Source organism: Myripristis murdjan, chromosome 6, assembly GCF_902150065.1.
Source record: "Myripristis murdjan chromosome 6, fMyrMur1.1, whole genome shotgun sequence".
Classification (NCBI taxonomy): Eukaryota; Metazoa; Chordata; class Actinopteri; order Holocentriformes; family Holocentridae; genus Myripristis; species Myripristis murdjan.
Window position 1 is genome coordinate 12,825,238 of NC_043985.1, and position 144,179 is coordinate 12,969,416.

Genomic DNA, 144,179 nt, shown 5'->3' on the forward strand with positions numbered 1-144,179 from the left:
ACATTATTGTTATCCTGATACATACTTTATTTGAAAACAAGGACACACAGTGTCATTGCTATGAAACACCACTCTTTATTTGCACTCATGTTCTGAAAAGTGAAATGAGCATCTGCATCTTGCATCTGTGGAGATGCAGCTGGAATTTCCAATGTGATGCAATTCACAATTAAAATATTCTCAGCAAAATGACCAGAGGCTTAAAAAACTGATTAGATAGCTGATAACTGAAGTGGTCAACTTGATGCTGCAATGTTATCTGTATTTTAGATGCATGTTGGATTAAGCTTGCCTCCCAAATCCTTGGATGCACTTCAAAATCTGATTGGCACATGGCAGCTTTGTTGACCAGACCCAACAGCACATATTAGCCTGTAGCTAAATTATGGTAAAATTATCATCGGATTACCATCAAACTGGTAATCCACTCCGGCTGCTACGTAAGTGGCAAGCTCGCATGTCCAAATGGAACACAGCTATAGCTAACAGTGAACTCGTGACTGAGGTTCACCAACAGCTCATAGTGGTGGTTCACATAAATTCATAAAGACAGAAAAATAGTCTCATGGTCACCATCCCAAATGAATTGTCTCCATAAGACAACTGAAGTGATCAAATGTTTTTGAATGTCCTGAAAAAATGCACCCACAGTCATAAGCCTAAAGTGGGTGCTAATGTTGCGGGGGCAGTAATTTTTTAATCTCCTTGTTGCAATCCACTTATGTAATTTCCTATACAAGATAAACACTAAGCAAACACAAAATGACACAAATCCAATAAATGTGAAAAAGAAGGTGTGGGGAGCAAGAAAATGTGGATTTAGAGAATATGTTCACAGGTTTGAGCCCTGAAATGTCAGTGTTTCCAACATCACCAACAGGCTATGGCTTTTGCAGTCTCCTTCAGCTAAGTATTAAACTCTTAACTGGTTACTATTTGTTGCTCAGGAAAAGAACGTCAGCTTAGGATCTGAAATGTAAATGCAAATAATCAGGCGAAAGAAAAATAAGCTGCTCTCAGGGAAGGAACAGATCAGAGACAGTCATGTGCACTGTGGGCTGGAATAAATCAGCTGACTTCAAACAGCTGTCAAATGTGGTGAGACTCTTCACACCGACATCTTCTCATGTTCCTGGTCTGTCAAATACAGCCTTTTCTCATGACTGACCTGAGACCGTGCCCAAGGAGGAGGTTAATTATCACATAATGATGGTTAGATAGCACTTCAATGAAACGGAAACCTTTTTAATCCTAATCTTATACAGTGCGGTATAATCCTGTGAACTCAGCCTTGTGAAGCAGCAATACACTAAAAGGGGAATAACATACAGATTCAGCTTTGACTTGTGTTATACATACAGTACAAAAATAACATGCATGTATCGGTGAATTTTCACTTCTGTTTCACATACTTTACACAGAGTCAAGAACAGGAATAGTGGTCCTTAAAGAGAAGTACTGATGAGTTTAGTACCTGAAAATATGTTTTTACCAGTGAAATTTCACTTCTTTCTCCCATCTGGAAATGAGGCGTCACACACAAACAAAACCATGGAAAATGAAGTGCAAATAATGGAGAAGGGGAAGTGACAGTGCCCAGGAAAGGTTTTCCATCAGATGTGGCCAAGTTTTCTGTTTTGAAACTGCTCACAAGAATTCATAGCTCATTTTGATGTTTAAGTTCAGATAACTATTTATATGTTGCTAAAGTTAATTTACTGTGAAACCATTCCGAGCTCACACCATTGATGTAATGGTCTGGTTTCTAAATTTGGCAGAATTATGCATGTTCATAAAAACTTAGTGGACTGGATGCCATAAGATCAACAAGATTTTTTGTGTGTACATTTGTTAAAGGAGTGGCATTTCTTTCTTTAAAAAAAATACATTATTAACTTACATTGTTATTATTGTTATTGTTATTTGAATTTATTGTTTAGTTATTTGTGTGCAATCAACTATATTGTTGTCACACCTTACTGATTAGTCCTTGGATTGTAAAAAAAAAAAAGCATGTAAAATATCAAACTTTTAAATCAGTTCAGTGAAAACACTGTATATTATGTCAGGGAAAGAACAATAGCTATCGTATAATCACTTTTTGACAGATATTGTATTCATATCACATAAACTATAAGTCACTGTGGCAATTTCCATAAGTTCTTTAGTAATACAATATAAACAAAGACCATCATATATAACAAGATAGCTACAAATTGATATGTAAAATTACCACCTATACCATAAATTCTTACAAGACAATTATAGGACTATTATAAGATATAGCATTAATTACCAGAGTACCACAGGCACCCTGTAGGAAATATTGTTGATTGGATGGCGCCCCCAAGTGGTTAATATAGCCTTGCTGCTCGTTTGCAAATACCTGAGTTGATTTAACTGCATCATTTAACCATGTCCACTTCATAATATGCACCTGCATTGTGAACTAGCCCAACCAGACCAGGTCAAGCCAATCAGCCGTCTCTCCACAGTATGCCCATTCAGTCAGTGGGGTAGCTGCTCAGGCGCTGTGGTGTGTTCTGCTCCAGTTGAGGTAAATGGCAATAAGGCCTTGATCTGTTCCACTGGTGGGTGGGGGCAGGGCCACAGGAGGGCAACCCAGCCAAAGTAAACACAGGGCGGGAATCCAGAGGAGGCTCTCACATAAAAAAAAAAAAAAATGCATGTGCAGCAGGCATACATTATTCAGTTACATTAATTATATACAGTATATGCACACACACACACACACACACACACACACACACACACATACACTCTCTCTCTCTCTCTCTCTCTCTCTCACACACACACACACACACACACACACACACACAGATTCAGATTGGAGTTAATCATCATTATCTTGAACTATACAGTCCCCGGATTCTAAAAAGAAAATAGGCTATTAACTTGTAAGTTATACTACATTAAGAATGTGGAATGAACCCACATTCTTAACCCTCCTGTTATGTTCAAATTTACTAACATCTTTTATGTTTGGGGTCAATTTGACCCCAGCAGTTTAAACCTCCACAAAATTATTATAATTAAAATTGTTACCAAAGTTTATGTGCCAGGTACTTTATGTTTCTTTGTTGATTACCGAAATAGCCCTTTAAATAAACCTGCTGCTTGACTGCTAAGATGCAATGTTTGGAAAATCCTATTTTCCTCTCTTTCTCAGTAAAACCTTTGAAGTACAGGTCTGGTAACTGATCATTGGTTGGTGTCATAGTAAACTTTTTCATTTCCACTCAACAACTGTGGGAGTGCAACCGGTGATAAAGGATTAAAAGCATTAATTGTACCATCACTGAGTCTATATTGACAGGCAGGTACAGGTAGCTCTGTTGTGTATCTGCACTGTACATTTTAGTGTCTTACTCTACATGGTGCCTAGACTAAACATGAATTTAATAAATGATCAAATAATTGAGAACAGGAAAAATACAGTGCCAATATGACGTATGGCATTAATGTCCGCTTGTAGATCTGGTGCTAAGACTTGATCGGACTTCTCAGAGTGATGCATTTAAACAGAACATGCCCACACAGCAACATGATCACTCAGATTCCCTACTAGTTATAATCATATGCCCTAAAATCAGGTCAAACACCTTGTGTGATAAATTTCAGATTATCATCAGGGAATGATACCAAGTTATAAAGAGAAACCCCTACTCGACTGGCACCTATACCTCTCTAAATCCAATCCAGCAAAAGGCAGAAAATATTCAGGTCTAATAATCAATAAATCACAAAACACAAGCACAAAACAAATGAGCAGTTCAGCACACTCGCTTCATCTGCTTTGTGCTTTCATGTGTTAGCCACAGTTTTAACAAGCTTCCCAGGGTACAGTACTGATTGATGCTGAAAATAAAACTTCAAAAGGTTACCTTGGCTTTGACATCTGAGCACCTTAACCAATACCTGTCCCTCCGAGCTGAGGACAGTGTCAAAGTATCCGTGAAACCTTTCTCCAGAGGTGAGCTTTAAACGTACCATTGATGCTCCAAAGCTCCCAGTGCCAGTCACTCCAACCTGCGAGCCAAATCGCTCTGTCTGGGCTCTGACCCAGGGCCTCTTGCTTATGCGTGTAGGGGAGAGGGAGAGGGAAAGAGAGGAGGGTGGGGGGGTCACACAAACTGTCTCAGGGATTTGACCATCAAAGTGGTTGCAACAAATCAAACAAAACCCAAAGCAGTTGAAGAAAAGATGCCATAGGTGTGGGGGCAGAAATGTGAAATTCTCCAAGTGTTTCTGAACTTAAATGAAAGACTGATGCTCCACAAGTCAGGATAAACAAATGGCTTATAAAAAGCAGCATCTAGTTTTAGATATAAAATGTGTGGCAACTTTTTGAAAAAGCAATGAAAATTTCACCACCTGGCTTGGCATTAGTAGAACCATTAAAAACTTGTGGTTTAGTATCATAAAATGATCTACTGTTTTCCAAAATATGAGCTTTTAGTGTACATAGCTATGCTAACATCTTAATGTACAGCAGGCTTAAGGCAACCAAAAGTCTCTCTCTCTCTCTGTCTCTCTCTGTCTCTCTCTGTCTCTCTCTCTCTCTCACACACACACACACACACACACACACACACACACACACATGCACACACACATCATGTGCCTTTGCTCTGACCCACTAACAGTCATACAAGCTGCAGCTGCTAGGACTCTACTGTGTATCTACTGTTCAACTGTACCTTGGCTTGTTTGGCTCCCAAGACCGGCTCTGCCTTGCGCCACTGATCCAACGATGGCCTTGTGCTTCAGTCAAGTTTCAGTTTGTTGGACTGCCTCAGCTGCCCTCCACTTCCTCCCTGTCCTCACAACAATCCCTGCCCCGGACATTGCATCTCTGGATCCAGAGTACTGCAGGTGTTCCCATGCCCGTGCCACGATGAACTCCTCTCTGACCGAGCTGAAGGGGAGCCTGAGCTTGTTGGTGTTCCCATACAGGCCAATGTTACTTAGGCTGCGTGGCAGTCCCAGCCATATGCGTAGATAGCTGCTCACCTTTTGCTCAAAACCTTCCACCACAGTCATAGGGACCTCATAGTTGAGCAGAGGCCAGAGGAGTCTTGGGAGGATTCCATGCTGGTAGACCCAAACCTTGAATCAACCAGGGAGCCCAGACTTGTCCACTGTTCTCAACCAGCCTTCCAGGTCAGCATTGGTTGCCTTGATGTTGTTGTTGTTGTCTCTGTCGTTGAGGCTGCAGTTGAAGACCTTCCCAAGGCTCTTCACTGGTTTCTCAGGGACTGACGGGATTTGATGTTCTCCCAGGCTGAAGCGGAATTTGTCTATGACCTTCCCCTTCTTTAGATCTTTAGAACCAAGGACCTGGATTTTGCAGGTTTGAAGCTCATGCGTGCCCATGCCATGAGCCTCTCCAACCCCTGGAGGATCCACCTTGCTCCTGGTACAGCTGTTGTTGTCACTGTGAGGTCATCCATGAAGGCTCTGATGGGAGGTTGACTTACTCCAGACTTGCTGAGGGGGCCTCGGCATTCTGTTTCAGCTGCCTTGACCAGCATGTTCATTGCCAGTGCAAAGAGGGTCACTGAGATGGTACTGAGATGGCACTGAGATGGTACAATTATCCCCACTTCCAGCTGGTGCCAGTCAGATGTTAACTTGCCAGAGGAGACTCTCAAGCTGAACTTGCTGTAATAGTCCAGGATGAGGTCTTTCACCCTCTGGGGCACGTGATGTTTCTCCAATACAACCTCCACCAGCTTGTGGGCTATTGAGCCATTGGTGAGATCTAGCCACAGTACTGCCAGGTCTCCTCTGTCTTCTTTTGCCTTGCTGATGAGCTGGGTCACCACACCTGTGTGTTCCAGGCAACCTGGGACTCCTGGTATGTCTCCCTTCTGCACAGATGTGTCGATGTACTTGTTTTTCAACAGGAAGTTGGAGAGTCTCTTGGACACAATGCTAGAGATGATGAAGAACACTGTATACTACATTCCAACGACTATTTACATTGTAGATTCTAACTGAAGGAATCAAAACTATGAATGAACACATGTGGAGTTATGTACTTAACAAAAAAAAGGTGAAATAACTGAAAACATGTTTTATATTCTAGTTTCTTCAAAATAGCCACCCTTTGCTCTGATTACTGCTTTGCACACTCTTGGCATTCTCTCCATGAGCTTCAAGAGGTAGTCACCTGAAATGGTTTTCACTTCACAGGTGTGCCTTATCAGGGTTAATTAGTGGAATTTCTTGCTTTATCAATGGAGTTGGGACCATCAGTTGTGTTGTGCAGAAGTCAGGTTACTACACAGCTGACAGCCCTATTGGACAACTGTTAAAATTCATATTATGGCAAGAACCAATCAGCTAACTAAAGAAGTGGCCAACTAAACGAGTGGCCATCATTACTTTAAGAAATGAAGGTCAGTCAGTCCGGAAAATTGCAAAAACTTTAAATGTGTCCCCAAGTGGAGTCGCAAAAACCATCAAGCGCTACAACGAAACTGGCACACAAGAGGACCGACCCAGGAAAGGAAGACCAAGAGTCACCTCTGCTTCTGAGGACAAGTTCATCCGAGTCACCAGCCTCAGAAATCGCAAGTTAACAGCAGCTCAGATCAGAGACCAGATAAATGCCACACAGAGTTCTAGCAGCAGACCCATCTCTAGAACAACTGTTAAGAGGAGACTGCGCCAATCAGGCCTTCATGGTCAAATAGCTGCTAGGAAACCACTGCTAAGGAGAGGCAACAAGCAGAAGAGATTTGTTTGGGCCAAGAAACACAAGGAATGGACATTAGACCAGTGGAAATCTGTGCTTTGGTCTGATGAGTCCAAATTTGAGATCTTTGGTTCCAACCGCCGTGTCTCTGTGAGACACAGAAAAGGTGAACGGATGGATTCCACATGCCTGGTTCCCACTGTGAAGCATGGAGGAGGAGGTGTGATGGTGTGGGGGTGTTTTGCTGGTGACACTGTTGGGGATTTATTCAAAATTGAAGGCACACTGAACCAGCATGGCTACCACAGCATCCTGCAGCGACATGCCATCCCATCCGGTTTGCGTTTAGTTGGACCATCATTTATTTTTCAACAGGACAATGACCCCAAACACACCTCCAGGCTGTGTAAGGGCTATTTGACCAAGAAGGAGAGTGATGGAGTGCTGCGGCAGATGACCTGGCCTCCGCAGTCACCGGACCTGAACCCAATCCAGATGGTTTGGGGTGAGCTGGACCGCAGAGTGAAGTCAAAGGGGCCAACAAGTGCTAAACACCTCTGGGAACTCCTTCAAGACTGTTGGAAAACCATTTCAGGTGACTACCTCTTGAAGCTCACCGAGAGAATGCCAAGAGTGTGCAAAGCAGTAATCAGAGCAAAGGGTGGCTATTTTGAAGAAACTAGAATATAAAACATGTTTTCAGTTATTTCACCTTTTTTTGTTAAGTACATAACTCCACATGTGTTCATTCATACTTTTGATTCCTTCAGTTAGAATCTACAATGTAAATAGTCATGAAAATAAAGAAAACGCATTGAATGAGAAGGTGTGTCCAAACTTTTGGCCTGTACTGTACTTAAAATATCATTGTATAGTCCACTGTCTACTGCATGTGTTACACTGTCTTAGTTCAGTGTGTGTGAGGTCCTTTTGTTCTGCAAGATCCTGTTGCACTGCTGTGTGACTGCTGTGAAGTTTTTTTTAACTTGGTAAGTAAAGGGATTCTGGCAGAACTGTTGTAATACCTGATAAACACAAACAGCCTGTAACTACATAACCATTTATTTCAATGTTACTGGTTAAATTCTTTTTTTTTTTCCAAAGGAATTTACACACCGACAATCACTCCCTCTGTCTACCTGTGTGTACAGTACACCAAAAATGTAAACAACGACACTTTACCACAAACTAACTTCTGCAGTGCACTGAGCGTCACAATTTGTTATATAACAGTGTAAGAATATCCAAAGCTGGAATTTCCCTTCAACTGCTCAGTCAACTAATCCTGGAAAAATGAGTGAAATTTCTTTGTCTTGCTCGTTGTTTACAACACTTACAGTGTTATTAAAGTTCATAGTGAGACTGCAACCTCATTTATCCAAAGCTCTGCTGAATACAGATGATTCAGGGAATCTCACTTTGTCTCACTTTTTATCACTTTGTATTTTGGAAAATAAATCTCTGAGTCTGTCAGTTTATCTTCCCACTCTCATAATAGGAAAACATTTGCATAAAGTGCAATGTCCATGCAGAAAAGCCCAGAACCTTCTGCTAAAACAATCTAAAGTTAATTCACATGTTCATAAAACCTGTGATGTCTGTTTTCCAGATACACTGTGATAGAGCTTGCAGTAAAATATGCATTGACCGAAAAGCTGTCAGGTGCTTTGCAGGTGCTGCTGCAAGCAAAGGCATTCACATAGAACTGGGCTTTGCTGTATGAGCTGTTGAACAAAACCTCTGTGGAGTATTATCATAATCTGGCCATGTAGATTTCAAAGTGGCCTTTATTTATATAAATAATATGCCTGTAAACACCTTCATATAATAACAGACTGTGTGCAAATGAACCACACTGTCATTATGACATTTTTTTTCAGTAGCTTTGCTGGTTGTCAAATTATACGCCAAGACAATCTTTGGTACCAAAGAGGCATCAAGGTTCATCTGGTTTGTTGTGTTTCTGGTTGCAGTGTGTCATTAAAATGTTCTCTGCACATTCTGCAGATAAATGTACAAGTGCCTCTGACACTCCAATTAGCACTGCAGCAACAGAAAAAGTTCATTCAAAGCAGCTTATCTTGTAGCTGAAAGTCTGCAGCTTCATCACATTTTCAAATGTGGGGCCAGAGACAAAATACTCCAAGTAATCCAACAAGACTCTTGTGAGAGTTGTTAAGTTGAATAGTCAATCTTGAACCCAAGTGCAGACTCAACACACACAGGCAGGATTAACACAAAAACAGAAGTTTAATTACCAGCCAGGCAAAAAACAGAAAGGCAAAAACTATTAACTAAGAAACAGGCCAAAACTGGGGGCCATGGATTATGCTGGCTGGGCTGGCAAGGCTAGGCAAGGTCCAGGCATGGAGAACTGCGAACAAAGAGCACACAGGTTATGGCAAGGATCTGACAAGAATGAGGAGCAGAGCTGAGCTTATATAGAGAGTTGAGTAACGACTAAACAGTTCCAGCTGGTGTGGCTCTAGACAAACTGGTCCTCACACACCAGTTCCTAGTGAGCCAATTAGGGAGACGTGGAGGACATGGGGGCAGATGTAACAAGAGTGAAATGCATCCCTTATTTCCTTCTCCAAAAACACCGTTTTTTCACATTAAGTCAGGTATGAGCATATATGCACTAAGGAGGGCCAAGGAGCAGGTTTTCATTCCAACCAAAACTGACAGCAGGTGATTTCATTGACTTGCTTGCCTTCAACCACAGGAGCCACTGAGCTTGAATGACTGAGCTAGAACAGCCAGTGTCCTGTTTGCCATGGTTACTTGGCTGATACAAATCAAAATGGCAGGTAGAGTTCTTTGCTTTGCCAAGTGATGACAAGTCAGTGGATCTATAAAGCGTGTCAGGTTTGAATATATTTGACAGGCTATGTTCAATTATTCAAGCAGAAATTGCTTGAATAATTGAACCTATGTGTCCTGATGTTACACAAGCAATTAGACTCAGTACTAAAAACTTATCTGATATCTGATGTTTGCCATGAGGCTGGAGTAACATTTTCAAAAACTGTGCTCCTATTAGCTCCTCCACTCAACAACTGCAAACAAGCAAATCATACTGGTAAGCAGCATCAAACATACATTTTACTTAAGTTTTGGATTCATACTTAAATTGTCATATTTACTGCTCCATTCAAGTGTAGTACATCCTCCAAGTTTGGTACATTAACTCCCTCACTGATGCGAGAATGAGAGCTTCATTGGGAGCCTCCTGCTTCAAAATGAATGAAACAGATAAAGACAAGAAACAACATGATTTTTCACCGTCACACCACTGGCTTCCAAAAATGGTGCAGGCTAAGTCCTTCCTGTGCCTTTTATCACCCCACAGGCTGAAAATGCGAGCAGAGTGCTCCAAGATATTAAGTTTAATGTTACTTCTTAAATGTTTGGCCAAACTTTAGTGGAGAAGAAAAGTGGTCATTAACTTTAAACCGATATCGGACACCAGCTGAAATGTAAGATGCCTTTCCACTTCTTTGGCCTTTGCTGCAATAGCTCTGTGTTCAGACAGTGAATGACTTGGCTTAAGTTAGTTCACACGGAAGCTGTCCCATAGCCGATCATCCTGGTGTGTGGATTTGAATAGGAAAGACCACTGAACTCCATCCGAGCTCTATGGAAGAAATGAATCAGTGAAACCACCTGGTATAGGTCTTGGTTGGAATTAAAACCTGCAGATGTCTGGCCCTCAGTGGCATATGGCATACACATCCCTGAAGTAAGTCTATACAGGAGCTGTGTGGTGTGTTTTCTTCAGTGAGTATTACCTGAAATGGTGTTAATTGACACCTAAAGTCCTTAATAAGATATACTCTCTTATTCAAAAAACATATTAATGTTACAGAATATAATGTGTGTTGTGTTATTGATTATGTACAGATATAGTATATGGCTCATGTTCTTGCCAGTACTAATGCCAGCACTCATCCATATTGAAAATATGTCTTAAGAGATATGAGTTGAATGTAAAAAACTAATTTAAAACTTTCCTATCATCGCTTAAATTTTTATTGCTATTCACTGTAATGATACAACCCAAGTGTGTTGGGAGCATTGGTTCAGTTTGGTGGGGGGTGGGGGGGTTAAGGAAAAGAGGACTTGGGGAACATAAAACACCAACTTAAACAGTGCAATGCTAGTATGGACACAATGAGCATTAACACTTTTACTGTCAAAGAAAATTGATTTATTGCAAAATGAAGATCTACTTGAACAATTCTCCAGCTTGCTATTATAATCAAAGATAGCATTTTTATCACTGAAAAGTTGGCTGACATTTACTCCCTGACCCTGCAAATACACTCTTAGGACTTGGAATGAAATATCTACAGTATCTCCATTAATTTTATGGTTATGGCTGGAAAATAGACAGACAGAGGAGACAACAATAACCTGCTTGGTATATTCCTGCCTGCAGATGTAGCTTTAATACCTGAGGGTGTGTTTTAACTGTGATTATGGTTATGACAGTGTTGCATCTTGGCTCCAGGTCACTGGTATCTGCAGAAATTTACAGAGCAAAATTATTTTTTAGCATTTTTTTTTTTTTTTTTTAAGCAGGTGAATCTCACAGTCTCAGATTGTTTGACTGATGCTCTGCATTTGTTTTGTGGTGCGTCCTGCAGCTTCTATCCCTGACCAGCAGAGGGCACTGTCTTTGTCCTGTGACTTGATCAATATTATGCTGTAATAGGCCAAGAAAGTAGACAAAGGAATAACATTAAGTAGACAATAAAGTGTTGAAAATAACATAGTTGTATTGTTGAATTTCATAAAAAGTGTTAAAAAAAAAAATAGCTTCCACCAACTGAGCTATTTTACCTAGACACAGATTATTTAAAGGTCAATTTCAAAGTTCCTGATTTATTTATCAGTTACTTTGAGTTTCGCTTAGTGTGTGTGTGTGTGGAAGGGATTAACAACCATTGGCAACGTAGTTTTTCCTGCTCCAAACTGTTGTTATTACATCGGCCTTTAAAAAAAAATCCACTATTGATTGACCTCTAGTTTAAATTAAAAGAAATTAAATTTGAGTTGAGTAAATGAATAAATAAAACAGCTCTGGGCCAGCTGATAGTGAAATTCAACAAAAGCCTTCAAAACACTGCAGTGGGGTCTATTTTACTACTTTTTTTTGCATAGCAACGCTGGAATGCGCAACAAGTTGTTTTTACTCATCCGGGGTTCAGATGTGCAAGTTTAGGAGTGGCACTTGAAGGCAGCACGAGCCTTTCTGCTGGTCTGTCGCTCCCTCACGTAAACAGACGGTGCGCGAGGACAGCGGGTCAGGAAGTTCGGATGGAGCCGAGTTCGGACAGGCTGGACGCAGCGACTGTCGACTTTAGGGGGAGAAGAATGGTAGGCAGCTTTGTGTTTGGTATTGGAAAAAAAACCTTCGGCTTCTCTTTCCTGTGAAAACAGTTTCACCTGAGCCTGAGATCAGACGGAGAGCAGTTTCAGTCCCGCGGAGAATTCATCTCTGCCTCGAGCTCCATTTAGTGGCTCTTCTCTCTATTCAAACATCATCGCATACAGTGTAGCACAGAGTTCTCGTCCTGTATCTGTACCTGTATAAGAAGTAGTTCTGCATCATAAACGCACATGTAAGAGTGACATGAGTTTCAGTGACAGCTAACCCTGTAAAAACCTCAAACCACTGTTGCGGACGTGTCACGCTTCCTGTCTTTTTTTGTCAAGGGAATAGAAATACTCTCATATTAAGCATTCATTAGGGTTGACCGTCTTTGACGGTCAAAATAGTGTAATATTTTTGGACTGAAGCGGCTGATAGCCAGCATTTCCCCCCCAATATTCAATACTTGACTGTTTGGTAGCAGTTTATTTTATAGCCCACAATATGGTCCAACTAGTTTTTACTTAAGGAGTAATTACAGGTTAACACTTATGTCCCTCGTTATTACAAAATTGTTACACCTTAATTCCACAAATTCTGAGAAAAAAACTTCCTTTTCTGAACTGTAGTCTTTGCAGGATGAAGTGAAACATACACATGTGAATGAAACATGGGATACCAAAGTTCTCTGTTGAACTTTATCCTTATATGAAATTCCAGGATAGCAGCTCTTTGTGATGCCCTATACCATATTAAAAGGTATATAAGGGAAAGTCTGAGATTAATTACTGCCTCGAGCTAATGATCAATAACAAATAAAATTATTATTATTATTATTATTTTTTTTGTAGATTTTCTGTAGCTGTGGTCAGGAAGGAACCTCCATATACGCTGTGGACAACATGACCGGCCAATATCTGATATTTTAAAAAAGCTAAATCCTAGCTACTAATATATCAATCTCACTTTGGTACTGTATATTCATTTTTACATTTCTGCCAGCTGGATAATTTCAGCACTCATTTTATGCTTTAAATAATGCTCCACTTCTCTCAGTCCCTCTCAGTTGCGTCACTGTAAACCTCAGTATGGTTAATGCTTCCCAACATACTGCGTGCAGGTCCTATCCCACAATGAGCACTGTCAGGGATGGTGATATTGGCACCTTTGGCCCAGAGCTGCCAGCCATGTTTGATGGCATGAAGCTGGCTGCAGTGGCCACTGTCCTCTACATCATCGTCCGCTGTCTCAACCTGAGGAGTCCCACTGCACCACCAGAGGTCACCTACCAGGACACACCGCTGAGCCGCTTCCTGCTCAAGTCCTGCCCCACGCTAACCAAAGAGTGAGTGTGCTACAGTGATTAGAGTCCCAATTTTGAAATTATTACAACTTTTGACTTGACTGGGACTTTAAAGGGACGGTGAACTTCAATGTGTAATTTTTCATTAAGCTGTTTTTATTGCCATCATGAACTGTGAGAATCTGAAGTCTGTTCTATGCAAGAGAGGCCTGTTGGTTGATTGTTCTTCAGTCAAACAGTTGTTTTTGCCAGGGAGGGATTAGAGGGTACTTTCACACGTAAGAATGGGGGTAATCAAAAACAAAGACTTGGTTTTAACCAGCTATTTGTCACCTCAGTTATACCTCTTCTTACCCCCTGAAACTTCTTTGCTTTAGGTTCAGTCACCAGTGATAACTGTGTCACACTGTGCCATTACTTCAGCACATAAGTGCACACTTCAGATAGAGTGGTCAAAAAAAATCTACTGATAAGCTGTTGTTCTTTAGAACAGCAAAAACAACTTCCTGGCTTTAGCAATAAACTAAGCTAGTTTACTGTGTAGTTGGTGACCACATAGCTACCCTGGCAAGAATGCAGTGGGTAGCCAAATACATAAACTTAAAATGTGATGCTATTTCTCTGGTTTCTTGAGATCCATTAATTTCTTATAAGCTGATGTATTCATGGGAATGAGGTCTCTTGTGTTGCATCATTGAGTATTGAAAACTTAAAAACTCAATGATAAGTAGTGAATCACTTTAAGCCTACTGTCCATCCACTCATCTCTGCTGGCAGAGCATCAGCAAATGATGCAAGGCAGCCTGTGGACACTACCATGTGCTGTTGGAGTTTCTGTGATGTGATTATATCCTGCCGAAATAGTGATGAAACTCCAGGGGAGAGAAGTTAAAGCTGTGCTATGTAAGGTGGAGAGGAGATTGTGTGTGTTTGTGTCCATGCTAAGCATGTCTTTGTCCTTCTCTTTAGATACATTCCACCCTTGCTCTGGGGGAAGAGTGGTCACCTCCAAACTGCCCTGTATGGCAAGATGGGGCGTGTTAACACTCCAACGCCCCGTGGGGTCCGCAAGTTTCTACCTATGCAAGATGGGGCCACGGCAACCTTTGACCTCTTTGAAGTGCTTGGGGACCACAGCACAGGGGGTGAGGACTGAATGCTGGTCCTGACACAGATGAACCACAAAAGCAGCCATGGGACCAGATTTCATCCAAACAGTGTTGTTGTCTGTCTTTGCTCAATTGTACAGTACAACCAACCACATTCATCCAAGCTAGAGCAAGAGCAACAATAGGAAGCTGCCACTAAACACGTTATCTGTTGCCGGTCTATACTAATATTCTGTCAGACTTTTAAAATGTGTTTATCCGTGAAGAAAGTACTAAGTACTGTGAACAACCTAATAGCCCTCCTCTCTCCTCTCCTCTCCTCTCTTTCATGTGTTGATTTATATGATGAGTCCATCAACCTCTAGTAACAAGTACCATGCGCAGACAGGAAGTCCACTAATCAACTTCCCAGAGGGCAAATGCAGTGCATTGCAGCAACCAATTACCTAGACACACATACACCTACACACACACTGAAGATTGCATGACATCCACTTTTCCCCACAGTGACTCTATTATGTGTGTGTTTATGTGTGTATGTGTGCATATGCGTTACCATGCAGGCGACATCACCATGGTAATCTGCCCTGGGATTGGTAGCCATAGTGAGAAGAACTACGTCCGGACCTTTGTGGATCACTCCCAGAGGCAGGGCTACCGCTGTGCCGTCCTCAACCACCTGGGAGCGCTGCCCAACATAGAGCTCACCTCACCACGCATGTTCACCTACGGTAAGCAGGGATTCCTGCATGGGGTTTAGCAGTTTATAATTAAAGGTGTGGTCATACTTGCAGTTTGATTTCTTTTGATCCAAGCCATAGTGGAAATTTTCACTTCACTACATATTTGTTTACAGTCAAGGAAGTTAAATAAATGCATGATGTTGCCAAAATCAGTGAGTAATTATATTAAATAATTGTGATCATAGTATTGACCAAAATAATTGTGACTATGATTTTTGCCAATATTGAGCAGCGCTAGATCACACAACCCAGTCACATAGACTCAGAAGTAGCATGTCATGCACTGTGTTTTGATAACACATGCTCCTGCCAGGTTAGAGGTTTTGGTAGTGTGGGGGAGTCAAAATAAATTTGATTCCAGTGCCTGTAACTCTATCAAAGCACAATGGACTTGTCTGTTTGCAATAACCTAATATATTGAGAGGCTATTTCACCTCATCTTGACTCCAGCTTTGCCTGTGGTGGCTTTTCAAGCATGAGTAAGTGCCTGGCTATCAGATTTCAGTATCCATCTCCTTAAACCTTGTGTTTTGAGGTCACTGCCTGCAGTTGTTTCAGATGACATTCTCACTCCTAACTAACCACGCCACAATTTGCATGTTAGAGAACCTTAGTGCAATTGTTTGGTGCTGCCAGGGTTCGATTTCGTTCTCACAACAAATCAAACTAAAGGAGTGAATGCTTCAGAGTTTAACGTAATGGTTCCAGACATTTTAAATTGATGACTAGTTTTGTTTTTAGTGTTATTTTAATCTTGTTTTATAAGTTTTCTTTAGCTTACACTTTCACATTGTTTTCATTTTTTCATATTTTTTATTATTAGGTTTTTGTTCCCTGCCTGGATTGGTCAGTGTGTGTTTGTTGTGATTTCACTTCATTCTAGACTTTTCAAAATTAAAGTGAATGAGAGAGTATGTTTGCATTTTTTCGTGATTGGCCCAAGGGGAACGACGGCATGTTTTGAATCACACTGGAGTTCTGGGCTTGATACACCCACAAACAGTGATTGGTCAAAAAAAAAAAAAAACTGTTGGCCTGTTCAAATGTAACTTTATTTAGAGCCCCAAATAACTGTTTCACCAAATTTCACACAGACACACTGTACCTTTATTTACTTATACACATTCTATGACCAAAAAGGAGCAGTAAGATGAAAAAAAAGCACATATTACCTGCGTCTTATCATATCACTTCTGTGTCTTATTACTGTGACACCAAACTAAATTTAAATAAAAAGGCGAAATACTAGATCTACTAGAGCCAGCACAGGAGACATTTTCTCTGTGGGTTCATTTCAGTAATGTGTTGAACGAAGACAATGAAAGGTAAATTAAAATTGGGTAAAGTAGTGATTAGGAGGCCAGAGAAACCTTATTTTATCAAATAATTTGGCACGTGCTTATTTCAGCTGCATAACCTTTAGTAGAGTATGTATTCAGTCAAAGCTGCATATTTAACATTAAGTGCTGCAGAAGCTGTTAAAGTGTCTCTGCCATCCAGGTTGTACGTGGGAGTTTGCAAACATGGTGGGCTACATCAAGCGGGCTTTTCCCCAGACACTTCTGGTGGTGGTGGGCTTCAGTCTGGGGGGAAACATCGTGTGTAAGTTCCTGGGTGAGAATCAGTCGAACCAGGACCGTGTGCTCTGCTGTGTCAGTGTCTGCCAAGGCTACAGCGCACTCAGGTTGGTACTTTGAGAAACTGATAAGGCTGGGCACATTTTCTAATACTTATACCAAATCTGGTACATCACTTTCAATGAGGGTTCTTAAACAATACTTTTGGGGGCACTCTTTTTTTTTTTTTTTTTTTTTTTAAATCAAAGTGCATTATATAAATACACTACACCGTTGTTGTCAGCCTCCCTCCCCTCTGTCAGAGTCAAAGCTGAGCTGTTACTTTGGTCTGCATTGCACAACAGTACACAACAGTTTACACAGAAATTAGTTCACCTGGTATGTTTGTGGAAGGGTGTGTTGCTGTGTGTTTATCTCTTGTACACATGGTGACAGAGTGAAAATACACTGACGTGAACACAAGCGAGGGCATGTACAAGCTATCAGCACATATGCTCACTGGCTGTTCACACAAAGGTCTATTCATGTTTAATTTAAATCAGATGAACCTTACAATGGATTAGAACAAAAGACACATTAATGTGTGTGTGTGTGTGTGTGTGTGTGTGTGTGTGTGTGTGTGTGTGTGTGTGTGTGTGTGTGTGTGTGTGTGCGAGTGTGTGCGTGTGTGTGCGCGTGCCTGTGCCTGTGTGCGTGTACCTGTTTATAGGGCCCAGGAAACTTTCCTTCAGTGGGACCAGTGCCGGAGGCTCTACAACTTCCTGTTGGCATACAACATGAAGAAGATCATCTTGTCACACAGGTGTCAAAAGTTACTAATGTTTGCTGTCCGCTCAAAGTTATTGAGGTATAGTTCAATCCAAGTAAACAAACACAAGTTCAGACTACAGAAACTTTTTGTTCTTTGTTCAAGCGAATTAAACTTAATGAGCCCTGTTTTCGAGGATACAAATGACCATCACAAGCAGCACTATGACCAGTTTGTATTTTAGTGGCCTGGAAACACACTTTGCCCATTCATTGGTATTTTCATGCTTGGTGCAAAGGTAGGAGGGGTGGCACACCGAAATAAGAGGCTTCTTTAGGAAGAGCAACATAAGCTCTGCTGTTTTGGCAAAAAAAAAAAGTAATGGCAATAAGATCCCTAATGGCCAGATGAAATCTTAGTGCAATGTCAGTTCTACGATATCTGCAGCTCTGGATGTATGTGTGGCTGTTGGGAGACCTATAATGCACATGGCAGCAACTTGACAACAACTCAGAAGCAGTGTAGGACTGTTTGGATGAGTCAGGTGGCACATTACAATACAGAGTTAGAAAGTCAGTGTGTTCTTGGTGGCATGCTGTGTTTTGCACTATATATATATTGTGCAGTCAGGATGCCAACTTAACTTTAAAGAGGGAACATTACAAACAGTAGGCAAACAGATGCTGAACTGAATGTGGTGATGGTAGAGCAGGTCAACTTGATGCCAACACACACCAGAGGAGAGGTCAGCTGGCAGAGAAGTTGTAGCCAATGGATAGAATTTTATTGAATACATTAGTTACATTCATTACTTTTTAATTAAGATAAAAAAAAAAAACAATAATGAATTGCATGTTTACTATATTTATTCATTTTTACAGCTGACATAATGAATTCAGTGAAGAAAACAGTTAATCTCCAAACCCCTCTAATATATTCGACTCTATCGTGCCCCTTTAGGCTTAGTGCACAGCTGTGCTTTGATTAACAAAAACAGTGAGTGAGTTTGGATATGCTCTCATTGACTGTGTGGAGTTAAAATAGGGCCCAGTGTTTTTAGAGATTTTAAAAATTGCATATGGGTCATTTCATGTCATTTCACCAAATTTTCAGGACATCCAACGCACTTGGGTCTCAAAAAATTCACCAGTTGTTCCTTATTTATCCAATAGGCACACTGTAAAATGTTAGTTTGCTCAGATGGATACTTTTTGAGATATGGCGAATTTAGTGAGGGGGTTATGTGTCGATTTTGGTGCGATTTTCGCGCATCCTTATTTTTCCTCCATTTTCAGGTGTCAATATCTCAGGAACTACACCTCATAGGAAACTGAAATTTGGTACGATAATACACCTCCACCTACTCTCTCAGAATATGCAAAAATATCTGTCATACATCATAACTGGTAGGCATGCCAGCCCCTCAAAAATGGAAAAAAAAATTACACGGGTTTTGTGGTCGACCATGTTTGGGCCTTCAGAAAACAACTTTGTATTTGCCCCAACTTCTTGATTTTTTCTGAGCTTTGAGATACATACATGGACTGTTCAAAGCATTAATGATTAGTCAGATATATGCATCAGTTTCTGGATGGCAGCTTCTCCAAATCCAAAAAAAAGTTTTCGTGTCAGATTTTCATTGGCCCATAACTACATGTGGGAATGTTAAAAAAATCTGATCTCTGTTTTAATTTAAAGTTCAAAGCTTACTCTTTCATGGGATATAAAAAAATTGTTTATGCAAGTTCTTCATTTTTATTTTTGATCCCAACTATGGGGCTATTTCACCACTCGCAAATATAGAAATTCCTCAATATTAAACCATTGTAGCTTGCGTTTGTGTCTTATATTCATTTATTGTTTGTTATTTGGTCATTATTAATCTAGAATACAATGACCATTGCATCAGAAATGCATTTATTTGTCAAAACATCAACATTTTCATGAACTGTTTACCAAATCTCTTAAGCTGCACATTCGTACAGTTTGGGTTTTTGCTTCCAAATTTCAGCATACATAAAATATGCATAAAATTGCCTGCTTTACAAGTTGAAACCATTTTGGTGTGATTATCTTCAAAATTGAAAAATTGTAAAATGTCACACAGAATGGGCACTTTACTGTCAATCAATCAATCAATCTTTATTTCTGTAGCATAGAGGAAAAATAAGGACGCGCGAAAATCGCACCAAAATCGACACATACCGCCCTCACTAAATTGGCCATATCTCAAAAAGTATCCATCCAAGCAAACTAAAATTTTACAGTGTGTCTGTTGGATAAATAAGGAACAACTGGTGAATTTTTCAGAATTTTTTGAGACCCAAGTGTGTGGGCCATTTGTTGAAATGACATGGAATGACCCATATCTTAAAAATATTTCAAATCAAGGTTGGTTACTATGGCAAGAGTGTAACATGCCAAGATAAACATCCACACATTCTCTTTATTGTACAGTTCTCCTAGAGATGATTCAGCAGTCAAAAGCTGGTGAATTCTGGCTGTGTCTCTTCCATCACTGGAGGTTGAACTCAATTCTAAAAATTCATTTAGCTGGTAAAATAGTAAACGTAGTGGGGGAGCTATAACAGTCACTGTTGCCCTGATATGTGTCATTTAATGCCTGTGCCATAGGAGCAGTTTGTTTGGTGCAAGGTCAAGCAAAATAGAAGATGCAGACCTGAGCAGACTGTACGCCGCTACTTCTCTAATGCAGATTGATGACAGTATCATGAGGTAAACATTTCTTCTACTTTAATGAGAACTACTAATGGTTATTTCAAGTTCATCAGTGATTATCTCAGTTTCATTTGACATTGTAGGCATTTAACTGAGACTTACCCAGAGTGACTAAACAAGCATGCAGGTTTTCAGTGTCATGTCCAAATGATTTCCATCAAGAAAAGCTTTTGCAATTCTGCAACCTTTTGGATATAGGATTATTAATCTAGCCACCCGGAATCCTGCCACCGACACCTTATGTTATACACTAATATTATAACATGATTTATTTTGCAGAAAATTCCATGGCTACAACTCCTTAAAAGAGTACTATGAGAGGGAAAGCTGTGTACATTACATCCACAATGTGAGTGACAAATGTCCACAAAAAGACCTGATTGATTCAAGATTCTTTTTTTTTTTTTTTTTTTGCCATAGTCTTGGCATTCAGACTGGTTCAGTTCGTACAGCTTGATTTTTTTCTTAAGAAACCCAAAATGCATAGGAAGGTGTCACTGAATACAAATATTAGCACTGCAACTGTTGAAGCTGCTGTTACTAATACTACTACTATATTAATATTAGTATTAATATGAACTAATGTAAACATCACTATAACGGAGTTTGACTAGGCCTTCCTAAACTGTTTCAAAAACGCAATTCAGTGTTGTTTCTTTCCCAGGTCACTGTGCCCCTCCTCTTGGTAAACTCCTCAGATGACCCACTGGTGCACCAGTCGCTACTCACTATCCCACGCACACTTTCAGGTTTGCCTCCATAGCTTCATTTTATTTACCAGTTCTAGTCATTGATAAGTATTTTGAGTGTTACTGATGGTGTTATTAGCTGTGATATATTGATTATCACTTTAACTGATGCAGAGGTTCTGATGACTTAGATTTTGTGTGTAGGTGCTATCCATTTACTAGCAGAGGCTGAGTACAGTAATACAACATCATTAACACACAGTTATACTGTAGCTATAGCTAACACGAGTTTAGAGCATATGAACTGGTTGTCCTTCCCGTTGTGTTTTGAACACAAACTTTTCTAAGTGTTGGCGCTGTTTGCTTGACGATGACCTGGCCAGACAGTCTTGTTGAATTTTTCAGGACCATGTGATCCTCCTGTGCTGTGGGATTATTTATAGGTGTGTGTGTGTGTGTGTGTGCATGTGTGTGTGTGTGTGTGTGTGTGTGTATGGTGTACACAAAACACTGCCTCCCCTGTCCTCCTGCCTCAGTGGCCTTCCTGTATGTCATTAGCACTGCCCCCTGTGTGTGTAAATCAGCATTACAATGCCTTGCCTACATTCTTTGAAATCCTAAACTTGTCCTTTAATGGAAGAAAATGTGAAAACACAAGTCTACATTCTTTTTTACTTTCACTTTTTTCTTTAATTTCTCAGTGTAAGCCAAACATTCCCAGCGCTGACTGTTTGATCTTTTCAAAAGATCAGTCACAGACATTGTGTCAAAACATCATAATTCCAACTTTGGTGTTTTTATTTTTTAACTTGATATGAACAATTGCATGGCCTTTTATGAGTTGAAAAAATTGCTCAACCCCTCAGCCTTATCAAACCTTCTCATAACTCATTGCGTAATGTTAAAACTGCCTGTCATCAAGCTCAAAACAGACTGTTTGCTCTGAAAGCTCAAAGGCACTTTTTCTTAGGTCCTGAAAGCAGATATTTTGGAGAAATGAGGTTTTCATGGGACTTTGACACCAGCAGCTCAGTACCACACAGAATTAAAGATGCATATGTACCTCTTTGAAAAGTAAAATGTATCAAAAGAAGCGCTGTATTCAGTGAGATCAACTTGAACCTGTGTGGTGATCTCTGCTTAATTGCTTTGCAGCCACAGTGAGTAGATCCCTCCTGGTCTGCATCAGGGCTCCAGGACCTCAAAAACACATTTTACTGCATGTCAGGGAAGTTGTAGATAAATGGGTGTCTTAATGGATGCAGCAAAACTGGCTCCTATTTCAACTGAGAATGTAAAACAGGTTCAAGAAAAAGTATGACCCAGATTGTTCTTATATGTTACAGTGGTCCATGGAATTAACAACCACATCGTTATGTGGATTACAAAACATGTTGAGGCTGTATGCCTTTGAGTGGTTTCAATCTGCATATTAGCTGACTTCAGCATCTGATAAAATAGCATCAACTTTCATGACACTTTTCATATTTGTGTGACAAACCTGTTTTTTGATGCTGTGGGATTACTGTCCTCCATGTTAGTCATATTATAATCTTGAGCACTCAAAGCAAAACAGCTCCCGCACTTTGCACTTGCTTACAGTGTTACACAACAGAAATGCTTAGGATTATGTTAGATCCTGAGCAGGCTAGCAACAGGACATTTTAAAAGCTAATAACAACCCATATAGATGTGTGTGTGCCATTCTTCTGGCACGGATGCACCAAAACTCCCATTGTTTGAGAATTTCCCAACTAGATCATAGCTGCTTTTATTGTAGCTTTTTTAAGAGCAAGACTTCCTCAATTTTTTTCTGATCTTGCAGGTGGGGCCTAAGGATGGCCAAGTCTGTTCAGCGCTTTACTTCAAGGGAGCATATCTCAAAATGTATTGGGCAGACAGCCATGAAATTCCCTGAGCACATCATGTTACCATGACCTTTCATCTAGCAGCACCATTAAGCCACAATTCATGCATGAGGACATCGCTGTCCCAAAATGCCATTTATGGGTTTCTGCTTCTTACTTACTCATAGTTCAAATTTATAAGCAGTGGTTGTTATATGTCAAAATACCTTAGATATTTATGGGATTTTACATTTAGCATTACATTGTCAAATATATATGAATTTGACTTGCTTTTTAGTTGCCGACATATAAAAAAAGTGCACCAAAAGACCCAAAATCATATTTGACTGTGTGTCTCATAACCAGAAAAATAATTGTCTTAATGCTGACATTTAACACAAAAAATATTTAAGATTTATTTGGATTAAGGTCGAGGAATCTGATGTAACTACACCTTGCACCAGGCAGTAAAACATGTGAGTTTAGATTACAAAATTACGTGAGGTTAAACAGGACAAATTAGGTCAGATTTTAGTGTGTGAGCTCCTGATGAAGGTCATGAGACCAAAACATCTGTGATGTGAATAAATGATCTTCAGCAAGAGACCAGTGTGCAGCAGTGATCTATATAGATATGCATTTCTTGCAGTGTATGAGCTCCAAATAGGTGCAATTCATCCACAAGTTTGATCCAGATATTGAGGCACTTAACAGTTGTTTTTATTTTCCCTCATCATAAACTGAGCAAAGTGTGTGTGCATGGTTGTGTATATGTGTCTGTGAGGAGTGAGAAGCTGTGCATATGTGTGTAGGGTGTATTAAAGTAATGTTTCTGTGTGTGTGTGTCTAAAAAAAGTACTAAGAATGCGTGGTCGGTGTAGAATGACAGAAAGGGAAAGGAGGAGTTGTGTTTCTGTGCAGACACCCAGCTGCTTGACCTCTGACCTCAGAGCCATTTTAACGATCCGTTGACTTTCAGAGCACAGGAATGTAATTAATTATCTCTGCACCGACAACATCAGGGTGTACTTAATTACTAACAGCCGCCAGACTTACTCAACCGAAAAGCCAGAGTGACACAGGGAGGAGCAAAAGGCTTGAAAACGTGCAGAGGGAAGGATGGACAGAACTTGGGGAAAAAATAAATGAACTGTTATTCAGGCTCAACAAATATGTTTCAGCTATTTAGATTTTACCAGCATCTGTTTAGTAAAACATCTTCATTATCACTGCTCATTCGTCTTTCAAGAATGACAGATAGATCTGATCCTTGAAAACGTCATAAAATGAGGTACATGTATAATTTGAAAACTGGAATCAGTTACAGATATTACAGAGCTATTTTTTTTTTTTTTTTTTTTTTACAAATAAACCTGAGTAAATGACTAGAATTTATAACTTACTGACTTATTTATTGTCTGCCTGATCATAATCTGACCCTGAAACATCTATAGAGTTATCTATTGACCGAGTTTGCTATCGACCAAACCTCCGTGGGAGCCAAAGGAACAAAATCCCTCAGTTTGAGAATGAACTATGTAATATAAATTTGGGAACAGTTCTACTAACACATGATTTGGATAAATGTTGTGAGATTCTGATGGATTCACTTGTAAATACAATTCAGAAGTTCACAAAGCCATTAAAATGTGGTAAGAAGAACAGATCATCTCAGCCTTCGGTTAAAAATTATATCCATCAGTTCATGAAATAATATTAAATAACCTGAAACATGTTGCCCCTTCCTGTTGTTTTTAATTGAATGTTTGTCTGTATGCTTGTGTTATTATGCCTTTAAAAGCCTAACTGAAAATTAACTTCAGCCAGAAGTCCTACATAGACTACATATGTTACATTATTTAATGTAACAATGTTTATCTGCATTGTCCCTGTCAAATAAATTAATGTAAACAAAATTAAATAAAATTTTAAAAATAACCATTTACCAACTTCAAAAACATGCACGGAAATGGCTGTGACACTGACATGGAATCACCAAGAATCACAAATTGCATATATTCACCATTTAACAACTTTAAAACACTGTTTAACAGCTATCTTGCATTTCTGGGCCCATTTCTTTGTTTGGTGGTGTTTTTTTCTTACTCCAGTGGATAACCGGCCAAACACAGATGATGTGGTATCACATCAAGACTTTTCCTGCACAGCTACTCTGGACTTTGATAATATAAGTTTTCAGTTATCTTAAAAATCAGTGGTAAACATCAGGTTTTGTTGTGAATCCCTCAGAATCAAAGAGCAAGAGAGAATCAACAAAAAAGAAAAACCCAAATCGTACAGGGAGAACGGTGTTGTACAACAGGCATAGATACCACTTTCTCCAACAACCTTAAAAGGCCAGAATGCTTTGTTGCCACAAGAGATCTTGGAGTTTGTGTCCGGGATGCAGCTTACATTTTCTCAGCAGTGAAACTCTGCTTTTGCTCACACCCATTGTCCAAGGGCTGTGGAAACTGGTTCTGGGAAATGTTGTCACTAACAAGTACAAATAGATGAGGCAGGTTGAGGAGAAGCGGGCTTAGCAAAAAGTAAATATCACCTAAATCATAAATCTGTGATTCTTAGGATGCTCTGAACATACTAAACTAATGTTATCTAACAGTATTCTTTTAATTCAGGCAAAAATAATAGAGAGACAACATGACCTCACATTTAGTATAAATGGCGGGATGGGATTGAAGGGCTGGAATTTAATTCAGCATGGCCCATGCTTGTATTTGTAATATTGAGTCTCATCTCAGAAACAATTCACCTGGCTTTCCCACTCTATTTCTGTCCTCTCCAGAGAAAAAGCCTAATGTGATGTTCGCTGTGACCCAACATGGAGGGCACCTGGGCTTCTTCGAGGGTGCTGTGCTCTTTCCTCAGCCACTCACCTGGATGGACAAGGTCATAGTCGACTATGCCGATGCCATCTGCCACTGGGAGAAGAACCGGCCACCCTGCTAGAGGACCACAAGCACAACACAGACTCATGGCTGCAGAGCACAGCTGTGACACCTAGCATGTAAGACACATGTGGCACAAACATGTATACTGGAGGAGGCACCTGGAAAGAAAACTGTAAAGCAACAAACATGCGCCTACACTCTTGCCTTCTACATCTTAACTGTCACATGCAGTCTATTTAGAAAAGAGGAAATTATGCAGAAGTTGTGTAGGTAAAAAAAAAAAGCTAAACAAGGTCCAGCACAGGTCAAAGAAAGGTAGGAAAGACTTTAGATTACTTTATACAACCGAGGATTAACTCTACACTCCCAACAATCTAGGTCAGCTTGTCCCATTCCATGAATTGCTCCCTTAGTTACAGAGCAGCAGGTAACAGGTGCTGTCGTGCCTCCTGCCATAGGATGAGACTGATCAGGTAGTTTAATTTCCTAAATGCTGCCATTATAACAATGATTAATACCATAGAAATGTCCCATAGTGTGGAAAAATAATTTACACAGCCTGAGGCAGTAATTCAGGGCAGGAGATAACAGGAAAAGCGGATTGGATTCAGTCTCTTTCTTGGTAATAGGGGTGAAAGCTTGAGACCTCTGGCAGTGGGAGATTGTGATCAAAAAACATTAAAAAAAAATGTTGATTAAGGACTTAGAGAGATTGCTCTATTTCATCCATGTGACTCCCTGACAAAGGCATGTGATTTACATCTGACAGGGTTTACTAAAATAAATGAACAAATCTTTGAATAAAAAAATGCCTTATTAAATGTTGTCAGATTTTGACACTTACGACAATCCAATGAAGTGCTGCACAGCTCTGATAATCACAGAAAAGTTTCCTAAATAGACTTTAATGTACTCTTTCAAGGGTGCTTTCCTATGATTAAGAAATTATCAGAAGCTGTTGGTGCAGTGCACTCCTCGCGGCTTGTACACTAAGATTATTTCTTAACCTGTTTGACTCCACTGGGGTTCAGGATGTTCACATGATGGCCTGCTGATTGATCACTAACCTAGCGTGGTTTTTTATTGGTGTAGAGCTGCATTGTTCATCATTTTCTGACATTTTATTAACCAGACAACTAATTGATTAATCGAGACAATAATCGACAGATTACTCAACAATGAAAATTATCATTAGTTGCAGCTATATACTAGTGTTTTGTTTGTTGTTTATTTGTTTTAGTCAGCAGGGCATATGTAAGTTAATGAAAAAAAATGTTTGGGGCTACTTGCATATTAATTTGAGCGAAATAGTTTTCCTCTCAGTCAATTGCACTTGCATTACTAAGAAATGCCAACTGGGGACTTTTGTCAATTTTTCATTTTTTTCATTATTAGAATGTTTTGGGCATTTCTTCTTTATTAGACCGGCACAGTAGAGGGGTAATATGCCGTGAATTTCTAACAACCCTCAGCCTGCCGTTTAAAAGGTTAGCACAACTTCCACCAGCACTACTACTGCCTTTCCTTCTACAGTGAATGTTATATACATCTCCATTTTGCCTTTACTCTTTTGTACTGGATGAATTATTTCATGGCAATGTAATATCAGCATATTGATGTGCTGTTAATAGTCTTAAGCATACAGTGCTTTGTTTTGATATGTTACATGTTACATCACAAACAAATTCTGTTTTACCTTATCCATTAATAAATCATTTTCATATACATCTGTCTGTTTATTGTAACCTGATGCCATATTTCTAGATAATTTTGCATGATACAGAGATTCCACCCCATATTTTAAAAGAAATGTGGGTTTGCATACAAAGGGCAATGGCTTTGTCTTACATTTATATACAGTTTATTGTACATTGACATTCTTATTGGTCCATGGCAGCACACTGGGTAAAATGTCATAATATTAATATGGAAGTGCAGTCTAAAAAACACATGAGAGAGAGGCACTTGTTGGAATATCCACATTGTAACAACTTGAAGAGGGCGGTCAGAGGGTGGAAGCTGAGGAGGCTGGGGTCTCACAGTTTTAGCAAGCTGTGGGTGAACTTCGGTCCAAACAAAGCACAATTTAACACAACAGAGGAAATCTGAAGCGATATCTGTTCTGATGAAACATCTTAAAGATTCTCATGATTCTGCATATCTTAATTGGAGGAGCATTGGAAGGAATTCATTCCTACTTGGCCCACCCATATTAAAAATGTGGAACTGTAAGGTGCTTCGGATAAAATGACCACTGAGAAAGTTTTATCTACAGCAGCATGATGCTGAAGGGTAAACGGTTTGTCTTGCTTCACATCATGTAGGACTGAAAGTGAGGCTCATTCCTCTTCTTAAATTGTGCTTTTTCAGGACTTCAGCCTTTACACAACCCCTGTAAAACAACATCAACATCTTACACACTCATGACTGAATACATTACTCTTTTTCTCCTACACTCTTTTTCCTCCACACAGCTAGATTGGACTTTGAGTCTCCACAGTCTGTGGGGTTTGTATGTATCATGGCTCCCAGCTCAGTTGGCAAAGGAAGGATGTTTAGTCGAACAGCTTGGCTGCTGTGGCCTTGCCATCGTACTTAGAACCTTTTCCATCGAACTCGGAAGGAAGGATTTCAGCGTCAAACTCCTTGTAGTAGTTGTCCAGCTCGTCTCCGTGGACAAACACCTAGAGCAAGGAGCGCAGCCATTAGCACTGGTGGAAAGGGAGTTTAGGAGGTGTGTATTTTGGCAATCGACCATCCCATATAAATCAGTGAATGTACATATCAAATTCATAGGTCAGCATACTCCATATATTCATGTGTATACCTCTAATATATACAGAGATAAAGTTGTTGAAATACAGTTTTAAGCCAGTATTCTTCATGTATGGTATGTTCTTGAGCATAAGTGGTATTTTGGGTATTAAAACTAACAGTCTTCCTTGCTAATTAGAAGTAATGTAACTGTAATGTAAAGCCTCTTCTGAGCTTGCGCTGTCTGACATAAAGTAACATAATGACATGCAGGAATTGATACTAGCTCAGCTGATTTGCTCCATGATGACAGTGTAGCTATGAATTATGTGATGCTGCTTCTTTTAAACAGATCATCAAACAGGATGAAATTTATGTGCCCCATCCTATTTTTTTAAAGATTCAACCCACTAACAACACTTGACGACGTAACAACATAAATATTGTCAAAGCGTAGGCAGCCTGGGGTCATGACAGTCTGTGTGTAATTTATTTAAATTTTATTATAGTAATGTTCAGTGAAACAAAAATGTTAGATGTATTTTCTCAATTTCAATCTATCTGCTCACAAAATTGTATTGTATGCGTTAAAGAATTGAAGAGGCTTTAATAGAAATATCCTATTAGCGCAAGAATGTTGAATTCTGCTGTACTGCAGGCACAGTTATTTCCCATGAAAACAGGAATAGTAGTGGAAAATCATGATGATGAGGCTGATGATGAAGATTATTATTAGTAGAAGTAGCAGGACTAGTAATAATAGAAGGAGTAATGATAATGTAGTATTATTATTAATGTTGCAGTGGTAGTTGCAGTAGTGGTGCTAGTAGTATCATCCCTGTTCTTCTCATATTTATCTAAATATTCTAAAATAATGTTTCCCACTCACTCTCTCTAGCAGCTTGCTCTTCATGAGGGGTTTGACCACGTTGTAGGTGGTGGTGAAGTACCAGGGCTGGTGGATGAAGTGCACAGCTTTGAAACGGGCAGGGAATGAATCCTGGTCAGGGGAAACAGCAAGAGATTTTGGGTTGAGACAACCCAGCAATGATGGTCAGTTCACTCTGTGTAATTAAAACTAGATAGCAAAATGTGTCTGCATCAACAAGTTACTGTAATTTTGTGAGCCAATGTATGTGCTTCCCACCTGCAACATGTCCACCATCTTCTTGAGCTCGGTGGGTTTGATGCCTGAGGCCTGCTGCATGGTGAAGCCCTTGAAGTTCTCAATGATGCAGAACCCGTTGATCTGAGTCTCCTCATTCTCCAGCAGCTTCTCCAGGATCACACAATAGGCACGCAGGATCTGTGTAAACACACACACACACACACACACACACACACACACACACACACACACACACACACACAACACACACACAACACAGATATAAACCCATTTTGATTATTTTGTTGGAAACTACAAGGCTAAATTACATCAAGCCTAGGAAACTACAATTTCCGCTGTATTTTTACCACACCGGTGGAGTTACACCTAGATGATGATTTCCCTGAGTATACATATTCTTTTTCTTCAATATTTTAAGAGTGAATGGATCTTTGGCTACATTTAACTATGTTTCACAGATTTGCATCTTTCTCATGTCCGTCTAAACAAGTTTGACTTCCATGATTTCTCCTTATTTTGACAGCAATGAGAAGGTCGGATTAAAAAAAAAAAGAAAAATGAGCTACTTTCCCCTGTTTTATTGTGTTATAATATCTAGGAATGTTATTCCAGTCATGTAATTCTTGCCCTCTTGTGAGATCAGTGATGGTCCACATTCACCTGTGCATTATGGGATATTTGATTACGCAGCACATACCTCATCGAAGGTGATCTCTTCATAGTCCCAGTTCTCAATGTTGAAGAGCAGCACTACACGGCCGTACTTGTCTCTGCTAGACAGGATGCCGGGGTAGCCGGCCTCAATGGTGCTGCGCACGGCCTCAGGGGTCAGATTCTCAAACAGCTCGGGGTAATCCTTCCTGAAACGCACGTAGCCTGGATAGAGACACAGGACCAGAGGGCATTAACAGTTTGATCAGGCTGGTACTTGCCTTTCATTGCATAATGACTATTCTCACACAGTTACATAAAAACAGTCTATAGAACCTGCAGTGAAAATGTATTTACTTATTTGTTCATTTAATTGTTCTTCTATGCCTTTTCTGTATTGAGTCATCATTTAAAGATCTACTGAATCCCAGTTTCCCATATCATTCAGTAGGTGCCTTGAGGACCTGCTGTCTAACTTGAAAGAATTTTATCAGTCTGTTTTTCAAAGGACAATTTTAGTTGATGGTCTAAATATTATTTCAGAAAAATTTCAACCCTAAGAATAAAATTTTGGTGGAATCAGTGAATCCCATTAAAGTTATTAAGATCAATCAAGATGAAAAAAAAAAAACAACCCAAACTTATAGAGTTCAGGAATATCAATATTGATGTTCACAGGTCCATACTTGCTGAATTGCGTTAGATTGTGCACCAGATTTCACTTCCAAAAAATAGATTTATATCTATCATAAGTGTATAGGTTGTAAACCTTTCATCTACTCTATCTGTTAGAAACTATTTGGGGATTATAAACGGTGGATGCTTCTTCATTTGTCAGTATGTCTGTGGCACACAATACCTCATTGCTCAGAGATATTGCTGCACCAATTTTGGCAAAAATTTGGGGAATTTATGCAGCTCACCTCACAACTGGCAAATATTTGTGGGGGATGACATGTTCCCAACTGCTTTGTATGATATTGTATATGATACACTGAGGTTATGGGTTTGTGTGTCCATATTTTCTCAGAATAGATAAGATATTAACATTTTAAAGACCCACCCTTCATGAGATCGAAGGCTCTGACCACGTCATACTTCCTGGCACGGATGAAGCGGACAAGAACGCCGTCGGGTTTCTCCCCAAAGGTGTCCTGCACCCCCTTGGCCAGGTCGTCACCTCCATCCGCCTTCTCCTTAATTATTCCCCGCAGCTCCTTCACCGCCGACACCCGCTTCTCATCTGTCTCATTCAACTCATCCTTGGCCTGCAGGGGTAGCCAGACCAGACAGTTAGCTCTGAAGCATTGAGGACTGGTAGGACTGGTATGTACACAAGCTTTGGTTTAATACAACTTAATTAGATAAAGTTCTAAAAATTAAAAAAATAAAAAATAAAAATCATAATTTGTTCTGATTTTGTGCTGTTATGAGAGCAGACATTCCACATCATCTTGAACTAACAGCTGAAGGTTGTTGAAAGGTGTCCGGGTGATCACAGAGCATAAGTTGCAGTGTGAGACAAGTCCAGCTACCTTCTGCATGGTATGGTCTGGCAGCTTGGCACAGGGTCCAAACACTGGCCCGTGGTCCTTGACAGTCAGACGTTCCAGCTTGGCCCTGAGGGCTTGCTCCTCCTCTGACACCATACGGTAAGTTCCACTCTGAGGGGAGATGGGAAAGTAATCATGTGATAGAGGGTTTTTATAATACATACATATACATATATACCAGTAGATCTACTACTGGGAGTAAAATTACTTCATATGATCTTCCACTGAATCCAGCTGACACTAGTTTACTGGCAAGGAACTGGACGGGGCCAGAAAAAATACAACAATCCAGCCCAATACAGCAGAATCCGTTAGTGAGTCTTTATAGGCTCCAATTCATGTTTTCTGTTACTGTTTACTCCTGCTTTAGAACTGAGACTAGAACGACGATTTTCAGTCCTGGGTCTCTAACAGGCTAATAAGTTCATTTCAGTTACCTGATATCCCAGGTGTAAAACTTCCCTGATTAGATAGCTATAATGAAAACAGTGGCAGTAAGATCAGGATAGAGAACTACGAGAACTACCATTCCCTTATGCTCCTTACTGCTGTTGGCTTGAAATGCTGGTGATCTAGGAATTTAATCTTTTTCTACTGTTACACTCGCTGCAAGTCAGAAAGAATAAGTTCTCTCACAAGACTTGGCGGCGGCTAACCAACTGGTGTGTGAGGTTTAAAACAGGTCTAATCCACGTGAATCAAAATGATAATCCTCCGGTGAGTTGTGGTGCCATAATCAATAGGCCTTAGTGTTTGCAGGTTAATCTCCCTCATATGAGTCCTGTAAAGCCTGTAAATACATGGTGAAAAAGAAAAAAAAAACTACAAGTAAACCTGGAGCGGGGATCAGAGATTAGCAGCTAAGGCAAGCTGCTGACGGCATCCCGGCATTAACAATGGGCTTTGGTGTTAAGAAATGTTGAGAGGCTGTAGTCCATGTTTCAGGAATTTGAACAGATACTTGTCCTGGAGGCTTTTTTGTGAGGGGTATTACACAATCATATCAGTTTTGAATAATCCTTGTGAAACAAATATTAAAAAACCATGTACTTACAACAACAGCCATGGCTTCTGGTCCTAACGTCTGCTTAGTACACTCTGGAGAGAAAAAAGAGATGTATTTGATGATTCTGATTAAGCCCAGTTTGGCTCACAGAAAGAAACAATTCTCCTACTGTAGTATATGAGTCCCCCTCCAGTCTGCTCTTCTTCCTATGGCAGGGTGATTTGCATGTGCTGTGCTGAGGATTTTCCCATTGCTAGATGTTTTTTGGGGGATTCTAGCTCTCTGTCTTTTGCTCTTATAAGCAACAGTGTCACCCTCCCTCCCACGATGTGATCTCTTTGTGTCCTAATCACAAGTTCGGTATATATGCAGGATCAATAAAATACAGACTAAATTATATAATGAGCCAACCCCAGTTCATGGCCATCAAACATAAACAAATACTCTAAGATAATCAGCCCTCAAAAATACTGCATCAGAAAGAGACTTCTGCAGTTAGGACTCAGGAGACAGTAAAATACAATAGCTTTGCTTCCAGCTGTTATAATTTCTCAGGCCACTGCTAGACAACAGGTTATTGCATTTGCATTTACATATTGCATATAACACAGGTTGTAGCACTTAGCAGAGGCTTAAACATTGTGAGTTCATGAATTTTTAGGGACGGGTGGTCCCAGTGGGAAACCAGCCCATAACCTTAGCAGTGTTAGTACCACGATGAACCCAGTGAACAAGAAACTGCCAAAACATAGTCTTCATCCAAATGCTAGAAATACAGAAGCAAATTATCATTAACATAGTGGACCATTGATTATGCTTTTTTCATGCCACTGAACAACACAATGCAACTTTATTACCCCCTGGTCAAAAGCACTGATCCATCAACAGCAGCTAAACTCTACAGGTGCATCGAAGACAGCCAAAGCACAATGTGCTGAACATAAAACTGTAAAGCATCCAAGGCAGAAGAGGTGTGAGTTAGGGGTGGTGACCCAGCATCAACAGAGGAGGTCGAGGCTTACCTGGGGAGGAAGTGGAGCTTGCTGCCGGGAGTCACAGGGGTCTGTGTGAAGCAGGCTGGAGGGGACCTATGATTTGTAGCGTTGGGATTAGTGGCGTCACACCAGATTACGCCCAGCAGATTTCTTTTCCAACAATCAGCATAAAAGTGCAAGAGGGGAGAGGAGGCAAAAAAATGGTTATGCTGAGCCAATGGTTGAAGTGATGCTGTGAAATGGGCAGGGTCTGGATGCATATTGGATGATGTAATGTTGGGTATGCACTTTTAGGCTTTTAGGTAAGAGGTGATTTAAGAGGGGATGGAGAGTGACAGAATGTATTAACGAGGGGTGTGTGTGTGTGTGTGTGTGTGTGTGTGTGTGTGTGTGTGTGTGTGTGTGTGTGTGTGTGTGTGTGTGTGTGATTGCATTCCAAGGCGACTTGGACCGAGTGAAACGTGGCTATTGTAACTGCTGGTTCTCACTCTCTGTTCTGCAACGTGAACAGAGAGGAGTGGAGCCTGCATTCAGATCGACTGTTTTACACACATCAACAATCAGTCTGGTTCTGCAGGTCCCATCTCCAGCACCATCTGGAGAAGTCAACAAATACTGGGCTAATAATAATAATGATAATACTAATATTTTCTCGAGGCACTCTAGCACCACATTCAGACCAAAATGTCAACTTTGCACACAAGACATCATGAAATGTAATGTGTGGATTGCCAGTGTGTTTAATGAGTGCATTAACACTGCCCAAAGGAAGATTTGTCTTTATATGGCCTTTCCTCTAGTGCTACCCTCGGATCAAACACCTAACTTGTGCACAACATATTTCTAAATGTAATGAATGGATTGCTAAGTGTACTCCTGCTTCCACCAACACCTTTGCCCACAAGCACTAGGTGAAAAAATGTCTAATTTGATATCTCACAATCTATTGGGCAGATTAGCATGACATTTCATGGGCACATTCATGCTCCTCAGAGGACAAACCCTGTTTTTGTGACATTATGATCTTTCTTCTAGTGCCGCCCTCAGACCAAAATGTATTAACCCATTCTCCCACCATTTTCATTCTCCCAACATGCACCACACCAGCTGCAGGGCACTGGCACTGGAGGGCCCACACTTATATATAACAATTTTTGCATGAATTGACAGCTTGTGAACGGTGTCAAGGTTCTGTCCACGGACCCCCTGTGCAGTTTGGTGTGGAGACTTGGCACAGGTTCCATGAATTTTCAAGCTCAAGCACATCTTACACTGAAAAAAATAAACAAAAAAAAAACAAACAAAAAAAACAAATGCAACTTAACAAGAAGAAAAAAGTAATAGCAGCAGGCTATTAGCAGCTTGTAAAACATGCTTTTCTGTAGTAAAAAAGGGCTCTTAGACTTTGTGTTCTGCCACTACTGCTTAAATCCTCAAAATTTTCTTTTTATTTTTTGGCCTGCATGCTGCATAAACAAACAAACAAACACACCCCTGCCCCTGCCCCTTCCATCACTCCAACTACACACACATACACTAGACCAGCGCTGCCACTATGAGGATTTGGATTTGGACTTAGGTCCATTCATATCAGTAAACATGGACCTCAAATTATCCACAACTCCCCATGATCTGATTAGCTCTCAAATACAATTTACATCTCAGCACACAGAGTGTAACAACCCTTTGCACATGCCCCTCGTCTGGTTGGTTGGACTATGGAGCATGTGCATGTGAGTTAATGTATGTACAACTCTGAGCATTAAGAACTGTGAGTAATGTAAAGATTACAACAAAAGGTGTGTTTATATAATGTTAGAAGTGCTGCATGCACTTACATAGGACACGTACTCAGAATCACAACTGAATTAGATTGAGAAAAAAACCTGGAAATTAATCTCAAGCACTTGCGACACCAGTGTAGTGAGAGAACAAATTAGCAAGGAACTGTTGAGGGGCAAATAGGAAACTATGATCACAGTAGTCGGGTACTGAATTCATATATTGTTGCTGTCAGGTGTAATTATAACCAGTGTTGGTGATTTTCTTGTTTTAGCTTCGGTTGACATCGCAGGATTCCTGTAAGGGCTGAAAATATTCTAAACCCATAAATTCCTTTGAGTTTATAAAACCTTCTCAACACCAAGATAAAGCTAAAAAACAAACAAACAAACAAACAAACAAAACATACATGGTCATCATGTTAAAAACAAGGCTGTTGTATTTTATTTAGGTTCTCAAAATGTCTCTGCACTTGTGCCACTTGTTGTACATTTATTGTAAAGGATAATAAAGTGATATGATTCTGATGATTTAAGAGCAACCCTAGCAATATTCATTCCCAAATAAGCGTTTTTCCCAGATGTTGGATTTCATATTATTATCTTTTATCATCAGGGAGTCAGATGAAACCTTTAGTGACTTAATGAAGTGAGGAAACAGTCTATGGACTCATCACTAGCTCCTATTTTGTATGGTGGGTGTTTGGCAGTCAGCCATTTTGCTCTATAAGACTGTAGTAGCTCTAATGTCATCGACACACGTTTTCTTCCTGACGCAACCATAAGGGGAGCAGGACGCCAACCTCTAATCTGATAAATCAGGCCTGATCTTCTCAACGAAACGGTCTAGAGAACAAAATTAGCTGGATTGAACAAACAATGCCAGGCTTTGTACTCCTTATGGCCTGAGCCAATGGGCCAACTTACAGCTTTAGAGTGGTGCGTGCGTGTGTGTGTGTGTGCGCACTCGTGTTTAGAAAGAAGGAAGTCAAGGTTCAAGGTGAGAGCCTGAGAAGTACAAAACCTGTACATCTCCATGTCCGGCATATGTAATTGTTATAGAAAGCATGAGAATATAATGCCACAATGAAGTTCTCCTCCGCAAACAGCTAATATGAGACCAAACAATTACAGCATTTTAGCTCACTGACTCACATGGAAGGAATGTAATACAAGGATGGGTGCGTGCCAACTTTTAGGCACGTAAAAGTCCTATCCCTATGTCATGTTAGACTGCTTAAAATAAATTGAGATTACTAGGTTAATGTAGCAGATTTTCCAGTGAATTGGAAACAGACCCATAGTCACCTGCCATTAGATGATTTCACATGCTGGCCCTTTAACAATGAGCTAGTGGCTGTGAATGACCCCTGGCCCGGATGATCCCTCGAAAGTTTCCCAATCCCAACAGAACTGCTGTTTCATTTGTTAATGCTGCTGCTGCTGATCCAACACTGGGCTCAAACTAGAGGATTTTGTAGTAATCGATGACGTCACTCTTGACATGTTTCCCTGTATTAGCAGGACCTTTGAACTAATGTTTAAAGACCATGAGAAGGTCATGACATATAATACAATATGATACGGTAGGATACTACAATATCATACAAGACAAACCCCATTAAAATACGATATCCATTCATCCATTTTTCATAGCTACTTCTTTCCTAACCAGGGCCATGGGGGCCTGGAACCTATCCCAGGCCCCCATGCACAGGGTGGAGGGAGGGGAAGCACTTTGAATATGTCAGTCCATCACAGAGCGAGCACACATATTCACACCTGGGGGAAATTTATAGTCTCCAATTCAACTGACCTACATGCCTTTGGACAATAGGAAACCCACACAGAACATCATAAATTCTACAGTATGGTGCCAAAAACACATATTTACTATAGTAATCTGTTAGGTAAGTGGGCAGGTAAATGTAGTCGAGTGAAGATTAATAGGTATTATGTCTCACAAAAAGTAAACACTCAAGTGCCAGTACCAAAACCGTACTGTAACATAGTTCAGTAGAGGTCCTCAGTCCGCAGGGTAAATGTACCCTAAAATATACTTACACCAAATAACCAAGAGTAGAATGAAGTGCAACCTCTCATATTTAAATAATGATAAAACATGTCTGTGTCAAAGAAATATTCAGTTATTACATTCCTTCAGTTACTGTTACGTTCATTCATAAATAAATCAAATAAACACAACAGACATAATATCACTTCAGCATGTTGCTATTTTATTATTATAGGTATTTAAGAGCAGCATACAATTAGTGGTAAAATCCCACTATTACAAGTGAACACAACCACCAAAGTAGTCTAGCATATTTAATATATTTAACACTTGAGAACAGATTCCTGCCCTAGGCCAAACCTTTAAATAATTGATAACTTAACCCTTAGAGTGCATATTGTTGAGGAAATGAACTCCAAGTCTTATGATAATAACAAGAATAAGACACATTATCTGTTTCTTGGTACAGAAAGTCACTTCACAGTAAGAGATAAAAATCACATGAAACCTTGTGTGTCTGTTGTTAAAATCCACAACTATAAGCACCAATTTGCTGAAATTTCTCACACTGAACAAAACCAAGTCTGTACCAGCATGGTTTGCTAACTGCTTGTAAACACCCACACTGGAAAATATCTGGTTAATATGGAGAAAAAAATTACTGAGGAACTTCAAACACATTTCACATGTTTAAATCTGCAGCAATAAGTTATAGGTAACGTTATCTTCCTAAGAGCTATCTCATACAAGACAAGGAGGTCAGGCATTCTGTTTTACAGAAGATTTTTTTTTTCTCATTCCCTCTTCAGTTATAAAGTCATGTGACATGTAGTCAAAATGTGTATTATTCACTGCTATCTGCTCTGGTGAATGATCATCACATAATCTGAACCCTTATTTATCTTCCACTGATTTACTTTTTACTTTTTTTACTTTTGAGTGTTTTCATGTTAAGTGGGCTAAATAGTTCATGAGTGCAGACTACGCTGCTGGTGTTCCATGCCCTGCCTTCCTCTCACTGGCTGTCCGCTGAGAGGTCATCTGGCCAGTACTCGTCCTGCATGTAGTGTCTAGAGGAGGCAAAGTGGGGCTCTGGTGCTGAATCTTTTCCCCTCAACTCCTCCTCCAGCTCCCGCTCCCACTCGCCCTCCACCAACTTGTAGAGGTCCAGAGCAGCTTGGGCATCCTGCACCGAACAGTGGCCTCTCCTCCCAGCCTGGACAGGCAAAACAGGGCATGGCTGTCATGATGAGCAACAACCAGGTACTATAACCATGCTATAAATCAATAAGTATACTTTAGTTATGTGAAAACATGACAGAGAAAACTCAAGGGCTAGACCCTTTTCCTATAATCAATTTTATTGCCACACTAGAAAGTGCTGTCCTACATTTCAGAATGACTAAAAAAAAAAAATGCAAATCAATTTCTATACCAACTTTTCCATAACTACATACGAAATTCTCATGACTATATTTCTGCAGCATTGTTATAAAAACTGCACTATATTACCATTATTTCCATGACACTGCATGAAAGAGTGCAGACAGTAGTTTTCCACTTTTCACCCAAGTGAGAGTGTAATATGTGTTGTAGCTAAACTGTTGCAGATTACCATATAAGGATTCATTTCCTGTTAGAATAGAATAGATAACTGCTGACATGTGAAAACGTTCCTCAGTGAGAGGTCGCTGCCCAATGTGGTAAGCTACTCACTCCTTGCAAGTAAAAGAATTTACTACTCAGCTGGTCTCCTTTTGCAGTAGGTGTTCTCAGAATTTTATTTACAAGCATTATAAATAAAGCAACTAGGGTATGAAATCTTAAGACAAATACAATATGTCTCAGAGCAACCTGCACTTCTTGAATCTTGAAGCACATTTAGAAATTCCATGACTATTCCAGGATTTTTATGACTATAACTTTTTACGTTCAGTCATAGCTGGGCATACAGCTGCACACCTCACTGAAAATGCAACGTTTTGTGGGTGCATTTAATTCTGGTCTCCTGAGGTTACCATTGGTGGATGAACTGGTGACTCCTCCTCCTCTACAATTTCTATTGTCCTCATACAAATAAAATTTACACACATTTAATTATGCCTGAAAGTTACAAAGATGCAAACAACTGTGATGAAGGTCTCTCATGCAGCCTCACCTGAATCCTCCGATCCAGGAGCTTACTGGCCAAAATCTTGAGGGAAAGGCAGCGTCCACGGGGGAAGCCAGCCAATCGGCTGAGGTGACGCATAGTGCTGGTATCCCTTACCATGTGACCTGGATGAAACATGTCCAAGGCCTTGAAGTCATTGTAGACAGAGTGGCCCACCACCACCTTGCCCTCTAATATACTCAGGATCTAGAGAAGAGGAGAAATGGAGATGTACTAGCGTCATAAAATATGTATGGCATTCATCGTAAACAGTTTGAAGGATGACTGGTGAAAAATCTCTTGCCGTTTGTCTGCCAATTTAAAATCACCCTCATTTTAAATGTAGCCCTGTGCAGCAAGACACTCAAAAAGGCGAAGCACATACAGGGAAATCATTTATTTCAGTAGCTGGTTTAACATTTATGTAGACTCAGCACAGCTAATACCTCAAACATAGCCAAAATTGCACAAAACTAACTCACTGTGTATTTAGCCTGTACCTGCATGTGGTGTCTCTTCCTATTAGGAATGCACCACACCTTAGCTGATCATACTTTTTCGGTTTTTTTTTTTGTTTGTTTGTTTGTTTGTTTTTCACTTGAGTGAGAAAATGCCTTGTTAATTTAAAGCGACACAAAGCAATTTCTGACCACTAGAGGATGTTAAGAGTGCATTTGGAGTCAAGTCCATTTGTTAACAAACACACAGTCAGTCCTGCTTCTGGGTTCATGGTGCAACGCTTGTACAAAACTTTAAAGAAAAAATAAATTTTTGGGATGGAAATGAAGAATTCAGATCACTCTCTCAAGGCTCTTGTTGGATTACTTAGACTCTGATCTCCAACCTTAAAATATGGTGAAGCTGCAGACTTTCAGTGACATGGTGAGCTGCTGTGAATTAACTTTTTATGTTGCCACAGTGCTGACTGCAGCGACAGGAACTAGTGTGACTGATGTGACATTCAGATACATTTATCTGCAGAATATACAATTTCAGACATGCTTTGAATAAAGTCTGCAACGTGTGTGTCTGCCCATTCCAGCATGGACGAATTGGTAACACTTTACAATAAGAGTACAACAATTAACGTTAGTTAATGCCGTAATAAACATCAAGTAACAGTTAACTAACCGTTAACTAATGTGTCTAAGAATCATGTACTAATGCTGTTCATGCTAAAGTATTAATTTATATGTTATTTAGGGGTTATTGTGAATATTAACATTAGTAAATGCCATAATAATCATTAACTAACAGTTAATTAACCATTACAGCATTAACTGTCGTTAATTGTTGTACTCTTATTGTAAAGTGTTACTGATGAATTAGCTACAACAGATGTAATCACTGTGTATTTGTGTATTCAACATAGCTTTTACAAATGCATATAGTGTGAGAAGAGATGGGTAGAGAATTAAAAACCCATCCAATATTGCTACAGGATAGGGGTGTAAAGATCCATCAATCCGGAAAGATACATTGATTAATTTATCAATGATCCCACATAATCAATACTGTGTGAAAATATGAATCCATATCCTTATCTTAGAGATGCACCTTTTTTTTTTAAATTTCTCATGGCACGTCTGTGCCACTACTTCCGACCAATCACACCTCCTTCTTGAACTTTCAAATAATGCTAATGCCAGGTAGATAATGGCAGTCGTGGCCAGCAGCCAAAACCTAAAACAGCACCTAAAACAGACACATGGCTTCATAATGTCACCGACTGCGTTAAATGGGTATAATGATAGCATCTCATATTGATCATAGGGACATGAACTGAATCTAATCAAAACTGCATTATAGCTGACTTTGTGATTGATCAATATTGCGTCATTGTCCAAAGAATCAATATGTCATGTTGTGATGAAACTTGTGATTTACACCCCTGCTACGGGACAGGCCTCACCTCTTCCCTGGCCTCAACAAAGGGCGTAGCGTTAAGAAGGTGATGCCTCCGGATGCCACTCCAGCGAGTCCTGAAGTCTGTGACAGGCTGGCAGGGACGGATGTATTTATCATAAACGATGTTGCCATGATAGTCCAGTATGCTACAGCGGGCCAACTCACTACAACATCCGCCAGCCCCCGTGCCTACCATCTCACAGTCCATGGCCACCACAGAAGTGAAGAGGCAAGGTGAACTACGCCCACTAGCCGGGGGGCTCGTCTCCGAGGAGAAGCCGCTGTCCACGTCCCAACTCTCTACCAGAGGTGCAGCTCGCCTCTGGAGATCGGCTCCTTTGGGCTGCCGGGACACAGAGGTCTGTAAATCACACACCTGCTGTCCAGTCTGAGACACATCTGCGTGTGTGTCTCTTGAGTCCAGAGTGCTCTGACTTTCTTGTCCCACATGACTAGAGCATGGTTGCGTCTTTTTGACTATTTTATTTGTGTCCAGTGTTTCTTTGTGGCTGTCTGTTCTTTTCCTCTTGAAGCTGGCGATTCTGTTCATCCGCTGGCATTTTTTCCGGGTTTTTGCATTCTCCACAGCATGAAGCATCATGGCTTTTCGGCACAGATATCTGTAATTGCTGAGGAGCCCCCCTGAGGAGGCTTTAGCTCGATGTGAGGCTTCTGCCATCATCAGTCCATTTATTTGACCATGGATTCATTTCTGAAATAAAAACGACAGTACTGCCATAGTCAATCATTAAGGAACATGAATAGCTGTAAACTACGGCTTATAAAATATTAGCTAAGTGTGAATGCGTATTATTTTTCCACCTGTTTCATTTAACAAACTGAAAGGGCTGACTACACAGAAACACGATAGGGGCCAGGTGAGTGAAAAGCCAGAGAGGCCTTACTTGACATGTCAAAATTAGCCATGAAAGTAAAACTAAAAGACTAAAAACATTGGGGAGAAAAAAACAGCCGTATGATGTCACTTTGCTTATTGGCCAATAGAAAACACCTGGTAAATCATCAGTACCTTGTTTTTCGAAATCGCTAGGCTTAAAAAGTCAATTTAAACCGAGTCGAACCAAGTCTTCCATTGAAACAAGGAGCGTTTAAACAGTATCTCCTCTTTATTGTTGTAATAAACCACAATTAATCACAGTTATTTGCAATATGATTTTTTCATCTTTCGGCCCTGGTGTGTACCCTCCCGACAGCTCAGACATGTGAATCGAGGTCCTCTGTTGACGCTGTGCTCGCGGACGACAGCCACGTCAAACACACTGCAACCATGTAACAAGACTTGTTACACTATAATACCGCGCGTGGACATCAATTAACGTTATAGTTCTACATGTTAACAACGGAAGAACCGAGAAGGCTTGCATTAAGTGTTTTAACGACTCCGACATTACCGCTTCAGGCAGCACAAACAACACACTACAGCAACGCTTTATAACGCTGAAACAATAATATCGCATGTGACCAGCAAATAAAGGTATACTCACATGTTATCTATTGACCACAGGGCAGAGAGAGGTTGAATACGTTGTACAATAGCTTTTCAGGTAGCACGTGGAAAGGCTGAACATGCCTCGACAAGTTCCCTGCTCTCCCTCCTGATTGGCTCATTCTCTTCCTCGTTTGAAGTTTGGCAGGAAGTGGTATAAGGCTAAATAGCGACGAGGCGAGGCTGCCACCTAGCGGCTTGGCGAACAATCAGCCCATGACTGACGACTGTTTCACAAGTTCAAGTGATAAACACGTGAATCACTGCAGAACTACCACCAACGAAAACAGAAACTGATGATAGATTTAGCGAAATCGCGTTTACTTAGTTAAACCACTATATCGGGGCGAAAGTAGAATAATTTGATATGCAGCAAAGACAAGTGTGGGACTCAAGCCCCACTCACAGAAACACTTTATTTTCATAGTATAGTAGTCCAACTCAGCTGTACCTTGCACCCGTTGCATCACTGTAGTACCGTAACAGAAGTAAAGAAAAACCCCTTGGGGTATATGCAACAGCTACCAACACCTAATATTGACTGAAAAGTTGTCTTTAGTTTAGTATACCATGAAAATAAATCCAGGAGACACTTGTTTTTACCAAGTCTGTCCTCAAGGAACATGGTGGCTGGGAACTCAATATTGTGCTTAGATCCAAAGACAGATAAATGCCTTCATGATGACAGATGTAGGATTTTTCTGGGGCAGGGGGTCAATAGAGGTCTCTCACTGATGCAACAATCTGTCAATCCATTTTACTATAGCTGTTCTATAGCTATTTATTTTGAGCTGTTGTGAATTCTCACATTGGTTTATATGTGCATGTTATTACTTTGGAAAAGTGTGTTGCTGTGTACAAGGTGGCCCTTTCCTGGCAGGAAGGGAGGCAATGCATTTAAAAGGACAAGAAATGAGGGAAAGGAGAACGCAGCCATGAGATCCAAAGTTTCTGTGATCCGACTGAAAGGGAACAACACAAAGTTGTTCTACAAATTAGCATAACTGTATTTTAAGAGTATCTGTAGGTTTAATGTCACAGCATTTTTGCCTGTCTTAATAGCAGGGCAAACAAAAAAGTAATCAAAAATCATACAGTTTTTGGGGTTTTGTGGGCCTTTTATTTCACAATCCTTCCAAATGTACAAAAACAAAGACGTGGTACAAAAAAAAAAAAAAGAAAAAAAAAAAAGAATTCCCCATAACCAATACCCCTGTCGAGACGACAACAACAAAAACAAACAAAGCAACAGATGACTGGAGACTGGTGTCAAACCAAAGTGCATCAGTCTGAGGTGAAGTAGACAGACCAGGGGAAATAATCTCAAAATTTTCAAAAGCTGTCCCTCTTCCCTAACATTTTTTTTGTTTCTGTTTTGTTTTTAAAATCAGGCAGGCCCTGGCCACCACCTCTCCACCTTCCACAGTTTTCCCAGAGCAGCGGAGGACCCAAAGGGAGGGCCACGTCATTATGACTTGGCTTCAGAGCATTCGGTAGTTCACTAAGAGACTGGAATATAATTTAGTTCTTTCTCTGTCGGGATTCCCCAATCCTCCTCCTGTTGTGGGGGATGTCGAGTTCCAGTTTGGAGCTTTTATAGCTCTGACTTCTTCTTCTTCTTCTTGGGCTCCTCCTGCACCACCAAGGTGTTTGTGCCCTCCCTCTTCAGGTATGAGATGAAGTCACTCACCTCACGACCACCCTGGAATGAGAGCAGCAGGATATGATTATTAGTTAACATACAAATCAGGAGGTAAAGCCCAAGCTGTCAGCCAGCATACAGACATAAAACCTCTTTGTTTTAATAATCACTCAAGCCAAGTCTCACCTCATATTTCTTTGGGTTTTGTTTCTGTCCAGCTGGGGAAAAGTAGATTGTGGGGAATCTAGAAAGAAGAAGGTTGAAGAGATGTTATGAGCTTAACAAATATCACTGATAAAACTTCATATTCAAGGTCATCACACTGGAACTTCAAATTCATTGGTTTTTCCAAAATCTTTCAAGGGCTTTCCTTAATTAATATTGGGTCAGACATGACATTGCTCAAAATTTGACATTACAGGCCTTGTTTCTTTACTCTTAATCCTGTCAAGTTATAAAATCATTCACTGCTATATCAAACAAATCTCAGGATGTGATCCTTGAATGGAGAAAGTTCAGGAGAGTTGAAGCATATTGATAAATTAGGGGCAATTTCAAATTTAAAAAAAAAAAAAAAAAAAAAAGGGACCTATTATTTTTCTCAAATGTAAACTTAATTTTCAAGGCCTGGGTTTGCCAAATGTCAAATCACTTAACATTGCATCACTAAATGTTGCATTTTCATGATCTGTACAAATGTAAACCACAGTTAAATGTGTACCACATTTAACTGATCATTACTGACCCTCTGACTTCATATGGGGACGGCACGTCATTGGCTGTGGCATCCATCTTGGCAATGACAACATTAGGATCATTGGCCAGCTGTGAGGGTAGAAGAAAGAAACTGTTATTCTCAGCAAAACAAGTTCATAACACTGACACCTCTGGTTCTAGGGACAGTCTGTCAGCTTCATCTCGTCCTGTGTGGTTCAATAGGTAGAGCATTCCACCAACACTACTGGGGTTTTGAAGGGTGGGAGTGTTGCTTCCCACTGGAGACATTCATGCAAATACATTTTCTAATACAAATATCCACCAAATTGTTTGTGTTGTAAGTATTTTCCCCTCCCACTCCCTTTACCTTCTCTCCCAGCTCTTTGTATTTGGGCTCCAGGCTCTTGCAGTGGCCACACCATGGAGCGTAGAACTCAATCAGGACATCTTTGCTCTCGTCGTTGACAATAGAGTCAAAGTTCTCGGCCACCACAACCTGGAATCAAGGAATGTACCTCATCACAAACTGGCTAATAGTAAGATAAATCTGCATCAAACATATACAAGAGGGTGGGGATAAAATTAAATTAGCAGTGGTGCTAAATGCTTAAATTTACCATTACATCAGTTTAGTCACCATTAGGCAGACAGTCATGTATCCAGTGACACTACAATGCTTTGTAAACCAATGGTTTGTCTACCTTGTTCACTCGACTTGCGAGTTAGTTGAACAGCAGACAGCACATAATTAACATGTACCCCAGTCAGGTTGATTTATGCTGGTATGTTTAGGTACCTTTTTCCTTCAGCTATAAAGAAACTTTCCTTTTTGCATAGTGAAAGACAGTATGCAATTACATGTAAAAACTCAGTGTAGGCTTCTTTTCAATTGCATTTATAGCCATAATTTTGCTTCCACAGAATTTAGGAAAGTAACTGTACTTCTTAATTGGGATACATTCATAAATCTTCCAACTCCTGCCTGGACAAACAAAAATATAAGAATAAATAAGTTACAAGACCTTGATTACACAGCCAAGACATGGCAGTATAATCTGTGTGTGCACTATTATATGTATACTACAGTAGAATGTCTGTATTTTACATTGGGATTGTATTAGATTAGGCATATCACAGCGGATCTGCTTGAATTATTAGAATTATTCTGGGATATGTCTTTGTTATATACAGACACACTGAAGAGCAAGCACCCATGATTTTTAGTCACGTTTATACTCATATATACAGCAAAGTGACCAATAACCATAATTTGATTTAGTTTGATTTGATTAGACTGCTCTATCATTAATTTAAGTATCAATTTATGTACCTAATCCCATTATCTAAAATCAAAAATAACCCCTCACCCTTCAACATCCATGTGGCCAGTCACAGGATTCAGGCAAACTTTCTTTTCTTTAAAACTACTCAAATCTTATGCACAAAGAGTAATCACAGAGACCCAACAGCTCCAATGTGGTAGCAAAACATGAAAACAAGTCTCCTTGGGAAATAAACAAGGATCAGATAAATTACACCATGTGCATTATACGCAAGGTTTAAACTAAAATTAGAGAAGCTCCTGGGACGCTGTATCTCACCTTGACAGGTCCGTCGTTGTTCTCAGGGATGGGCTCTGATTTGAGGTAGCGCTTCAGTTTGCCGTCAAAGTAGTCCTGCAGGAAACGCTCCAGGGCTTTTCCGTCACGACTGTTGGGAAGGGAAAAACAAAGACAAAGACAAAACAATCAGCTGAGAAAGGTGACAATTGGGAAAACATGGATATCAACAGGCCTCCAGGTTTAAATCTGTTGGATTTATAAAGCTATACATGTACAATAAAATTTGTTATTGTCAGCCCCTACCAAATGTCTCTGTTCATCCGTTTATTGAAGCTTTACTCTTCTGCAGATCCCTCTAGTATCATATATCATCACTGTGTGATTGTGTATGTAAGTGCCACCAGCACAAAATGTCACCACTTTGGCCCACACTTTTAATAAAAGCATATTATAATTGGTTGAGATTGTTGCTTGTGTCACCCTAAATGGACCTCCACTGAGTTATACCGAGCCACTTACGTGAACTCCTCAGTCATGACGTATTTGTCTCCCTTGGTAGTGCGGATGCCCACCACAGGCAGCTCTCCAGTGCTGGCGTCCAGGCCATACTCAGAGATGTCATGGCCGAAGACGTTCTTGTTGGCCACGGCAAAGTTCAGCTTATGACCCTGATCCAGGAAGCCCTTGGCCACCTTCATCACCCTGAGAAAAAAATTTTTGGATTGGCTGTCAGACATGATCACTAGCCATCACAACGGGATTTAATAAACTTTAGTCTGGACTGACACTATGCTGAGACTCCCTACCTGTTCCTCCAGTAGTTGGATCCCTTGGGGTTTTTGTCGTAGTCCACATCGTAATAAGCCACCAGCAGGTCCTTCCCCTTCAGCTGGTCTTTGTTGTCATCTGTCATGTGGGGGCACATTCCAAAGCTGAGAGGGAAACAGAAAGTGAAATCAACTTATTCAACAAAGAAATGTAAACAGGATATGCTCTTAGGATTGTCTGTGTTGTTTTTAACCAGATGAGCCCGAGAGGCTGCAGACAGTCTCTGGTTCAGCCACGAAGACACATTTACATTCTATAGATCTGACATCAAGCAGTTTGTCTTTAGTAGCAAAACTGCAGAAAAGGGCATGGATGAGGCTGCTTTGGTAGCACCGATGTTTATTTTATTTTATTTTTTTTGTAACAGAGTAAGGTTTGAGGAAAGTGAAAGTAAAACTGAAGTAAAATATGCCCTCATCACTGACCAAGCAAAATCAAAGATGACAAAGAAAGTTCATATGAAATTAGAAAATTCTTTGGTTTGGTTATCAGAGCAAAGAACTACAGGGAACCATCACTTGCCAGCTTTGTCGTGTGACTCGCTACAAAGGGTGACAACAACAGGAAACTGAACAAGTCAGAGTACTCAAAATGTAACATGCGCCCTTGAACTGATAACAAGCTCTACTGACACTGTGGACAAAAAAGTAAAAGTAAAAGTAGTGGGGAACTTGTGCACATCACACAAAAGAGCAAAATAAATGACACTCTTATTCATATAAGAGCATAGTCACCTAGCTTGCTATTTCATGTTTCTGTCAAAACCATTTTTTAAAGATAGTGATCCATGTCTAAGCGTCTATTTTGGATGTTCAGATCCTGTTTTGGAGTTGGTCATATTCACATATAAGATGCTGAGTCACTACCAGTGCCTAAAATGGTATGAAATAATTTGGTATGACTAACAGGCTGGCTAGTTCTACCTCAAACATGTCCACAAATCTATCTATGTGTTTCTACTGATAATTATGTCTATTGTGTCAGGGCATGAATCCTTGTTACAGCTGTAAACCCTCAAGCACAGAGAGATCACCTCAGCTCTCTCTAACATCATCTGCACGAGATCCTATTCGTCTGTCCTGTGTGATCTCCTCTCTCATGCAGACACAGCATATCTGCAGTAAAGTCAAGTGATGCTCTGCGAAAGCTTCAGGTGAGATTCAGTATGCCCATACAAACAGGACACTCTAATACTGTGACATTGGAATCTCACATAATATATGACTAACAAAATGATTTTAGTCAAGAGTTGGCAAGCTAGGATCTATTTTAACATATACAGTTGTCCCTCGCTATAACGCGGTTCACATTTCGCGGCCTCGCAGTTTCGCGGATTTTTTTAGTGCAATTTTGCATGCTTTTTTTTAATACAGCGCATTGTGTTCTGCGTCCTGATTGGCTAAGGGAGAGCCTGCACAGTTTGTTCTGCGTCCTGATTGGCTAAGGGAGAGCCTGCACAGTTTGTTCTGCGTCCTGATTGGCCAAGGTTACTGTAGACCATTGTCAATCAATCTCCTCCGCGCCGTGTCTCCTGTACAGTACAGAATGCGTTCATTCTATAATACTGGACTTTTTTTCTATGAAGGTTTGAACTTTGAGTGTTTAAACAAGAAAGAGAGAAAAGTGAGAAAATGTTGATGCCTGTCTGAGAAAAGTGTATAAAGTGTGTAGTGAGGGGTTTTACAGCCTTAAAACATCTATAATAAGTGTAAAAAAATAAAGCTGACTACTTCGCGGATTTTGCCTATTGCGGGTTATTTTTAGACCGTAACTCCCGCGATAAATGAGGGACCACTGTATAACATTTAGTGGTGATAATAGCTGTACATCAGTGAACAAAGTAAGAGCCAAACCTGTGTGTGCATTATGATCCACACAACCCACTGCATGGCGTCCAATTGTCATTATGCCATGTGTGTCAATATGTACTGTGCTAACAAAGAAAGATGACTTATGTTTGCATTAGTGACAAAACAAATTCCTGTAAATTACTGTACTTGGCAAATAAAATGAACTATCCTCTACTGCCCAGGACAGAGCAAGAGTAACTACACCTGGAGGACAAGGCATGGACTGAGAAAGCTACTACTATCTACTGCATAACGAGACACTCACATGTTATCCTGGATGAATCTCTTGATCTTGTTACTGGTGAACTTCTCCTCGCTGAACTTGACTGTGTTCTCTTCAAACTTGTTGCTGAGCCGTGGTGGGCGGAACAGAACAACTCCCCTGCAAACCAACAGAGCAAAGTTCAGTGTCGCCCTGCGTCACCAACACCAAGTTACACCACTGGTATCACTGAATAACGCTGACTGACAGACCGTCACTTGGATAAGGAAGCAAGTGACTTGAGTCATTAGCAGCACCTACATACTATAGTCGGACTAAAAAGAATTAGGACAACGTCAAAACAGAAATGGGTACTCACTCTCCCTCAATACCATGGCTCTGGAGAAGAGCCTCAGAGTTGGTGTGGGCAAATCGGTAAGACTCCCTCAGGGCGCTGGCAGCCCTCAGGAACTCTGTCTGGGCTGTGCTTCCACTATCAGCGAAGAAGCCTGGGGATCAAAAATGAATCATGATCAGGGCAAGCAGCTAACTTTTCCACCTAGAAATCACAGTGACAGATCATTTCCACAATGAACCAACAGCTAACAATGTTACCAGCCAAATAACAGAGTAGAAAATCTGCATGATGGCTGGTTGCATGCCAAAGTGGCTTGTACTCCTCAGTAGGCAAACTCACCCACTACAGCCAAAATCTACCAGCAGTGGGCTAAAGTTAATCTCCCCTTTTGTTTCATGTTCCAACTGAGATACCCAGTCAGACAGCACACGCTACAGAAACTCCATCCATGTAAGAAACAAAGAGACTGACTGCACAAAAGCACTCACCAATAACACTTGCATCTTGGTCTGCAATGAACTTCTCAAATTCTGTATCATCCTTAACCTCCACAGAGGCTGGGCCAGCTTGTTTCTTCAGGTGGCTGACAATTCCATCTGATAAAGCGAATTAAAGGCACAAGAGCAATAGAAAGATGGAAAGACACAAAAAGAATACATACCATTAGGACAAATAATCAGACACTGAAGTGTATTCAAATAGGTTTCAGAACCTTTTGGCCATTTTATGGAGATCAACATGTTTTAAAATAAAATCACATTACCTGCAGTTCTGGGACCATCATAGCCACCAGAGTCCTCTCCATCTCTGAAGATCTTCAGTGTTGGGTAGCCACTGACTCCATACTTGCTGCAGACATTGCTGTTGGCTGTGCAGTCAACCTAAAAGGTAAAACACACCATTCACCTTCTGAGGATGTACTTAGGTGCAGCAAGTGCCACAGTAAAGAGTACAGAAAGTTAGAGGAAACTGCTCACAGTGAGTTAAACTAAATCATGCAATACCTTGGCCAATGGGACAATGCCTTTCAGACGTGTGGCAGCTGCCTCGTACTCAGGTGCTAGCCGTTTACAGTGCCCACACCTGATAGGGAGAGGAAAGGATATGGATCTGTCACACAAAAGCACCACATACACCTCAACCACAATTTAGTCAGGGTTTAAGCTCAGGGGTAATCTGGGAGATCTTGTATCTTCAAAGTGGAATTTGATGCCAAAGCATATCAACAAGATTTAGATGCTGGAAGTTGGATCAGTTGTACAGCAAAAAAACAAAAACAAAAACAAAAAACAAAAACAAAAACGAAGGCCTCACAACACAAAGAATTCTGACTATTTTTTTTTTTTTTTAAATGGGTCAAATATTGAGCGAAACTGCAACCTCTTTCTTCCACTCTAGTCAAGTTTGTCGTAGTGGAACCATGTAACAGTTCACTGCGACCAATCAAAGGTGGCCACCAAAACTTCCCGGACCAATCAGGACGTTACAACAGTGTAGGTCCACGCCCCCAACTTCCTTAGTAACACCATTCTCACGTAGTTTCCATTGAAAGATTTCACAGCTGGCCCGATTGTTTAAAAATAAGGATTCACACAAATTACAGCGAATAATTTTCAGTTCGCCTGCTCGAATAATTAATGCACTGTCACACCGTGTCTCTGCATTACCAGGTCCACCGAAAATATCCACAATTTCACCTATTCATTACCGCTAGTTAACATTCTAGGTCCCTAGCAAATACACTTAATTTTTTTTGCTCCACGAGCATTGTTATTGTTACGCACTAAGCGAAATATGCAATTTGTACATCGGATAAAATAAGTTTAATGCATTTCAAGAAATCGTGTGTGAAAGCAGCAAGTGCTTCAAGTTCAGAAAAAGTAGCCACCAAGCTAGTTCGGCTAACGTGCTAAATTGAGAGGCACAATCGAAAGCAAATTAGCTGCACACATGGCGTTTTACATTTGTAGATAATTCCACAGCTAAAAATACTTCTCATAAAAGGTGAGACTCACCAAGGAGCAAAAAATTCCACAAGGATAAGCTCGTGGTCTCCAATCTTGCTGTCAAAATCGTCATCCGTGAATTCAAGCACATCACTAGCCTGGGTAAACCCAGCCAGAGCAGCGATGAAAATCAGCCTCAACATTTTTTTCTCCCACACCGCCCCAACGGCTTTAGTTTAGCAAAACTGTAAACGAGCTGTGTTGGAGGCAGCTCCTGTCGAGAAGATGAAGGCCAAGGCTGACGGCTCGGAAAGGCCAAACGCAGGACACACTACTCGATAGAGAAAGAGAAAGGGTTAGAGGCGGCGGCGGGGATGAGCAGCACCGGGGCTTCCTCTCCGTCTCGTAACCACAGTGTGGCATCCTACCATTGGATTTTGAACCGCGTCACTCTGCCTCGGCCAGCCAATGAGAAGCGGGCACACGCGACTTTCTGGTTTCAGGACCAATCGTCGTTCGCCAAAAATCAGACCCTTCGTCCCGAAATGCGGAAGAGAAATAGCAGTTACCATGGATGTGACTATAGTTCTCTGCACCACGCCGTATTAGGGCCATTGTGTGTGTGTGTGTGTGTGTGTGCATCAGATATTAAACTGCTAAAATTGAGAAAAAAAATCACAAATTTATATATATACATACACACACACACACACACACACACACACACACACACACACACACACACACATATATATATACACACACACCCATATGTGTGTATATATATATATACATACACACATACATATATACACACACACACACACACACACACACACACACACACACACACACACACATACAGTACAGGCCAAAAGTTTGGACACACCTTCTCATTCAATGCATTTTCTTTATTTTCATGACTATTTACATTGTAGATTCTCACTGAAGGCATCAAAACTATGAATGAACACGTGGAGTTATGTACTTAACAAAAAAAGGTGAAATAACTGAAAACATGTTTTATATTCTAGTTTCTTCAAAATAGCCACCCTTTGCTCTGATTACTGCTTTGCACACTCTTGGCATTCTCTCGATGAGCTTCAAGAGGTAGTCACCTGAAATGGTTTTCCAACAGTCTTGAAGGAGTTCCCAGAGGTGTTTAGCACTTGTTGGCCCCTTTGCCTTCACTCTGCGGTCCAGCTCACCCCAAACCATCTGGATTGGGTTCAGGTCCGGTGACTGTGGAGGCCAGGTCATCTGCCGCAGCACTCCATCACTCTCCTTCTTGGTCAAATAGCCCTTACACAGCCTGGAGGTGTGTTTGGGGTCATTGTCCTGTTGAAAAATAAATGATGGTCCAACTAAACGCAAACCGGATGGGATGGCATGTCGCTGCAGGATGCTGTGGTAGCCATGCTGGTTCAGTGTGCCTTCAATTTTGAATAAATCCCCAACAGTGTCACCAGCAAAACACCCCCACACCATCACACCTCCTCCTCCATGCTTCACAGTGGGAACCAGGCATGTGGAATCCATCCGTTCACCTTTTCTGTGTCTCACAGAGACACGGCGGTTGGAACCAAAGATCTCAAATTTGGACTCATCAGACCAAAGCACAGATTTCCACTGGTCTAATGTCCATTCTTTGTGTTTCCTGGCCCAAACAAATCTCTTCTGCTTGTTGCCTCTCCTTAGCAGTGGTTTCCTAGCAGCTATTTGACCATGAAGGCCTGATTGGCGCAGTCTCCTCTTAACAGTTGTTCTAGAGATGGGTCTGCTGCTAGAACTCTGTGTGGCATTTATCTGGTCTCTGATCTGAGCTGCTGTTAACTTGCGATTTCTGAGGCTGGTGACTCGGATGAACTTGTCCTCAGAAGCAGAGGTGACTCTTGGTCTTCCTTTCCTGGGTCGGTCCTCATGTGTGCCAGTTTCATTGTAGCGCTTGATGGTTTTTGCGACTCCACTTGGGGACACATTTAAAGTTTTTGCAATTTTCCGGACTGACTGACCTTCATTTCTTAAAGTAATGATGGCCACTCGTTTTTCTTTAGTTAGCTGATTGGTTCTTGCCATAATATGAATTTTAACAGTTGTCCAATAGGGCTGTCGGCTGTGTAGTAACCTGACTTCTGCACAACACAACTGATGGTCCCAACCCCATTGACAAAGCAAGAAATTCCACTAATTAACCCTGATAAGGCACACCTGTGAAGTGAAAACCATTTCAGGTGACTACCTCTTGAAGCTCATGGAGAGAATGCCAAGAGTGTGCAAAGCAGTAATCAGAGCAAAGGGTGGCTATTTTGAAGAAACTAGAATATAAAACATGTTTTCAGTTATTTCACCTTTTTTTGTTAAGTAGGCTACATAACTCCACATGTGTTCATTCATAGTTTTGATGCCTTCAGTGAGAATCTACAATGTAAATAGTCATGAAAATAAAGAAAACACATTGAATGAGAAGGTGTGTCCAAACTTTTGGCCTGTACTGTATATATATATATATAATTATCGAGGACATAGTGATCACACCGTTTCATTATGACACAATGTTCCTTCATTCTATAACTTGTTATAGACAGCAGAAGCTATGTAAAGCATTCAAACTTCGGCGTCAAACATTTTTGAAACCATACAGTGAAAACCACAGTATTCAAACTTGAAATATAAACTCTTTGTACTCAAATAACTATGAGATGATATTGTATACATCATGTAAAGTAAATATTCAAAAGCAGATTTTGCAAATTTGTGTTCCTGGAAGTTTAATATACTTCACTGTATCATCCAAAACCAAGTACTTGATTGTACTCATATCTCATATATCAAGACTAATGGAGTTACAAAGAAAAACCTGAGTTTTCTCTCTCATAAATTTACAACTTGAATTTTTTCGCACAAATTTGTGGCTTTAGAATTTCTGGATTTTCTTTTTTTCACATAAATTTACATCTTTAATCTTGGAAACTCTAAATATTGCTCATGCTTATGCCATTTAACATACATGTCTTTCTGATTTTGTTATTGTGGTGGAATTGGCAGTACAAACCCTGCATGTTTGCTCTAATCTGATACATGTTCCCTCTTCTTCATCTACCTTGACAGACAAATGTTAATAAGTGAGAAAAAAAATGTAAGCAACATGTACAGAGAGGAATTCTTTTGTGTTTTGTCTCTTTAAAAAGTCTAATCTTTGAAACAACTTACTGTAAATTTAGCTCAAGAAGGTTGCTGTCAGTTGCAAAAATGTGTGTAAACTCCAAATCCTAAATTTATGTGAATTTACCCTTCAACACATGTCTAAATACTCATCATAATACTTTGCATGTCTTGCCTGATTTGCCTGGTCTGACCAGTCACTGACTCATTTTTTGGTATATTTTTGTACCTCCAAGGTGGCTCGAGGCCATTCTGCTTATGCTTCCTAATTATGTTTTCCCTCACATCTCAAAAAGGAAAGAAAAAAAAAAAGGTGGAAGTTTTTTATGGTCACAGGATGTGCTTTTGGTCATGGCTGTAACAGGAACGTGCAGGTGGACTCTGTTCCCTCTTCACTAATCTCAGATGTCAAAAAATGATTACAAGCCTAAAGAGCAGGGAATTTGTCTCTTGGTGAGTTTTAAGTCATGTTTAAAAAATATCCTATTGTGGCCTGAATTAGAATCTCTCTTTGTTTTAATTAAACAGCTTTTGCCGTTGAGCCCATGGTTTTGGTAGTTGAACGACTGTGTTGCATGGATTTTTAAAAATGTGCTTTGTCTGTCATTAAATAATGAAGCTGCAAACCCACCTCAAAAAATCCTCAGCATACAGTTTTAGTGGTCAAAATGCTGTTTTTGTCTTGTGACACTGCAAAAATATATCCTTGTAATTTTTATTCAAATTAAAAGACATTCAATATGGTGGCAGAGGAAAATAAGTTATCAGCAACTGAATCGGTCAAACCCTTAACTTACATCTCGTGATTTATTGCAAGATCACTCTCTGGCCAGACCTTGAGAGATGCTGGTAACTAAAGCACCACTTCTAACAACACACTGTGTCTGATGTATCTCTCCCTTATGCTTGTAAACTGTTTGTGTTAAACCCAGGCTCAGATATCAGAGGAGAGGTGGGTTGCTAAGGCAAAACATATTGTTGGTCTGCAGGTTTCGACGGCATCTTTGTGTCCTTCCTGTACTGGAAAATTCAACAAAGCCCCCAGGATTACGTACCTGACAACACTATGAAACCATTGTCCCATTAGTGATGCAACTTGATAACCAAACTCTGTGAGAGGGTAATGATATTTTTCATTACCTAGATTTGTTTTCTACTACTACTAGTACAGTGTGCTTTGAGATAAGATTGCAAACATTTGTGATCTCCATTCATTTACAAGCCAAACAGGTAGGTTACTTTCAGCAGGCTGCTTTCATTGTTATTCCATCAGATGTTTCTAAAACACCTTTCTAGTCTTTCCAAAGCCAGTAACCAGAAAACAATCCACAAAAACTGAAATGGTTTTGTCAGCTTTTCCCCCTGGTGTAAAATCAAATGAAACACATTTTAAGGACACTTTTCACATTGTATCCATCACTGCATGTGGTTCTGGTCTTAACATCACTTCTATTTTCCCTCAAGGACAGTTCATGCTGATGAATATTTTCATGTAAAAACAGCTGAAGCAGGATTAATATTATTTATGCGATTTCTGCTTTATATATGGATAAAATACAAGACAGAACACGTTTTTTAGATCACTACAGCAATGTAGTGGAAAAAAGTGAGTAAACTTTAATATGAGGCAAATAACCACAAATACAAGCAAAAATCTATTTTAACATGAAAAAAAAAACCCTTTATGCTTTTCATCTTAAAATGCCCCAGTGTTGTATGTTTACTGTGAACGTACATTGTGAAGTTTTTCTGTTAGCCTAAAAAGGAGGCAAAACTCTATTCCATACATAAAACTGCTTAGTAAATTGAGTTATGTGGGTTAATCCACCAGTATATCACTGAATACAGACTCACACACAAACATATGTAACTGTACATAAAACTGAATCCAACATTGCACAACAGCTGTGTATGTGACTGGCCTGCAGCTTCACTTCATGAAGAATTCTTCTCCTATTCTAAAAACAGGAAGTGTAGAAATAACAAGGAAGTTGTTGTGTTGATCTTTGTTGCCACTACATCTAAATGACCCTGGAGTTATCACTGACGGCCAGTAGAGGGAGCTCCATAACAGCACAGGTGCCATGGGATCAGGTGTTGCTGGAAACACCCAACTGCAATCTGGGGAGGTCACTATACTTCCTCCATAACAATTACTAATTATCTCATCAAAATTATAACCAGTAATATAATGTAATTTAAGGGATTACCCAAACTCAGGAATATATTCTGATTGCTTTCAGTTATTTTCAGATTACTTTTATGGAGGTATGGCAGTACGCCTACATTAGTGGAATAAAATAAGATAAATTAAAATTCTAAAATTATACATTTATATAATTTTAAAACACAAAATTTCCTGCTCTACCATATTTTATAGATATTAAGACCCTCCACTATTTGAAGGGCTTCCTGAATTTCTTGCTTTCACTTTAAGTTAGAAGTGATACATTTTAATTTATTTAGCACCTTTGTAGCTTATTTATTTAGTTAGTTTTGTAGGTAATGTTAATGTAATACAGGCACTTCTTTAATTAGTGTAATTTAAATGCAAACTACTCAACCCTGCTCTTCACTCATGAAGCTGACATTTAGATAAAAGAGAGGAGACAGATCATAGAAGATGTGACAAGAGGTGGCGCAACTCAAGAATAATGGCTCCAAAACAACACTGATATGCAGATAATACAGTTGTCTTCGATATTTTGTTCAGTCAGAATGCATTGCTTTAAAAATGTAAGGCCTGTTTCTTTCTGCCACCTGTTGATCATACAGTGAAGTACAGAAAAATCACATCCTGCAATTATTTGTTTATTATCATGTTTATGAGGTCTTAATGTTTACATGGTCATTTGTGTGCCCAGTAAGGTCCATGACCCTTGAACCTTGTCAAAATGTTTATTTTCAAAGTACATGTGCATAAAAATGAAATTTCTTAATTCCAGAAAAGCTTACTCCTTGTGAAGCCGTGCTTCTGGTGCAAGAACAGTCTTACATTATCTTAAAAAAAAAACCCTCATATCTCCCAGCAGCCTCTGGCTGAGACTCACTAATCGAGCTGACTGGAGAGCTGTGCTAATCCTCTGAAGCAGGGCTGCCTCTGTTTACAGTAAACCTACAGCTCAGGTGAAATGACAAGTTTAGATGGAAATCATCAAAAACCAAATGAGGTTCAGCAACATCCTGGATTCTTCTTCTTGTGATGGAATAAAGGTGTGTGTGTGTGTGTGTGTGTGTGTGTGTGTGTGTTCAGAAACACCTATGCATCAGTTTGTAATCCATCTATGCCGACATCCTGGTATCCCAGCATACACCCTGATCGACATCTTGCAGGTTTTCATCACCTTTCAATCACTGTTTTATTTTAAGGATGTGTATCTCTGTGTTTGTGTGTGTGTGTGTGTGTGTGTGTGTGTGTGTGAGAGTGTGTGTGTGTGTGTGTGTGTGTGTGTGTGTGTGTGTGTGCACTCTGCAGCACAGCACCAAGCAAAAGAGATTTGTTCGCCATTGCCCACAAAGCCCCTTCCCTCCCCCATCGGAGCCCCATTTCCTCAGTGAGGTTGTTGCCATGGCAACCTGCTCATTCCTCACCCCGATCTGGAACAAGGAGAAGAGGGAGAGGAGAGCAGAGCTGAGGTCTGCGGTATTATGCTTGTGACACACTTTGAGTACTATGTGTGTGTGTGTGTGTGAAACCAAGTGAGTAAGAGAGAGAAAGACTGTATGTGTCCTTTCAACACAAGAGCCCTCCTCCAGAGCCTTAAGGAGACAGTCGCTGGAAGAAGAGAGACCGAGGGGGAGAGAAAGAGTGAGAGAGAGAAAACCAGAGATAGCAGAGGTGTGTGTGTGTGTGTGTGTGTGTGTGTGTGTGTGTGTGTGTGTGTGTGTGTGTGTGTGTGTGCGTGTGTGCGTGCCCTCCAAATCCTTGGAGAGAAAAAGAGAAAATGGGAGGGAGGGATTCTTCATGCCTTATAACACCAACACCTCACATCACATCTCAGCTGTCTCGTCCGAACACGGCCCGCCTTGTTCTGTCAGCGTCCAGACAAAAACACTGGAACGTTGTTGCCCATTTCACCAGTAAATATCCATTCATTCACAATGGGACAATGCACTTGTTACACACTTCCTGCGCTGGAGAGAAAAACACTGATAAATGTCTCAAACCCCCACACAAACAACCAGATATTCAACTGCAGACACCATATGATTCACTCCTAATGCTTCCAATGCTAATCAACTTGCTTCCAGAATATTCTTGAATCACATTTTCTTAATAATAGTGGGCTGATGTGCCTCACAGTGAATCTGTATTGGAAAAAAGTGGGATTATATCACATGACTCTATAACAGAAGATAATTTCCTAAAAACAAATGTAATGCATAACATGACAGTGGTTCTATAGGTGTGTAAAATATGTAATCATACACAGAATGTATCGAGAAGAACAACAACACTTTTGCATACTTTTGGTGCTGCAGGTTCCAAACTTTTAGAGACTTGGAGGTGAGTATGCATACTTTTCAAGACTTTTCAGACCAAGTGCAAGAACGGTGGGTAAGAGTCCTTCAAGCATAATACAGTGTTGTTGTGGATCTGACCTAATATTGTCACATGATACCACCCAACCACGCTGATCGCAATCACACTTCTCGAGTTCGGTTACCATGGTCACTGTAAGTCACTCCAAGTTTGGGCCTTCATGCTGGGGCAAAATCCTCTTGGATACTAAAGGAAAAAGTTCAAGGAATTTGGAAAATTAAAGCACCACAATGCTCCAGTAACAAACGACACAGACAGAGGAGGGAGGGCATACTGTTAAATAGATGATTTTCTTTAATAAAAGACGTTACAGTGTGACATTCAATGGTTAGCTTGAATGATATTGCTTCAGAAGCATACAGTACAGAACCCGGCTTGGCCAGAGTGTATGTCTGTGTTATGTTTTTACACCGGCTTACAGTCAGAACGTCGTCCGATCATATGAATCCTCTGGGGAACTTCAGTCTCTTCAGACTTACGTGGTTACTCTACATTCAAATCCATTCAAAATGGCAAAAAGAAACTAAATCCTGTACACACAATCCACAATTGAGATAATAGCACAAATGAATGAATTATACGAGCACCAACCAATACACAGGAATGGGGGAACAGACACACTGAGTATAGGACATGCGGCAGGAAATGATCTAGGTGGAGTCAAGGCAGGTTTAGTGGGCTGAGGAACAGGAGTGCTGTTGGGGGCAGAGCCGTAGATACTGTTGGACCATGCAGATAGTGGCAAAATGGCGGCCATCTTGGCTCCATTATGACAGCCTATAATTTGTGCATTCTTCATTGATGTTTTCTGCTGTCTTGGAGCTGTATTGGAATTTGCAATTTGGGCTTACAGGGTGATTAAGCTGAAAGCCCGTTTCAACCAGTGCAGCACTCTGGGACTCTGACTGGATTTGGACAGATAGGTGCATATAATATAATATATCTAGATTATATTATAGAGAGGCATGTGTGGGCAAAAGAGGGGTAATTATATAGTACCAATAAATGAAACGACAACATAGATATGAAGCATATCTATGGGCACAAGGGTGTGGGGGTGTTTGTGCATGTGGGTGTCCCAGGAGAGGGTAGTTGCAGGGTCTGTGGAGTAAGGTCAGGGGTCAGTGTCTACTTGAACTGCCTGATGGGTGGGGGCACCTTGATGTCCTGGCCTCTCTCCAGTCTCTTCTCACACTCGATTAGGTAGTTCACACCGTCAACCACCGTCTGGACCAGCTGGACCTGTGGGAGAAGCACACACACACACACACACACACACACACACACACACACACATAAACACGCACCCAGACACACAACCATAAATGCCCAGTCAGATCAGTTTGAAAGATCTTAAGATCTTAAGAACTACTCATCCAGGTTGGACAAAATGTGGATGAACAATGTGTTTTGTCACTGATCGCTGTGACGAAGTTCCCTCATTTCCTTGGACTTCTGGTTTTACTGGATAGAGAGAATTTTGGGGTTTCTGCTTCTGCCCACCCTGCAGAATCTATTTCTCCCAGGTAAACATGAAGGCAAAAAAACAAGCAGGCCATCAAATATGGAGCTCTCATAGGCAATGTTTAATCATGCTATTGACTTGTACAATTTATTTGAACCATTAATGACCTGCACTTTCCAGTTCAAATTTGTATGGACTACCTGAAACACCGATTAGAGGGTGGTGAATGGGTCTTTTTAGCTCCCTCCCGTATTCCACAATGACTGGGAAACTTCCTCTAGGCTTTTCTACTCTGAAAGGACGAGAAAAACCTGAAATCTACAATTTTCTAAAATAAATTGGCATTAGGAGATGCACATGAAGTTTGAACATGCCTTGCCTGAGTGACCATCACAAAAACTTACTTGTTACCACAAGTAGACACTATAGGCTTCTTCCTCCAGATTTCCCATTAATTCACATTTTTATTTTGTACATAAAGTACCAGTACTCTCTTTCTCTCTTTCTCCCTGTGTGAACACCTCAGTGCTGCCCTCAGACTAAGTGCTCTCCATCAGTCCAGGTGATGGAGGACCACACAGCACTGAGCAGCCCACGCTCTCAAAGCACCTCAGTGAAGGAGTGTGTGCCAGAGTCACAGGACTGCAATATTCCACTTGATTGCCAACACCTAAATCCCTCTATGTGAAGGTCATGCATTTATTTTTGTGTCTATGCTCTGTCAGTGACAGAAAAGTCTACCCAGTACTGTGCATCTTTAAATTTCTCAGCCCACTTATTCATTTTCAGGGTTGCAGAGGGCTGGAGTCTGGTCCAGTGAGGCGGAAGGCCGGGAAACACCCTTGAAAGGCTGCCAGTCCATCACACAGCTAGCACAGAGACAATCACTGAAACTCACATTCAAAGGTATTAGATAACTTAAACTCTTCAGTTCACCTGACTTGCATGTTTTTAATTTTCGGAGGAAACCAGAGCAGCCAGAGGAAAATATTTTCCATTACTTTTTGACTCAGGTTAAATACTGCAATAGGACCCAGTTATGTCAAGTACACTAGATGTATGACTCTCAATCTGCACCCCTCTGGAAACATTTGCACTCGTGCTGGCTAGCATGTCACCAAGAGATAGTGAAAAAACCTCTCCGCTTTCCATGTCACTCAGAATATAATGTGCAACAACACACACACTGCAAACAATAGAGAACAGTTCCATTGTATGTGTACTCTGTGTCACAAGCATGCAGCACATCCAAGGATGTAACAAAGACAGCTATAGCTAGGCAAAGAAAACAACTCTCCTCTCTTCCCCTCCAACCTCCAGATGTCTTACTTAGGGTTCTTCAAGAAAAAAAAAAAAAAATCACTTAAATGTGCAGATTTGTTGACAGTGCTATGGGTGACATATTTAACCATCCATATAACTGTTAAATATGTAGTATTGCTTATACAATACATTGGTATAATGACTATGAACAAATGAGACCATGGTAGAGATCAGTGATGTCTCAGTGTTAGAGTTACTGTTTCTCAAAATTAACAACACACATCTCATAAATCCTGTTTCTGTTTTTTTTTTTTTTTTTTTTTTTTTTTTTTTGCATGCCTTCCAACATCTGTGTCAGTGAGAAACTCTGAAAGCTTTAGCTCTTTTTGTGCTGGTAGAACAGCAACCTCTTCTTGCTTTCAGCACAAAAATCAACGCATGATAATGAATCGAAATACTAGTGCTTTTGGAACCTTTATATATCGAAGGAAGTTTTATTTGGAGAATGTGATTTTTCAGCACTGCCCTGCTTTACATTCATACAACCTTCACACCTGGTAATATTACAGGTGTCAACTGTTGACCAGCGGGCAATTCCTCTAGAGCAGTTTGGGAGTTAAGTGGTTACTCACTCCCTTTGCCTGCACTTTAGCCCAACCTCTACGTGCATCCCTGCCTACCTCAGAATGTCCCAGGCGATCTAAGTTGGAGATGTCAAAGGTGCCGCCCACAGCGGCAGTGTCCACGCCCCCTGTCCCTCGTTTCTGCAGACGGAGGTTGTCCAAGATCTTGCTGAAGCGGGGATCCTGCAGGAGCGGCAGAGTGTTATTCAATACACTGTAGTGCTAGAATCCCTCAATCAATCAATCAATCAATCAATCAATATGTGATTAGTTATTTTGTTGTCAAACATAAGACTTCAGTGAAGCTACTCAAACGTAAAAGACCAATAAATAAATAAATAAATAAAAGTCTTATTTTCAATGAAAGTTCTGAAATGGACAGTATAAGAAAAAGAATGCTATGAAATTAAATATGGCAGGAAATGTTCATGTGTGATGTGTGTATATGTCTGTGTGTGTAGATGTGGCAAGGCTTACCTTACTAAGGAGGGGCAGTTTGACATGGACCCCGGCCCGCAGCCCTGTGCCCAGGTTGGAGGGGCAGGTAAGGATGTAACCCAAACTCTCGCTCCACATAAATTCCCAACCTTTCTCCTGGATCAGACGCTCAACCTTAGGAAGGGAGAGGAACAGAAAAAAAAGAAAAAAAAGAAAGAAAAAGGACAGAGAGGAAGACAAAAGAGAGAGAGAGAGTCAGTAACAACACTATCTGTGCCTGTAGTCTCTGGCCTTAAGGATCTCAGACAAACACGTCCCTTTTCAGGCTTCCTGCTGTGTATACATAGCAAACTTTTCCAGTGCTAGTAATCACTGATTTATCAGTAAAAAAATATTTAGCTGAGAATGGCCAGCTGTTAAAAAAATACTTCAAATTGTTGAGAAAAAAAAAAAAAAAAAACTCTGATGGCTGTGTGGACCATGAACCCTGGCGTTGCTTTGATTTTCACCTTCTCAGAGTTAAATAAACACTGATGACTTTGCTGTGTACAATTGGGGTGTGTGTTTTATAGTAGCCATGGTTACAGTGCAACTCCACAGTACCAAATATTGCCAGGCACTGTGTCCGTGTCTACTGAGCTCTCTCTAATGGGGAAACTGGATCGGTTATATAAATAATTTATATTTGCATGGCTTTGCGTGGACAGCATGCTTTTGTGTGTATGCGTGTGTGTGTGTGTGTGTGTGTGTGTGTGTGTGTGTGTGAGTGTGTGTGTGTGTGTGTGTGTATATGTGATGAGGTTTGGACTTGTACACACAAGCATGAAGCTGTATCAGATCAGTGTACATATTTTTGTGACAAGTCGACAAACACACGGCCACATGCATATACAAAGACACACACACACACACACACACACACACACACACACACACACACACACACACACACACACACACACACACACACACACACACACACACAGCCTTACCTCCTTAAGGCCTCTGCAGAACCTTTCAAAGACTCTCTTCATGTTGCCTCCCTTCTCCATGGAAATGACCCTGGTGTGATCCTCCTCATTGATCCAAACCAGGAACGTCTTTTCGTTGTTATGCCTGCACAGTGTAGAGGAAAAAACAAACAAAAAAACAAACAAACAAAAAAAACAGATTATTATTATTATTATTTTTTTATTCATATTTTTAAGATTATTATTTTAAAGATGCGGTTACGGTGTCAATCCATGCAATCCATGTATTTCATTTTTATTGTGGCTTTTCTCACAGCACTTTACGGAGACTACCTGTCAATCAAACACTGTGTCCAGTAGAGTGACGTCCTTTCTGTTGATGAGGTTTGAGTTTGTGTGGGTGGTGTTTTTTTACTTTGTCTGTTCAATCATGGTGGCTGTCACTGCTCATAGACAGACCCACTTCTTCTGTTTGCCCATAATTACGTGATTTATTTGTTTTTGGTAGAGCTGCACTGGAAGGTAGCATGCAGGATAAGGTAATAACACAGTAGGAAGATGAAGAGGCTGTTGGTGGGATTTGTTTCTCAATGAATCATGTGAGATTGGCTGATTTTTTATGGTCTGTGGATTGGTGAGTAGTGAGGAGGTTGCCATTACCCACCAGTCAGGGTAAAGCTTGTGCTGTAGATACGTGATAATTATATTTGGCAGAATGGTTTGCAAGGCTGTACTGTGCTGATTTACTTTACAACTTACTCATAAGATGTGTCACACAGCAAAAAAAAAAAAATGCAATGTATAAATATACTGCTGCGGTTACATGAAAGCCTCATAACTTAAGAATGTCTGTTTTTTCAAAAAAATATGCTTATTTGAAAATGTGTGCTGTCTATAGGTCTGCCAAAGTTCTGGCAAAGTAGAAAAAAACAATTCTTCCTGACCAAAGTCTGAAAAAATTTCAATTTTTGAGAAATCATGTGTGTGGCAAGTATATATTGACATTTATAGATCAATGTCCATGAATGTTGGAAGATATGAATGTATATGCATACATACTCACATATTGTACTCATATGAAAAAGAATTATGCTCATTTCAATGGTAGCTGCTTGATTCTCTACACATATAAAGGGACCATATCCACTCTATATATATCTATATCTATATCTATATAGATATAGATATACTGTATAAAGGTTACATAAAAGTCTGGGTTGACAGTAGGATAGGATTAAAGAGCCTCCTTCCTTTTTTCCCCTCTTTTACTGACAAGAGAGAAAGAGAGAGAGAAAGAAGATTCAGACAGAAAATAGATCAGGATACTTTGGCGGACAAAAAAAAGAATTAGGAGAAAGGAGAGAAACAAGAGAGGAAGGAGAGTGATCTGAAAAAAGAAAAGAGAAAGTAGAGCAGGGAGTATGGGAGGAGAAAAAGAATAGCAGAGAGAAGGGCGATAGAGCAAAAGCTGCCAGTGAACCTGAAAGAAGAGAAGGGGAGGGAGGGAAGTAGTGAAGGTGAATTATTGAGAAGAGGACAGACTGGCATGCTATAGCTTGGCAGACGGTGAGAAGAGAGAGGCTGGTGATTGATCCTGGCTGGCCGGCATGCTACATCAGACTATTTGTGGCTGCATTCTGAAACTAAATGCTGAGGGTGCATTGTCTGCTTTGCTAATGCACCTCCATCACAGCCTGGTTATGGGTAATTTGATTTGTTCATACAAACAAGTCAGGACAGAAAGTCGTGGAGTCACCAGAGAGTGAAAATAGAAATCTTTATTATTTTTTCCCTGAATACATTTTATGTTATCCAAGCAAAAATGGTATAGTAACTGAAATATCCCTAACCAAGTGGATATTGTATAGAATCAGAATCAAATCGATGTGGGACCTTGTGAATCAGAATCAAATCACTTGTGCCACTAGTTGGCACATGTCTCTTATGGAAAAAAGATCATCAGTATGACCCCAAAAAATGTAATGAAATGACCAAAAGATGCTCTCAGGTGGAGGGGATTCTTACCCAAGCTATAGCTGAGACAGGAAGACAGTGCAGGGATCTATGTGAAATGTATGAACTAAAAACCCATGATGCAGTGTTTCCCAAAAAAAACAACAAGCCCCAGATCTGGACTTTCAATGAAAACACTGACTTTGGCTAAGCCAGAGCTTTTAGGATCAGAAAGTTTTCTGCTTACCAAATACCACGAGCATCTGGCCAGTCCCGAGCCATGCCTGCACATGTTAGCAGGGGTGACACAGGCTTGTCAAACAGGAAGTGATCCTAGTGTAAACACAGAGAACAGAAGTTACCAACAATGGCTATGACTTCAATAGTGAAAAGTTAGATTGGGCAGTATTGTGACATGGAGACAAAAATGGGTGTGTGAGACTCTAGCAGAGAGAATTTCCAACAATCTGATCAATCTTTTTTCACTGAGTAGGAGGAAAATTCCACGGCAAGTACGGCCTACACCCATCTCTGGTTTTCCTGTGATGAAACTGGCCACTCCCTTTATTCTGGCTTGAAGACATTCTGTGGCTTGTGGGCAAACTATAGCTATGCCGATGTAAATATCTGACAATCTAAACCCTCCTCAAGTTCATACTTGCATGCGTAACTCCAGGGAATCAAACTGTTACTGAGGCAATATTAACACAATGTTCTACCCGTCAAAAAAGGAGCAGAGGAGAGTCCCCCATGAATTCTGCTAAACTCCCTCCTACAACTGTAACTATGACTGTATTACACTTGAACACAGTTCTGGGAAAATGATTGACTGAGGGCTGGGTGTGTGCAGTCCAGATGGGAATCATCAACTGTTTCACAATTTAAATCAATTGCTGTGTACTTTACCTCTGGTAACTGTATGGTTATTCATGTGAATGCTACTCATATGCATTTTAATTTGTGCTTTGGGGCAAATTGCCTCTGACAATTGAAGTTTAACACTGGGATGTCCACGGGAAAAAACATGGTTGCACCTTCACCCAGCACATACAGCAGTGGCCATGGTAGAATTCATGCATCTATCCTCAATCTGTCTTGCATCAGCACTGTACACAATGGTAAGCATTGTAAGAGTCCCACGTCATGCATTTATCCTCCCTCTATCCTGTGTTAGAACTGCAGGCAAGTATTTCTTGCAAAATTACTACAGAAGAGAGCCATACAAATGGCTGCATTGCAAAACAAAAGAAAACATAGAGGTAATATTACTACAAACTGTAATGGTGATGCAAACAGCACCTTTATAATGTACAAAATCTACACAGCAGCACCTCCACTCACATCAATAAGCTGTTGCTGCTCCTTCTCTGTCATCAGGGTGAGACTGTAATACTTCCCGGTCAGGTCGGCCTTCAGGCCAGCCAGGGCGTCCACCACCACCCTCTCCACCTCCCTGCGCTCAGCCCGGGTGCAGGCGGGGGGCAGGCTGAGCCCCCGGATGCTGCGGCCCGTCCTCACTCTGGATGACAGCACGTAGCGTTCATCAAACTGGCCCGACTGGATCTGACAAGAAACAGGTTGGGGATGATTTCTTAATGATGGATATATATTTCACAGACTGGAGGTTTAGTTCTGCCAACATTTCTCAGCAGCAGAAGTGCTCTGGTTGAGTTAAACTGCAGTTGGTAAAGCCAAAGAACTACTTTTTTTTTGCTAAGTAACGTCAGTCTCTCTGGTAGGAGGAAGCACTAAGTAATGTGACTGGTACCTTGCTGGCGTCCAGGTCGGTGGGGTGCTTCATGGTGGTGGGGTCGTAGCCGTTGTGTCTCTCTTTGATGACAGGGTTCAATAGTTCTGCAAACACCTGAAACAGACCCAGTGTTGACAGTGTGAAAATTTAAGACAACATTTTGGGGATTTTATTGTATGCTGACTGAACATATTTGACATCTGTCATTGGTAACACAGGGGCACCCCCAAACGACTGTAAAATGCAAAAATGCATAAATGAATTTACTCTTCAATTCAAGAATAATGTTTTTCAGCAGTTTTGCAATATGGATTAATTGATCCCTGAAGGAGGAATTATTTTTTTGCTTGCCTCCTCCAACAGAGAAATCAGAAGTCAGCTACAGAACAACAGCCCTGGAGCTGGTAAGGGTTGATTGTTTTGATCAAGGACTTTCCAGCAAGGAAGAAAGTGACACTGAATTCATTAAAAATTGAACAATAAGTATTAGGAAATATTCTTAGCTTTCTTGAACTCATCTGATTATTTTTTATCTATATTTCCTCATAATTCCTCATCAACACGGGATACTGGCTTGTACTTGGATTCAGTGGAATCAGTTTGCTACACAAAAAGAGCAAGTGTCCATAATCCTTTCTTTAGTCGGCGTTCACAAGTATTATAATCATCACAGCATCAAGGGAACTGAATGACTTTTTGATGACATTATCGGGGATGTGATCAGGAAACACAAGAATGCAAGAAAAAAGCAGGAAGAAAACAGATAATCAGTGAAGTTTCATGAGAAAGAGGAACCACGGGTGCAAAATCCCCAAAACTCTCATGTGAACTGCCATAGTGACATCTGCTCTTACAAAATTATAAATAGCACCCATCAGAACACACCAAGTAGGAAAAAAGTAGGAAAAGTAAGTAATGATGGCATATTTACAGACTGGATGATCTACAATACATTTTAGGGCTAAAACCTCTGCTGAGTTACTGCATCCATAATGGACTATCAGCCAAAACACTACAATCAAAATGGAAACAGTGTCTAAGTGGACGACTCTACACACCATCACATGTCTCGCACATTCTGACCAAGCCTCCACTTGTGTCTGACTGACCTTTACTCTCGCATTGATTTGTTCTTTTGGTCCAAAGCCATGCCAAGGTTTTAGTATCAGTCTGTGAAACATGCTGAATGCTGCCAAAACTACTGCACATTTTTGTTCACACTAAATGTGGCAAGCTATTAAAATGGAAAGACAGCCACTATACATAGATTCAGTAATGTCCCAAAAGAAGTGTCCTTCTAGCCTACAAGCTACCCTCTCTGGTGCATTTACAGGCCTCGCTCTCAAACCGCACAGGAAGAATGTATGACTATTATCTGTCTGGAATATCAGGAATCTAAAAATTAGTCATTTCTGATGATTAAGTTTTAAACATTTTCCATCTGTGTTGAAATGAACTGTCTCTCTGTGTGACAGTAAAAGGAACTTGAATTTAAGGAACAGGGTAAGATACTTCTTCAGTTAATAACAATTTTAATCCAACACTGGCCAAGCAGTACTTTCTATTCCTATTAGAGCTGCAACTAATGATTGTCAATTTATTATAAATTAGAGTCATTATTGATTAATCTCTTGATTATTATTTCACCACAATTTCCTAAGACATTTGAAGTGATGTCCTCAATTGTTTCATTCTGCCCCAACCAACAGCCCACAATGTAAAGATTTAGTGATAGTTTAGTGTCATAGAGGACTAAAGAAACCAGAAAAATATTCACATTTGACATGCTGGGATCAGAAAATTTGGAAATTTTGCTCTTATGAATAAATCAATATGATTATTCAAAATAGTTGGCGTTAGTTTATTTAATAGTTTGCAACTAATCAATAATTCGATAATGAGGGAAAACAGTTTCAGATGGTTTCCAAACCCATGTATTTGCTTATTGTGCAGGATCCCATGTAAATGAATGATGAACTGAATGATATGGTAAAAAAAAAATGTTTAAAAATCAAATTGCTATTATTTTGCCAGATATTGCAACTGAGAAATGAGCCATGATTTTAGTGGGAAAGCTAATTGTTGCATATGAACTTTTATTTTCAATGAAAAAAGAAACAAACAGCTAAATTAATGATGTGATTTCTGATGCAGTCTGTGCTAAACAAACATGCTTTCTCACATCTGGAGATTACCATTTGTAGGCCAGGGCATCTCTTTTGCACCACAATAGTTCTTTTGAAATGGTATTTTGTCATACATTTTGCCTTTATTGAACAACTGCAGCTTCTGTGATTTGCATATTGCACTTATAGTGATTTTGATAATATTTCAATTAAATGCACAGCCCTCATGTCTAGCCTAAAGTTAAGAGCATGTTGGGGAAACCTTTCTGATTTTATTAGAACTAAACAAATTCTAAGCCTTGGATGCTCACTGCCCCCACAGACATCAAATTTTGTGAACATTTTTTTCAGTGCTACAAAAGACATGACATCCAAAAAGCTGGCCCACATGTATCATAATCTAAAACCCAGTAACACAACTGTATTTGACAAAACACACAACAATGCAACATGATTTTTTTTTTTTTTTTATCAATATTGTACAGCGGCAAACCTCCACAAGCAAAGGCTTCTGACCTCGTAAGACTCCTCATCTCCTGCCACCATGCCCACAGTTTTGATGAAGGGGTGCCCGGGGTTGTCCACCCCTGTCTGGATAGCCTGGTCCAGCGTGTACCCATTGGGAGTCGCCCTGTCACACAGCTTGGCGTAGACGGCAGGTGTCAGGTGACTGGCCATGCAGTTATTGTGCTTGCGTAGGTCGGGGAACTCCGCACTGTTCAAATGCAAACACAAGCTAAGGTTTTTTGGGGGTCATACACTATTGATTCCTATTGGTTAAATTAATCATTTTACCACTCTGAGCACAGGGTAACCACAGAGCTGTGCCCTTGGAGCAGACAGGGACCCAGTGGCCTGTTCAAAGACACTGCCACAGGGCCCACACAGAGATAATTGAGGATAAATCCTGTGGTGCTCTGGTTGTGGGGCATTTTACTTAAACCCTAGACTAGCCTGCTGTCTAAGATGCTCACAGATTTACCCAAAGTTCAAAGCATAAGATACATGGCACACTGAGCTGGTGCTATCTGATCATATTTTCATTCTGAATAATCATGAAATTGAGGCTTCCGTGAGGATGATTATAATCTATGCCTAAAACCTTACATGAAATGTTAAAAGTGTGAAAGTCATTAATTCTGATGGAAGAAGGTGACATCCAGATTCTTTTGCTGTTTTAATTTAATGTTTAATGAATGCTGAATATACCATAAGATTAATAGCAGCTGCTGCAGGACACTGCCTGTCTCAAAACTAAACTTTAGTCAAAGACTGGCTTTTATCCAAACAAAAAAAAAAAAAAAAAAAAAAAAATCCTCTCTTAAAGCCAAGGATGAAATGAGATGGAGTTTGGCATCGCATCCACAGGCTAATACAGCAAAAGTAGGGACTCATTAGCTTAGTCAGGGAGCCCTGTGTGCCTGGTGCTAAACGACAGGCTAATACATTTGCAAATTAATTTTACTTGAATCATACATCATTTGAGTCATACACTTTATGCTATGATATATGTGAAAAATAACAAAGTCTGTGTGCTGTGTAATGGTGTGTAATACAAATGTACCATACAATTGTGTAATAGTAGAGAAGTTGAAATACTGAGGGTGGGCAGACATGTTTGTCACATGGAATAAAGGTGGAGGGGGGTCCAGGGTCATCTCCTGTGCACAAAGTGCCATCACAGCTACGCCCATGACCAGGGACCCACTGCAACAATAATTCAGGCTGGGAGTCACATACCCGCTGAGGCCACGTTGCTTATCCAATTTCCATATATGAGAACACACACACACTCATGACACAGCCTGCAATACTATAATTATATAGTCATTTTTGCCTGTGATGCTCAACGGGAAGCTATTATTATTGTATATAGGCCAAAGAGTCACAGCAGCCTTCAGTTCATACAGCACCACACACATCAGTATCATACCAGAAACCTGCCCTACTGCAAACAGATTATAAACTGGCCACTTCCTTTGCTTGGGTCTTCAACTCTTTCTGCACCTCTCCCTCTGAAGCACTATCTCTGCCTTTTCAAAAGAAAAAAATGGCACAACTTCTTTACTAATTGACTGAACCTCATACTTTACAACCTAAAATCCCCAACTTTACAAAGATGTGACTTATGACAAGCTGTGCTGGAGCTTCTGGATCTCTCACCCAGAAGCACAAGTGCTGGCAAAACCTCCACCTTGCAGAAAAAGAGGGGTTTTATATAGTCACAGTAGTCACCCATATGAAAAAGATCGATAGTGCATAAGGATTGCATATACCCGCATTGGACAGGATACCTGACCTATATGCTTATTTTTCATGCAGAGCACAACACCAGCGCATCACTGCCTATGTGGCTGAAATTAGAAAATGAAGACCAGATTTTCTTCGTGACATAATTTCCACCGCTCTAATTTGATCAACCAGAAAGCTGACAAGAATAAGGGACATCAATGCTTCCCTGATCATTCACACAAGAGGTGACAATTATCAGGATTTGGGGGAGGAAAAAAGGGCGCAGTACATGCCATCTGGCCTTTGTGTGTGTATGTGTTTAAGTGGACACAAATGCATCCACTGTTGTAGCATTTGACTTACCCGGGCAGTAATACTAAACCATTACATTTGTGTTACATTTAAAAATGAATAACGTGTAATTGTGGGCAATTACACGTTAATTGATCGCTTTTACAACTAAGTGTCCAAAAGCTCACTTTAACTTCAGTGCTTCCGTTTGGTTGTGTGTGGGCCCAGCGGGTTTTATTTGAGCCTTATAGATAAGGTGTTACTAATCTGCAGGGCGCGCTACTTTGTAAGGCTACAGGCGTGCCGTGGGACACGTACGCATCCCATATAGCGCCCATCACTGCATTTTATTCACGCCCATTCCGATTTATCTTTAAACAATATAGAAATTATAGCACAGAAACACCTCATTCATACCTGCAATTTCTTCCTCTGAGTAGGCCTAATATGAAGAAAGCATGCGATTCACCAGTCGCACAAAAAGGCTGTTAGTTTGACAGTTTGACCGCCAGTGAAGGCAAGGACATCGGCCGTCTATTTTAGGATTACGCGGTTTCGCTCAGTGTCTCATGTCGCGTTTGATATTGACATGAGAAACAGAGAAAAAAATGCTTCACCCTTCACACACTTGGCAACTCTAAAATCACTATAAAATCGTCGTAGTACGCTATTACAATAGTGATAGTGTGTCTGTGCCTGATGGCATTTTCCTTCATCTCCTGTAGTGTCCTAGAGAGACTTCAACATTGCCATTTTGAAACTGGTTCAGTATCAATATCAAATTTGTTACACGGGTATTTTTAGCTGATCTTGTTACATATGATATTGAAATAGGCGTATATGACAAGAAGACAGGCAATAACCATCATATTCACACCTCTGTTTCACAGCGCACCATTGCCATGTTGTAGAACTGGGCCCAAATAATTGTATCAATGCAGACAGGCCACATTTGCCACTTGTTCAATTAGTGTTAGTGCAGACTCAAAGCCCTGAGGTGGATACGCAGGCCTGACGGTTACCTGGCGGGGTACATCCTGCGGACAGGCGCTCCGGCGGTGACATGGTCCCTGTGGAGCAGAAATCCCGCTGTTACAGAGCCGGCTCCGACTAATGACAGGATCCCAACATTTCGTTTGGAGGAAAAGAGTCTCGTGAAGCTGCTGGCCATTTTTTTTTTTTTTTTTAATTCAAATGTCTCTTGTTTCCTTGGTCAGAAAGGGAGGGACAGGTGGATGGAAGCTTTGGTGATGTGCCGCCTCTGGTGGAATGAAAGCGGACAGAATGGGTGAGTCGGGATATGAACACAGGGGCGTCAAGACCGCCACAGTCAGCCAGGACGACACCGGCAACCTGCAGTTTTACCCTTCAAAATAAAACTGGAGCGGGCCTAATAAGCAGTTAAACGTCAGACCAGTACCAGAATTAACTTCAGCTAAGTAGAAATTTAGCTTTGCAGTTCTCACAAATAAATAAATAAATAATTAGTGAAACGAAAGACGGCTAAAAAAAAAAATTAAATAGCAGATGATTAGTAGGCCTTTATCTGAAAATTAGCAAATTAAATTAAATAATAAAATACAATAATAATAATAAAAAGTACAAGAACGAAAAATATATATTATAAATATTACACCTATATATTTAAATAAATATTGTAAAAATATTTTAAAATTTAAAATTAAATAAAAAAAATTAAAAACAAAAACAAAACATAACAAAAAATGCAATAAAATATTTTTTTTTCGTATTCAGAGGATGAAAATAAAACAAAAGGAAAGGTCATTCACGGGTCCTTGGGTTTAAAACAGTTAAATGAATCTGAGGTGTTTGTGAAGTCCTGTGGACCTGCTGAAACAGCTTAATGACCAAGTGGCCTGGTACTGTGTGGGCCATCCAAGAGACCCAAGGTCACATGTTTCATTTTTTTCCCTCACAGTAACTGCAATTTTACTTACATTTATTAATTAGATAAGTGCTCAATAAGAGAAGAGAGATGTGATTTACAGGGACTCTGTCAAGTGTTTTCCATCAGAAGTTTGTGAGTGACCAGAAATTAAGAGGTGAGGGGTTTTACATCTGACTTAGTAGAAACTGCCTCTAGGAGAGCAAGGTAGTCATGTAAAGATGAGTAAATACTTAGGGATGCATTCCTTAAAATAAAATTCAGTGTAATCATACGATTTATATTGTTATTTGTTAAACATATAACTTATTTTCATTTTGTGATTATACTGACTGATTTTTTTTTTTTTTTTTTTTTTAACCGGATGTTATGTTATTCTAGTCAGCTTGACACTGGCAGAGAGGTCCATGGCTGCGTGGTGTGAATACTGGAGGGCGCAGGGGATCAAAGCTGTGGCACCACGAGCTTTCACAACACTCCTCCCTTCCTGCGAAGTCGTAACAGTTTTTGCACCAAAAACATTTCATCCCATTTCCCATTCCAGTCATTTAGGACGCATCTGCAATTGTTATACTAATACTTACAGGAATAAGAGGAAAACGTGCCCACCTTCTCTATGACTCAAATGCATAATGCGTAATGTGGGGGTGAGTGAAGAAGACTGTTTGACCCGTGACCTCCAGTGTGACTGTACAACAGTAACTTGTAGTATTTGCTGCAATGGACTAACTCTTACACATTTTGGGATATCGGCAACAGGGGAAGGAATAGGGTTGTAAAATTCCGGGAATTTTCAAAGCTGGAAACTTTCCATGGGAATTAACTAGAATATATGGGAATTAACGGGAATAAACTGGAAATTTGCAAAACTGCAGGTTAGCCTATAACAGGGAAATTAAATGTGGTTACCCAGGGCCTTGGGTTTAAAAAATTTAAATGAATCTGATGTGTTTGTATTCGGGCAAAAAGATTTCCCAGCGGGAAATGGGCAGAGGGGAATTCGGTTCTATTGTTCAGATCTATTTAATGTATTTATTGATTTAGAGTGTTTGTTTTATTTTGTATGTAGTGGGGGAGGGTATTCATTTTGGTTGTAAATATTTTGGGATACAGTTAGGTGTATATTATATATTTATGTATATAGAATGTGTGTGGTACTCCCTGTCAGATGGCATATGCCAACTTATTAGTTCAGCTCTCCCTATATAAGCCTGCATTCTCCCTTTTGTTAGAGAGGCTGTCGGGATGTTGTTGACATACATGTGTAATTGTATGCATTAGGTTTTAATATGTCAAGAAAACAGAAAACAATACTCTGGAAGTCATAGTTTACCACCTGTACACCAAAAGACAGGCCTTGGGGCAGTTTTCCTCTTCTAGGTTGTGATGCCATATGGCCAGCTTTTCCTCAGTTATCTTTCTTACTTTGTAATTTTAAATTGACCCTGACAATTTTCTCTTGATGCTTTGTAAACAAGAGCACACCTGTCTATTTTGGTTTCAGAATAAGGATTATAATGAGCATAAACAAAATATCCATCTTAATTATTATTCAGGCCTATATATAGAGGTTTAAGCTACACAAAATGTCCGTTTTATATTGTAAATTTCTATAATTTGTGTTCAGATCAGCAACACCATTTCTAACTTAATATCAAGTTAGCCCCCCTTAAGTAGCCTTAAGCTACTTAAGGGGGGCTATTCTGTGGATAAAAGGAAATTGTAGGCACACAGTACTCAGACCAAAGTTCACACTGCCTTGTTGCAGGAAGTACAATGAGTCTAAACATACTGTGGGATGCCTTGAAACCACAACCACCTCCATTTGTTCCAGGGGGAAAAAAGTACTGAAAAACAAATCCACGTCACATACGTTGTATTGTGGATGTGAGAATGGTTGCCCAAGTAAGTTTAAAGTTTTACCTGTTGCAGGAACAAGGATTAAGTTTCTGAAGAGCACCCACTCTGTGTTGTTTGCTCAAGCTGGCACACCCTATCTGGCTGGAGTTCAGAAACAGTGCTAGTCATGAGGCAAGCCTGAAGACAAGCCTCCCTTATGACTGATAACACCAATTTCCAAAGAACACACCAAGATAACTGGTAATTGTAATGAAAATTAAATGATCAATTTCATCAGCAGATAATCATCAAGTATGATCAAACTCTTGGGTTATTAGCAGCTATGAAAGCGTGATTTGAACCATGTAACACTCATTAAAATACCTACTGAAAACAAATGAAGGGCACTTACATTTTACTGCACCGACCTTTGGACAGGAGGTGATTAGGGCGGTGGAACTATCAGGTTTAAATTTATCAGGTGGCAGATAAACTGGAACAACACAAATGAAGTCATTCTCAAAGGAAAAATCATTGCAAATCTAAAACAGTATGTTACTGTAGAGCCCTGCTTTGCCAAACCACATACAACATACAAAAATACTATAATGTGACACCATAAAAAAGAGCCTTTATCAGTGGAGCTATATCATAAGATGAAAGAAACACAGACAGCATGATGAAGACAAGCGGTGTCAATATGTATGGGTACAGTTTTTTAATCTCATGGTGTATCCCGCATTTTTTTTTTTTTTTTAAATCAAGTGGCCTCGGAGCATTTTTGTATTTCTGTATCCATGTTTTCTAGCCCTTTCTCCAAAGAAAACCTCTTGTTTCTATAACCACAAGCAGCATTCTTTACTTTCCCATCTTTTACTGACAAAAAAATATTGTGGACATAATTTGTGTAACTATCGGGTACCTAGGAAAAACGCCTGCAGCAATTTAATTAGGAGAATTGGTTTTTATTTACAAAAGACTTTGGCAACATAGAACATATTTACATTTTAAGTCCATCATCACTCCTTCCCTTATACTTAAAATCCATTCTGTGACAGAGGGGAACACATAGAAAATAAACAAACATGAAATGTACTTATCACAACCAATTTGCGCATGGAACTGAATGAAAAATAGCTTTAATTTTGAAGAGCAAGGAAATGGAATATTGTTTGACAACTGACCATAAGTTTGTAGCACCAAAAAGACTGGGGCAAGAAAACAATGTCATTTTTAAGATAAATTAATCAGTGGCAAATCATATCTAAAACTAACAGCGAGGGCAATTCTCCAGGATCTTAAATTCAGGGTTAGGCCTACCTATAAACATAAGACTGTAAAATCTCCAGATTAAAAAACAGCCACGAGAGCACTGGTCAAAACAGAGGTGTCAGTTACCAAATGAGTTGGTGGAGGTTGAAAAGGACATTCATCAAACCAGCTTTTGAAGCAGTGCTTGAAAGAAATCTTTCAGGCCATCAAAGGAATATCTGACAAAATCTGGCTCAGACATTCTTCATGACTTGACAATAAAATGCAATGTGTCATTTTTCACAGTGTTTGCTGCGATTCAGTCTAGCAGTCTCTTCCTGCTGTAGGTCTTTCCTGTGGTTGAGCGTCTGGGAGGCCGGCTGAACGGAGAAAGCTCCACCTCAATACCCATCCCCCTGTCAGATGTAGCTTCATCTAGAACATTTAGAGATTTAGTGTAACATTAGTAAAGTACACAAGTGTGAATCATCATTTCATGTGGATTTTCTAAATCCCTCAGCCAGTTTGGCAGGCTGGCAAGGTCCAGTGACTGACACATTAAAATCTAAAATCAGCAAACAAAACAAATCACTGCACATCTTACCTTTTAAGTGTGGCGTTTTCTTAGCAGCAGAGCCTGTTTTGCCCTTGAACAACAAGGGCGAGTGTGTAAGCGCCAGAATCCCACTCGCTGTCACCGGCTTTCTCACCTTGGAGCTGGGAGGAGTCACCACTGTTTTAAGGCAAAAAAAAAAAAAAAAAAAAGCCATGACTAAATTACTGCAACAAAACTTCACAGGGTGAATTTAAGAATAATGTTTGTGCAACACAATGTTTTTAAAAATAGAGATCACTACACCTCAAAAATTGTATTATTTCATAATGAAAGGTCTTAACTTAAACAACTGCAAATCAGATTTTTATTTGCACAATTACATTTACATTCATGCCAACAATAATTTAAGACCATGTGTTTTCAAATGTCGGATCTCATTTTACTTACTTGACTTGACATCTCCGTTTCCAGCGGTCCAGATCATGTCATCTTCACCATTCTGAGGATCCATCCTGTCAGCCTGCTGAGCTAGCGTCTCCATCCAGTCCAGGTCAACAAGAGGAGAAACAGGTAACACATCTATTCCCTTCAGTGACTGCTTGGAGGTCAGAGCCAATGGTGCTCCTTTGTAGCTTACAGAGTCATCATTGTCTTCATTGTCCTGCAACCTGCTAACTCCTAGCTCAGCTTCCTCCAACAACTCCTCCAGCAGTGGCTCACCCTTCAGGACACGATCTTTTCCTCCGGCTACAGCAGTCTGAGCTCTCTTCTTTCGTGGCCAGCTGTTGAGGTTGTCTGTAATTGCCTTCCCAACACCCTGAGGTGAAGGCGTCAGCGGGATGACCTCTGCAATTCCCAATGGGGACATGGTTCCGGCAGGGTGGCGTGTAGGTGTGTAGGATTGGCAAATGAAAGTTTGTACACTTCCACCCTTACCAGGTGTGCTCTTGGCTGGGGTGACACGAGTGCAGACAGACGGTGAGACACACCCAGGATCTCTGTGTTTAGAGCATAAAGCCGAAGGGCTTTCCAGCTGAGAAGGTTTCACGCCCACTGTTGGGCTCTGAGCCCCCGACCGAGGACCACCGTCTGTGGCCAAATCAGATGCATTAAAGGAGTCTGTGCGTCTAAATTTGAGTTTTGGGATTCCTGATGTTTGCATCTCCAGTTCTACTTGGTAAGTCAGAGGGTTTGCGTTACCCAAGCCCTTTCGTCGACTAGGCTTTGCAGAATTTCGAGGGGTTGAAAATCGCGGGGGCTCATTAGAGTAACCCAAACGTGCAGCAGCCTCCCTTTGTTGGCGATCAGGTGTCTGCCGGAAACCATAGCTTCGTCCAGGTGTGCCGTGGGATGGCAGAGGAGGCTTGGGAGATGCTCCAACAGATTGAAACGCTTCACTGGACTTTGAAGGCTTCCTAGAGAAGCTGATGTTCATCTTGACACCTCCGCTGAGTTGGGTCCTGACGACAGCAGCATCAACAATGTCCATGCTGTCATTGTCTGTGGTGGCGGGGCTAAAACAGGAAGATTCAAATTGCTGTGAATCTGTCTGCGAGGTAGACCCATTTTCAGGGGTTTGGGAAGGTTCAGGCTGTGGCCTTTGCTCTTGCAGGTCTGACTGCATGTTCTTTTCCACAGGGTCACAGGTCTCATCAGAGCTAGATTCTGTGTGTGGCTTGGAAGACAGACTCTCACTTGACTGGGATCTTAAATTTTGTCTAGTTCTTTTTCTCACACCTTGGCTAGACTTAATTCTCCTCAGACGTTTTCCTGGAGACTTTGAGGAAGTGTCTGATGTTTCTGACAGTGTAGTATCTCTTTCTGGTGTGAATCCTGGTTTACATGGTGACATGACATTTGAGCTTTTAATAGGAGTTCTTCCGGAGCGAGTAATCATTTGGTGAACAGGCCCAGGCCTCTTGGTTGGAGTTACAGTGTTGGGTCTGTATGGGACAAGGTGGTCTGGAGGTGGTGTGGATTGCAAAGGAGGTTCCCTGGGATTAGCAACAGTATCAGTTTTTACATCCTTTACAGGAGTGTTAATCTTATTATGGAGCCTTTCTAAGGACCTCTGATTTTTCTCTTGTGTTGAAGTACTACCATTTGATAAGATTTCAGAAATCTTTGTTAGCATTACTTTAGGAGACAAGCTGCACCGTTTATGAGATATCTTATCTGGGGTCATGAAAACATCTGTTGTGATGTTTACACTTTTGAAAGGACTGTTGAGCTTGGTGGGTGTTTTCATCAATCCTGGAGAGCTTTTGGTTGCACTGTGAGGTGACTCTGGCACCTTGAAAATTACACTGCTCTCTGCCATTCCACATTTTCTGGGTGACGGTGACCATGTCACACATTTCCTGGGAGTCCTGGAACTTGGGCTCTTGAGTACGTCAGAAAGGGATTTGCAATCCAGCAAGGCCTTGACCGGGGTCCGAAGAATACCCTTCAGTGGGCTCTTCACAGGGCTTTCCTTCTTGGGTGTCTCTACCATGAGTTTCCTTCTGGTTGGAGATCTGAATGGGCTGCCCCTCAATGCCACACCGGACTCATGAGAGCTCCCTGCTGCAGGGCTCTCTGTGACAGAGTGTACCTGAATCCTGGATGATGGTGGCTTCTTGGGGGTAGTTGTCATCCGAGGGGTCCTTGGTGTCCGGGGTGTTCTGTTCCCATGAGCAGCCCTACCACGTTTACCAGGTGACTTTGTTGGCGTTTTATTTGGACTCTAACAAGAAAACAGAGAAAGAGGTTAATATAATCAAGCTCTTGTTAAACTAATCAACAGTGATTGTGACAAATGAGTACAGAGACTTAAACTTTTGCTCTCTAATCAGTGGTGAAAAAAGTTAGCCTGGCTAACAGCACGTCATCTAACAAGCTAATGATAGAGGTAGTTTTTGGATATACTGAAAACAATGACCTGTCAAGTTTAACTATATTTGCTTTATCTCTAAGAGAACTGAGTGAGGACATCAGTGTGTTCCTCCCTTATGCTCCAGTGCCAAATTTTAAAGCAGCTTGTGAAACAAAGTACTTAAAAAGATAATAGATGAACAGATAACTAAAATAGATAACAGATGAACAGATAATTAACACTCCCGAAAACTCTTAAAAGTTAAAAGCCTTTAGGGGCTACAACAAGCAGTTTATCCCATTTAGCCCATAAACTGTGAGGAATATTTACCTCAAAAACATCAGAGTCTGTGGATAGCCCTCTTCTGCTGGCCCTGGTTGCATAAGACTCAGCGGATTTGGAAGGACGACCAGGCGACTGAGCAGCCCCAAAAAGAAGACGCATAGGAGAGCGGATCGTTTTTAGGTTGACCTCGCTGATTCTGCTGTCACTGAAAGAAAGCTGGGATGCTGAAAGAGCTCTGTCCAGATTACGGGAGCGAGCCTGAGAGCCTGAGTAGAAGGTGGTTGAATGTCTTCGAGCAAATTTCTTTATCCTTGGGCTTCTTCTTAGGTCTGTTACAAAAGCAATGTATAATGAAAGACAATCACATGCACAAATTTCAACACCTTTACAAAGTTTATTAACAGAGATATGGATGGCACTCTATGATGATAGCTGTTTATTCAAAACAGTTTTTTGGTTTGTGAAAAGCAGGCAAAATATGATTTCTGTTATTTCACTTTCAACAAGTGATTCTTATGGAGTAGTTGGTCTACTTTTTAACAAAGCAACAACATTAATGTATCAGTGGAGATCAAAAACTATGACATCCTTCAAATACCTTCTGTGGGTTTCACTGGTGATTCCTCCACAATGCAGTCCTCAGCTGGTGCAGATCTCCTGAGAAAGAATTATCAAAACCACCGAGTAAATCAAGTTTTCAGCTACTTCTTATCATTTCTGGGTCAGAAGTAGGGATACAACGATACCTTTTGTTCATTCCAAATATAGATACCAAGAGCAGAACTGTGAGTTAGGGCTGTGACAACGAACTTCGAAATTCGATATTAATTCGAACTGGAGGGAGGGATATAACGTTCGATTGCTGAAATTCACGTTCGAATGTGTGTGTGTGTGTGTGTGTGTGTGTGTGTGTGTGTGTGTGTGTGTCTTTGTTTACGTTGCGTAACGACGCAAATCAACGTTACGCGTGATCGTGCGCGGGATAAAAAAGTGTGGGCATGCATCAGTGCAGCGCGCACCTGTAGGAAGTTTACAGCATGGCTGAAAACAATGCAGCAGCAGAACCGGTCCCGGAGACTGAAATCACAGCTCCTGATCATCTCAAAAGTGATGTGTGGAAACTTTTTGGATTTCCGACAAAAAGTGCTTATTAAAATACGATCGTAAATACATCCAGATTATCATTATTAATGTTGTGCCATTCAGAAGGAAAGCGCTTGTTAATATGGTTGAAACGCCCTCTGGCGGACAGACCGTAAATGACACCCATATTGTACATATCAATAGGCTAAACAATAGACTAAAATTGACCCTAAAAATTCGAACATAATTCGATATTTGACATTATAGGGCAATCGAAATTCGAAATTTATTTTGGAGGAAAGTCACAGCCCTACTGTGAGTTATGAGCTGATACCCAGTACCACCCCAATATTGAGCCCTTAAAAAAAACAGATGCAAAACAGCATACAAACCAGACTGGTGCATACCTTGTCATAAAATGTCTTATCTTAAACAAAGTAAATAGTCTTTTACAATACTCTCCCAGTATAAATGTCAATTTAACAAATTACCAATCAGTGAAACATACCTTCCCATTCTCTGTCTGTATAGAAGGCGATTGGACACTTGCTTGTGGAGGGGCGTTTCAGAAACTTTCTTTGTTAGGAGTTTGTGCCTCTCTGAAAAGGAAGGATTTCCTTGAGATTAATTGCTTAAAACATCCCCAACAATTACAGTGGATGAGCAACCAGACTGAAAAAGTAACAACACAACCACTTTTGTAAATCTATTGGTAAATATCTGAAGATCTATTAGCTGGTCAAACAGATGAAATTTGTGACTGGGGATCTGTTGTAGATAAGTTAGGTTTCATCCCATCATAAACCATTTTTCTAAATGAACCTGTACCACTAAACCTCTACCTTCTGACTCCTGACTCCGCTTGCGTTTCAACCCTTCCACAGCAGACACCGACTGGCTCCTTGGCAGCTTGGCTTTCTTTGAGGGGGATACAATCTCCTGGTTGAACAAGTTTCTCCTCACCTTGGTCACCTCTGGGGACATTTTGAACATGGCTTGTAGTTAGGACTTTGGTATACAAAAAATACTTAATCCAACTGCACTGACTTTGTCAAACTTAATTTTACTTTTATGCCTCAAATTTTAATTTTGAGGCATGAAAAGGGTATCAAAAATCTTCAAAATGACATACAATTATGATTAGATGTAAAAGGATTTCTATTAGGCTAACAGATTTTTTATTGAGAGGTCCACCCAAGTATTATGTGAAAGTCCTCAGAAAAGTAGATCACACGTTCATAATATTACACATAATTTACTTGTGAAAGGTGTTTTCAGTCAACTGAAAAAAGTTAAGTGTCAGAATCAGTGTTGAATTATGTGCACTGCAGCTGGTATAGAAAAGTGTCAAGCAATACCTAGGCCTTTCTGTATTAGAATCATTGTTCATTTAATTATGAAAATGCAGTATAAATTATATGTGAAACAGCAGGTACCTTGTGTTGTTTGCTTCTGAGGTGGGGGCTCTGGAACTGGATTCTCCAAAGCAACGCTGACCTTCAGTTTGGCCTGTTCATAAAAATACAACAACTGAATTAAGGCACTGCTGAAATTAAGGTTGATTTTCCACAAATCTGGGTCGAACGTTTGGTTTGCATACGCGTTCTTAGCTCCTTGATGGGTGGAGTTTGTCATAAAAGACAATGCTGTAGGTGTTAGAAACAATCGCAAAAGAACCATTGAAAGTTAGTTTACTTGTCTGTAGTTGACTCCATGCAGGTTAAAACCAACACTTTAGTTTGCAAATCCAGGTTGATCTGAGTCTGCTTGTAAGGCAATTGAAATAGCAAAAACAAACAAACAAACAAACAAACAAACAAAAAATATTCATAATGTTTTCATCAACTTACAGCTCTTGTGGTTTTTTTAGGTATCTCTATTTGGCGCTGAGAAGTTTCAGTCATACTGCGATGACGAGTCAGCATCCCACTCCTGAAACATTAACAAAAGAATAAATGCTTTAGAAAACCAAGGACATGTGTTTAGATAGATAGATAGGTATATCTATCTTTATTGATCCCAAACTGGGAAATTCCCAAAACAGGTGCTTTGCAAAACAGGTGACATGAAATTTTAATATTAGGGGTTCATCACATTAAGGCTAGTGAAATTGCATGACAATTCAAAATACATTTCCCAGAATCTATGCTCTAGGGTCACCTGTACAATGTGAGGGTCTGTATAACAAGTATAACAAAAGTAGGTCTAATTTGGGTTGATAACTGTCACTTGGGACCTAAAAAGTTAAAAATTAAGGAAATGTTTACCTCAGAGGTTGTTAAATTGACCAACACATTTCCAGCATCATTGCTGTTGGAAGTTATTCTACATTGACTATGTTTACATGCACACCATATTCCGATTCGGGTCAATATTCTGGTGAATATTCTGGTAATTTTCCAAATAAGGTGTTAATATGTGCTGCAGCAACTGGAATATTCCATTTACAGGTTACACAGCATATTCCCGTGTTTCAGCGTATTCCACGCTCTTATTTAATGCAACACTCAACCTGCGGGGGGCAGCAATACGCCTATAGGTGTCTGGTCTGCCGGAAATACAGAAGAAGAAGAAGATGTCGCTATTACTGTGTTTTCTTCCATCAATATACTCCATGATATTTAAGTCTTTCATTTGCTGAAGGCAGACTGCAGTCTCCTCCTCACTCCAAAAATGCTGGCTCTTGCTGCTCTTCGCCATGTTGTTCTCCCCGCTTGCAGTAACCATAACAACAAAGACGCCCCAGGATTCCTTGCGAATCGAGCATGCGCGGACGTAACTGAATATTCCAGTATGGGGCATTTTCCGATTAAGGTGTTTACATGGCACAATATTCTGGTTAAAACAGGCATATGCCAGGGGTCTTATTCAGAATTCTCTCCAACCAGAATATGACCTTAATCGGGTTCGGTGTGTGTTTACATGACACGTGCGCAACCGGAATATTGAGGATATTCCGAATAATACAGGAATATGGTGTGCATGTAAACGTGGTCATTGTGAGAGATAACATGTGCTGATAGATTGCAGTGAAATGTGTGGCACAGTCTATCTCGACCAAGACATGGCAAGAATTTATAGAACTATGAACATCTAATCCAATATGGTGACCATCGTGATAGACAGAAATGTGCAATCTGATTTCGGCTTAAGTGATGAAATTTTGAACACAAATGTCATGAGGGCGCCCACCTCCTCTTATTGGCAGAGCGGTTCCTCAGGTCCTGCAGACGATCCCCATCGTCTGAAACCAGGTTCTGAGCAGTAGAGGGGGGAGGTGAGGAAGCTGAAGAAGAAACACTGTCCTTGGCAACTGAGTCGTCACTGAAGAATTCAGCAGGCAGAGCAGCCACCAAGGCTTCAGGAAGCTGGGTGCCCAGACTATGGTAAACATCTGCCAGCAACCTGGGGACGGCTGTCAGGAACCTGTCACAACACAGACGGGCTGATGTTAGATCCTAACAACTATAGATTAGGAAGATAATTATGCTACTTGTGAGCATCAAACATACGCTAAAATACCAGCAAAGAAAGAAATGGGATGCCCTTATCCAAAAACTGAAAAATAAGATTTGACAGAAAACACACTTACTCCGGGAGGATCTCCTCTTGCAGAAATTTTGTTAGGCAAACTGGGTCTTTGGTTAGAGAGATAATCCTGAGCATATCAGCCACCTTAGGAACATGAAAAGTTTCACTTTAGTTCTTTATGTCTGTTGATGATCTAACAGATACCAGTAACAATACTTATCACAACTCTACTAATTTATGGCACTGTTGACATTATCTTTAGGGGATGAAAATGCTTCAAACAGGAAAGGAAATCAGTCAAATGCAGGACTCTTTCAACTGAATTTAAAATGTTCTATTAGTTTGAGTAAACATAATTGGGGAATCAACTGAACATCTTCTCATTTTTTTTTTAGACAGACAAAACATCAGGTCAAATGTGTTATGGAAATAACACCACTGAATGATGATTAGAGGTAATAAATTGCTTAAATTTTGTAACAAACACCCCAAAAAATATAGTTTTAGAACTACTGTTAGTATCAGTCTAAAAAAAATTAATAATAGCCACCAGCATGTTGGTGTTTTAGCTACTTTGTCTTGGAGACAACTACTGGATGTTCTTCTCTATTCAATTTAGTGTCAAAACTAGTGTGGCTTGCAAGACAGAAAAACACATAGTAAATTTTAGAATCTATTTGTTGTTGTAGCTTCCTACCCTTGCCAACACCAAAAAGTTTCTGACAGTCATGGTAGTGGATATCTTACCTCCTCTACTATCTGATCTGCATCCAGTGAGTCATTCTGCTCCGAGAGCTGGAGTCTACACAACTCAAACCTTAGCAACACCTGGAGCTGGCACCTAGGAAAGATGCCAAAACAACAGCTTTAGCATTAAAATACCCTTGGACACGTTTCTTAATAATGTCCACCTACAACACACACACACACACACACACACACACACACACACACACACACACACACACACACACACACACACACACACACACACACACACACACACAGTTGACACACATGCTCATCTGGGTTTTGACCAGTAAATTATATGTTCAATAAATTAATAAAATAAAATATAAGTTAAGATACAAAATAAGAAAGAACTCACTCTCTGACTTTTCTCTCAACATCAGAGGCGGTGCTATAAAACTGCCTGATTAATTTGCTGGACTTAAGCAGGTGCTGCTGGACAAGGATGGAGGTCTTCAGCTGCAAAATAGAAGACATAAAATGTTACACAGGCAAATGAATGACAATGATGCTGTTAGACTGGGCCTAATTTGTTAATGTAATGGTTTGTTGAACATATTTACTGAACATTATTGGAAAAAAAATACGATATCTTAAAAAAAAAAAATCAAGAAATTTCACCAGATACATGCAGTGTGTTACTCATGCACTGATATACAATTAACACTCATAATTTAAAAGTCTATCCTGTTCAAACAAAACAAAACCCCACCCCTACTTCTACAACCCCTTCAGAAATCAGCTTGAACTCCTCCACATTTGGTTTCATGCATGTGATTCTGACATCATCATGGACAAGTGAAGAGTAAACAGGTGGAGAGGTATTTGGGAAAAATAAGTAAGTATTTGGACAGTGATACAATATTTATGATTTTGCCCTTGTACTCCACCACTGTGGATTTGAAATGGCGTAATCAAGATGTGATTGAAGTGCAGGCTTTCAGCTTTAATTTAAGGGGTCAAACAAAAATATGGCATTAATCAATAAGGAATTACAGTCAGATTTATTCATTGTTACCTCATTTTCAGAGGCTCAAAAGTTATTGTACAATACATACATAATCATAACTATAAAGGTTAATATACAATATTTGGAGGAAAATCCTTTGCCGTCTATGACTGCCTAAAGTCTGGAACCCATGGACAACATCACCAAATTCTGAGTTTCCTTCCTAGAGATGCTCTGTCAAGCCTTTACTGCAGCTACCTTCAGTTGCTGCTTGTTTGTTGAACTTTCAAACTTCAATTAGGTCTTCAGCAAGTGAAGAGCATGATCAACTGATTGAGGTCTGCAGACTGACTTGGCCATTGAAGAATATCTCACTTCTTTGCTCTCAGTAACTCTTGGGTTGCTTTCACAGTATGTTTTGGGTCACTGTCCATCTGCACTTTGAAGCGCTATCCTATAAGCTTTGTGACATTTGACTGAATCTGAGCAGATAGTATAAACCTATAAAAATCAGAATTCAACCTGCTACTTCCATCAGCAGTAACATCATCAATACACACTTGTGAGCCAGTTCCACTGGCAGCCATACATGCCCATGCCATAACACTGCCTCCACCAAGCTGGGCAGATGGTATGACAGATGTGGTATTCACTGGGTCATGAGTTTTTCCTTTCATTCTCCACACTTTGCTCTTCCCATCTTTCTGCTAAGTTAATCTTAGTTTCATCTGTCCAAAGAACCTTGTTCCAGAATCAGGCAGGCTTTTTTAGATGTTTTTTTGGCAAAGTCTAATCTGGCCTTTTTTTTTTTTTGCTTTTTGAGCCTAATGATGGTCTCCTTCAACTGCATAGACACCTCTTTAGATCGCATGTTGAGGGTTCTGATAAACAGCTACCAAATGCAAGTGCAAACACTTGGAATGAACTACAGACGTTTTATTTTCTTAATTTGTGATGGAATAATGAGGGAAAAGGCCACACTTGGCCATGAAACTGCTTTTTAGTTAAGTGTCCAATTACTTTTGAGCCTCTGAAAATGGTGTGACAATGTATAGAACTGGCTGTAATTCCTAAAAGGTTAATGCCATATTTTTTCATTTCTTTTCCACTGTGGTGATAAACAAGGGCAAAATGATGAATATTGCGTCACTGTCCAAATACTTATGGACCTAACTGTATGTTTCTCAACAAACTTTACAAATGCACTTAGGTGTTGCAATTGTGTTATTCACATGTAATCTACCATTTGTAACGATGTTTAAATGTAAGAATAATCTGCGTGGTTGAAGATAATCAGGCCTGTGAGCACAGCTGGGGATGGTAAAACTCTCAAACTCAACCATCAATTAGATTTATCTATACACAAGCAAGATGTAATAACAGATAGATCTGGAGACTGCAAGTTTTGTGTGTGTTGAGCATTTCTTACAATAGGACACGGACAAGCGCCATGACAGTTCCTTTAACTTTTAACCAGCAATGGGATAAGGCGCCATTGTTAATTGGGAAAGGCCACCTCACATCACTAAACACCTGCATCCAGGTGACGTTACCTGTGACAGTAGCCATGTTTAAAAATGAAGAAATGAGGAAGTTTGTACACCAGTTTGTACAGGAAATGTACAAGCTAAATCAATCAATCAAAGCTAGAATGTGTCTCACCCCCAGGTCTGGTGTGGTAGTCAGGCAAGTTTTGACAGAAGACAGAAGTTGCTGGATTCCAGCGATTAGGGACGAGTCTCTCTCTGCCATAATCTTCTCATAACTGGACTTGAGGTGAGCCAGCAGTTCTGCCTCACTCCTGAAGTCTGGTTGAGGGGAGAACATACATTAAGTGTTTAGTTATTGCACATTACATTCAGACACAGACAAGTGAATATGGGGCAAACACCATGGCTTAAGCTACTGATAGTGTATGACACACACTGAATGTACTATTTAACTTCTCTGAAGTGTTTTTACTTTTGTTATATCTTGATTGACTAAACTAGGCCATATTGCTGTATAGCTGAAAACTGTTAAATAAAATATTACAACAAAGGAAACAAGTGTGTTTACATATTGGCAGTCACAAATGTTATGACTAAATAACTTTTCTGTATTAATAAAGAGGTTGTCCTGTAAGAAAACAACAACAAGACCTGGTGCCCATTTTTTGAATGAATGAAAAGGCTCTTTTTTTTGTTATTATACTATTTGAACTGGAAAGTAGATGTGGCAGGAAGTGCCGGTAGGAAACATCTCATGGTAGTCTTGCAAACAGATGAAACAACCTGGTATTTCTAACTGTTATTACACAAAAGAAGAGTGCCCAGACATATTTTTGATACCGGAATAATCCACTTTGTTTGTGTTAATTTGTATAATAAAAGCATTATTTTGGAACCTGTTTTGCAGTGGAAGTGAATGGAAATACCAATTACAGAATTGTGGATTAGCAGCCCAGTGGAGCACAGAGCGACTGATGAGAATATTTTAATATCATGTGGACCACATTTCGGTAACTATACAACCCAGCACTACAAAAGTCAAATTTTGCATTAACATGCTGAAATTTGAAATTGTATTCCGCAAATTTTATATTTAAAACATAGGGATGTGAATATAACCACTGTTTCCTGAAGGAGAGGAACAATGTTGTACAGAGTGAGGGCCTGCTCACATTGGCAAGTTTGATCCGCGCCCAAGCACATTTGCCCCTAAAATCTGGATTCTTTGACCAGTGTGATCGCTCCGTTCCGTGCTTGAATACAGTACACTTCCCCCGCTCTGGCACAGTTGGAAGGGGTGTGCTTCTGCATGGTACGGGCCACATGCACAGTCACGCACACAGTGCGCGAATGTGGATATGACGTAAATCATGCAACTTTCCTCCTGCCTCTGCAAAACTGTTTAATGCGCACAGCGTGATACAGGGCCAAACTCGCCAATGTGAGCAGGCCCTGAATCAAATGAAAGGGAACTTATATTATAACTGAGTGATAACATCAGCAGTGAGTAAGGCTGATGAAATGTTAAGAGAGACACTCACTGATTGTGTTCGCTCCTCTAGATTTGCTTCTGTCACTCGACCGTCTCTTCCCCTGCCTGTCCGGCCCTCTGCCCTCGGTCCCAGATGGTTCTGCGTCAGTCTGGTTCTTCTGGGCCTTCACATTGAGCCGTGCCACATTCAGCATCTGCAGGGAGCGGCTCATGGTCTTCATCTTCTGTTTCACTGGTGTGCGCTGGGCACCACCTGCAGGCGACAAAGGCAATGATACTGAGGAAGACAAGCACAACCTCATGAGGAATTCAGTGTGACAAGATAACGACACAGGAAATGTTGCGGGAGATAGCCAAACAGTTAAATCATGGTTTGAAGGTGCGGATGGACCGAATAAAAGAAAATGCCCATTATTTTCAGGCTTTTTCCAAAAATATTATCTTTACTGACTACTGATACACTGATACTACAGATACTGGGTGATTCCCAAAGTGATTCCCAAAGACCTGGAAATTCTGAAAATAATTTTCTTACAAACTTTCCAGACCTGCAGAGAAAACTTACGTTTCGTGCCCCTCTTGTTATTAAGACCCTGGGAGGTCTGGTAGAGTTCAGCCAGACCACTGACCAGCTCCTGTTGTAGAAGACAGAGCTCCTCCTCTTCTGTCTGCTCTGGAACTGCATGCAGCAACCTGGAAAACAGCACACACAAGCCAAATATTTTTAATTAAAAAGGTCATTTTTTGCCAAGATTTAGATTGTGTTAGGTCTTATTTTTTCTATATATCCGTATCTGTTCTTCTATAAATCAGTATCTGCTTTTGCCTCATCACTGCTCAACACAAAATAATTCAAAATAGTGTAGATCCTTTCAGATATTCAAAGCCAATATTTACAAGCACAAACACAATTGCTACATTAACAGGAAAAGAAACATCTAAAAAGCGGACAAAATGTAATTTACTCCCTGGGCACTTGGGATTTCTCAAACCATGCCTGACTGGTTTATACAGGCAAACACAATGTCATCTTTTAAATGACTGTATTTTGTTTCAGATACAAATACAGACTGTGTAAGGCATCTTTAAATTCATGTCTTATGTTTTGGTGGGCATCTTATTTTGCTTATATATTTGGTAAAATATGTGGTAATTTTGGCTTGAAAGTGCTATACAATAATAGACATCATCAATGTCAAAATCCCTGTACCTCAATGACTCCATGAAATGGGAACTGACTCCTGATTGGTCCGACTGGGGGAACCAGCGGTCTGTGAGGCTCAATGTCTGCAGGCTGGACCGCTGGCTGAGCTCCTGTTGAGCCCACTCAGGAACCTGAGGGTCTTTTAGCTGGGCTGAGGAGTAACAAACAGGAAAAATAGTAGACACTATAAGAATTCAAATGAAATCAGTTTCGCTTTCACTGGACACCACCACAACCTCCTATCAGATAAAGTTTATGTTTCCTTTAAGATTTCAAAACAGGATATATGTCAAGAACATACAAAGGCAACAAAAGGACATCTAAACCATAACCTGTGTGTGAAATATTTTTACTGCAAAGTCATGACATTGCCAATATTATGATGGCTTTGAGCATTACAAAATGTTTATGTGCACCCTTTGGGGAAAAACAGGACAGAGGGAAAATTAAATCTACAGTTAACAAAACAATAATCCCATGTGAAATTGGAAAATTGGATCACTAGACTGTATTTTTTAGAAATATTAAATTATGAACTTCAGATAAGCAGCATTATGGAAACTTCTTAATTAAAACTGAAGAGAAGAAGAGAAACAAGAAGTCTTAAAAAAATAAAGAAAGAAAGAAAGAAAGATAAAATAATTAAAGTCAAGCTACGAATCGGCTGCATTTGAAAGAACTGCTGATAAATTCAAGGACACAAAACAAAATATTTCCAAAATTAACATCTGGTGTTTTTGAACCCTGAGTATTACTAGGATTTTTTTAAATATCATTAACCAATTAGTCAGTACAGGTACAGATCAATAAATCAATAAATCTAATAAAATGTTAACATCACTAATTATTGTTACACCCTCACCATCTCCACTGTCTCCCTCCTCCTCCATGATGCCGTAGACGACTCCCAGGACACTGTTGACGACATCCGGCAGATCAGTGGAAGTGTCGGCTGTGGCAGGAGTAATGACCTCAGAGGTCAGCAGCCGGCTGTGCAGGGTGACGTCAGGCTGAAGGACGGTGAGCAGAGCCGTGAAGGGTGACAGCGGGGAGAGGATGGCAGAGCAGACCAGGCTGCTATCATTCACCTCTGCAAACTAGGGTGAACAGGGAAAAGTATTATTATTCATTTTTTGGTGTCCTCACTCTCCCTCAACCTGCCATATTGACTGTAGTTGCTTGGTTCTACTTAGTGATTTGTTGTGACAATGTTGTGATGTGTCACACCAGATTGATGCCTCTGTTAACAGAGCTGGACAGGGATTATGTTTTTGCCCTATTCCACTTTTCTGCTTGTTTGATAGCAGGATGTCTGTAAAGGTTATGGACACATTTGCATGAAACTTTACAGGAAGGTTGATGACAGAGCAAAGAAGAACTGATTAACTGATTAATAAAGGAGGATGTGGTGGTGGGCATGATTGTCTTTTAGTGAATATCCACCACGTGGAACTGGTATGTCTGGACACTGCATAGTGACGATGATATGCTCTCTACTGAGTGCTGACTAGTTGAAATTGCAAAAAAAAAAAAAAAAAAGTCACTGAAGTGGGCGCTGCATTTAATATACTGTTGATGATAAATATGCAAAAGTGGAAGCTCTGGCTGCACTGCATTGTGGTCAACTTGTTTGCAGGTCTCACCATATGCAGAGCCTGGGCAGAGAGCTCCATTAGGAAGTGGTGGAAGGCAGCTTGGCCCTGGCTGCTGCTGCTGCTACTGGAACACTGCAGCACCCATGACTCTGTGGAGGCCTCTGTTAGTGACGAGGCATCCCAGCCCTGGAGCACACTCTTCAGATACACTTCCACTGGTTCAGCAAGGAGCCTCTGTCTACAGGACATTGGCTCTACTAAGACACTGCAGCTCTGTGATGCATCGCCTGGTGGGGTGAAAAATAACACTTCACACATGAATGATGGCTATATTTTGTTTTCTCCAATTGATGAAGTGACTTTCTTTGTGATTTATGCATTTAAATTTTTTAAATCCTGTTTCATCCTTCTTCAACATCACAATGTGAAGCGTTTCTATTCCAAAGACAATGAGGATGTACAGAATGATGGCCACAATTTGGCTTAATCAAAACTACAGATCAAACAAGCAACAAAATCATTTTAGATACACTTAATGCACATGTATCTGATTTTCCGTGACAGAAAGGTACTACTGGCACAATTATACAGGTGATTCCTTGTCATTTCAACAAATGGCCCATGCATTTGGGTCTCAAAAAATTCTGAAATTTTCACCAGTTGTTCCTTATTTATCCAACAGGTATGGTGGTCGACCATATCTGGGCTTCAGAAAACAACTTTGTATATACCCAAGCTTATTGATTTTTTCAGAGCTTTGAGATACATACATGGACTGTTCAAAGCATTAATGGTTAGTCAGATATATGCATTGGTTTCTGGATGGCAGCCTCTCCAAATCCAAAAAAAAAAAAAAAAAAAAAAAATTGAGACTCAAGTGCGTGGGGTGTCCTGAAAATTTGTTGGAATGACATGGAATGACCCATACAGCATTTCACTGTTTGTAGTTCACCTCCATATTACTAACCTTGCTGCCAATGCAGAACCCCAGTGATGACAGGAAAAGCCAGGCGGTAATGTTGTTCAGAAGACAGCAGGTATCCAATGCTGGACTCAAAGGAAAACAGTTCCCTCCCAGGACCGGAGTCAAGTTTTGACCTCCCACTGGATGGCTTCTGAGTGCAGCAGAGGCTCAACAGAGAGTCCATTGGAACCACTCTGCCACCCACCTGCCCCAACACCTCGGACAGCTTGTCAGAACCCAGGTGGTCCTCACATCTTATCACCTGAAATAAGGATCAGACTTAATCAGACTAAGACAATGAGCTGGGGCGTGGACATGGAACTGTGGGAACTGCAAATTAATCAACACTGTGGTTGTATTCAAAATGACCTATGCTATTGTTCGCTCCCGATTCTTTTGTTGAAAGCCCAAGAACAGACCGAAGTCAGTCTTCAATTTTCTGATGCAATATTTATTATGGTCACATATAAAGCAAGGCAACGCTGGTCTCAGTGTGACACTATCACAGCTTCTCTGTGCATCTGTCCAACTTTCTGCTGGGGCTTGATATTGAAGAAAATGTTGCATATGGTACTAAATATCAAAACATTCAATATTATTAGATATTGGTTTATAAGGGTTTCAAGCAGACTGTTGGACATTGTGCCTATTTATGACTTTAACAGATATCCAGCATAAAAATAACTTCCAAATGGTGGCCTTATGGTATTTCCCCACCCTGACTACTAAAAGTACTCACCTGGAGATGTGAACTGCTGTCAATCCAATGCAACACAACCTGCCGCTGGGCCAACATTTCTTGTAGCCCTTTAGATAAAATATGCTCCGGTATGTCCTTAAGTGTGGCATGATTTTGAAGACACAGGTATTCTGCAAGTTGTGTCCTGGAATGTGGACACTCAGAGACAACAAACAACACATTCCTCCCATCGCCAGTAACATCCTCCGTCTCAGAAATGCCACCTCTGCCAGCTCGTACGGACTTCCTAGGTCTCAATGACAATTTAGTGGGAGAGGTGATGTCTGGTCTGTCCCACTGGAAATCCAAAAGAGCCTCTTTCACTGCGTTTTGAACCGAGGCGGATGGATTTGGCCTCTGCTTTGGTTGTGAAAGACACGTTTTATCCCTCATATCCAACTTGGCTTCAAATTCCATCTCAAAGTCCTCAAAAGCTTTATCCTTAAGTTCTTTGAAGTCTGAGCCCCTGGGTATGAAGTTAACATTGCGACCAGCCTTGGAGTGGAAGAATTTATAGCCCCAGCGCACCTTCTCAAACCCATACTTGTAGCCGAAGTGCAGCAGAATACGCAGTATTGCTCGTTTCAGGTGATGATTTCTGACATCCACGCCATCGCTTGAATCGTGATCTCCATAATCGACGTCAACCACAAACACCAAGTTGTGCAAGGCCATACCGTAGATCACTCCACGTTTATGTATAAGCCATAAAACAGGACAGCTTTGAAGCGAATCTATTAAATTCTTCTTCCATTGGCTAGACAGACGGTAAACTTGCTAGTAAACTCCAACAGTCTATCGGTCAAGTCCTCTGTAAAGACGCATTTCACAGTAAACCAACTTAATGTCCCATAGCTAACTTTGTTATGCTAATTTGCGTTAGGCTAAAGTTAATTCACCTAATATGCAACATCAGACGGTTACCAGTCCATTGTCTGAAACGCGCAGGCACTTCCGCAAAGAAAAACTATATACAAGCGTGTTCAAATAGGAATATTTTTCTTATGCTTAACATTACAGTAGTACCCACTAGGTTTCGCAGACTCAAATATATTCGCCATTTTCTTGCATCTTCTGTCCTTAACTCTTCGCGCTTCTTACACTAGGATCCACCCCTTTACTGTGATTGGTAGCGGCCGCCAGATCAACAATCTCATTGGTCCAAAGTAACAGCATGCCAGCAAGTGATTCGGTAAAACTTCCTTTCTAACATATCATTGGGCAAATATGCTGTCAATCATCTCTGTAACGTTAACGCGATAACACGCATAGGGCAGGAAGTGTTTTTTGGCAAGCACCAGATGCATTTAAATTTTTAAAGTTACACATAGTGACTTCATAGTGTATAAACTCTGTGGTATAAATGCACGTCACAAAAGATGGTGAAACTAGACGCCGGGACCTTGTTTGACTGCATGTTTTATGAGGGGGATACTGATAATGGACGTGTTTTTGTCACGGATGCAAAGTTAAAACAGCTGCATTCAGAACCACCACCCAGGGGCGCTTTAACCTAAAGCCTTTCAATTTCTTCTTTTTCTTTTTCATCTTCTTCTTGTCCTGCTTCCTCCTCTTGCATTACCGCCATCTACTGTATTTGCACAGCATGGCACTGAATGTGCTGCATGTGGAACACAATGTTTTTAAATGGAAGGAAGGAAGTTTGATAAGAGGAATAATCTGAGTTAGGGTTTAACAAATCTGGGTTTCCTAACTTGGAGCAGGTCCAGTTAAGGTCAAGTTGTCCTCTGGTAAATCCCTCTTAATGTCAGCAGACCTAAAGGGCATAATTTCAGCATTAGACAACACCCTAATGATGCAATAAGCTTCAGTCTCCTCCTGAGTTTGTCTTCTGCCACAGCACATCAGAACAAGGATCTGAAAAAAGGGGCAAAGAAAGCGTCCAAGTAGATGAGGATATTTGTGGCATGGTCTTGTCCACTAAAGCTGGGTTGCACAAGAGAGAGATGAATAAGCAATCAGTACCAGTTAGTGCCTTGTTTTTAAATGTTTCTTTGCCCCTTTCCCTTGACAAATTGTACAAACATGTTCACCTGGAGTGGACCTAACCCTAACCAGGGTGAGGCGTTCACCCATCTGCAATAGCTACTTAGATCCAGCAGAGGGCAGTGGTGGCGCTTCAGAGAGAGTGGAGGGAGACTGCAGAACGGTAGGGAGCTAAAGCAAAAGCGGAGGGAAAATGAACCATGCTGAGTACAAGTATAAATACAACATATCAAAAAAGAAAGTTATTTTAAAGAGTCTTCTTAATGAAATGCATTCGGAAATGGGTTACAACGAGTACATAAGGGAGACGACAAAAACTGAACTGACTGACAAACTTAATCTATCTCAGAGTATTTGGATTTAGTGAGATTTTATGGTTAACCTTGAGCTATGGCTAACAAAATGCAGCTATATTATATTCAGTGTTACTGAGTAAGTAACCCTGAATTAAACTATGCATTCTGGTGTTTTCATTCCTCTACTCCTCCTTGAAAAGCACCTGGGATAAGCACTTGTGTATATGTCACTCCATAGATTGCTACGGAAGTGCTTACACAGAGTTGCAGTTAAAACTCTGGTGCCATTCTACGATGACCTGCGGATGCCCATTTTGTACAGAACAATTGTCTTAATATTAATGTTGAGATTTTAATTTCAGATGAAATGTAATGTTTGCAGTAGTCATAAAATGCAGTAAAACTAAATGAAATTTTGGGTGACGGTTAGTGTTCCAGGCAGAACAGCAGGGACCATCCAAAAACAACACAAAAACAGAACCCAAAAAAACACACCCTCACCTTAGCCCCAGAACTTGTCAATGCCTTGAAACGCTGCTGCCTCCAATGCTGCGTGATTCCCTTTGCAAAGAATAATTTCTGAATCTTTTTCACAGCATCTTTCACACTCCCTCTCCCCGCATTTACCACATATGGTAAAACCACTCCTGCATACAAATATACTCAGTTTCATTCTATACATCCTGTACCCTCTTTAAATCACTCACTCACTTTGGCTCAATGGATCTTTTTTTTTCTTTCTCTTCTCTGAAAATTCAAAATGTTATGTCCATTTCCCTTGCTCCCTCTCTGTTTTCTGACAGCATCTCCCAATCCTAAAACTCTTGGCCCCTGCGCATGACTTATCTGATTTTTTCTTTTTGTTTTATAAATTCTCCACAAAGAGAATAAGTAAAAATACTTAAACAATAATTAAATTATTAAATAACAGAAAAAGGAGAAAAAAACAGAAACAAATGGGAAAAAAGATGGCTCACATCAAGGTAAGCCAAACATAAGAGGCACATGTCAGAGGGGTTTTAGTTGTGGCATTATTTAAGTTTCATTTCATAGTGTAAATGGCAACTCCTTATGTGTACTGCTAGACTTGACAATCAGCTGAAGCTGATGCACTACAGATAAGACGCTTACTCTGTGTGTGTGTGTGTGTGTGTGTGTGTGTGTGTGTGTGTGTGTGTGTGTGTGTGTTGTTTGGGATTTGGACCACTAGAGAGTACTTGCTTGTTCTGGCATTCCAAGTAAAGTAGCAAGCTTGGCATCCTCAAATCACCCACCCTCTCTCATTCTGTCGATTTCTCTACCTAAAATGGAAAAATGATCTCTAACAGAACATTTGGCTTTGATTTGGAGGTCAGTGTCACTGTTCCCTCAGGATGTACGCAAATTAGCTACAAATTAGACAGAATAGATTTGTCCGTTTGGTTTTGTCATATAATCATCAACTTTGTGAGTAAAATTTATTCTCCAACCCCTGTTTTCAAAAATTGCTACCACTTCATCAACAATCAAACACTGATACATACAGTTTTTCTCAATTGCTAAAACACTAAACCCTATTGTCTGAACCAAATGCTCCATTGCCTGAACCCACTGATTGAATGAGTCACTCTTTTGGCAAAACCATAAGCACTTTTCACCTGTTTAGACACAACTTCCCAACACATTTTCATGGTGATGCACCTGTGTTGCATAATGGTGAGCACTGGTGGCAAAAGTCAAACACAAGTAAAGCACTGGTGTCACTGGTTGAACACAACAACTCAAAATTGATCACACTTGTGGCTAAAGATGTGAGGGAACATATATCAGCCTGCTTTGTGAGGCACTACAATGGATAGAAATCTGAGAGGAGGAGTTCGTGTGAGAGGTGGTTGAGGAGGTCGAGGTGGTCGAGGAGGTCGACCCAGTACAGAGAAATGATGCTGTGGCTGAGTAATGCACTTCTCATTTGTATATTTTTGTACTTTATTTTTACATAGGCTTACTGTATACAAGTGCTAAATGCACAAGATTTCTGTTTTTTGTACTTTTTTTTTTTTTTTTTTTTTTACTATATACAAGTGCTAAATGCACAGGGGGGGCGCAATTTGACAACATAGTTCAGTTTTGAGCACAGATTGAACTGTTTTGAGGTGAAAGTTTGGTTTTGCAAGAGGAGTCTGAGGTTTTGTGAATGTAGCTTGAAAATTGGGTTTTGTGTTCACAGTTTAGAGAAAAGGAGAGCAACTTTCGAGAAATGTGTCTTAGCAATCAAGAAAAACTGTAAAAGCCAATAAAATAATCAATAAAATGTCATGCGCAAAGGGAGAGAAGGGAGAGGGAGCAAACCAGGAAGAGAATCTTCATGGAAACAGGACACAGTGAGAGAGGAGAGATATGTGGGTCACCCTCTGTTTTGCATCCATAATCACCTCTTTTCTACAGCAGTAGAGGGGGATGAAGAGCTTAGAAGAGCTCTGAAAGAGAGAGAGAGAGACAAAGAGAGAAAGAATGAGAACCAGAGAGAGAAGGAGAGAGAGAGAGAGAGAGAGAGAGAGAGAGAGAGAGAGAGAGAGAGAGAGAGAGAGAAAGAATGAGAGCCAGAGAGAGAAGGAGAGAGAGAGAGAGAAAATGAAAGAGGTCTGGTTAAAGTTCCGGGCTTTACTTTCCCACCAGACACCCCTGTAGTCATGAGACCAGGATGTAGGTCAGGGACTCAGATGGGAGCATGCTGCTGCTTAGACTACACATACTCTCACACACATACACACACACACACACACACACACTCGTGCACTACCCCCCAAATGTTCAGCCGTGCATGTGTGCAAAATGCTTGTTTTGAGGTCGCTTAAGAGTGACTGCTATTGTTCAAAGTTCACATGTATATCATCGTCTCTTGGGGTCAGAGTTGCAAGCAGAGATATAGTAACAGCTGCCTGGGGAGTAACTCCATGATTACAATTATTGTGTTATTGTAAAGGCCTCAGTGGTGGGCAAGATGTAAATGTAGTTTTTTTCAATGGTTAAGAGAGAGAGTTGTCCATTAGAGGTGTCATCTTGAAAACATTCCCTGATCTTACTGACAAATCTTACTAAAGACACTGTTTTACAATGGCATATCAGTTTTATTTTTTTTTCATCATTTTCTTGAGATGTTTGCTTCACCTATGGAGCACTCAAAACCATGGCAGTTGTCATAATTAATGGGTCAGTGGACTTGAGGAGGAAGTATATTTCAGTGGCTAGTAAACAAAGAGGTACTTGGGTATAATCGGAACAGATTTAAGAGTTCTTTACAAGCATTAAATACATGATGAATGGATTCCAGTGCACTAAACTATATAGGTTTCACATATCAAAACCTTTTTTTATATGGAATAAAACAGGAAAATAGACTAAAGGCCTTTTTTTTTTTATTAAAGCCTACCTGTTAAAGTTATTTATTATGTTTTATAAGCTATTTATAAGCTATTTTGAGAATTGATGTAGATACTGCTAATCTAAGCCTCTTGGTGTTCAAGCTGCCACATTGTTACTGTCAGGGGGAAACCTGTAATTTTCATGTTTCAATATCAGTTGAAGCGTACATGATTTTCGATGGTTCAAGAAAATTCTGCAACCTCTTGGGTTTGTGAAACCTATTTAAAACAAATAAGATAAACGTTTTATGTCTGGCTATCAAGTCACAAGTCCGTTTTTCTTGGTTCTATAAAAGTTAATATTATGGAGATTACAGGTTTTCATCTGACAACGGTAAACCTTTTTTTTTTTTTTTTTTTTTTTTTTTTTTTTACAATTTTTGGTTTCACAGAGATTTATATCTGTTAAACCAGTTTCCATCAAATTGGCTTTTGCTGATGTTTGGGATGTATTTGGGCATACATCACATCACAGTAACAACAATAATAGTAGAAAGCAGTAGACAATATTTAAACAACACCTTTCATCATTTTTTTATTGCAGATTTTCAGCATTTACTTCTTCAGTGTCTCTGTGGATTTTAGGGATGCCAATTACTTTGGCCTCAGGCAAGATGCCTTTTCAAGGTAGGCAGCATATTAGTAACAAGTTTTGGAGGAGGAATTTGTCCAGCTGGCCTTGCTTGGTCTTGAGATTTGAAATTGTCAAGAGCATCAGCAAATAACAGTCCTGAAAGGCAGGTACCAATTATGGCTGAGCCTTAAAGGCTATCAGTAAAATTTTAAAATCAAGAGACAACCAGTGTAAAGAAGCTCAGATAGATATAACATGATCATTGGATGTCTGCTGTGTCTTCATTAGACATCTGACAGCAGTTTTTTGAAAAATACTAGCACTTCCACAAATGGCATCTTCTTAGACTCCTGTTGTCCACACATATGAGACAGGAGGAAATGAGTTCACTTGTACTTCCAAGAAGAATGAAAGTAGCTGGGCATTTGCAGTGTGCCGCTAGCTCATGTGTCATCCTGTCTGGCAGATCAGACTCCAGCTAACAGACTGTCATTACAATAGTGCGCTTAAAGCAGTGATGTTGTCTCTCAAATATCCTGGTAGAGAAATGAAATGTAATAAGTACATTATAAAAAGCATAATCCAAGTTTTCTGAAGTCAAATTATTATACTGTGGATCCAAAAGTCCAACATCACTCCTAGATCTTTCCCACTGACTGAGCTCTGGTCACAGTCATCTCCTTGGACGCTGGAAGTACAATCCATTAAGTTTTAATGATTGTCAAATGGACCCTGAAACAAAACTAGATCTTTCAGTGACTATTTACTAAACCAATAGGTATAGAGATACTTTGTAATAATTAAGAAGAATAAAAAAGAGAATGATTGCATCAGTTTTATTTACTAAAAGTTCAAGTTCAAGTTTATTTATAGCCCTTAATCAAGGGCTATTAATCAAGGGGCTTTACAGGCCCACAGTTTATTTAAAAAAAAAAAAAAAAATCACCCCTTGCCTTAATGTAAAAATAAGTATGTCATATGGAAAATTTGACTTTCCTATTTGGTTATTGTAAGCTGGAATGAATCAGCTGGTTTTAGTCACCCATTATGTGTTTCTGAAGACATGAGTCATTTGACATTGTAGTGAAGGTTTAAGTGATCCAGTGGATTTGTAATTTTGATTGCAGACTCAATGGTGATGAGCACATCACTTTGACAATACTTGATAATACGCATCACGTGGTAATGTACATTTTGTAGTAACTTAAATTATTAGACCAAACATCTATGTTTTTCCCCCTTAGATGGTTTAATGAAATGATGAAGGTAGTCAAATATATTGACCAAAATTTAGAATTTTTGCAGAAGTTGTACAGATCATAAAATCCTCATATATTCAGTTTCCTTTGATACAGTAGGATGTGCCTCTTGAGTGACATTTCAAATGTCTCAAAGAAAATATATACATATAATTCTGATAAGAGTTGCATCAGAAGACAGCAGGGATAGATGTAGTTCATCATACAGCAGCCAGATCAATCAGATCATGCCTTTACTTGCAACCTGGGTCTGCTGAGTTGTATTGAAGCAGTTTGTGTATTAGATTCAGAAGGGAAGCAAATTAGCATCCCTAGATGTTAGGCATTTAGATAATGTACTTATCCAGAAAGGTTTAGGGTTAGTTCAACAGCAGAATTTGCTTCATTTCCCAGATCACCAACAAGCAAGAAATACAAGAGTCAGAACAACTTTGCCCTCACTATACTGCTGTGATCCTTGCCACAGAGAAGTGCTACAAAAATTAATATGAAGATTAGAGGATTTTTACTAACTTGAAGATAGCTTATAATTTTTGCCAGCTGTTGACAGGACCATCAGCATTTTAAATTTCTATGGAAATGTCTTACATTCAGCAAAATTCTCAGCAAACTTCCTCTAGAGTGGATCCTGGCTTTTCTATCTGGGTCAGAAACACAGTGAGCTATTGATTTGCTGTGGAAAATAATATTGTCCTACATTCTTCAGACGCTGCATTAATCTATTCCTTGATGTGGGTCAGAGTGTGCTAAAGACTTAACAGATGAAACAGACCAGTCGGGAGTGTTTTGGCTTCTTTACTGTTGGAATAAGTATCTTGTCTACCAGTGTAGCTCACTGATATCTGAATCCATCTTTAAGAGGAAGATGTCAAGCCTGGCAGAACTGACATGTGCAAATACAATATCTGTCCAATCACATGACATCACATTAATATAACAATATAACATATACAGACAACTCTGAGTTAATTGTACAGGCTGCCTTTTCAAAGAGACTATTTGCTAGCCATTTCTGGATTGCCTGCTTAAAATGTCTCTTTGCTTCAGTGAGTTTCAGTGCTACTGGAAGTTTATTCCCTTCAATTTCAGACATAAAAACATATTTCTGCCCATTGAACTCCTGAATCTAAAAAGAATAAAATCTGTAAACAGGACCTCCCATGCACAGCCAGTATTTGTAATCAGGCGCTGGTCAGTCGCAGGAATATCTCAGTAAAGGCAAAAATTAACTGGCACACACAGAAATGACTTTATTACTAACTTTAGTAATAAAGTTAGTAACTTTATTCGGAGCATACACTGACCCACCCTCATTATAAAGTTACAGAAAAGAATAAAACAACAATTTCATGGGTATGTCCTAAGTTGATTTGTATACCTCTTATTTTTTAACTGGAAGCCACTTAAGTTTTAGAAAATAAGCTGAATCAAGATATGTATGGCGAGGTAACTTTAACACAACTCTGATTAACTTGTTTTGGTCAGTTAAGAGTTTATTTCTGCGCAGTGGTATACTATTATACCAGGAGGTGGCGGCATAGTCATAGTGGCATTGAACTAATGTACCTGCTAATGTCGTAAGCGTACAACAATGATTTTCTTGCCAAGAATTTAGTCTTCTGGCAGATTTTAGGGAGGGCTATCATAGCCGTGACCTCCCCTAATGTTTATCTATATGTATATCCTAAACAATTCACTGTATCCTTAGTTAAAATAAGAGTCTCTCCTGCCTTTACTTTCATCCCTGGGTCTTTCCTAGCTGAATTCTGGATCCAAATAGAATCAGAATCAGAATCAGAAATACTTAATTGATTCCCAAGGGGAACTTGGTTGACCTCTGTTTTCCTTGGGTGAAGAAATAGCTTGTTATCAGACAGCCAAGTTCTAACATTTTGAGGCTCCTCATTCCAAGACTTTTTCACAACTGTTAAATCTTTATAAGACATGAGAATAGTTGAATCATCCACATATAGAGAAAGGGCAGATAAACAGGCATCCTTGATATGATTAATACTTAGTTATATTAATGATAAAAAGAGTGGCCCTAGGACATTCCCTTGAGGGACCCCACAACTGATGGTTTTAGCTTTGGAAAATGTCCTATCAACATCCTCCAGAGAGGTAAAAATTTACCAATTTTATGGTCAACTTGCTGAGCCCTACGGCCTTTAGTTTAAATCGCAGGATACCATGATCTACAGCATAAAAGACCTTTGAAGGTCTAACATGACCATTCCACTGAAATTACCTGCATCAGAATCCTTTCTGGTGTCTGTTAAATATAAAAGGCAAGTTTTAGTGGAATGGGATTTTCTGAAACCTGACCTGATATTGTGACTCAAAAGAAAACATAAAATCAAACTAGTCTCTAGGTTCCTTTCCCAAACATATTACTGTTCCTATAGAAAGGCATCACTCTTGAACTTTTGAGATCAGTGTGTACCCTCCCTTGCTCTATAGACAGACTGATTAAATGTGCTACAGCAGGTGTAATACACTCAGTGGCATCTCCTGGCAGGTATATTATGAGTTCAAAAATTCCTTCACTGCACTCTTAAATGATGTAACTTTACCATTAATGTCCAGACAAAAACTGCTAGGTTTGGTTTTAGGTCATTTGCTATATCCTAACTCTATTAGAGATTGTCACAGCTTGACTGAGTTATTTTCTGTGTTCAGTTTTTGGCTGTCTGTGTCTCCCTGTTTATTTGTTAATTCCTTATACTACATAAAGCTGGACTCATCCCTGGTTTTCTTAAATTGTGCAAAATGGGTCCAGCATCACCACATTTGAACACACCAATTTGCCTTGTGCATACTCTCAATGAAGGAAGCTTTGCTATAGTTTTTCAGAGACCGGAATTTCATTGGATTATGGTACTAAAACATTTTTCTGTATCTTTCTCCCTCTGGCCTGACCCCCATCTGGGCTGAATCATCTGCTACATTTCTAACAGAGCATTCTCCTTAACTTCAGACAACTCATCATCCTGTTCAGCAAATGTCATGTGGGGTACTGCAAAGCTCAGTTCTCAATCCAGTCCTCTTGTTATTGTACATGCTTCCACTTGGACACATTGTTCTATTCATTCTGGTTTTAGGTACAGCACTTTGTACTCTTTATTATTCTTGAGTGCTGTCTTCATCATTCACTAAGATTTGAGAGTTCCTAAAATAAATGTAATAAAATTGGGTTTTAGGGGCTGTATTTTCTACAGTAATCCATTCCAGCAGTGGACGTTAGTTCCTCCTGTAGAGGAACAATATTGTCTGGACCCTGATAAGACCAACCAGCTGTCCAGCAAAGGGGAAAGTATTCTGCTTATTGGAACTGAAATAGCTACAGGTCCTACTAGCGCTGCGGCAATATGTTAGGAAATGTTTTCCTAGCTAACGTTGTTGTAGAGTTCACTTACAAAATACTAAGATTATAACATAGATTATAATTAATATCCAGAAAAAGCACAAATTATCCTTCTAATAAGCTCACAGTACCAGCACTGTTTGTTGTGCCTAGTGGAAGATAGCAACTGCTGTTGAAGAGTCAATGAAACGAGGTGGGAGGAATAAAAAGGTTGTGTCCTGATTGGAGCTCTCCACTGTTTTGTGTGAAAGTACTCAGGAGAAATCGACTGATAGGGTTTTGTCTGCATAGAAACAACGTCAGATTTTTACAGTTGATGATATTTTCTACACCCAGTTATGTCAATAAAAATTGTGGTGAAAAGGAACAGTACTTAAAGGAGCAGTTTGCTGTTCCTTGAAGTACTGCTCCAATATCTGTCCTTGAACAGGCTGTTACACATATTGTTTATGTGGTGGTTAGATGGTCAGGGGGATCAGGGGTTGTTGCTAACAAGCATTAAACCAATAACTGTCTGACTTTGAAGCAGCTCACCCAACCAATCTGCTAGATTGCTAGTAGTAAGCAGGGAGGAAGGTGTCTCAAAGTCAGACTGGGTGGGGGAAAAAATAATTGTTCGGTTCATTTTACTGATGCTCTCCACCATCACGTTTTATACACTCTCCTATCCCCACGGCAGCAGTATAAAAAGTAGGTTGCTGGAGAAACAGGTTGGAAAGTGGAGGGATGAACCGGAACAAGCGATCTATCACCTCGGCACGAGATGACAAATGTGTTTCTCTTTTTATCTGTCTGTCTGTCTCTTTCTCTCTCTCTCTTTCTTTCCTACCATATCTTCTATCACTCCCTCAGCAAAAGCTCAGTGACGCAAAGCACTGACACTTCCAGAGTTGTATTGTCACGCGTAAAAACAGATGGTTAATCTACTGTGGATGTGGTTAAGTATGACAGCTCCCCAAGCCCTGAGTAAACGATAACGTGTGTGTGTGACAGAAATGGAGAGGGAGACCAACAGAGAGGTAGGGTGGCCCTTTCTGTGACACTAACCTTTCATTTTCTTCCAGCTGGTCTTTGTCCATCCTCCCCATTGGCTGAAAGACAGAATGTGATCACTGTCAAAGGAAGGGTGGCGATGCTTGGCTTTCACCCCAGACTCAGCGGGGTCAGGCTCGTCATGTCTAGACAGCTTGCAGGTCATCATGATATCCTCTGATTACCACAGTGCCACTGCACTAAAGGGTGAAAATTCCTATATGCTTCTAAAAAACATAAAAAAAAAAAAAAAAAAAAAAAAATATATATATATATATATATACACACATACACACACACACACACATATATATATATATATATATATATATATATATATATATATATATATATACAAATCCAAAATGAACGTTACTTACATATGCTGCCCTCATTTCTCTGTCTCTTTTTATGTTTTTTTAAATTCAGTTCAAATGGGTTGTATTGGCATGAAATGCAAACACACTTATTACCAGCACATATACACTATACAGTGCAAATTCAAGTTAAAAGATAGTGATGACAAAAATGAAACAGGAGAATCTAATGACATGCAAATGATTCTAAGCAGTTTTTCTAATGACAAATTGGATACATAAATCTGTAGAATTTTCAATTTATTACAAGTTTTTAGTGCTTCTGTCTTTGAATTATGACTTGTAAAGATATACTTTGCAGCTAATGTGGCATACTCAAAATTAGTTTTGTTATTTTGCAGAATATTTCTAAAGTTCCTGTCTACTCTGGGCGGCCAGGTCTGTCTGTGTCAGCCTGTCTCTACAGCAAGGATGTTGGAAATACAGCCCAGGGGCCAGATCCGGCTCGCAAGCACATCTCCCCTGGTCCCCTAGATGTTTTGGAGGGAAAGGGGAAAAAAATACAAACATATTTTTATATCAAAATATTTTTAATTTGCATACAGTTATTATCAATTATGTATAATAAGCAAAATAAGAGGCTTCTATGATAAATTGATACATTAATGATTAATGATAAAGTATGATATGATAGATTTGATAGACCTAGCACTACGAACTATGCATCAGCCAGAAGTAATCTGCTGGAAGTAAAAGAAAAACCACTGGGCTAGTTGCTGCACTGACTATTGATGCATTATGTTAGCTTAGCAAACATGTGATCACAACAACAAAAGGTTGACATGGACTGTAACATTTTTCAAAAAAGATGGAAAGAGCACTGTTTTCCTCTGGGAAGTAAATGTCAAACCTTTATGCTGTATATTTGTTGCATTTCTCCCTTCTGTTTCATGTAATTCTATGTAATGTGTTATTTTCATAAGCCAACATGCAATTCTCAATGTTTGGCATATTCTACAAATTGATTGATTTAAAATATTAAATCAGAAAGTATCCTAAATTATCCATGTGTCGACTCAAGTCATATTGGCGTTTTTGAAAAATAATCTGGTCCCTGTGAGGTCTCATTGGAACATGTGAGTCTGACACACCTGGGCTCACAGAGTCGGGATCTAGTCAAAGGTTTAGGCTCGGTCACAATGTTTTTTTTTTTTTTGGTTTTTTTTGTCATAATTTGGCTAAGCCAGATAAACGAAGGGCTATCGTGGTGTTTTGGTGTATTTGCTGATGTGAGCTATAGAACCAGCTGGCAGAAAGGACATCTTAGGACTCCTCTTTCTCTCTCTCTCTCTTTCTCTCTCTCTCTCTCTCTCTCTCTCATACACACACACATACACACACACACACACACACACCCACACACCCACACACACACACACACACACACACACACACACACACACACACACACGACTGATCTCAAATCTGTGTTCCTATGTGATTACATCTCATCATGGCAAGTGTATGATGGTGAAACACTTAGGCCATCATACCTCTGGAGACAGGACCTCTCTCATCTTGCCAGATTACTCAAACAGAACTTCTATTTTTAGTGGAGTAGTAGACTGCAACCCCTCCAGCATTGTGTCAGCCTGTAACACGCAGCTGACTTGCATGCAGATGGAAGTCTTAAATCACGTTTCACTTGTCACCGAGTGGATTAAGGGGAAAGGGTTATTAGCAACAGGAGGGATGGTTGTGGCGAGTTTCTCTGAAACTCCAGAGGCCAGTTCTTTCAGCCAGCCAGTTGTTGTTGTGGCTGAGCTCATTGATGCAAACCCAACATTGCTGAAGTGCGTCACAGGGCCTCTAAGCATGCAGTTCAAGTGTTGTATGTTTACATGTGGACCAGACCTCAGGCTGGTTTAAGAATAACACCGGAGACAGACAACATGTACAGGCCATATATCACCTCCTCTCCTCTGTAACTTCCTGCTCTACTGTGTGTTGTTTAAAAAACCCTTACCTTTTGAAATTGAATTTTATCTCTCTATACATTTTTTTGATATATAATAAAAAATTTAGGGAGAAAGACTTTTTGTTACATCTGGTGTCTGTGTGCTCATGCTTTGACCTCCTTACCATTACCTACCATTACCTGCACTACCCTGCAAGTCACTGTGAGCAAGAATTTCAGTCAAAATGTAAAAACGTCACATTTATCAGAACGCTATTAGTTTCACAATTATAGCAGCATTTTGTTTTGACAAATACAACTTTTTCCAATAAAAATGAAATGAGTCAAAATATTTCAAAATATTTATTAAAGTACATATTACAAACATATATATAAGTATGACATAAACCAAAGTATAAATGCTAGACATTTCTTTTTCTTTGACAGTAAAGAAAGTAATTAGAAGTCAGACAGAACAACAAAACAAAGGTAACATCTAGAATTCCACTCGGTTATGAACAAAATAAGAGAATAAATATCTTGACATTTAGAAAGGCATTTGTTGCTCAAGAATAGAAGTGAGAGTAGAAATTTCACTCGCTGTGAAGCTGGAAAACAAGAGCTCAAACTCTTCATAAAGCTTTTTCAATGCTACTCTACGCTTTCAAAGCACAGTACATTGCTGTCAGTGTATTTACAGTTTGGTAAGTTACAAGAGTGAAATATTTAACAGTCTTCTCTATGGTGACTGGTCACTTAGAAAATCTGGGTTGAAACAAAATAATCATACAAGTTTTAAATGGAAAAATATCAAGCCATCATTTATCTTTCAAGTTTTCCTCATACAGTCATCCGCAGTAGAAAAGGAATATATCTGAAGAATCAAAGTAGTGTGTTCAACACTGCGTCATGTGCTACATTTAACACTCATCTTCTCAATACAGCTGTATCAGTACAACCAGACAGTGGTACTGGAAGAGGTCTTCACAAATATGCATCTAGTGCACGTTCTAGCAAAATATATTGATATGTTAGTATGTATAGCTGTATAAATACAGATTTTTATATGACAGCAGAGGCTACACACACACACACACACACACACACACACGCGCAGGCTGGCGAACAGGCCAGTTTGGGTCAGTTCATTTGGCCTCCGTTCGAAGCGGCGTCAGAGCAAAGCAAAACTATGCCAGGGAATGGGGATATCCAGCTCCTCACTGGGCAGAGTCAGAATCACTGGAGTCCAGGCTTGCCTGTGTGGGTGTGGCGGTGTGGCTGTGATGGGCAATTGGCGGACAGTGGAGGGTCTGTGTGCTCCGCCGCAGGTTCTCCAGGGACTGCAGGAAGGAGCGACGGGCCCTCTCCTCCTCTAGTGGCGAGGAGCCCTCCTCCTCCACCTCTGCAATTTCAGCGAAGGTGACAGGCTGGGTCTTGAACCGAGCCTCACGTGGTCGGCGGGAGCGGCTCCTGCCCTTGGCAGGGCCCTTGGGCACAGGCAGCTGCTGGGGGAACTCCTCCATGGCTGAGGCCATAAGGTGAGCTGGCAGGACGTGGAAGCCGGAGGCCTCGATGGCCATCTGACGCACAGCAGCCATAGGTGGGAGCTAGAGTCCAAATGGTGTAATATATGGTATGAGCAGAACTGGAAAAAACAGTTGATTACCTCTTTGCACACCACAAGTTTTCCTTCCTTGCCTTCACTGATGACTTCTTTAAATTTCAGAGAAGTCCTCGTCTAAGGAACAGCAATACAGCAAAGTTCCTTCCCAAGTCAAGCCAAACAAACACTCTTCAGACCTCCAACGTCCAAGCAGTTCTGCTGATTACCAGTCACGAGAAAACCTTTAGATATAAGGTTCTCTGGTTTAGGTCTCCTCACTGCCCGATATAAGGACTTATTTTGAACTCTGAGGGTGCTGGGTGTTTCTCTTTCTCTTCCTCTGCTTGTTCCTTGATCTGTGTAAAGCACAGTCTGCTGAAGCTAATGCCACTGACAGATCCAGCACTCTCTTTTATAGCAGCTCACTACCCACTCAACTCTCTCTCTCTCTCTCTCTCTCTCTCTCTCTCTCTCTCTCTATGCTCTCTCTCTACTCTCTCTCTCTGCCAGGTCCCTCCCACTCCCTCCTTCCCTCTCAGTCATGGTTTCGGCCTCCATAGCAGTCAGCCAGTCAGAGTCAACCCCCCAAAATAAACGTGAGCAGTGTGGGGCGAGAGATTTGCAGAAGACGGCGAGATCCAGAGAGAGATTAACCGGTAGGGAGAGAAAGAAAAGGACTTGGATAGAAATTCACAGAGTGAGAGGGAGTGAGAAATTCAGAGTCAGCCAGGGAGAAAGGGACATGCAGCAGAAATGTAAGGAGAGAGAATGAGGAGAAGCATATTCTCTAACAGTGGGGAGAAAAGTGTACCAAACCAAAGACAAGGTTGAGAGACTGAAACTCATTTATTTATTTATTCCCAAAATGCAAGGCCAAGTCCTTGGGAGTGGGAGGATCTGTATTTCCATGTCTAAACCCAACCTCTGGAACAGTCCATCTGAGGATCGAAAGGTCCCGAGTGAGAAATAACAACCAGTCAAAACCTGCTAAATCTTTGGCAGTGATTGGCAAGTTCTCTACCACAGCAGCTATCAATTAAAGGCCCTATTCTATTTCAGAACAACAGTTCCTGTAACTGAATAGGACCTAAGTCAACAAACCTGTCAACCACAGCAGAAAGTTACCAGCATTTGGCTAGTGGCGTAGAGTAAACCTCATACCATGACTGTCGGTCTTTCATATGTTTCATTCATTTATCTTTTAATTGTATAAAATACTTCAGATTACATTCACTCAAATGTAATCTGTGAATACAGACGGACATGGTGCTTTTCTCCAGAACTGACCCTGCTCTGTTGGGATAAAGACGTCAACAGGAAGAGATAAACAGTGTCAGGAAGTTATAATGTGCTGATACATCTGGCTCACCTTTCACCTTCAGTGTGCAGCCATGTGCCATGCGTGTGCATTTTTGCAGATATGGGTGCATGCAAGTGTGCAGAGACACCCAGCTGAGCTTCTATCATGTATGTAGTCCTGTGTTGAGGGCTTTATATATCGTATTTTATAAATGATTACCGATAGTATAATTAAAGTAAATAAACAAGATCATAACCAAGACTAATGCAGCATTTTATATTGCATGCCACTAGGTCAGATGCGGTGTGACACACACACACACACACACACACACACACGCATACACATTTTACAGTCCAACAGAAGGTGTCCAATGAGGGTAATGGAATTCCTGTCCTCAAAGTAGCCCTACACGTTCTCTGGAATTTGAAGTATGGTATCAAGAGGCATGTTCTCATCCTTCTATAACTAACTTAACCATAAGTCCTGCTTAATGTTCAGCATAACAGATCAGTCCTTTAAAAAAATGAGAACAAGAACTACCCGTCATTTAAAAAAAAAAGCTGACACCTATTTTGAGTTTACTGGCAAGGCAGAAAAAAACCCATTACTGAATATTACTGAAGCTATTAATAATGTTAGAGCCAGTTACTTATGACTTAGTAACATCTTAGAAGTTATGGAGACACACACACAGCACACCTGCCACCATTATATATTGTCAGTGTCACAGTTTCTAAGGGAACACACACACACAAACACCAGAAACCCATGGGCAACCCTGGTGTCGTCCAAGCAAACATATCATGTCATCTTGATGGTAACTGTAATGACTAACTTAAGCTGGTATTGCTGATGATGGTGACAGGTGACATTGATTTTGGCTGCTGCTGAAAGTGTTGCAACTCTGTTTTATTTCATTTCCCCACAACAGATGCCGATCTAATTTCTGATCAGTGAGAAGAGGATCCCCAGGCATGAAACCTCACATTTTGCTGATATTTGAACAGTCAAATCAGAATTGATGAGTGTTGCCATGACATAAGTAAATCTTCAGTCATTTACCTGGGACAACTCTTGTAATTCTGACCACACAGCAGCTTGCCTGAGCCAGGGTTAACATGGCTAACACTAACACTGGCTGAGGATGACGGGACAACAACTGGAAGAAAGCCAAATAGCGGACTTGATGGATGATTTGGGGAAATGGCTCAGTCCACTCAGAACTCTAAGGCACAAAATGTGTTCAAAACAAGTGGGAGTGGTGTAGATATAAAAACATCTGTGTGACATATTTTGTTGCTGTTCATATTGCTTTTAGAAATGACAGCAGACATGCAAAAAAAAAAAAAAAAAAAAAAAAAAAAAATCAAATAATGGGTATCTGGCAACTTTTTTTTTTTTTTTTTTTTTTTTTTTTTTAATCCAGAATGCATGTCATGTAGGCTGACAGCCAGCACACACCAGCTTCCAAGCCGGCCTCTTATATGGTCAATGTCGCAGTGTGCAAGGCAACACTAACACCAGAGAATCATGGGTAACCCTGGCATCATCTGCAATAACTAAAATTACTGAACAGTGTCACCGTCAGTGGCATGTCAATACTGCACGTTTGCAGGCGCTGAGGTGACATGGATTTGACATTTCAAGGCTTTGACTTCATGGGCTTTCCTTTTGCCATGGCTACAACAGAGTTTACAGGAGTGACCAGACATTCTGAAATGGCTCCCATTCTCTCCTGCATTCCAAGGGTGACACCTCAGAGGGATGACACGGAGACCAGGTCACCCTATCTCTCTCTCTCTCTCTCTCTCACACACACACACACACACACACACACACACACACTGTGAGTCTGTAAGTAGTAAATGTGAACTTGTAAATATCCCCTTGTACTATTTTGAGAAAGTCGAAGGTCACCTACAACCAAGCTACCAGTTGTCAGTCAAGTGACATCACATGTTCACTTTTTAACCATATGTGTATCTGTAAGGGTGTGTGTGTGTGTGTGTGTGTGTGTGTGTGAGGTTCTTGTCTGTCAGTGGCTGTTTGATTTATGTGTTTGTACCCTGTACTTGTGGGAAATGAGCAGTGTTACACCACACTAGTCTAGCAGAAAGTCAGTAGTCCAAGAGTGGTGTGTGTGTCCTTGGGGATGCCTTGTTTTGCCTGTGACACCCTGCAAGGCTGCATGCTTTGTGCACAAGCACAGAAACACTAATGACTGGAAAAAACATTTGACTGAATTCTGGCGTCTTACTCTATGCAGTATGCTGGAATTATCATTGAAAAGACAGTATTTTATGTATACAGATGTTTTTTTTTTATTTTATTTTTTTTTTAAGAGTGACAGATTTTCTTTCCCTACCCTCAAGTATTGTATGGGCCTCTAGGGTCAGAAAATACCTATATGCATAATTTATGAAAACCTCATGGGCTTTGTTTTTGTGACTCAAGGTTCAGACATGGTTGGTCATGGACACCTGGGTATGACCAACATTTTTTTTTTTTTTTTTTTTTTTTTTGTTGTAATTTTGTGACCAGAGGCAACCACTGTCCTGGCTAGGAAGTTCTGAAATGTCCCCAGATGTTACGCATGTAGTTTTTTACCAAGTAGCTAAGTTGCTGCCTGTGTCTGGTAGCTTAGTAGTTACTAAACATGCTCCTATCTTGCTCTACCCTACCTCGCTTTGCGTCTACCCTACAACATTTAATCAGTGTCCAACAGGTGGCGTTATATTCAGGATGCCTGGAAAGCATTATTTTCTCCTTGATTGCTATAAAATATCTGCTCACTACAACATTCCAGAAGTGTCATGCCCAATGTCGTTCCCATACTGCACTTGTATGGGAACTCAGATATTGCCAAGCACAGTTAATTGTTTTTGTCTTCCTCTGAAATCATGAAACAATTTGTTCAATACTTATCTAAGGTCCAGTTCTTGAGAAATTCCGCTTTTTTTAAACATTTGCTGACGTTATGGAAATGTGCCTGATTCACATTTTTCTTTTGGGACATTTCAAAGGGTTACGCATTTCAAAGGGTTAATTCACTTGGATGAAAACATGATTAATGGAGTGGAGTTTCCTTTTATATATGTAAAGATAAAACAGAATTATATCCTGTTGTAATTTTTCTGGACACCACATGGCATTGCAATTGTGATTTATCTCTGGAAGCTGTCAAAAAAGTGTGAGACATTACATTTCCACTGACTACTGAGCAATACAGGTTATGATATTATTTAGCCAAGAATCAAAATTGTACAACTGGCATAGATCCAGCATCCTTTAAGTGCAGTTGTTATCTATTTTTCGTATAGTAATGATCAAAAGCCGGAGAACACAAACAGGCCAAACTTCTGTTTATATATGGTGCATGGATATAGGAATATTAAAAATATTAAAGGTGCTACATGCATAGCAACATCAGTAAGTCATTAACACATTATTAAAGCCCTTTAGGACTGTATCACTGTAAAACAGTGATATTGGTTTGGGTTTAAATAAACTTGAACATGAACCTCTGAGATGTTAATTGAATCACTATAAACAAACGAGACCATTACCGTGAAGATTTGGTATTGTTTATTGGACTCTACAGTCCATTATGTGCCACCAAGTTGGAAGCAAGCTGTATTGCTTTACAGCACAAAGGGAAATTCCCTAATGGCAGAGGATGGTAGAGTGCAGAGTTCTGGCATAAAACAGGAAGAGGGTTGCTTTTCCCAGCGCAAAGGGAGCTGAAGTTGCCAGAGTTTCTGGAACGAGTGAACAGCTGATAGAAAAATCACTTCCAGCAAAGCAAATGCAAAAGAGAGCAATCACACACAAAGTGATGTCAGGTATGTGGAGGAGGGACAAGTTGCAACATGCTCTTTGTGACAGGAAGCAGCAGGGTTATAGGAAAAGTGGAAAGAATCACCAGGCCTAATAATATCACTGGTGTGAGACAGATGTTATTAATTCCCTCAAGCATGGGCTTATTTTTTATGGTAGCTATACAAACTAATCACAATTAGTTTGGCAGTGGTGTTTTGAGATTTAAAAAGCGCACATTGCAGCTTTAAAAGATTAATTTAAACAACCATTTCTCATTAAAACCTTAACCAGGATATGAATCAGTATGTAAGATACTGTGTGTGTGTGTGTGTGTGTGTGTGTGTGTGTGTAAACATTGCCACTGACATCAGTATTTAAGAGAGTGCTATTATTTGACCCTGGTGGTTATGAAACATAGCCAAAACAAGGCCAATGAATGGAAAAAGAATCAAATGGACTTGTTTTAATTAACAAGCAGGCTTGACTTTCACTTGTTTCCATTCCATCAGCATGGCATTGTAGTGCCCTTTTTGTGTGTGTGTGTGTGTGTGTGTGTGTGTGTGTGTCTCAGCATGGTAGTGGTAGGGGGTGTGTGGCGGGTACAGTTACAGGGATAACTGGAAGGGATTGCTTGTCATTAGTTATGTCACACCAGAGGCAGAAGTTACAGTCAGACAGACAAGAAGCATGTGTTTGTCTATCTGTGTGCACTGATGACGATGAGAGAGTTAGTAGATAGTAGTAGATAAACACCGAAAGTGTGAAATAAATAAATAAAGAAGAGGAAAGAAAGAACGAAAGAAAGAAAGAAAGAAAGAAAGACAGAAAGAAAGAAAGAAAGAAAGAAAGAAAGAAAGAGAAAGGGAAAATGTGCATCTCTATAGAGAGACAACAAAGGGACACAGTGCTCGTGTAAAGTCTGAAAAATTATGAGTGTGCTGAAGTGCAGCTGATTTATCAGGGAAACAATCAACAGAAACCTTATTCAAACCTCCTGCCTGCTGTAATTAAACAGTTGATTATTTTTTCTCTGTTTCATCAAAGCACACAGGTCCAACACAATCATGCAGGTCTGGGACCCTTTACTCCTGGTATGTGTCCTGTATCTGGATTGTCTGTATCTGATGTGGATACAGCTGATGTGATGTTTACACGTGGCATAAAAAGTATTTTCAGTATACACACTGAAATCTGATTTCTCTTTCCCTCAACAAGACACAGATTGTAACGTGCATCACCTCCTCGTCTCGCAATTTTTACATCCTTTATTGACAGCAAGTACCTTGTCTCTTTTGTTCCCTACCATAAATATCCTGGGAATCCATTAATTGCAGATATGTTATGATCTGAGCTGCCTGCTGTCCATCTGTTTCCACATACTTATTTGTTAGATTCACATGCAAAGGTGTACTTTGAAATTTCGCATAAAGTTTTCTTCCATTACTGTTGCCTAGGATGTAAGTGAGTACCCTTTAGACTCAACTGACAAAAAATGTGGAATTAGCATATAATTTCCTGGTTGAGTCAACATGGTTCTCATTATTGGGTAGATTCACAACTAAATTCTGTTATTATTCCACATTTTTGTTAGCTGAGACTCAACTGACCTAGTGATAGTGTGTAGTGCACCTTTAATTGAACTGTGGCTGGACATATTGCCTATGTGACATGAATCCCAAGCGCTAACTTAGCCATTTTGCTAGTGAGATCTTGTAGCCTCCTGTCAGTGCTCGTGTTTCCCTGTGTTTGGTATGTTCACTTTGGCTTAGTTACAATCGATTAGCCCAGTAGTCTGTGATCCTCGTCATTGTAGTTGTTAAGTTATGGCAGTCAGAGACACTGTACACAGACTCCCTAAATCCCAATCTGTTCTGATTAAAACATGGTGTTTACAGCACACACCGTCCCCTCAGTGGAGGTACAGTAAAAAGCCAGGAGCCAACACTCAGCATGATCCTGTCCAGGTCAACAACTTGGCTGCTGCAGCCGTCTCACTGGTGAGCCTTGGCAATAGCTGATTGCCTGTACTTGTGTGTTACCATTGTAATCAAAGCCGAAGTCTAGCAGCAGAGTGGAGAGCCCTCTTAACACACACAGATCCAATTTAGGCAGACAAACAGGCTCATATGCCTATCCACACACACACACACACACACACACACACACACACACACACACACACACACACACACACACACACACACACACACACACACACACAAACTTAAACCCATTGGCACAGGTAAACATTCATACATATAACATACACAGACTAATACACACATACATAAAAAAGGAGACAGCAACACATGTACCCAAACACATATATGGATGTATGACACTTCAAAGTTACTTAGACCTACAGTATTGTGTGTATGAAAGAGAGACAGTCAAAGAGGCATAGGGAAAGAGAGAGAGAGAGTAATAGAGAAAACAGAGAGAGAGCAAGAAAGACGGGCAGAGGTGAGCGAGGAAAACCGATTAGCTGGGTCCAGAAGGTCGAGAGGTTAGGAACACACCACAGGCCACATTCCCGGACCAGCAGATCACCCCGTGCCCACTGCGAAGGTATGCCCCTGTTACCATGGCAACCTTCCCTAAATGTCAGGAAGCTGCAGTGAGAAGGGGAACCAAAGTTGGTACAGTAAGTCACATAACAGCTCAGTACGGCCTCCCTGTGTGTGTGAGTGAACTTGCGATGCCAAAATTTTGAGGACCAATTTGAGTTCTGGACATTCCATACAAACTCTTAAGGAGCAGGAGGATATTGTGGTCTTGCTTTGTTTGAAATTATTACGCAAGGCTTAGTGTATACTCTCAGAATGTTCTCCCGAAAAAGGGTTAACAGACCAACCATTAAATCAACAGAACTGCTCTGTTTGGGACAAAACTGCTTTATTTCGCAAACCAAGCACCACCTTTCAAACTATAAACATGCATGCTGTTTCTACACTCCAAGCCAGCTGGCAGAGTCCTACATGGAGAACAGAAAAAAAGTCCCAAAAGAATATTGCTATCTAAGGCCATGACTATGGACAAAATGCTCTGTTTGAGGAGGACAACACTCTGAGATTGGTAAAAATATATACCAATGTTCCCGTTTCAGAAAAGCAAAATTATCTTCGTTTTTCAAAGCCATCTAGGATTGCCCCTTTGACCTCTGCTGTAGCTGAGCGGGGGCCTGCAGTACATCAATATCAGACTCAATACTGAAGTGACCAGTGAGATGATCTACATCTGAGGATGATGCCAAAAAATCTGTGAATTGTTGGGCCTAGGTTCCAAAATAGTGAACTCGTCCTTTAATCCTGCTACATGTAGCATTCTTACACATCAGTAGCCTACAGATGTTGTAATTGCGCTAAATTGCCCACTATAAATGAAACTATGGCTGGGCCTCCTTCCACCATCTGCCATTGTTAGCTACTCCCAACAGCACTGTAAGAAGTGCATCCTCTTCCCAATTATGCTGTAAAAGAATTGGACAGTTTTTGCTTGACACAGTCAACTGATCTTGCAAGTTGAAACCCGAAGGTCATACTCCAAACAAAGTGTGATAGGAAGCCTTTGAGGAACTACAGGTGTGGCTTAAGTGATGATGAGAAGTGAGAAGCTACTGCACACTGAATTGGAAACCAGGAACAACAGGACATTTACATAGTTTTTTCTTACAAAAATGCATCATGTATCAACATGCTAACAAGTTAGTAATATACCAGTATCACTTTTACCTTCACAGTTGCCGGTGTTGGTTTTGCATTGGTGCTCTCATACTACAGTATATGGTCCTTTTGTCTGTTTGCTAGCTAGTTAGTTAGTTAGTTTGCTAATGATAGACAGATATTTGATCCAATATCCAGTGTCCTGCTATACGATGTATTTTTGTAAATGCTCATTGTTTTTGCCCTTTTTCCATTGAGCAATGTAACAATAGTACACTAGCATTAGTATTTACAATTGTAAATAACGTCACAGCTAATATAGATCATGTAACACTATAAAATACAGGCCTTGTGTGTTCTACTGCCTTTATAAAATAGTTAGGATTTTACTGCAATAATATTGCTTTTATCTCAAAGTTTCGATCACTGTTTTTAATACTCAACCAAAAAGTAGTTCCTCAAACTAAATCAATCTACCAGGTTTACAGCCCACATACAATGTTACAACTGTTATATTACTTTCTAGCCCACTGTTAGAGAGGTTGAAGTCCCATATTGTTGTCTACTGGTAGCCACCTCATTTCTTCCTTTCTCAAGTTTGTTTTTAAAGATTATTATCATTGTTTTTATTTGGCACTTCAGAGACAGTAGAAAGAGGCAGGAAGGGCATGGGAGAGAGCGAGGGGGTGACATGCGGGAAGGGACACATGGCATGGCATGCACTCCCCCATACTGTGACTGTAGTGACTTGTGAGGAGTTTATTCAGAAATCTTATGAATGGTACCATCTGCACTGTTTTCGTTCAGATTCATAATCCAATACAAAAGTTACATTCGGAGACGTATCTGTTAGCCACTCGGACAATGTTGTTCCAGTGAGTTGTTAGCTAAGTTGGCTTAACAGAGGCAGAATCACCTGTTAGTGATAATCAGCTGTTATTTTGATAGCTGTAGTAGCAGAGTAATACTAAAATGATGTGGCAGTAGGGGTGCCCCGGTGGCTCACTGGTTAAGAACACTCACCATGTACCACGGCTTAGTCCCGATCGCAGCGACCAGGGTTTGAATCCAACCTCAGGTCCTTTGCTGCATGTCATCCCTTCTCTCTCCCCTGCCTTTCCTGTCTATCTCCACTGTGACTGTCAAATAAAGCAGAAATGCCAAAAAAAAAAAAAAACAGAAACATATGTTGTAATAAACCCTTTGAATCCAATAGTACCCAGACACATGAAGAGAACATGGGAAACAAAATCAGAGTATGGCTGTGCCAGGCAGATTTACCTTTGAACCCCTAATCGGTTGCACAGCGTAAAATGCAGTGTAGAGGCTACCAATCTTCTCAGTAATGGCCCTGTTTGTTTACAATCACTATACTAATGTCTGAAGATTAAGGGTGTGGTTGACATGTAAGGTTTGATATCAGCTTGCATACAACACGCAGAGGTAATTTACAAGATGTATAATGTTACACATCCCCTTTACATCCTCTACATACCCCCTGATACTGTATATTCTTGTATCTTTACAGAGCCCCTTAAGGCCATGGAGGATACCGCTTGCCATTTCCTGGGAATAATAATAAGAAAATGGTCACCTGATGTTCATATTTTTGATAGAATAACAATAAAGGTTATGTTTTCATACTCAAAGCAGGAGCTGTGCCACATGTCCAGGATTTGCCCATTTTTTAAATTTCACGTTTGCATTTTGACTCACCAGTCAGTGAATATAGACAATGCAAGGTCCCCACTTTGGACATAGTATAAAGCATATGAGTCTTTGTATTATCTAAAGGAAATAATGCATCTTCATATTTGTGTATTCATGTGTGTTGATGTCATAATGTTTTCATGTCTCCCTGTGAAAGAAGGCACATGAGGGAAGTCACTGGTGTAAATAAATAAACAGACCTCCAGGGATTAGCCCAATACCCCCCGAGACTCAGGAAGACACCATGGGGGCAACATGTTTATTTATAGACACAGACTTGGAAAGAGGGAGACATTCCCAACCACTAACTTACCTATTGACGCTAAGGGGCCACATGTCCTTAAGATAACTGACATTATGAGGTCATGCCTGAGTCAAAGTAAGAATAACTACATACTAGTAAGATATGTGGAGATTTAATCAATATTACAGCATCGGTTAAGATATGTATGCATTATTGTGCACATATAAACACAGTCAAATGACACTTTGTCAGGATGCATGGCTGCCAGTGGACACATTTTGTCTGAGGTCCAGCCTGTGACCTTCAAGTTGCAGGATGCTCTTTTTAAAAACTTGGCCTCCCTGCTGCTCAGAGCAGAGAACATACAGGACAATCAAAAATGCATTCCTTCTTCTGTCTCTTAAGTAATACCACATCGGTGCTGCATTACAATTAGTTGTCAAATCCTGAAGAATGTGCAGTATGTGCATCTACAGTATTAACATGAGGTTAGGGTGCTGAAACTCATGCAGGAAACAGACAACTCCACAGCACATATCATCAGCACTGTGGAAGATCAGGTCTTGTTTTCCACAAGTCCATAATTAAACAAGTTGTGTTGTGTTGTATTGTGTTGTACAGGATTTGCACCTTTATCCTCTGAAGTACCAGGATGCTCCGATGAAAGCAGTTTAACTGTCACATCGTTCATTACTGATTTGTTAAACTTTTTTTTTTAACTAAAAAGTTTTGCAATTTTGATGGAAGAGAAATGGCAAACCATGGTACAAATGCTCCTTTTAACCAGCAGTTAGCATGAGAAACACCAACAGGAATATTACAACTGCCATTTAGAGGGAAATTAAGCAAATTAATTGCCAAATTATCATTATGGTCTGGTTATGAAGTCATAGTGTGTAATCTAGTGTGGTAATCTAAAAAATGAGAGGAACAACATCCATAAAGGGTGGATAGAGATCAACTAGGCTATTTGTAGATTCTTGAAGATGTTTCACTCCTCATCCAAGAGGCTTCTTCAGGACGGGGCAGGAGAGGAGAAAGAAGATGTGCTTGTGCTTTAACTAAACCAAAACATATAATCTAATATGTTCTGCAAGTCTTCATCAGAACAAAATCGATTTTGTCAAATATTTAAAGTGACTGCAAGTCTTTTCAGGGAATGGCTGTGAAGGATACTGGCTACATCAAGTTTATAAATTTGGTGGGTGAGTAGTATCCGACACGTCAACCAAACTAAGCTGAATATCAATGAAGAGAGAGTGACAAAAGAGAAGAAAGGAGATAGGGATGTGGGGACGGGAAGGAGGAAAGTAAAGGGGTGGGGTGGGGTGGGGGGGGCTGGAGCCATGAAGCCCAGGGGAGGGGAGGGGTGGTGGGGCTGGAGCCATGAAGCCCAGGGGAGGGGAGGGGAATAGAGCTGGAAGGCTGAAGCATATCGGTCAGCTTGTTCCCAGACTGACTTCCCAGCAAAACACAGCATGAGCTGCTGCCAGGACTTGGCAGTGTTGTGGACTTAATGCTGAAAAGATATACACACACACTCATGGACAAAATAGGACTTATGGAGAAAAAAATGGGACAAAATTGAACATTTGGACATTTGCACACTTGCACACAGATAGCAACATAAACACTCTCACTCACTCACATACTTACACATGACATGGAAGACACAGGTTACCATTTGCTTCCCAAAATGCACTAATTGTTACCCAGTTTCTGGTGGTCCAGAGCAGTTACCAGCCTGCACTGTAAACAAAAAAGAAAACTCATAAACTGTTCCATTTTGAATACATGTGCCATTTTATGGTTAATAATGTGGATCTTGGGGTTAAAACAAAAACCACAGTGTTATTTGTAGAACATAATCAGAATTTATTGCTATTCAAAGATCTGCACCTTCTCCTCACCAGCACAGACCAATAGGCCTTGGTAAAGCAGTTGAAAATATTATTTTAGTGTTGGTTTTATCTAGCAAGGAGATGGATAACAGACTATTTTGAAAAAAGTATTTATTTTTCATTATCATTGGTTCAATATCAACTTTCCTTTCTTTGCTACAGTTTTTCCTGTTGATTTCCACTGTTTCAGCTTCTATGAAAGCAAAAACAGTTTGCAAGTAAAGTGTCTGTATGAAAACAAACAAAAAATCTAACCTCTAAATGTGATATTAATTCAACAGTTCATAGCCTGTTAAATGTATGGGCTATGTCACTTGATACAGGCCTGTTGTGTATTAATACACCATGTCATCTTCAACAATTGGCACATGGTTGGACAGCTGGCACATTACCTAAAACGGATTACACAAGTCAATTGTTACTGTTATGAAACCCTATTGCATCTATAATCAGGATACATGGCTATATATTCCCCCTCAGGATTTATTTAAATTTGCATTTGGTTCAGGCGTTCATAATGTCACCCAACCTATTTAAAGCTCCCTGGTGAAGAACAGGGTCCAAAGGTTTACAATGTCCTGTCTGCTAGTGTGGGGTGACAGAAGCAAAAGGCTGGAAATCAGGCCGCTACAGTAAATAGCACGGGCAGTAATACCACCAGACTGAAGCCTAATTGGGTGTGATCCATACAGTGGCTCCACTGGCTAAAGACAGAGCTAAAAGGGGTTAGCTGCAACCACAGGCCTGATGCAACTTGTGCAAACCCAAATGTTTCCAGCTCGACAACACAGGTGTCGGGATCAGGAGCTTGCAAATACTGGCTAATTCAGGAATGCCAGGCAGTTTGTGAGCTAGCTAGTGCACCACATACCAAATTCCTTTCCCGGCAGACTGGGAAACAAAAACAACAACAGACAGGGTTCACAAAGTTCTGCAGATGAGTGTCTCAATCTGTTTATGTGGTGAAAATTGAGATGAATAGACAGCACATCAGAGGAATTTTAATTTGATTTTCCTGGCCTTTAAGGTCACACTTACTGAATATTTGACCACTGAGGCACTAACTTTAAAATAGGCCAAGTATGACAGTTTTAAATTACAGTCCGGGGACTGACTCTTTTACTTTATAGTGAATTACTGTAAAACATGCTGCTTTCAGGCAGCATGCTGTACACTCTATGAGGGAGTCTGACTGAGTTTTTGAAATGCAAGATGACCATTCTGCAGAACAAGTTCAAGTGGCGTAGTGTACAAAGATGTGGGTGAAGACACCAAGGAATGTGAAGGGGTGTCCACACAGAGAATGTGTTTGCATGAAGAAAACATGGCAGAAGACATGGCACTGGCAGTAGTTGGGACCTAAAGTCATTTCAAAGTGAAGATGTTACATGTGGCACGCACCATATGTAACACATGTCATTGTGGCCAGCAACTTACCAGCTGTAGGTTTCATCAGTTTACATACTGTAGTTAACTGGGATTTAATTATATCTGCCTGTTTTTTTTTTTTTTTTTTTTTCTTGTTACTAGATAATAGTAGCTTTTTAAAATCTTAAATCATAAAGTTGTAGACAGTCATATGCCACTGTGATTAAATTGTCCTCCAACATATTTGTCCAACCCCTTCTCTTTTATGATTGGCTGCTTGTTCTAAAACTGACAGTGATGAGTGCTATGTCTCATCAAAAGTTAAGTTCAAGTTTGGACACCGATCAAACGTCAGCAGTGCTCCGTGTTTAAGAACAGCTAGACAAACCACAGAGTAAAAACATGTCTGTCTGACACATGTACATTGAAAAACAATTCACATTGAGAAACAATTAAAAAAATAAATAAAAAATAAAAAAAACAGTATGCTAAAGTCTGATGCATCGTCTGCATGTATGGCCCAGGGATGAGATGCTGACGCTGTCCAAACAATTCATGGTTAACAACGATTAGGATGCTGCAAAATAGTCAGTACTCCAGTTTTCCCTGATTTGAACTATGCCGTTCAACTTAATAAATTTTAGATCCAGGCTGGAAATACAGTCAAGGGTGAGCAAATAGGGATTTTGCTATGAGGACCTTTGAAAAGAAACGGCACAGTCCTGTTAGTAAATTAAAGGTTCAGTTCATGGCTGTTTCATGTCCAGTGGTGTGATGTTCTATTCACAGACAAAATGTCCCTCCCTGAGCCTGTCTGAGTGCAACATGAAGGATCCAATAAAAGTTGGGCACAGCATGGACTGCTTCTCACCTGCACTGCACCAACAGAAGGCTTATGACCTATTACACAACTTAACTACACTCACCACAGGCTCTTCCTCGTTAACTCACTCTCTGCACACATGAGAAAGTGACGTCTACTGAACCTGTGACACAGTATGAGTCCCCAAATCCCCCTTCACACACACAAAACGTCTTTATATTAGATCTCACAGTGTCCTATTCTCTGCTGCATTATCAAAGCTGTTTGGTTGTTGCTAGAGGAGGAGGGTGAGGAAAACAGCGGTGGTTTCATAATCCTTCCCATTAGACGGCTGCCAATTGGGTGTTTGGTAGGACATTATGATTTTCATTTAATGCTTTAACACATCAGCAGGGCTAGAATAAGACAAGAGCCAAATGGGGCTGCCAAATAAGTTGTCATGGCTACACTGACCCCTCTGTTGATGGAAATGTAAATGGAAAATTAAGTTTTGTACGAGTGCTGACACCTTGTTGGTATCAAGAGGTGTTTACTTTCAAAAAGTCATCATGTCATGCGACTACATCTGTGTTTCTGCTGCCAATTTGGTTGTATATCGTTTGTTTCTATTCCCAGCGGTCTTTTCTCCTGTGAAGCACATTGTATCTCTTTTTTGATAAGTGCTATTTAAATTTAAGTATTTATTATCATACTACTACTACTACTACTACAAATTATATTATTATTACAATAAGAGTACAATTAACATTAGTTAATGCCGTAATAAACATTAAGTAACAGGTATAATAAACATTAAGTAACAGTTAACTAACCGTTTACTAATGTGTCTAAGAATCATGTACTGATGCTGTTCATGTTAAGGTATTAATTTATATGTTATTTAAGGGTTATTGTAGATATTATCAACATTAATAAATGCCATAGTAATCATTAACTAACAGTTAATTAACCATTACGGCATTAACTAACGTTAACTAACGTTAATTGTTGTACTTTTATTGTAAAGTGTTAACATTATTATTATTAGTACTAGTAGTACTACTAGTAGTAGTAGTAGTAGTAGTAGTATGAGAAATCCTGCAGGGAACCTGTGATCAGTTTTGCTGAACACAAGTACTGTGTAGTGATATTAGTGTCAATCTTGTATTCAGCTCCACAAACCAGGAATTACGCATAAACACAAGAATCATTTCCAGCTCCTGTGGCTTGGCCCAATATAGCAGCACCACTATAATGAAACTAAATGAAAACATGATTTGTAACATGCTGCAAGATTTTTAGCATTAGATTAACCAAAATAATGAAACAAGATACCATATGTAGGATTGAATTTACATTCTTAATTGCAGCAGCAACAACAGCAGTTTATGTGGAATAAGTGGAGGACTGCATAGTTAGCATGAGAAGTGATAGCAGAACAGGCATGGAAAACAGTGACAAGTTCATCAAGGGAAAATCCAAGTCCTGGCTGTGCTGTTTTCTTGACAGGTGATCAATCAAGTGCAAAGCAAAACCACAGTAATGAACATTTAGCACGAAAGATGTTGGCGCTAAAATATACAGTAGACTGCTGGCTATATGCTGTGTACTACTGTACACATGGCGGGTTGATTGTATGATTCTGTGATTTATTCGTTTTTATTATCTTGGATATTACGAGTTGGTACGAGGTGGCTGCACTCTTTGGAGGGAGAAAACTCTATACAACTTCAGTAGCTGTTTTCCTGTTTCGGAGCTGATTTAAGGGGTAAGCCAAACCAAGTTATGTCACCATCAGGGGAGCATTTAGCCACGATGAACTAACATAACTGGGTAATCAATACTACGCAAACAACTATTAATAAACTGCAAGAAGGGTGTGTTTGGACCCGCACCAACAGGTTGATATCACATGGCCAGTGAATCAGTTAGCGTCTAAAAATAAAGTAACATATCACCATGAATCTAACAGAGGCTAGGCCAGCGGACAGACCATCTGGCCATGGTCATGGTAATGAAATGTTGCACAGCCATGTACTAACTAGCTGTATTATGCGGCTGTTCAATTTCATATTGGCAGTATTACCATAGAGTCTATGCTAATACTGGGATACTGGCTGCAATCATGGCATTAATGCCCAGGAGGTGGTCTTAAATGTTTTTGCTGGTGATTTGTGCAGCTTAGAAATGAGCAAACAAGTACAGGTTCACCACCGTGTTCACCACTGTGGGGACTGAACCTGCAGCCATCTAGCTCTGACGTGATCTCTCCTACTACTGTACCCTGCTGCCCTGCTCCTACACCAATTAAAACACCCCGCCAGTAACCTCATGATCATAGTAATTTCTTCAAAGTCTTCTTCAAATGTATCCTCCAGGCAAAATTTACTTACATGATAACCAGACTTTTGTTTCAAAGAGGCAGGGCTAGAGGGGTAACTTACATTGCTAGGCCAGCAATTTTTAGCATTTTCACTGGTAGCATTTATGGCTTGTAGTGTATTGTGTAAGCACATTACATCAAAAGAAGGCTCTGTTTGTGCCTCTCATTCAGAGAGGGAGGGCAGAAGATGGCCAAGAAGATGAGGTTGTGGGTACACACCACACCGTAACAATCAAAATTTCCACCATTTTGAATTTGGTCCATACGAGTGTTCAATATTGCATTATGTCTCACAGATGAATGATTTGCGAGTCTTGAAAATTTGCAGGTTCACATTCAGTCGGATTGAACTCAGTGAATAGGCATAAGGCAAAAATAATTTGCTACCAAAAGTGATAATTTTTTTGTACCTTATTGAGTTTTGATTGGATGTGAATGGGATGTGAGTATTTCTTGAATGATGATTGGCTGTCCCATTCCATTGAGTTTAAACATGCCCCAATTAGCCTGCTGCTTAGCATGTGGGACTCTATTGGGGGAGATAGTCAGACATCACTTTCTGTTTCAGGAAATGTAAAAATGACTGAATACACTTCAATTCATTCTGGAGCAGGGGCTTTAAATGTTGATGTTGTCCTGTCTTTTGCATATACCCTCACTCCACTCATGGAAAGAAAATGTATTTCCATGATGCTTCAGTGAATTCTACTGTAAATGCCTTGCATGGTTTCTGCAAGACATTTTCCAGTGCAACAAAACCAGTTACATCAGTTTTAGGCTGACAGTCACAGTGACCTGTGGCCATCTCTAACCCCATAAACATGGGATAATTTATGACCAAATCAATATACATTTACCATGTAACTTGCTCACTTATGTACGGACTGTAAAAACGTGTGTGATGCCTGTGCCACGGCACCACAGTATAGGACGGGACTGCAGCACAGCAGTGGGCCAAGGCCCATGGCCCATCTGCCCTGCTGACTTGTCTTGAAGCAAGATATTTAATCTGTGGCTGACGTCTGACCTCCCTGTGAAATCTGACAAACAAAAACACATTTGCCCAGCATGGATCAATAAAACATTAAACATTATTATTTTGTCAATTAAATTGGTTGTCATATTGTCTGAAATAATAGATAGATAGATAGATAGATAGATAGATAGATAGATAGATAGATAGATAGATTTACTTTATTGATTCCAAACTGGGAAATTATGAAATAATTAATAATGTTTTGCTGAAAATATCCGAAAGGGTACCGCTGACATCACTGCATACAGCACATGGCATTATGACTAAGATAAAAAGGTACGCTATCTTAGCAGAGATAATGTTTTCAGTGTGACCATGCTGTGAATAACCAAGGATTTGTTTTCGCCTCAACACCCTTATCACATCCTTTGGGTATAATTCCATATAAGATCAGGAATAAACCTTTGGATGTCCTCTATGTTTTGTAAATATTGGCAGATATGCACGTAAATTCCTGTCAAAAGCCTGTATTTGGTTTTAACCCTTCTCTTTCCAGAAGATAGCTCAAGTGCACTTAATATGCTGACTAAAGGTATGTATTCACCTCAAAAGTCGTATGACTAAATGAGTAACTTAAACATATTAAGAAATGCTAAGCAAAGGTCACTCAAAAGTCTGATTTAAATCATTTTTAGGGTTTACAGTGTACTGTCCAAAATGAACCTTCCGACTCACCTTTCCCTTCACCTGTCAGTTGTGTATAGAAAGGACACGAAGTTTGTATTTCATCAAAAAGTGCAATACATTTCAATAGAATCCAGATAGTCAAATGTTACCGCCACAAAAAGATCATTCTGCAGTCAGCTCCTATAACCTGTGAAACCCCCTGTGATGTATCATGACTTAAAAACGTGACAGACTCTATTAACTGTTCTTATAAACATATGGCACAATAATCCAACTGCCAATCATGTTACAAAACCACCGAAAACAACTGCTCCTTCATTTCTTTGAAGATGAGGAATAATTAAAACATTCCAACAAGTGTGTAATTAAAGCAGGTTCATGTCTCATGTTCTAATCATCTAAGCATGTCACTTGGGCTGGGCATCAAACTTTGATATCAGTTTCACACCAATTTTTCTATAATGATCATAAGGTATCAAAAGCCAGAGAAAAGCCACAAGATGGTAATATTTTGGAAATAAGATAAAATTTTAAAAATGTATTCTAGTTTTGGGGTAGTATCACTGAGCAAATCAAATGAACCCAGACTGATAATTGTATCTATTACATATTGTTTTATCTAACTGGACTGTAACATTTCCAACGATACCCTGCCCCGACACTGATGATGTCAGTAAATAACAGAAGGTTTGGTGTGCCAAAAGTGAGACATTTGAGGTCTAAAATGGATAGTTCAGGTTTACAAAAAAGCATATTAGATTTTTACCTATGAGTATCTGAGGTAATCAAAAAACCTGATGCTACTGATGTTCCTACAACTCGATAAGACCAATGTTACTCTGCTGGTCATTTTAAATTGCTTCTTAACCATTTATAGAGCAAATACACAACACAGTATTCTGTTTGACTGCCTTTAAGAAAGCATTTCAGGCATGGACTCTGTACTGTTGAGAAAAATTAGCAACATTGGCGTATCTTGTGTTGTTCTTACATTTGACAGCATTATCTAATATCTAATATCTCAAAGCTCTAAACACTCGGCCATGTGCACTAAAGACAGAGGAACTGGATTGCCAGTCGAGAGAAACCCAGTTGAGATAAATCAGACTTTTTACACACTTGAACTATCTCTTTAAGGGATCAGTCAGCCAAATTTTATTCAGCAGTCCTGATGGAGCTGTAATGGGCTTAATTGGCCACTTTACTTGTTCTCTCACTTTTTATAGCAGCCATGTTCTCCTCAGAAAGCTCTCTGTGATAAACAAGGTGGTAAAGCATTTATATTTTAGGGCATTCAACCGACACTCTCGTACAGAGGGACTTACTGTGAGTAATCTGGTTCAGCATCTCTCTAAAGGCCACGTTCTCGACATGTGGACACTGACAGACACACGCTGACTTTTTAACCATTAAGCCAACTTCCTGCCTAAAAGCCAAGCTGTTAAATAAAACAAAATATAATTTAATGTCAAAATGGATGTTTGGCAAAGTCTTAACTTTTAATTTGCTCAAAATAACTAACCAAAAGTAAATTATCAAAGGAAAACATAATTTTGAAAAAAGCTTTTTTTTCCACCTAACTAAAGATGCATTTAGTTTTGTTCCACTGGCATTATATACTTTGCTCAGGGGCACCGTGGTGCTGGTTGCTGAGGAATGGTGGGACTTTCTCATTCACTTTCCCCACCCAGGTTAATGTCATTGTCCTACTGCCACCACCCCCAAGCACTTTATGTACATTTTAAATAGACAAAGTGAATCTTTGAGTGTAAAGGCTGAATTATGCTTCAGCGTTGGAAGAGCGTACGGGGGTTGTGCATTTCCTACGCAGCGCGTGTGTGTCCAACATACCTCTGCAAACACACAGAGCACCAACGTAGACCCTGTGACGTATGGTCGCTGCTCTTCTGTGGCGAGTGGACAAGTCGTATAGGTGCGGGCACTCTCCAAAGTTTTCAAACACAACCGACGAGTCGAGACACAACAGTTTTTAAAAAAAAAAAAAAAAAAAAAAAAAAAAACGGCGCTGATGGCACAACAACAGGAATGTGATGCCGGTTGCAACGAAATGCCGGAAATAGTGTACTTCGGCGGACCAATCACAGCTCTTGTGGAGCTGCGTAGGGTCCGCGTAGTTACAATTTTTGGGAGGCGCGCGGCAAGGCTCTGCGGCGGTCGCACAACCCCCGTAAGCTTCGCACAACCTCCGTACGCTCTTCCTACGCGGAAGCATAATTCAGCCTTTAAAGCTACACTTTGCAATTTCTGACCACTAAAGGGTGTTAAGAACTCAAACTCCCTTTGTAAACATAAAGAGCCAGTGCTGCTTCTGGGTTCATGGCAGAACGCTTGTACAAAACCAAAAGTAAAGCAAAAACGCATTTTTGAGATGGAAATCAGGAACAGATTTCATTCTCACTTAGATTATTTGGTCTTTGACCTTCAGTTTGAAAATGTGGTGAAGCTGCAGACTTTCAGCTACAAGGTAAGCTACTGTGAATGAATGCTTTTTGTCTCCCCAGTGCTGATTGCAGCAACAGAGGCACTCCCACGACTGATCTGAAATTTGCATGTGTTTATCTTCAGAGCGTGTGGTTTCAGAGACGCGTTGACTAAAGCTGAAGCAGTGAAAGGGTGAAGAGGAGGACAGAGGAGGAGCTTATTCTCAGGCTGCTACAGAAATTTTGAAAGCTAAAATCAGACAATAACAACAGGCTTGCGGTAAACTGTATGGTTCAAAAAGACCTACAGTGATCATTCTCACATTGCAAGGGTTCGTTTTACTGCAAAAAAAGATTAAATATACTGCTTAATGTAGCTCTGAGTCAACTGACATTTTAATCAAAGTTTTTTACTTATTGTGTAAAACAATGCACAATTGATTGAACTAAATAAACAACGCGTGCTATAACAACTTCATGTAAACAGTTGTACAAATAGGCAGGGCTGATGTTTCTGGAGCCAAAAAATGTTCAAGTTGTGAGTACTTAGCTGTTACTCCTACTCTGCCTTGTAATCAAATGATTTGCTCTCAAGTCCACTGAGGAGGATGTTGGGGCTCATCCAGGCCAGATTTCAACATGACTTCCAACATCTAGCAGCATCTCCTTCTGAAGAGTTCCTTCAGCCTTAAAAGCAGCTGACCTGGGGGGATTTCATGGCTGCTTGGCCGTGAAGCGTAGCTTAGTGCCTGGCCTGTGGCCCTCAGGCTCCTCGTAGATGGTTCTGAAGGTCAGGTTGATGCGAGGACCCCGATCGTGATACTCTTTAGCCACCTGATGCTGTTGGACAGAGATACACATTTTACATTGACATTTTAGACATTTAGGTGATGCTCTTACCCGGTGAGGACTGGTTTATAGTTTCATATCTCTGTGTCTGTATCTGCATCACATTATGTTCAGTCATCTGCCATTAGGGATGCACTTACCAAGGCAGGGAACACCAAAACCAAAGGAGAAACATGGAAATGGAAACCCACTTCCAGCCATGAAGTCTCTAAATGTTAACTACACTATTGTTATAATGCTTGCTTGAAGGATCAAATGAATGCCTTTATCGGTGAACCCCCTCAGCAAAACACTCCTCAAACTGTTCCATCTTGATGTATGGTTGTTGATTTTGTTTATGTCATGTTGTTTCTGCTCTAAGTCATTCTCTGTTCAACCAGATTAATGCAAAGTAGAGGGGTTGCAAACGTTTCTAGATGTTAGACTTCCCTATTGCAAACATAAAGCTGACATATGAGCGGTGCAGCAATACAGTAGTATGAAATTTTTCTTGTATTTTGGTTCTATATGCAACAGATTTTTGATTTCTTATCAAATCCTAGTAATGGGAATGGACATACATAGACTTAAATTCTTAAATTTAAAAAGAAAAAACCAAACAAAAAGGACCAGTTTCACATGATGGTCCTGGTAACTTTGCTGCTGTTGGAATGTGCCAATAAGAAGACGAGGAATATGCAGACAGATACAGACACACAACTACAATAAGGAAACAAACAAACAAGTATGTGATCATGACAAGATCAGTGGTGCCAGGGATTTCTTCAGCTGAAGGGGATGTTTATTTTGTGGTCAACAAGATGATGTTGAAATATACAACATGAGACACCACTGTCTTATAATCCAACACAAATGTCAAATTTTCTCTCTTTGCATAAACAGAGCTGAAACAGACAGGCAGGCAGACACACACACACACACACACACACACAGTGACAAACTGTTCACGAGGCAGACAGGCCAGCGCCAGCTGTTGAGTTTTTGTTCCAACTAGTTCAACTTTCAACACAGTCTTGACCTCTCAACACAAAACAGGGATGACTGTCTGTTTGTTTGTCCTGTACATCACACACACACACACACACAAACACACACACACACACACACACACACACACACACACACACACATACACAGAGAAACAACTGTTTCTTGGATCAAATAATACACTATGTCAGATCAGGCTTGTTATTAGGGATGTACTGATCCGATATTAGCATCGGATATCGGCGCCGATATCTACATTTTACCTGAATCGGGTATCTGTAAAAGCAGCCGATCTGTAAGACCGATCATTCCCCTTTAAATCTTTGCGACACAGGCTATGTCATACGGAACTTGTGTGGCACGTGTGCCGCAATGCCGCGAGAGTTGATTGAGTTGAGTTGCAAACACAAGCAACATGGAGCGAACGAAAGGGTCTGCAGTAAGGAGGTATTTCACCCTTAGCACGCCAACTAGCTCGACGGCAGTTTGCAATGTATGTAAAATGAATGTTGCCAGGGGTGGTGGTAGCACTGCCAGATATAATACCACAAATTTAATCAAGCACCACCAGAAACACCACATGAAGGAGCACAAGGAATTCCAGCAGCTGAACAGATCAAAGGGAGCTGCCGCTGCTGTTGAGGTTTGTAGCTTCTTAAAATCAACAATATCGGATCGGTATCTGGTATCGACTGATATGTAAGGCCCCGGCATCAGTATCAGCATTGGCACTGAAAAAGTCGGATTGGTGCATCCCTACTTGTTATGGTTGTTTTTTTTTGCCGACTTAAAGGCAGCACGCTCCTTTTCTGCATTCCACTGCTTCATATTGAAAGTCACACAGCTGGTCAGCTGCACATGACTGCTCTTTAAATGCCTTGCTAATAGGCAGATCAGTGGTTCTTACTGAACATGGAGCACTGTGCAATTCACTTTCCCTGTCCAAATTATCATGCTAAAGGATTCAGATCAATGACCTTAAGAAAACAAGCAATCTTTGGCTAATCAGTTTGACACTTATTAAAAGGATCAAGAAGTTGAGATAAAATTACATAAGTATTTAAACATAACTTTAGTATAATTTCCTGTGACTGAAAACATTACCTATCTAGTACACTAAATAGTTAAAGCAGACTCTAAAAGTAAAAATCATGACTCTGGGGACTGAGTACTGGGGGAACACACACACATGCACGCACTTTCCACTCTGTCTATGCATGTCTACCGCCTCCATCTCAATAGGAGGTTAAAGTTTTGTTGTTAAAAGAGCAAGTCAGGATCAGACAAAAATAAAGTTGGAGGTTTTCCTTGGCAGGCCTGGTCTAGAGTGGCAGAGAGAATTATGGTTGCAGCTATCTTCTTTCTCTGGCAGGTTCTTTAAAGAAGAGATGAAACTTTTCTAGAGACACTCAGGGAGGCTTCGCCATAAAATGCCTGACCTTCTCCGTTTTTGTTTAGCTCATCCCTCTCTCACCGTTTGTCTCTGTAGCTCTCCTCTTTGTCTCTCTCGCAATCCCATGTCTGTCTCTCTGCCTTTCCATCTTTCTGTCAGTCCTTCTTGTTTTTCAATTACTTTTTTGGCATCACAGCATTGTTTCACAATAGTGCACAAGCAGTGTGAGAATGCCAAAACAAGATAGCTGACTGATTATTGTGAATGGGATTCTGTCTCTCAATGATGAACACCATCGGATACTGACACAGACTCTGCCCTGCATTGACTCTGTCCGTATCATGACATGACACACACATGCACACACACTCACATACACAAACACAAAGTGCAATATCTATCTACCCTACTGTGTTATCTGTATATGGACACTATGCCTAAAGCGTGCACTACCTAATTCTTCGTATGGTCTTCGACTGCTTGGCAAGAAACCTATTTCAGATGTTTTCACATTCTAAGAGAAGGTATCTCTCTGTCTCAACTCTGCAAGCAAGCAACATATTTCACTTTCTTTTCTGATACCATGATTTCTAACATGGCTCTCTTTCAGCTGCCAGTTGATTTGGGGTCAGAAAAGCAAAGCAAAAAAGTATTGGAAGAGAGCCTGTTTCCACCTGAAAGTGCACAATAGCTCTGAGAGGAAGATTAGGCTCTATAGGAGGCAGAGGCTGATGCCCTTTTCAACACAAGTACAAAGACTACAGGTTTTTATTAAGACACTGCACTGACTTAATAATTCTAACACTAACATTAACCTTCAGCTATAGAATGAGGCCTTTCTCATAGCAATGATGCCATAACAAGTCACTTTTTAGTATCTATGCTTTGTTTGTGAGAACCTATAGGTGGAATGTCAGTGCAATTAAACAGCTTTTTCCTCAATTAACAGTGTGCATATACTCCATTGATCTTTTGTATCTATTCAGGATGTGTATGAATTTGTGTAATTATGATATTATTTAATAACTGATGTAAAAATGGCCTGTTTGAAATAAATGACAAATTATAAGTCTCCTGAACACAGGAGTGAATGTTGCATCCACGGACCCTGCTGAAGCCTGAAGACATTCTGTTGTTATAAACTGAAAACACCACAGTAACATTTATCCTCACAATCGAGTACAACCCCATTCTTTTGAATAGGAACCAGCTACACACACACACACACACTTCTTCCCTCACAATGACACTCGCGCACACACACACACGTGAAACGACTTTCCCATCCTCTCTCATGCACCCATATAAACCTGCGTGCCTGTCCCTGAGCGTGAAACAAATTGCTCTCATTATGCCGAATCTCTGCTCCTCTCTCTAGGCCACTCCATCCATTATGGCTGCCTGTCGGTCAGGAGTGGAGGCCGAGCTCCTTGAGCACAAGTCTATCCTCTCACGTGTATTCAGGCGGAAGCACTAACAGCCTCACACACACACACTGTAGAGCTGTTTGTCACACTCCATCGACCCCGTCCTCACCTGTCTGAGGTCATTTGAGGTAGAAGAGTTTCTCACACCGTTTTGAGTGGCCGAGGGTAGATGGGATTACCGCTTGTGCCGAGGTGTTTGTTTTACTGAAAACAGCCGGGGGTGGAGTTTTCTCCTCTTTGGGTTTCTGCCACCAGACACAGCTGACTAACTAGATGTTAAAATGTTCAAGTTTGAGCTCAAGGTGTTGAACCTGATTTACCAAGTCATTTTAAAAAAAAATGACCCAGACCAGCTTGTCTGGGTCATTTTTTCATTGCAAATTAACAGCTACGTTATGTAGAAGCACCTGACTGCAATATAATGTACTATAATAAATAATATACTATATATATATATATATATATATATATATATATATATATAAAACAGTTTACTGTGTCAGTAAGTAATATTAAATTCCTGCAGTCAGTGTAGCTAAAGCCAGTATGCTCCATAGTCACAGACAGACATGTAATGAATACCAGAAAAACCTTACGGTAATAATCCAAAATTTCCATTTTGCTACTCTGTATTGACAATTGATATGATACAATAATGATTCAACCCTGGTATAGGTAATCCCATTTTCACTTGTTCCTACCAAAAGATTTTTGCTGTTGTAGGTCTTTTCTGGGGAAAAAAAAACAGCACACAGAAAGTGATATTTTCTCGGGCTGCAGCACCAGCTGTGTAGTTAGCATGAGCATGATTAACAGAGTGATCTCTGGGAAGTGCACTGAGAAAACACCGCAACAATGATCCCAGTGTTTAACGTAAACAGGCTCATCTATGGCATGGCTCAAAGTTAGATCTAGATCTAAATCAATCTGTTATGCTGTGCAGATGTACTATGACGAATCACATCTGTCATTTGATGATGCACAGATCAGTAAACAGGAGCACTGAATTCAGTTCAACAGCATCTCATTATCCCATTGTGATAATGAAAGTGAAACAATTAGATGCTAACATGCACACATTGGCAACTTTTAGACAAATGTTTTTGGGGGTTTTTTTGGAGGAGGATTCGGGGGGTTGTCTTGGAGTCATAGGTTGGTCATCAGCCAAGGTAGAATTTGCTAGAAAAGGGTGTGTGGTAGTGGGCGTGGCATATCACAGAAAGGCATATAACTTTGTCATCACAAAACTTAGAATAGTCATGGGCCACAGAAGGCCTGATAAACTTTTCAAACCCTTCAGTCAAAAGGGGGCATGGCATCTCACAACAAGTCACAGAACTTCCCAGTGGGTTAAAATAACACCACATACATTTGACACATGGTTTGTCCTGGGATAAGGAACAAAATATTAACTTCTCACACTGCTTGGACTACGCTCACATTTTTCTAACACCACGCCCACTTCAGTTTTTGGCAGTTTTTCCACAGGGGCCTTGTGGGCTTATTAACCCTATCCCTAACCCTCTGACTCAGTTTGCTTGACACACGACCACACCCACTTCTGGTTGTGCCCACTTTAGATTCTGGACCAGAGGTATTAGCTCTAATGAATTTCATTAATTCATTTATCTATTCATCGCATAACATGTCAAGTAAAAGAAAAATTGTCTAACCAAATTTTTATTTATTTATTTATTTTTAACAATCAGTTGCCTCAAATGGCACCAATCAAAGTGTGAGTATACCATTAGTGTGGGCCCGTTCAAACTTTGAGCACAGCTTTATAGTAGTGTGTCCATTGCTGATTTTGTGTTTTGCAAATGAGTGTATATGCTGTTCCCTGGGTAGGTCCTTGTGCTTTACTGGCGGAGCCTACCTGCCAGTCATCCTGCGTGGCTCCTTCCATCAGCAGCAGTGTTCCATGACTCAGAGGAACCCGAATCCTCTCTACATAGGTGTAATCGCCATTCTCTTCCTGACACACACACACACACACACACACACACACACACACACACACACACACACACACAGTCAGCACAGTGTATCATTTAACAGCACATACACAAACTCTCACACATTCAAAGTACAATGTATTTGTCAAATGCTAAAACATACAAGCACACGCAGAGCGGCCATAAACTAAGCTCAGGGTGTATGCTGTTACGCACACAACACTTCAAACTGTCAACACAACTCATCTACATTACAACTAAAGAAGCCTACCTCCTAAGAAGTGTATACTTCAGCACTTGAAATAACAGATGACTATCAGGTGTGGCTAACTAAATACTCCTGTCAGTGTAAACACAATGCCGACCCAAAGCCTTCCAGCTGCCCCTCTCTTAGTGTGTGCCATTCTTGGCGTCCCTCTCCCACATTCTCTACCTCTGTTGTTCTGTTCCCCCTCAACACTATCCTCACCCTCCATGTTTTATTTAGACATGTACACCAGTTCTGCCACAGTCTAGAAGAAAGACTTCCTCTGTATGAGCAAAACAGGGTGAACATTTTAAGACTTCTGATTGCTGTGTTTAAAAGGCGTCAACTCTTTTTGAGAGTTCTAAGAGTTTATATCATTTAGGACTTCTCACACTTTTTAAGAACCAGTGGATACCGTTATGAGCAGATGAAATGTAAAGTAAAGCCAACAACCAGAGCAAGGATTTCACCAGAATTTCATTTGGACAAATGGAGCATAACAACAAGTCTATCATGGCAACTTTTTTCTGTTGCAGCTCCACTTCAAATAAATAATTTAGGCTAATAAAATGTGTATTTGTATCAGCTACAGCTTTAAAAAAAAAAAAAAAAAATTATGCTGGTGCTCAATTTTTTTGTTAAAATGTTAACATAATTTTCACTTTAACTTTGTGAAATAATTTAATAATAATTTGGATCAGGCCTGAACACACCAAGCTGTACCATCATCCCATGCCTGATTCTCACCAGTGGAGGGTGCTTGCGGAGGCTAAACACCCTGGTGTCACCCAGACTGAGGGAGGCGATGGTGGGCTTGGCACCCAGGGAGGCCTCATCATCACTGTGCCAGCCGATGCTGTCATGGCCGTCCCGGTACAGGTTGCACAGAAGGGAATTGAATCTATGTCCACTCGCCCGCTGCACTGCCTCGCAAAGGGTCAACAGCAACGGGTGCCACTATTTTGGGAGGAAGAAAAGAAGAAAAAAAGAGAGACTACAAATGAGAAGAGAAAGTGAGCAAGTGAGTGAGAGAGGGAGAGAGAGAGCGAGAGAGAAAGAGAGAAAGAATAAAAGATGAAGCACAACATGTTATTCTCATGTATTCCCCAAATGATAATAAATATGCAGGGTGAGATCTTGTTTCCTTAGGATTTGATTTCAAAGTCTGATCAGTAGTCACTGAGAGGAGAGACAGTCCTCCACTATGATTTCATCACAGAGAACAAAAACACAGCAAGCAACCAAGAGAACAAAAGAATTAAAGAAAAAAACAAATAATAAAAACAAAGAGAGAAAGAAAACATAAATAAAATAATCAACTATTTAAAAAAAAAAACAGATAAAAATATGCCTATAATTAATATTTTGGAATTTTTGACATTTGTTGTCATTTTTAAACATTTTTCGACTTACTGTATCTTGAATATATGCTTTCCTTTCCACCATCTGCCCGGGACTGCAGATGAAATTTAGCCTTCTAGCTAAATTGCAAGACAGCAATTACCTGTCAACTGTCCCCTAAATAATTCTAACCAAAAAGAAATACCGTGTGAGCAATGTGCTTGTTTCTGTTGGGCCTTGGTGGCAGGGAGATGTAACGTGTTTATCTGACCTGTGTGTTGGCTTCCATGGTGGATCGAGCATACGTGTAAGGCAACTCTCCATACCAGCAGGTCAGCCTGGGCTCCTCGTACGTCTCACCTGGACCAACACAGGCATCAAACACAATACACACGACAAATTAAACAAATGACACTATAGTTGACCTCTGTCTCACACATCATATCCTTATGGGTAGTGTTTCTCCAAATTAAGACCATTTTTTGCAGAAACCTCACTGGTTGTCTACATAGAGTGGGTTACTTGTTTGGTGTGAAGTGGAAAAACAGCGCCCTCCTGTTTTATGTCACAAAGCAAAGCACCAGGTGACCCGCAATGTACCAGATCCACTAATAGCTAAGATTTCTCAGTGATGATCTTTGTTTGCTCGCAGTAAAATCGAAACACTAATGTGTCAACATAATTGATTTACCTAATTATGAATGTTGCACATTGAATTTTTAATGATTTAAAGACTGGTTCTTTCAACCTTTCTCTAACAAGTTGTACATGTTACATGAAAGGCTCACAGATCTATTTCTGTATTGTCACACCAACTGGTTCATGGCAATTTGATCCCAACAAAATGGTTCGGCTAGTTTCTGCTTGAATCTGGTCTTCCTTTGCTGCATGACAAATAAAGCAAAAAGTCACGTCACTACATCTACTCCAAGCAGAAAGCAAGATAAACATCTAAATCCTATCTCTACCTCCTCCCTCTCTCTCCATTTCCCAGTGTTTCTTTTTCTCTGAGAACAAGACCTCTTCCAAGAACCAATACTTTGCCATTAACTTATTTTGTCCAACCCATTTGTACGAGGACACAGTGAAACCAAAAACACGGCCACAGCTCCAGTGATCACCACTTTTTATGGCCCTGAAAAATTCAGAACTCCTGGGACTGATATTTATAACCCTTGTGTTCATTTGTCAACTAAGAAAAGCTTAACTCTCCCATAAAAACATGCTATTGGAGGGGAAAATATCAACAAAACTTTAACCCAGTCACAGAGACGGATTTAGAGCCCTGAGGACTGGTCGGAAAAAGTGAGTCAGTATGTTGAAGTTGGTTATAAAAGGCAGGGTGAATGACAGAGGAAGGAGGAGGTGGTAGGGGAGGTGATTGGTAGTGGTGGTCAGGGTACAGGATAAAAGAGGTGTGTGTTTGTGTGTGCTTGTTTGTGTGCGTTTTAGAGGGAGAAGGGGCATAAACACCCATCTGCCTCTGCCTCCTCCTCAACCCAATTGTTGACAGAGTCTGAGGAGTGATGCACTGGGGCCGAGCCAACCTCCCTCTTTGCTCCATGTTTAGAAATCAGTTTAGCCACTTGTCTTCATCATGCAGTTTGTCTGCCAGTGAGCATTTTGCAGAATAGCACGTAGATGAAGGAGAGCCAGCTGAGAGAGGGGCTGACTTCTGATGCAACGTCTGGCTGCATCCCAACACACTCACTGTATACAGCCTGTCTGGTTTCAATGTGTGCTGAAAAGTTATTCTTTCCCTTTAAAGGAAAATGCCAGCTGTTTCACAAATGTGTTCCTTGCACAACTTAGCCATGTGAGAAGGGAAGACTAGAGGTGCTTTCACCTCAGTGTGTGCGTGCTCCGGTCATTCATGCTATACATTTTGTTTTTGTCCTACCATTCTCCTCCTTAATGAGTTTGTTTCTGTTACTCAATTTTGTTGCATTTTTGTTTCTCATCTTGATTTTTGTTATACTACTTTACATTTTATTTAATTAATATTTTACATGTGGAGAACAATCACATCTGGGGAAAATAAACAGTTTAACTTTGTGAAATCAAAGTAAAAATGACCCCACACTACAAAGGCTATGAAAAGGGGAACCCTGGTACCCCTTTCTAAAGTTTTTTAAGCCCCTGGCACCCACCTTGTCTATAGTTGGTCTTCTGGGACCACGGCAGCTCTGCTAGCAGCTTACTGAACATCCAGTCTGCCTCCTCTGGGGGAAGGAAGCCAGGAAGCAGCCGCAGTCTGGATGGGTGGACACACACGCACACACACACACACACACACTTTTATTTATGTTCATAATGGTAGGAGCCAGTCCTGAGCATAAACAACAACAGATGTAAAACAGCTGGAGGATACCGCACTCAGTCATGTATCTATCACAGAGATCCAGGGTAGAGGTAACAGCGTCACGTCAAAATGTAGCAGTTGCCAGTGACTGAAGATGCAGAGCAGTAACTTGGCAGCATTTTAACATCTTAAGGTCCAATTAATGGACATTACCAAAGCTGCAAAGGACAGACACAAGCAGTCTGCATTTATATCCAAGCTGGGATACAGCATGCACGAGAGATTGGTACTTTAACACCTTGGTAAGGAACGTTTGCTCCAGAGTACAGTCAGGACAGTGTAACCTACTTCAAGAAGAGTCACCTCTGCACTGTTCTCAATAACAACATCTAGAGTATTTGCTGCAACATTTCAAAACACATCACATCCTGTGTATTGTCCTCTGTACATATAGCACCCTTTCAGAATGTGTGACAAAGAGTCTGTCACAAAGTTCATGGTTGTGATGCAAACAACTGGGGAGCAACAGGCAAGGAAACCAGGGAGAAAGAATGAGTCTCCCAAGAGATATCTGCAATCTGGCCGTAACAGTGAAAGACAATGTCCTCATCAGATGTAAAATTCATAAATTCAGATCAGTCCAGTGATGTTGTTGTTTCCAGTGTTGCAAATCTACTAAAAGTCTCTGTGTATCAGCTAGTGCTAGTAGTGCTTGATGTTCAGCACCACCACAGGCGACAGCAGCTCTCACTAGGGTGAGGGAGTGAATTATAACATTCTCAGTGACCGTTACCCCTTCACAGTGAGGCCTCGCCCAGTCCAGGGACACTCCAGTCTTTACAGAGGTCACTGACACACACACACACATTGTGTATATATATATATATATATATATATATATATATATATATATATATATATATATATATATATATATATATATA

General features: G+C 40.3%; 8 protein-coding genes and 1 pseudogene across 12 annotated transcripts in view; 1 reads left to right on the plus strand and 8 right to left on the minus strand.

Annotated features, from left to right (window-relative positions):
* Nucleotides 1-4,704: 4,704 nt before the first annotated feature.
* Nucleotides 4,705-8,661, minus strand: LOC115360481 (uncharacterized; annotated as a pseudogene).
* Nucleotides 8,662-11,999: 3,338 nt separating this feature from the next.
* LOC115360839 (monoacylglycerol lipase ABHD2-like) lies at nt 12,000-27,493 on the plus strand. Of its 2 annotated transcripts, none has more exons than XM_030053994.1 (10): nt 12,000-12,106; nt 13,222-13,446; nt 14,374-14,549; nt 15,077-15,244; nt 16,757-16,940; nt 17,543-17,635; nt 20,216-20,317; nt 20,600-20,669; nt 20,985-21,069; nt 25,663-27,493. In XM_030053994.1, the coding sequence occupies exons 2-10, from the start codon at nt 13,235-13,237 to the stop codon at nt 25,824-25,826; spliced, it is 1,254 nt and encodes a 417-aa protein (XP_029909854.1). In that variant the 5' UTR covers nt 12,000-12,106; nt 13,222-13,234; the 3' UTR covers nt 25,827-27,493. The 2 variants fall into 2 exon arrangements, with proteins under 2 accessions (XP_029909854.1, XP_029909855.1); XM_030053995.1 differs by lacking the exon at nt 12,000-12,106 and adding an exon at nt 12,982-13,071.
* A 113-nt stretch (nt 27,494-27,606) lies between these two features.
* rlbp1b (retinaldehyde binding protein 1b) lies at nt 27,607-33,929 on the minus strand. Its single transcript, XM_030053996.1, has 8 exons — nt 33,884-33,929; nt 32,910-32,953; nt 31,838-31,966; nt 31,366-31,570; nt 30,349-30,527; nt 29,670-29,828; nt 29,412-29,522; nt 27,607-28,452 (listed from the first exon to the last, which is right to left on the minus strand). Exons 2-8 carry the CDS (start codon nt 32,919-32,921, stop codon nt 28,324-28,326), a joined length of 924 nt encoding a protein of 307 aa, XP_029909856.1. The 5' UTR covers nt 32,922-32,953; nt 33,884-33,929; the 3' UTR covers nt 27,607-28,323.
* A 3,919-nt stretch (nt 33,930-37,848) lies between these two features.
* On the minus strand, nt 37,849-43,349 carry isg20 (interferon stimulated exonuclease gene). The gene is made up of 4 exons (XM_030054626.1): nt 43,217-43,349; nt 41,716-42,423; nt 39,810-40,010; nt 37,849-38,867 (listed from the first exon to the last, which is right to left on the minus strand). Exons 2-4 carry the CDS (start codon nt 42,391-42,393, stop codon nt 38,667-38,669), a joined length of 1,080 nt encoding a protein of 359 aa, XP_029910486.1. The 5' UTR covers nt 42,394-42,423; nt 43,217-43,349; the 3' UTR covers nt 37,849-38,666.
* Nucleotides 43,350-44,322: 973 nt separating this feature from the next.
* Nucleotides 44,323-52,526, minus strand: pdia3 (protein disulfide isomerase family A, member 3). Its single transcript, XM_030054294.1, has 13 exons — nt 52,393-52,526; nt 51,382-51,460; nt 51,141-51,258; nt 50,866-50,973; nt 50,399-50,528; nt 50,083-50,199; nt 47,946-48,071; nt 47,659-47,841; nt 47,179-47,287; nt 45,945-46,073; nt 45,606-45,685; nt 45,047-45,104; nt 44,323-44,920 (listed from the first exon to the last, which is right to left on the minus strand). Exons 1-13 carry the CDS (start codon nt 52,524-52,526, stop codon nt 44,813-44,815), a joined length of 1,479 nt encoding a protein of 492 aa, XP_029910154.1. The 3' UTR covers nt 44,323-44,812.
* A 7,766-nt stretch (nt 52,527-60,292) lies between these two features.
* LOC115360384 (creatine kinase U-type, mitochondrial-like) lies at nt 60,293-74,392 on the minus strand. 2 transcript variants are annotated; one of them, XM_030053286.1, is made up of 9 exons: nt 74,163-74,392; nt 71,134-71,332; nt 68,510-68,605; nt 68,083-68,304; nt 66,989-67,074; nt 64,810-64,933; nt 63,857-63,991; nt 63,437-63,562; nt 60,293-61,270 (listed from the first exon to the last, which is right to left on the minus strand). In XM_030053286.1, exons 1-9 carry the CDS (start codon nt 74,309-74,311, stop codon nt 61,157-61,159), a joined length of 1,251 nt encoding a protein of 416 aa, XP_029909146.1. In that variant the 5' UTR covers nt 74,312-74,392; the 3' UTR covers nt 60,293-61,156. The 2 variants fall into 2 exon arrangements, with proteins under 2 accessions (XP_029909146.1, XP_029909147.1); XM_030053287.1 differs by having other exon boundaries at nt 68,083-68,298; nt 68,504-68,605.
* Nucleotides 74,393-77,834: 3,442 nt separating this feature from the next.
* Nucleotides 77,835-96,707, minus strand: ticrr (TopBP1-interacting, checkpoint, and replication regulator). The gene is made up of 21 exons (XM_030053285.1): nt 95,629-96,707; nt 94,893-95,151; nt 93,974-94,212; nt 93,193-93,427; nt 92,337-92,481; nt 91,692-91,819; nt 91,176-91,379; nt 89,807-89,952; nt 87,554-87,654; nt 87,193-87,286; nt 86,507-86,589; nt 86,107-86,340; nt 84,765-84,846; nt 84,351-84,423; nt 83,757-83,888; nt 83,423-83,513; nt 82,430-82,488; nt 81,877-82,160; nt 79,140-81,417; nt 78,741-78,869; nt 77,835-78,571 (listed from the first exon to the last, which is right to left on the minus strand). The coding sequence occupies exons 1-21, from the start codon at nt 96,301-96,303 to the stop codon at nt 78,456-78,458; spliced, it is 5,787 nt and encodes a 1,928-aa protein (XP_029909145.1). The 5' UTR covers nt 96,304-96,707; the 3' UTR covers nt 77,835-78,455.
* Nucleotides 88,307-111,827, minus strand: c6h11orf96 (chromosome 6 C11orf96 homolog). 2 transcript variants are annotated; one of them, XR_003928340.1, is made up of 3 exons: nt 110,496-111,827; nt 91,756-91,761; nt 88,307-88,318 (listed from the first exon to the last, which is right to left on the minus strand). XR_003928340.1 is itself a non-coding variant. In XM_030053288.1 (1 exon), exon 1 carries the CDS (start codon nt 111,431-111,433, stop codon nt 111,053-111,055), a length of 381 nt encoding a protein of 126 aa, XP_029909148.1. In that variant the 5' UTR covers nt 111,434-111,827; the 3' UTR covers nt 110,394-111,052. The 2 variants fall into 2 exon arrangements, 1 of the variants encoding a protein (XP_029909148.1); XM_030053288.1 differs by lacking the exons at nt 88,307-88,318; nt 91,756-91,761 and having other exon boundaries at nt 110,394-111,827.
* Nucleotides 111,828-133,105: 21,278 nt separating this feature from the next.
* The window catches only part of alkbh3 (alkB homolog 3, alpha-ketoglutarate dependent dioxygenase), a 15,369-nt gene continuing 4,295 nt past the window's right edge, over nt 133,106-144,179 (minus strand). For both annotated transcript variants that reach the window (XM_030053597.1, XM_030053596.1), the window contains exons 6-10: nt 143,084-143,187; nt 141,205-141,293; nt 140,340-140,549; nt 139,267-139,365; nt 133,106-133,574 (exon numbers count right to left, since the gene is read on the minus strand). In XM_030053597.1, the coding sequence (XP_029909457.1) occupies nt 133,449-133,574; nt 139,267-139,365; nt 140,340-140,549; nt 141,205-141,293; nt 143,084-143,187 (628 nt within the window). In that variant the 3' untranslated portion in view covers nt 133,106-133,448. The remainder of the gene's footprint in view (nt 133,575-139,266; nt 139,366-140,339; nt 140,550-141,204; nt 141,294-143,083; nt 143,188-144,179) is intronic.

Coding starts and splice junctions, on each gene's coding strand:
- LOC115360839 (XM_030053994.1), top strand. CDS start 13,235: ATGAGCACTGTCAGGGATGGTGATATTGGCACCTTTGGCCCAGAGCTG. Junction 13,447..14,373: donor TGCCCCACGCTAACCAAAGA/GTGAGTGTGCTA, acceptor CCTTCTCTTTAG/ATACATTCCACCCTTGCTCT. Junction 20,670..20,984: donor GTGTACATTACATCCACAAT/GTGAGTGACAAA, acceptor TTTCTTTCCCAG/GTCACTGTGCCCCTCCTCTT.
- rlbp1b (XM_030053996.1), bottom strand. Junction 30,528..31,365: donor AGCCTTCGATCTCATGAAGG/GTGGGTCTTTAA, acceptor GTCTCTATCCAG/GCTACGTGCGTTTCAGGAAG. Junction 29,829..30,348: donor AAGAGATCACCTTCGATGAG/GTATGTGCTGCG, acceptor GTGTTTACACAG/ATCCTGCGTGCCTATTGTGT.
- isg20 (XM_030054626.1), bottom strand. CDS start 42,393: ATGATGGCAGAAGCCTCACATCGAGCTAAAGCCTCCTCAGGGGGGCTC. Junction 40,011..41,715: donor TTGTTGAGGCCAGGGAAGAG/GTGAGGCCTGTC, acceptor CCTCTTCTCTAG/ATCCTGAGTATATTAGAGGG. Junction 38,868..39,809: donor TCCTGGATCGGAGGATTCAG/GTGAGGCTGCAT, acceptor TTGCCTGTCCAG/GCTGGGAGGAGAGGCCACTG.
- pdia3 (XM_030054294.1), bottom strand. CDS start 52,526: ATGTTGAGGCTGATTTTCATCGCTGCTCTGGCTGGGTTTACCCAGGCT. Junction 51,461..52,392: donor GTGGAATTTTTTGCTCCTTG/GTGAGTCTCACC, acceptor TCTCCCTATCAG/GTGTGGGCACTGTAAACGGC. Junction 48,072..50,082: donor AGATTCATCCAGGATAACAT/GTGAGTGTCTCG, acceptor TTTCCCTCTCAG/CTTTGGAATGTGCCCCCACA.
- LOC115360384 (XM_030053286.1), bottom strand. CDS start 74,311: ATGGCCAGCAGCTTCACGAGACTCTTTTCCTCCAAACGAAATGTTGGG. Junction 71,333..74,162: donor CGCAGGATGTACCCCGCCAG/GTAACCGTCAGG, acceptor GCATTTGAACAG/TGCGGAGTTCCCCGACCTAC. Junction 63,992..64,809: donor TCTGCAGAGGCCTTAAGGAG/GTAAGGCTGTGT, acceptor TCCCTTCCTAAG/GTTGAGCGTCTGATCCAGGA.
- ticrr (XM_030053285.1), bottom strand. CDS start 96,303: ATGGCCTTGCACAACTTGGTGTTTGTGGTTGACGTCGATTATGGAGAT. Junction 86,590..87,192: donor CAGATCAGATAGTAGAGGAG/GTAAGATATCCA, acceptor CATGTTCCTAAG/GTGGCTGATATGCTCAGGAT. Junction 84,424..84,764: donor CTAAAAAAACCACAAGAGCT/GTAAGTTGATGA, acceptor TTTTATGAACAG/GCCAAACTGAAGGTCAGCGT.
- c6h11orf96 (XM_030053288.1), bottom strand. CDS start 111,433: ATGGCTGCTGTGCGTCAGATGGCCATCGAGGCCTCCGGCTTCCACGTC.